Source organism: Polypterus senegalus, chromosome 11, assembly GCF_016835505.1.
Source record: "Polypterus senegalus isolate Bchr_013 chromosome 11, ASM1683550v1, whole genome shotgun sequence".
Lineage (NCBI taxonomy): Eukaryota > Metazoa > Chordata > Cladistia > Polypteriformes > Polypteridae > Polypterus > Polypterus senegalus.
Window position 1 is genome coordinate 111610693 of NC_053164.1, and position 144179 is coordinate 111754871.

The 144179-nt window shown below is 38.5% G+C and overlaps 2 protein-coding genes and 1 long non-coding RNA gene across 7 annotated transcripts; 1 reads left to right on the forward strand and 2 right to left on the reverse strand.

The window, feature by feature from the left end:
* The first annotated feature begins 968 nt into the window (after positions 1–968).
* LOC120539433 (protein mono-ADP-ribosyltransferase PARP12-like) lies at positions 969–46428 on the forward strand. Of its 2 annotated transcripts, none has more exons than XM_039769483.1 (12): positions 969–1525; positions 12949–13078; positions 15126–15387; positions 20283–20384; positions 22209–22335; positions 25849–26017; positions 26944–27064; positions 28447–28540; positions 29824–29911; positions 31135–31265; positions 39993–40144; positions 45795–46428. In XM_039769483.1, exons 1-12 carry the CDS (start codon positions 1191–1193, stop codon positions 46112–46114), a joined length of 2031 nt encoding a protein of 676 aa, XP_039625417.1. In that variant the 5' UTR covers positions 969–1190; the 3' UTR covers positions 46115–46428. The 2 variants fall into 2 exon arrangements, with proteins under 2 accessions (XP_039625417.1, XP_039625416.1); XM_039769482.1 differs by having other exon boundaries at positions 970–1525; positions 29821–29911.
* On the reverse strand, positions 21398–56932 carry LOC120539434. The gene is made up of 3 exons (XR_005635616.1): positions 56744–56932; positions 55249–55366; positions 21398–21800 (listed from the first exon to the last, which is right to left on the reverse strand). It is a non-coding gene; the product is annotated as an uncharacterized LOC120539434 (long non-coding RNA).
* Positions 56933–58502: 1570 nt separating this feature from the next.
* LOC120539435 (protein mono-ADP-ribosyltransferase TIPARP-like) lies at positions 58503–106595 on the reverse strand. 4 transcript variants are annotated; one of them, XM_039769484.1, is made up of 7 exons: positions 106172–106577; positions 99054–99187; positions 92817–93479; positions 68176–68344; positions 63796–63983; positions 59829–60098; positions 58503–59227 (listed from the first exon to the last, which is right to left on the reverse strand). In XM_039769484.1, the coding sequence occupies exons 3-7, from the start codon at positions 93470–93472 to the stop codon at positions 58777–58779; spliced, it is 1734 nt and encodes a 577-aa protein (XP_039625418.1). In that variant the 5' UTR covers positions 93473–93479; positions 99054–99187; positions 106172–106577; the 3' UTR covers positions 58503–58776. The 4 variants fall into 4 exon arrangements, with proteins under 4 accessions (XP_039625418.1, XP_039625420.1, XP_039625419.1 ...); XM_039769486.1 differs by lacking the exon at positions 59829–60098 and having other exon boundaries at positions 106172–106595; XM_039769485.1 differs by lacking the exon at positions 99054–99187 and having other exon boundaries at positions 106172–106580.
* Positions 106596–144179: the final 37584 nt, after the last annotated feature.

Sequence of the window (144179 nt, forward strand, 5' to 3'; positions counted from 1 at the left end):
ATTCATCAGACGACATTGAGCAGACCACCAGCTCTCTTTGTTATGTAAATCATCACTCCTACTTTGACCTTCACCTTCCTGACATGTTGGATTGGTTTAGAAATGTGACACTCAGTGAGCCTTCTAATGGTTCCCACACACACTTAAGCAGAATTCACTCATGGTTGTCTCCAGATGTAAGGAGACCTGGGTTTGCTTCTCGGGTCCTCCCTGCGTGGAGTTTGCATGTTCTCCCCGTGTCTGCGTGGGTTTCCTCCTGGTGCTCCGGTTTCCTCCCACAGTCCAAAGACATGCAGGTTAGGTGGATTGGCGATTCTAAATTGTCCCTAGTGTGTGCGTGTGTGTGCCCTGTGGTGGGCTTGTTTCCTGCCTTGCGCCCTATGTTGGCTGGGATTGGCTCCAGCAGACCCCCGTGACCCTGTAGTTAGGATATAGCAGGTTGGATAATGGATGGATGGAAGGGTGTGGGAAAGATAGGAGAGTGAACCTGTTAAAGCCAAATGAACAGACTTACAGAAAATACAGGAAAATAAAGGAATTTCCTTTTCTGAATGATCAATCATTATTTTGTACAATGCCTTTCGTGTTAAACCTCCATCCCAGAGCACCTGCCATGTACTCAGTACCACTACCTTTATATTACTGAACCAAGGTAGGTTGTGTGGCTTAACTGACAAAACAACAAACTAACACTTGTGCCGCTGATTCTTAGGCCTCCAAGAAATGTTTGTTGTTTAGCACTTTCACTGTGTACATGTTCAAAATAATACAAAGATTTATAATACAATGCAGATCACAGTAAAGTACATAACCTTAGAACATCTGGCTATGAGGTGATGGCACAATCAGATCAGTCAGCTGTTAGTCAGACAAGGGAGTCATAACTGTCCCTCATTTTGTAAACTATGTGCTCTTTCAAAGTAAGTTGGGAGTGGAATTTGAACTTTCTTTCAGGATCATCACCTTGTCCACTAAGGCGCTCTGCAGTCTTTTCTAAACACACTCCCTGTTGTGCATTCAGGGAATAATAAGCCCTTCATTTACAAGGCAGGCTGCCAAGTCTGTTGCCTGGCAGAAAAAAGGAAACACCTACAGCCATAGCAAGCTCTTTGTACTTTCAGTTTCGCTTCTGTGAAAGCAAAAACTAATCGAAAGAAAGGGAAGCAGAAAGAGACATAGGGAAAAGAAAAATGACAGCTGAAGCCGTATCTCAAAGCCTCACCAAGATTCTCTGCTCTCATGGAGGCTCAATGGAGTATAAGATGCTGAAAGAACAGCTGAAGGGACAGCCAAGAGAAATTCAGAAGCTCCTCTCAGAAATCCTCCAGGACAAGAGCAGGTTTGCCCTACGCCAGGGAGATCCAGGAAGCAGGCCGGGGTGTGTGATTAGCCCCAACACTGTCGTGGCTGCTAAGACTGCAGTGCGCTTATGCAAAAAATACCCCAACGAGACCTGCCACAACTGTAGAGACCTTCACCTCTGCAAATTCTTTGTGTATGGCAACTGCAGATATTCAAAGGAACAGTAAGAACTTTACGCTTTTTTTCAGTGTGTGTCACTGTGCAGAACTGTTTGTTTATTACCAACTGAATATACTTCCTATCTTGGTTTTGACAGTTTGGGGGTTCATCATTGTAAAGAAACCATTATGAAGAATTAGACAAGTTTAAAAAGGGTGTAGATGGGTTTTGACACGTTTAGCTGCCTAATGCTAAAACACTCAATCAAATGCTGATCATGATAGTATGGCTCTGGTTTTATTACTAGAGGGCAGTACACAGTCAGTTGTGTTTCTGCTGAGCGGTGCGTGCAGTCCATGCATGTTTAAATGCAGTCCAAGTTTAAATGCTCTACCCGTGACTGTGTCAATTGTATTTGAGTACTCAGGCTTTCTAACCCATGTACTGGTTCACTACAGTAGACTGGTCCAGCATGACCACCTTATGATGGAGGAACACCACATCCAGGATTCGTTCCTGCCTGAAAATGCAGATTTAATAAATGGATGGTTGATTGACACCTATGAACCAGATCATTTTGAAAGCCTGGGGCTCCAGTTAAATGTTTAAAAAGTGTTTAAACACAAACTATGTACATTTCTTTAAGAATACAATTTTTCTCATCCTTGGCCCATTCTTAGAAATGTAATAAAGGGTTTTGTGTTATGCAGAGCTTCTATATCTACAGAGGAGACCATTTGGTCCACCAAAGAGAATGCACATTTATGGGTTAGGAAATGGAATGTACCTGGTACTTAACATTTTAATGTTAACATGATTGTGGCCGATCATCTGCTGGAAGAGATGTCCCTCTTTGGTTGTTTGTGAACTTGCATGTCTTTCTAGTTTAATGGCCTGTGGAACCTCTGGATTCTCCTTTCAGAGATTTTCTGTTGAAACAGAAATTGGAAATGGACAATTTATTTCTAAATGCTGAAACTTTGAAAAAAAAAACCTGCCACTGATCTCTATGACCAGACACTTGTTACATTTAAAACTAAACAGTTAATTTGAGTATAAAATATAACATTCTAAAATTTGGTTAACTAAACAAAGTGGGAGTTCAGGGTGTAGCGATGAGTCCAGAATTGGCTCTGACACTAGAAGCAGAGGGTGATGTGATGGTGTAAGAAACTCTGTATCAAAACTGAGTGATGCTAAGAGTGGTGTTCCACAGGGGTCAGTGGTAGAGCCATTGCTATTTTTAAAATATATAAAAATATGGATAGGAATATAAATAACAAGCTGGTTAAGTTTGCAGATGACTCCAAGCTAGGCGGTTTGGTGGATAATCTCGAATCTGTTGAATCATTATAGAGGGACTTGGACAGCATACAGGTTTATGTAGATTTGAAGCATATGAAAAGTATTACACTTACCGGTAGGAAGTAAAACTGTTAGATGTGAATACACAATGCGAGCTGTGAAACTTGAAAGTCCACCTCTTGGGAAGAATCTAGGAGACGTAGTGGACTTGTCTCTATCAATATCCAGGCAGTGTTCAAAAGCCACTATGAAGGCTAACAGAATTTTAACTTACATATTATGATGTGTGGAGTCCAAGTCAAAGAAAGTCATGCTTAAATTATATAATGTACTAGTGAGGCCTCACATGGTGTACAGTGTGTAGTTTTGATCTCTGGGCTACAAAAACACATAGAATCATTAGAAAAAATCCAGAGAAGAGTGACTAGGCTGATTTTGGGACTGAGAGGTATGATTTATGAGGTAAGACTAAAAAGAGTTGAACCTTTCCAGTTTAAGCAAACAGAAACATGACTGAAATGTTTGAAATTATTAAAGACATTAGTCTGTTACTTTAAAATTAATTAAATGAGAATATAGAGACACAGTTGGAACTTTATTAAGATTACATTTCCCATAAATGTTAGAAAGTTTCACACAGAGAACCATAGACAAATGGGATAAGTTATGAAGTTTTACTGTGATAGTAGAATTTTAGGGACCTTGAAAACTCAACCTGATGTTGCTTTGGAGGGAATAAGTGGATGAGATTGGTGAGATTTGTTGGTTTGAATGGCCTAATGGGCTAATGTTCTAATCCAATTCAGGACCACAGTAGGCTACAGCAGCAGTCATCACAAGGCCTAGTCAGATGCAAGCCTATGCTTAAACGTGGCCAATTTTAGGATCAATTTTAGCCTAACCAGGACATCTTTGGAGAAATTTGACGAAAACTGGCCTAACTGGAAGAAAACACACAGAGGGAATGTGCAAAATTCACAAAGACAACTTCTGGGCATGGGATATGAACCCAGGATGCTGGATATGAGAGGCACCAGCTGCTTCCAGTGTAAAACATGGAAAATCTAAAAGGAGACACCAATTTTTAATTCTGAAAATTGATAAGGTATATTTTATAACTAGTAAAAACTACAAATTACATTAATGACATAATAAAATATGTGATATGCTTTATTTCATTTGTGACAATGTAGGTTTGGCTCCACACTCCCATCGCTGTTCGGGAGCTCTTGAACCCAACACCGTCGACAGATATAACCGAGGTGAGCTAGACAGTGAGACAACATTTGAGCAAGGTGATGGTTCAAAAAGGTGCATAGTGCTTTTATTAAAATAGTCAACAAAAACAGTGTTCAATAAATAGTGCAGTAATTCAAAGTCTTCATCATTAAATAAATAATCCGATAAAAGGTGGAGGTTAAAAAAAACAATAAATAGAACAATCCTTTTAAAACTAGAGGTTAAAACGTTTCATGCGGAAGCAGTCTTTAAAAACCAGTAACAAGCTCAGTGCTTCTTTCTTGTTACCATTAGCGTCTCACCTGCCTCTCCCGACTAGGCTTTGCAGCAGGCGAGACGCTCTCTCTGCAGCTGCCCTTTTCCATTCACTAACACAGGTCTGGAGACCTCCCAATCCTGGCTTCGGTCTGGCACTCATCCCAGACCTGAGACCTGGACTCCTTGGTCTCCAGGACACCCACACCAAAGACTACAACACCAAGCCTCGCGACTCCCTCTGCCTTTCTGGTCTTCTGCGGCTAGTCGCCATTCCCTGGTCACTCCAGCTATCTGATCGCTCAGCGGGAGTGACTTCAACGTCAACACCTGGGTGTCGGCCTAACACCCAGTTTCCTCGCAGCTGCCCACGAGCGCTCGCTCACTCGCTCGCCCACACGTTCCGTGTGTCTCTCTCTCACGGCTGCACCGACTTACTCGCTCTATCGCTTCCTGTAACCTCCGTCCTCTCTTTTCTTTTCGTTTTTCTGATTCTGATCTTCTCCCAACCAACTCGCGCTTCTTTTATATTGCAAGGGGCCATAGCAGCTGTAGCACATTAGCCACGGGAGCAATCACGGATGTGGGCAGTTCCTCACCTGTGCACTAGGTGAGAAACGCCCACACCTCAGATCGCCCTGTGGCTTGCTACAACCACTACGCCCCTCACTAAGCCGCCGCGAGTGCGGTGATTATTTAAAAAAAAATGGCCCTTGCTAAGCGAGCTGTGGACCCATAACACCACATTCCACCCCCCAAAAGACTCCAGTTGCACGGGAAGACTCCACGCCACTGCCAACCCAGTGCAACTGGAGCTCAGGTCCACAGCTCGGCCACTCAACACTGCACTACAATGATAAAAGCACTAAAACAAATCCCACCTTAAAACCAACCCAAGCCCCCTTCATTAAAACAGGACATTAAAAGAATAAGAACTTTAAAAGACAATTAAAACCAGAAATAAATAAATGTCCTTAAAAAGCTCAGTCCATAAAATGTCCTCCACCGGCTTGGGTACGTGGGTTCCTCAAAGTCTGGCACCAATCCCGCTTGCTGCTCTGTCTCCTCTTCTGGTCCCACTGCTAGCTCATCCCACCACTGCCACCAAATGTGACGATGCGGATTCGGCTCCCGAACAGCGATTGGAGCATGGAGCCGAACCCGCATCGTCACATCATTACCTTGACAAATGTATGCTAGAACAGTAAGAGCAGCATCGGATTCTCAATAAAAAATGATCGACTGACTACTCCTATCTGTGGCCGCATTTGGGAACTGACAAAAATTTTGGGTAGCTATTAATTATTTAAAATAAATAAATGGTTAAATGGTCCAACAAAGAATCTCCTGCAGAGGTCAGAGTGGTTACACACAAAACCAAATACTCCAGAATGTCAAATTAAACTTTATCAATTGGAAGAAAATGGTACTGTCCAAAAACAAAATTTTTGTCCGCTATCAAATCCTGAATTACTCAAACCAGGTCAGTATGACAGGGGCAGAGAGTGTAACTGCGGCATCAGCACACATAGGCACATCCCGACTCACTCATACCCGGCCAGTTCAGAGCTGCCAATTAGCCAAACATGCCAGTCTTTCAAGCGAGGGGGGAAAACCATAGAACACTATTAAAAATATATATACTAATCAATAACATTTTAGAATAAGCATTTTAATTGAGGAAGCAGAATCTCTCCCCTCTTTTTTTACTCAATTTATTTATATTCATTTATTAAATTATCTATTTCCTTCATTTTTACTAGCTTAAAGTTTTACTCTGCTGGCCTACCTCTCTTTCTCATGCGTGGGGGTTGATTTGTTTCAAACCAAGTCTTTTAAAACTTAATTTATTTGTATGGAATGTTATTTGATTTTAATAAAATCAATAAAAATCAAATATATATATATATATATATATATATATATATATATATATATTGTGGACGCGGCCCGGACACAGACAGGCGGACATGTTGTTCATCACCACCACACGTTTATTTCAAGTATTTACAATAATAAAGTCAGTGCACACACGAACCCCAAACACAGTCCTGGCCACACAATGCCTTCTCTTCGGGCCGCCTCCACTCTTCTCTCTTGCTTTGTCCTGCTACCACCCGACTCCAGCCAGAATGAAGGGAGACGGCCCCTTTTATCTCATTCCGGATGAGCTCCAGGTGTTTCCCGGCATTCCTCCCTGGACACGCCCAAGTGTGGTAGAAGTGCCGGCTGTTCTCCTGGAAGCTCTCCGGGTGTCCCTTCATCTCTTCCCCCCAGCACTTCTTGGTATGGCGGAAGTGCTGAGGTCCAGGGTCCCCAAGTCATTGGGGCGCCCCCTGGCGGTGACCACGGGTCCCTACAGGGTTGGGCTTCCAAGCCCACTACCCGTGGCCCCCAAAGCAACCAGGATGGCGGCCCCCACTTGATCCAGGGTGGGCGTAGACCCTCTTCCGGTCCTTCAAGGCGTCCCAGCCGGGTCGTTGCCCCTGGCATCCCTGACAATATATATATATATATATAGTGGCATACAGCTGGGAATGGGAATTGGAGTTGGGTGCAGCCCTGTTGGGTCCTGCAGACACCACCAGGGAGTAATGCAGCTGGGACTCCTGAGCCCGTATGAGCAGTGTATTCGCCACACCTGGAAGTGCAGCCGGAACTCGGCGAGGAGGCAAGGAGCCAGAATTGCGAGGAAATAGAACGAGGTTGCCTGAGAGGAGTGATGGAGGAACAAGAAAAAGAGTGTTTTGCTTTGTGTTACTTTGTGTGCTGTGCTTGGGACTGTGTACTGCCTGTGGGACACGGGGAAGACATGTGTCCACAGGGGAAGAAAAAATAGTTTATTTATTTTACAAGTGCCTCCATGTACAGTCTGTGTCGGGAGCCTATATAGTGCCTTATCAGAATATATATATATATATATATATATATATATATATATAAAAATATATATATATATAAATATATTAGTGGAAACCACTTGTACTTGCTAGGCTAAGCGGTGACTCTACACTTTCTAAGATGAATAAGTGTGGGGTTACGTATCAGGGGGCTCAGTGACGTACTGGTGTCCAATCAAGGGGTGGTTGCTTATGCCTGTTTATTTTTTTTGCTTATTTATTACATTTATTTTCCTTAGAATAGGGACTTTAATAAAAAATACATTTTTATATATTTTTGTTTCTGCCACAACCTCATACTAATTTAAACAGATTAAAAAATAGACTGACAGATTGAGAGATGGTATTTTTGGCATGGCTGCTTGAGCTGATATTCACCACCAATTCGGCTGACGCTGTAAGATGAGCATGATGGGTCATTGTTCCACTCTCATTTCCTGTAATTTGATTTCAGAACGATGTTAACCAATGCTGAAAAGTGGGCCTTAGTCAGTGATCACCTCTGTAAATGTGACAGTTCTGTTGGTGACTAAATAATAATGTTTCCAGCCTTGGCAGCAAATGTGGAATAGAATCTACATCCCTTTACTTTGGTACTAGCTGGGCTACCTGTCTACGATGGGTTGAAATCTAAGTTATCAACATATACCTCAGGAGTGACATTTGCAGTGCACCATCTATTTGAATGAATTTTGTAATGCATGTAGTAATAAAATGCATTGCATTTGTCATTCCAACAGATGGCACATCACAAACATTTGCAAAAATCAAATGCGTTACTACTAATGTTTAAGTTATATGCCGTTTGGTATGGGATTTGTAAACGCAGTGCTAATGTTTGTTATATGTCGTCTGTTGGAATGACAGAGACATAGCAAATGGAAGGGCACACAGACACTTATCCTTTGATTAAAATGGATACTGAAAAGGAGTTTTGGAAAAAAATTAAAAAACAAAATGGCAAATTGTTCCTGATTTTATTGTGGAAAACTTGTTTGGGATGTCAGTGTAAAGACAGTTCAATTACTTAATGCCACATTTTTAGCTTGTTTAATCTGGTAATCTACCATTCTTCTGTAGGCTAAAATATAGTGGAGCCTGCTATGCTAAAATTTGTTGGTAGTACAAATACAAAATGAATTTCTTTTGAGATACAAATTCAATAAAAATGTGGAAAATTAACAAAATTTACACATTCCTTGTAGTCAAAGTTACATGCTGACCTGAATCCATTAACCCTAACACTTTATCTCTGATCATCCATTCACAAACTTATTAGTAGCCACCACTTACTTTAAAAAACAGTTCTTTGTTTAAGCATAAGTACCAGTAAATACTTTCATGCCTTCTTCAGATTATATGGTTTTCTGCCAACCACTGTAGTTTATATGGTGTCTTAGATCATGTCATAATTTAGAAAGTCATTTTGTAATAGGTTAGGTGTAATATTTATACTGAATTGTGAAATACTGTACAAGCCCTGGGTATCTGGGACCCGCTAATTAACCCTGTTATGGTGCTACTGTATAAGTCGCTCAGTGCCCAGTACTGTTGAGTTTCTTCAAAGGCTAAAGAGAAGGCAGTGCTGTCTGCATTCACTTTACAGGCTGGGAGGGCTAGATGTTTGAGTGCCAGTAGCCTGTTCAGCAAGAAAATGAAGGAGGATGTTCTTTGATAAGCCTGGGGAGAATCGAATAGGAAGGCAGAGTCATTCAGAAGTAAAAAATGAAAAAGTTTAGATAGGAGCCCCGCACAGCAGTAAGTATTTGGTTTGGTCTCAGTGATGCTAAAGAGTGTGAAATCAATAACTTGTAGCACAGAAATCATGACTTGGACTTCAAATCCTGAGGTTGTGGGTTCAAACACCACTACTGACACTCTGTGTCCACACGTAAGTCCTTTAACCTGCCTGTATTCCAACTGGAAAAATAAAAGAATTTTAACCAATTGTATCTCAAGTAATGGAATGTTGCCTTGGATAAAGTCGTCTGCCAAATAACATAATAAATATTAAAATAACTCGGCTGGAACTAACAAGTTAGATCAAATGTTGCAGTTCCACTTGAAGTTCATAGTGGTGAGACACTAATCACTCAGAGATATTCCAATGGGTGTGGTTCTTCATGTGTAAATTATTTCTGTCAAAAATAAGTTATCCAGAATATGGCTAATAGGAAAACCCGTATTTCTTATTAGCCATAAAAATTAAATATGTTATTCTGTGACACCTGCTGATTTTTCATTCTTATTTCAGACTCCCAGTATCCTCCACTTACATCTGTTACCCATGAATATGCTCATATTGGGTACTACAGATGGTTTACAAAATAACTTGTAGGTGGCATCTGTCTATAGATGGTCCAACACAAGTTGTTCACTCCTATTTAACAGTCAACATGTTAAGGCATTACAGCATTTCAATCTCGAAGCAAATTAAATTAATTTATAAAATCGGTGAGATTTCTGAAGTTAGTACTCTGGAACTGCCTATGGTGTCTGTTTGCTTACTTTTGAATGGAGTTTCTTTCTCTATTGTTCTATGGGTTGAGTAGCTGCCAAAATGACACTTACCTTGCACCACATGTGCTGAGCAATTCAAAACTTGGAATCACTGTGAAAATTCAGAAACAATCTTGTAAATAGTCAAATACTATAATTCACCTAAGATGACAGTTCCAGTAAATGAGGTTTGACAACCTCATTTGATTTTAGTAATTGCTGTCATCAAACGTGATAGGCCTTCCATCTAAACTTGTTACGAGTTGTTTTAAGACATAAAGTCTTTAGGTAATAACATGATTTCTCCCTTCACCTCCCAAAATGCATTCCTTCAACTCTCACCGTTGGCGAACCTAAATTCTCCCTAGTGTTTGGGTCTGTGTGTGTGTGTGCCCTGTGGTGGGCTGGCACCCTGCCCAGGGTTTGTTCTTGCCTTGCACCCTGTGTTGGCTAGGATTGGCTCTTGCAGACCGCCGTGACCCTGTGTTAGGATATAGCGGGTTGGACAATGACATGACATGACATGACAACTCTCACCCTATTTTATTCATTTAAGTCATGATACAAAGCAAATAGCATTGCGTTCACCCCCTACTTATTATAACAAGCTAGAAATTGCAATTGAATTAAAGATTTGTATGTGCTTTTGTGGCCATACCTTTTGTAAATGTGGTTTAATTTAAAAGTTGTATATATGTTTTTATCTGGGGTATCCTTTCATTGTAATTCAAAAAATCTGTAAGTATTCAGTTTATGTTTAAAAATATTTTCTTGCCATTACTTAATAATTTATTGCTGTAATGTCACCCAGTAAGCGGATCAGGCTTGTTGTGTGTGCGGGCTCCTGCTGTTGAACAGGGTGGTCAGCGGATGTTCAGTGCAGAGGTGAGCTGATTGTTTGATTAGCTTGGCTCTTCCGCATCAGAATACCTGCAGGAGTATAAAGGGGAGTCTGAAGTGAACAATATAGAAAGATAGATGAAAAAGAAAGGATGAAAGAGAAAGAAAGAAGGTCAGAAGGAAAGAAAAGAAGTGGGAGGATTGTGGAAAAGTTGGTGTAGTATTGAGGAAGCAAGTAGTCGAGAATGATGCCCTAGGGAGAGCGAGCAGATGGTGTTCACAGAGTAACTAGGAACAACCAATGGCTTCAGGAGATCTCACAGAATGCCAAGGGACAGCGGAGGCTCATGGGATCAACACTGAACGCTGAGGAACAGCAGTGAGGTCACAAGCAAATCAGATGAATGCCTGCACTTGTCAGGATGCATCACATGCTGTTGAGTAGGCCGCACACTTACATTCTTGAGTGGTTTTGTGGACAAAGCATGACTTGACTTGTATTTTAACCTGGAATTTTAACTTCTTTACTGGATTATTTATTTACCAAATAATCCCTCTTTTTTTAAGTGGTTAATTAATTATTTATTAATTATTATTCACTGCACCTATTAGGAATACAGTTTGAGTTGGAATAAAAGCAATGCACCTATGAGTATGGAGACATTTTTATATTTCCATTAGGCTGGAACACTAAAAAAAAAAATTGGTGAAATTTATATAAATACTAGCTGAAAAACTGAAAAAGTTTTTTTTAATTGTTTGAGAAAAACATACTGTAATTAAAAAAAACACAACTTTAAAAATAAAAATAAATTAACAAACAATAAACCTGTGTTCGCTTCTCGGGTCCTCCCTGCGTGGAGTTTGCATGTACTCCCCTTGTCTGTGTGTTTTCTCTGTGGTGGGCTGGTGCCCTACCCAGGGTTTGTTTCCTGCCTTGCGCCCGGTGTTGGCTGGGATTGGCTCCAGCAGACCCCCGTGATATAGGATATAGTCGGTTGGATAATGGATGGATATATAAAGACTCACTAATGTGCTTGTCTTGCGGTGTTGTATGTACAGTATGTTATCATCCAGTTGACGCTCGGAATTGGCCAACTCTATTTAATTTGAAAAGCAACTGAGGTGCGGTGGTGCTCAAACATAAAGAATGCTGGCAGTCACCTCCAGCTCGCCCTCTTGTTTTTTTTTAATTGTTTGAGAAAAACATAATTAAAAAAACAATGTTATAAATAAAAATAAATTAAGAAACAAAGACTCATTAATGTCCTTGCCTTGTGGTGTTGTATGTATGTTATCATTTAGTTGACACTCGGAACCGACCAACTCTATTTAATTTGAAAAGCAACAGGGGCGCGGTGCTGCTCAAAAATAAAGAATGCTGGCAGTCGCCTGGTATATACTAACTGTGTAAGCAGCACGGGATCCTAGAAAGTATTTAAATCGTCAGAACTACTCTGGTCGTCTGCTAGAAGGATTCATGTTGCCGAACTGCTCGCATCGTTTGTGCATTAGCAGCTAATCGACTGTCTTTCTTAGGAGGTTTCCTTTTGCCGGTGTACTGGCCTCGCTTGCGTATCCTCGGAGCTGGAGCCCTCACCCTGACTCTATGTCTCATTTCCGGGCCGGACACACACACACTCTTCCACGTGTAGAACTCTTATTTAATTTGAAAAGCAACAGGGGTGCGTTGGCGCTCAAACATAAAGAATGCTGGCAGTCGCCTCCAGTTCGCCCTCTGGTGGTCGTTCCGAGTGTCAACTTGATGATAACATGCATACAAGACCACAAGATCACCCACCACCCTACCCAGAAGGGGGTGGGTTATGGATGATTTCACCCTACTGTATTTTTAGTCGACCAATGAGGAACATGCATACCAAGTTTCATGAAAATTGCTCCAGCCGTTCGGACGTGATGCTGGAACATACATACACACATACATACATACATACATTGACTTTTATATATATAGATATAATAATAAATACTCTATTCTAGTAACACTGAATACCCTTGAAAGTCTAATAAACCAAATAAAGTTTCCATCTTTCCCAGATGCCTGCAGTGGGTACACGCAGACCTTCAAAACTATTCTAGTTGTGCAAATTTACTTTGTATGAGTTCATCAACTTTGCATGTCCTGTGTGACTTAGAAATCTTGAGGTAACGTCTGTGCAAACTCCTGTTACATAATTTGGCAAACAAGATTATCCAGTGTAATACTGCAGTTATTGGAACATTTCTAATGACTTTATCTACTTTACCATTAATTTGATAAAGTCTGCTTCTTTAAAATTTAACCTCAAATACAAATTCATGACTATCAGCTGACTGTCTTCAGCTGGGATGTGCATTTACAAATTTGTCATTCATTTATTAGACTATGATAATATGTCTTTTGTTATGCAAAAATAGAAAAACAAGTGCACATTTATTTCTCTTCAAGATGCAGAAATATCCATGATATAAAGTCTGGCCACAATCTTCAAGTCCTGAAAAGATATGGTCTGCAAAATCTTGATGAACGCCAGCTGAGTGCACTCCTGCTCCAGAATGATTCATCTCTCCTGCCTGAGGTGAGATATCTGATAAACTGGTTATATATTTTCAAAAAGATGCTACTCCAAACCAATACAGCATTTAATTTTTGTGACACTGCACATGTGATACAAACATGAAGTTGATTAATTTTAAACAGAGACACAGAGAATATTGAGCAGAGGGGGACCACAATGCATCTCAACAACCTGGAACGCCACTAGACTTGGCTATCTAAGCAGCTTTCCCATTCCAAATATCACAAATCATTGTTTCATCTCACTTCTACTTTCTTTCTGTCTATATTAATTAAATCTCTGTCTATCCTGCCTGCCAGACTGCTTTCACCTAATGTATTCCCATGACTGAAGACTTAGCATTTTCTGCCAGACACTGACCTTTAACTCCAACCTTACACTTTTCAGCAATTTCCAGAGTTAATTCCAAGGTCCTATATAATGTCCCATTTAGTGTAACCCTTACTAACTGAAGGAGACAGATTTATGTATTCCATTCTACCTCCAAACATCAAAGCCTAACCCTGCTTTCTTTGCAACCCAAATGATGTACACACAAACTAGATAGATAGATAGATAGATAAATAGATAGATAGATAGATAGATAGATAGATAGATAGATAGATAGATAGATAGATAGATAGATAGATATGTTTATTGTTATTGTCACTTTTACAAAGGAACACTTGAAGATCAGTGGTTAGGATCAGGCATTATTTAGGTGAAAGGCTTTTGAGGGGCAGATCCCAATGGATTCTTTGCACATTGTACATTGTACATTTTTGCTGTTGAATTAAAGGATTAATCTGAATTCCCACTTTATTTTTCTATGTTTAAATGTTGGACTGTTCTTAACATTTCAGTATAACTTCAGGCACTAATACACAATTACTGTTTTCAAAATTTGGACAGATATTTATTGGTCCATTTCAGATTTTTTTTAGTTTAAATAAAGTAATATTTTTCCAGTTCAGAATAATTCAGAATTCAATGTATTGTAAATTCTATAAAAAAATGGATTACAAATTAATATGTGGCAAAATTCTGAAAGAGGTTTATTAAAAAAACTACCATAGACAATGCTACCACCACACAATAAATTGTTTTTTTTGTAATCAACTTTATATTTCATTTAAGTGAGAAGTCAAACTAAATGACACCTTTTATTGGCTAACTAAAAAGATCACAATATGCAAAGCTTTCAAGGAAACTCAGGCCTCTTCTTCAGGGAAGATGTAACCTTGAATCTTACGTCTTGCCTGAAGAAGGTGCCTGAGTTGCCCCAAAAGTTTTGCATATTGTGATCTTTTTAGTTAGCCAATAAAAGGTGTCATTTAGTTTGACTTCTCACTAGATTCACAATGGCTAACATGGTACAACACCCTAGTACTATATCTCACTTAACAAAGTCAAAAATAAGTAACTACTTCAAAATATAAAACAATCACCATGTAAAATAAACCCACACAACACCCCTCAAAACCCTGATCCCAAGAGCTGTGGCTGTGCCAACTATGATCCATAGAGCACCTGCATAACAAGTTCCTGCTCATAAAATACTGTGGAAGCCAAACAACACAACAGCACATTGATAAAATAAATAGAAGTATGGTAAGTACTTTACTGTATATATGGTAAAATATTTTGTTAATATATGTATAGTTCTATCTTCTGTTTTGATCGCCTCTAGACACCCTTCAAATAGTCTGATGCCCTTCTCCTATTGTATATTACCAGTAAATTCAGTCTCCAAGTCCTTAAAAGCTATAATTCCTTTATTACTGCATTCCATCTGATGACTTGAATTGATATCCTTTTTGTTGAGTTGTGTAATATTTACTGATTTCACTTTTGCAATTCCCATTTAAAATCCACTAGAACTGAGTGGTGTGATATTCATAGGTCTTTGTTTTTAAGGACTGAACTAGGATGTTTTACAAAATTGCATGTTTGCGAATTTATGTGCTGTATACAAGCATAATTAGAAATGAAAATAAATTAAGTAATGTACCTGAATACTTTGATAATAATTGTTGAGGATGCCATTTAATTCTGAATTTCATTACAGGTTTGTGTGCATTACAACAAAGGAAGTGGGAAGTTTGGATCCTGTACATATCAGACAGGTTGTAGCAAGCTTCACATATGTCTGCACACCATGAGAGGAAATTGTAAATTTGGCAACAAATGTAACAGATCTCACAAATTTGATGGCGTTGCCTGGAAAATCCTGAAAGGTCGAGGTCTGTCTGAAGCACGTATTTGTCAACTACAGGAGATCTACCATAATATATTTATTATTAAAGACTGCAGAAATGCAGACGAGGAAAGTAAGTGCACATTGAAATGAATGAACAAAGACATGTTGACAAAAACAAATCATTGGCATTGTTAATTATGAGGGAATGCAATTATATTTATAATTTTTGACAATGACTACTGTGTACATTTTTAAATTCGGACATAGGAAAGTACAACACTATTACAATGAGTTTCATTTCATTATCAAATTTTGTTCAAAATTTCTAGATTCCTTTTATAATTTTGTTGTTTTGGAAAATATAACAATGTGTCAAAACACTGTGACCAATATAAGCATTTTTTAGGTTGGCTAACATTTTCCAAGAGCACATTTTGGGCCTTGTGAAAGATCCAGAAAATGGAATTTATTATTTACTTTTCTGAATTCCTAAGAAAACTTCTGGGACTGTTAAAAGAAAATCCAAGATGTACCATTCTTCAGTATTCACTATAAGGTCTGGTGTGTTGTTTTACATTTACTGAGCAAAGGTCAAAACTAAGACAGGCTATGTCCACATGTACCTTGGGTCACTCTCCTCTAGGAGCTGGAAACCAAACATCTTACTGAGCACTAAGAAAATTCCTTTAGATTAGAATTTACCTTTGTGAGTCTTCAGTACTGGCATGGTGGCATCCCTATACCTCTGGAGCAATAGCTGTTGCTATACTTTTAGAACAAATGAAATGGTTTGGCAGCCCTTCCACAGGTTTCACCCTCTAAGACTGGTGATAACGATAAAATTGTCTTGTAATATGTTTTTTAGAGATGAAGCACACAGGGAATTAATGTGTTTGGCATTAATGTGTTAATCAGTAGCATAAAATAAAGATTAACAAATGTGCATTCCCATTCAAATGATTGGCTGTTAGTAAAACATTGGATGGATTAAGTGCCTTCATCATAAAACTGTCTCACCCCCTTTTGAAAACTCCTGTTTGCATTTTTCATGTTTTGTGTTTAAGGTAGGAGAGAGAAGAGAACGATTTTGGTGGATGCTGGACACTCGAGAGAATATTGGCATTTTGTTTAAGAGTGAAAATTGGTTGGCGTTTTTCTCAGATGTGGGTGAGGAGGAGAGTTTGGCTGGAAGATGAATGCTATTTTGGCAGAGGTAGGGCAAATGATTGAGGTTTGCTAGAGGAAAGATGACATTTTGGCAGAGGTAAGGAGGTTTGTTGGAGAGAGGAATGTATCTTAAACTGGAAACTGTATACTGGCCCAGTCACTTAAAATACATGTAATAGAAATTATAGAGGTGAAGTACTGCTTAGATTAAACAGGCTGAAATCAAACGAATCTCCAGGACCAGATAATACTTGCCTTCAATTTCTTAATGAGGTCAGCGAGTACATATACAGGTACTATATAAACCATGGATGCATATTTTAGGAAGTCACTGTGCACTGGAGAAATTTTGAAGGACTGGAAAATGTCAAATATCATCCCCTTATAGAAAAAGCAACTATAGGCCAGTAAGCTTAACGTGTATCACAGGAAAAGTAATGGAAGGAATTATTAAGGGTAAGATTGAGCAACCTATGGCAAGAAGAGGAGTTTTACTGACCAATCAGCATGGGTTCAGAAGACGGATTATGTTTTACCAACATGCTGGAATTCTATAAGGAAGCAACAAAAGGGTATGATCAAAGTAGAACATATAATATTCATTATTTTCACTTTCAAAAAGCATTTGATAAGAAGCCACATGAGAGGTTGGGCATCAAACAAAAAGGAGCGGGAGTTCAGGGTAATGTTTGTAGATGGGTGCAGAATTGGCTCAGACACAGGAAACGGAGGGATATGGTGCAAGGAACCCTATCTGAATTGGCCAAGAGTGGTGTTCCACAGGGGTCAGTGCTAGGGTCGCTGCTATTTTTAATATATATAAATGATTTGAATAGGAATATAAGCAACAAGCTGGTTAAGTTTGCAGATGATACCAAGATGGTGGATTGACAGATAATCTGGAATACGTTGAATCATTACAGAAGGACTTGGACAGCATACAGGCTTGGGCAGATTTGTAGCAGATAAAATGCCATGTTAGTAAATGTAAAGTTTTACACATAGGAAGTAAAAATGTTAGGTTTGAATACACAATGGAAGGTCTGAAAATTGAAAGTTCACATTATGGATTTAAGAGTCATAGTGGACTCCACGCTATCAACTTCTAGGCAGAATTCAGAAGCCAATAAGAAGGCTAACAGAATGTTAAGTTATATAGCACGATGTGTGGAGTACAACTCCAAGGAGGTTCTGCTCAAGTCTTTATAACACACTGGTGAGGCCTCACTCGGAGTACTGTGTGCAGTTTAGGTCTCCAGGCTACAAAAAGACATAACAGAGCTAGAAAAAGCCCAGAGATGAGTGACTAGGCTGATTCCAGGGCTACAAGGAATGAGTTATGAATAAAGATTAAAAGAGTTTAGCCTTTTCAATTTAAGCAAAAGAAGATTAACAGGTGACATGATTGAAGTGTTTAAAAATTATGAAGGGAATTAGTACAGTGGATCAAAACTGTTATTTTAAAATGAGTTCATCAAGAACACGGGGACACAGTTGGAAACTTACTGGTAAATTCTGCACAAACATTAGGAAGTTTTTCTTTACACAGAGATCCATAAACACTTGGAATAAGCTACCAAGTAGTATAATAGACAGTAGGACTTTAGGGACTTTTAAAACTAGACTTGATGTTTTTAGAAGTATTAAGTGGATAGGACTGGCAAGCATTGTTGTGCTGAATGGCCTGTTCTCAGCTAGATTGTTTTAATATTCATTTTAATACTGACCACAGAAGAGTGGGAAAATAAAGAAAAATGACAAATTCTAAGCATGCAAATGTTAAATATATAAAAATACAAATGTATGAATAAGATATTGTAGAACTAAACAGTGAATGAATACTGGCCATGTCAGCCAATGATTAAATTCCAATGTTCCATGTAAGTGGGCTGATAGTCAAGGCCATCTTTAGGCAGAAATGGATCAAATGTGACACTCACCGAGTCCTGGAGAGAAGCTGTAGAAAAATTGCAATGTTAAAATTGAGGTGAAAATAATCCATGTTGGATTGGTTTAAATCTGTGTACAGCGTTAGGTGATTTATAAAGGTGGATTTCTAGTTGACTAATCGGCCTAACAGGTATCTTACAGCCACAGTGACTGCCAACTTATAATCCTATGAATACAGCCTTAAAAACCATAGAATACATTTAAATGAGGTCCTTGAAAAAACTTACTAGCCCAATATAATCATAAACGTTAATGCAATTCAAACATTACATTCATCTTTAAACATTAATTCTTGATTATGTTTACAACACAAAACCACCTTTCACTCAATACAAGATAATTGAGAGTTGGTCGAAAAGAAGAAGAACTAGTAGTGCTTCACAAACTTTTTCCACAGTTGGCCCAGTTTTACTATTAAAGAGTTTTTTTGTGTACCCTATTATCACAAACTCCTGATATTTAAGAACAAGGTACTTTGCCATTACTGACGCATATCAACTAAAACTGCATTTGTTTCCATGGGGAAATGTCTTTTTTCAGAAGCTCTTTAAAAAGAATTACAAACTGTAAATATATATATATATATATACAGTGGAACCTCGGTTTACGAGTAACTTGGTTTACGAGTGTTTTGCAAGACGAGCAAAATTTATTAATAAATTTTGACTTGATAAACGAACGATGTCTTGCAATACGAGCAGTATGGATACACTTTGTCTGCTGAGTGTCATGTGATCACAACTGAGCTGATGGTTCTTCTCTCTCTCTCTCTCCCTTATCTCTCTTGCTGGCAAAGCGCGTCTTTTTCTCCTTATCTCGCTCACAGTGCAGTCTCTCTCTCTCTCTTCTCTTGAGGGCAATTGTCTCCTATTCTCCGTCTGAGTCTGTTTGCCTCACTCATATAGTCATCATCTGTACGAGCGTATACTGTTTACTACAGCATTGTGACTGTGTGTGCGCGCTGTGAAGTGCGATTCCCCATTCTCATTACTTTAACAACACCAGCCGCCTTCAGCTTGAAACAGCAACAGCGATGTTATTTATTGCAGCAGGATGTTTATAATGTTTCTTGTATCGCCCATTGACGGCAGGCGCTTATAGCATGTCTGTGATCTTTTTAAATGTGCTTATACGGCGAACTGCTACAGCGCGGGGAGACTGCAATTGCTGTGGGACGCTCTTCCGCGTGTCGTCCCGTTGGGTGGAATCTCACATGAGTTTAGAAACTCACTCACACCAGCCATGATTCTTTTTAAAGGTAAAGTGTAGGTTAATTTGTTTTATGTATTTTTACTTTATATTTTGTATTAATCATTTTATATGAATAGTTTTGGGTTGTGGAACGAATCATCTGAGTTTCCATTATTTCTTATGGGGAAATTCGCTTTGATATACGAGTGCTTTGGATTGCGAGCACGTTTCCGGAACGAATTATGCTCGCAAACTGAGGTTCCACTGTATGTGTGTATATATATATATATATATATATATATATATATATATATATATATATATATATACAGTATATATACGCACACCAGAATGACTGAAAAGGAAGAAAATTAAAAAGAAAGAAAAATTCCTTACTTGCCTGTCACAGTGAGGCATGATGCAGCCGTATTGCTGTTGGTATGAAGTATTGTTTCGTGACACACTTCTGCTGGATGATTTGTTGGTTGAAAATCCTCAGTGTTAGTGTGTCAGAGAGAGGATGTGCAGCCCGGTTCATAATTGCTCTCTGTTTTAATTTTCTCCTTTGCTACTGCCTCTATGGATAGAGTGCATCCCATAACAAAGCCTGCCCTTTTAATTAGCTTTAATTAGTGAAGAATTAGTGATTGTGGTAAATTTTCATCAGTGTTTAGTTACATAATAGATTTGTTATTTGTGTTCTTGTATTTTTAAAAGGTTGCTCGAGTCGCTCAAGAGAGTCTTCTGTAAGTTCTAACAGTGAAGGTGACTCTGATGAAATCTGTCTCTACTACATTTCAAAATACTGCAGCTTTAAAGGTATGATCAATTTCTGTAGATGTGCGAGATGCCAAGGCTGTAAGTTGAATTCAGAACTGTTGTAATCTTGGGATTCACGTTTTTTCTTTTTAAACTCAAACCACACCAGAACACTTCTAGTAGGTGTAGCTCTAAAGCTCAAAAAAGGTCTAGGGCTTGTATGTTCAGAAAGGTGAAAATCCCAGGCCTAAAGAAGCAAATCTATAATCTTTAACACAGCAGCTCCTTTTTGTATAGTTCTTGTGTGATTTTTTACTCGGATACTTTTTTTGTGTTTAATTCATTCTGGTTTATTATTTTGTCATTGTACCTCTTTTTAGTGAAGTGAAATTGCACTAGAAACTAATTTTAACATCAATTTTCTGAAATTGCATGTAAAAAGAAGCATGGATATTTCTCTCTATACTAATTTTAAGCAGGTACAGATACCCAAGTCTGACTAATAATGATTTTTTTAGATATATAAACATTTTTGACCAATTTTTCCACCAACCTCGACTTTTCGTGGATACATTGGGGCTTCAGGTGTCTCAGAATTTTTCAAGATCAACTTCTATCAAAGAAGCTAAATGTTCAACCACTTCCCTTAGAAATATCCCCCCAATAACATACATCAGCACTGCTCATCCCTATATGAGGTTAGTTTTTACTGGAGATACAGTTCAATGTTCTCAGCATTCCATACTGACTGTATGAGGCAGCAGCGGCGTTGAGAGCAACTGGAATCTTGAGATATCATGAAATCACAAATTTCAAGCCAAGAGTCAGAACCAAAAAGACTAATAGTTAAGCAGACAGTGCTCAGGACATGTTTAAAGAATCATTGTCAGGAAACATTATGGGAATGTTTTGTAGCCAAAAAATATAAAGGAACTTGTAACCAGAGCCGAAATTATAATTCACAGTCACAAAGCAGAGCCAAAAATATGTGTAATCAGAATTTCAAAAATAACAAAGAATGAGTGCAAAATAGAGGTGACCACGAGATTCCGTGACCTCTAAAACCGGGCCAAAGTAAATTTTATGGGTCAAGAAGATATTATAAAAAATCAACAGCTAAAGGCCTAAACATAATACATTTTTCATATTGTTATTTTACAGTAAGCCTGCATTTAGTACATTCTGGTATTGACTGGCTATGTCTTTTCTCGAGATTGATATTCATTAAAGAAGCCAAACATCCATTTATCCCTTCATATTTCTTTTGAAGTTGTTAACTATGAGAATATGTCACTTGAAAGCAAACTTTTTAGTTTTACTATGGCCTGAAAATTGGATACATTTAGGGTAAAAAAACACTGTGGCCAATTGTACCAGTTGTGTGTAACAGCCATGTTGCAGAAAAAGGTTACTGCTTATTCTGCTTTAGGTTCCACAGAGTGTCCTGCACACATGGTTTCTTCCTTTCAAATTCTCCTAAAAATAAAGAAATGTTACAACTGTCAGTCAAACCATCATTATCAATCATATCCATTCCTCCATTTACTTATTATTTCATAAATCTTTTCAATATACGGTTAAGACTGTTGCTTTACTGTCAGTACAGCAGGTAGCAAAGAGCCTGTTGTAGGTAAAATGGAGAGGTTGAGTCAAGATCGTGGCATAAATAAGAATTTGACCTGGATACAGCAACAAAGACTACTGTAAAACATCTACCAATTATAAAAGCATATGATAAAAGTGTTTCCTTGGTACTTAACCAATAAGACATTATAAAAAAATGTTTTGCCCCTGCTGGACACATTTTTTGCTGTTTGCAAGTTCTGTGATCGGCATTGCTATCAAATGATGACTCTTCTTAATTTTCATTTCATTTCTCTACAGAAAAGTGCATGAATGTTCATTTCCACCTTCCATACAAATGGGAAGTGTTTGATGGTCACAGCTGGTCTGAAATCATTAATATGGAACAAGTTGAAAAAGATTTTTGCAACCCAGAAAACATAGTAAGGTATGTAGATAGTAAAATATTATTGCATATCTCCTGTGTCCGAGTAATTCAGTAATCATTAGTTCACATCACATTTTTCAGATGTGTCAATCTGTTATTGTATAGTATTAGCAGTGTAGGGAAAAGAATTAATTACTGAATTCATGAAATTTATAACTGATATTTATTCAGTATATTCAGTGTGTATCTCATGCAATGTGGCTTATTAGCTCGCTAACTGGACTTTAATGCACAAAGATGTTGGTTCAATTTGTCATGAGGCCAAATTTTTTGCACTTTGTGAAGCATCAAGAAGAACATATAACCTTTGTGAAACCCTAATGTAAATGAAACAGTAACCTTGCTATTACAGTTTTTTCGGAACAAATCTCCCCGAAGGAAAACTGGACAGGATCCACACATTCTCTTCTAGAACGAAGGCCAGTGCCCTCCTTCTGAGCCCAACATGCTGGATTAGCTGGCATCGCCCACATATCTACGCCTCATTGAACCAAGCCCCCAAAAGTCCAACATAAAACAACACTTGCATTGTTGTGGCCATCATTTTTAAAATGGAAATTGTATTTAACCCTTTTTCACTTATAAAATTAAACGCAAGTTTAAAAGAAATTACAGTAGGTGTTTAAAACCTAATGAATCTCTCAAAGCGCCTGTATTTGCCGTTAAAGGTACTCTCAGACACCTTCTTCCTGCCGCTCTTCATGCATTTTGAGATGCCTGTTAAATGACTTTATTTGTACCAACGTTTTCCTTACTCTTGTCATCGACAGGTAGATTATATTAGACTTTGAAACAAATAAACAACTGTATCACATTCTAACTAGTTACTTCACATCCACCATTCAAATAGTTAAATGATGGCACTACAGTGTAATCAAAATTATCAGGCCAAATCCAAACAACTTACATTTCAGCTACTCTCATCCACTCACTCATCTCAGGTACCACTTAATCCCCTTCCTTCACAGCTATCTTCACTGCTGTGAGTGACAGTACAGATCATAGCTTTAAGTAGATCTCTGATCATAGATGCATGTGAGTGATTCAGAGATTAAGAAGAAGCACCAGGCAAACTCATAGAAATATGCAAAGGTCAAACATTAACAACATATACACATCAAGACAAAGGGCAACTCCAAACTCAAAGTCAAAGCACTCCTAATTATTTCCTGAAAGACTTTCTTGATTTATATACCTTGAAGATACTCCAGTAAATAAATATTAAACATCCTCCCCTATAAAACCAAGCCCAGATGTTTGCTTAATGTCGTGTTCATCTCTAAACAATCTGGCACACCATTGCATTTACACATACAGTAAGTGACATCAGCTACATCTCCAGCAGCTGCTTTGAGAACATAGTGTCATGAATTTTACTGGATAAACATTAAAATCTCATTTATTTTTTAATGAATATAAATCTAAATATATACATTCTTTGTGATGTAATGTTCTTTTGTTTTTTGTTATGAGTGTGACTATATTGTTTTACAAATTTTAAGGCTGTAGCCATTACATGATGAATTCAGTGATGTGCATGTGATGTCACAGTGATAGATAGATAGATAGATATGAAAGGCACTATATACTAGATAGATAGATAGATAGATATGAAAGGCACTATATACTAGATAGATAGATAGATAGATATGAAAGGCACTATATACTAGATAGATAGATAGATAGATAGATAGATAGATAGATAGATAGATAGATAGATAGATAGATAGATAGATATGAAAGGCACTATATACTAGATAGATAGATAGATAGATAGATATGAAAGGCACTATATACTAGATAGATAGATAGATAGATAGATAGATATGAAAGGCACTATATACTAGATAGATAGATAGATATGAAAGGCACTATATACTAGATAGATAGATAGATAGATAGATAGATAGATAGATAGATAGATAGATAGATATGAAAGGCACTATATACTAGATAGATAGATAGATAGATAGATAGATAGATAGATATGAAAGGCACTATATACTAGATAGATAGATAGATAGATAGATAGATAGATAGATAGATAGATAGATAGATAGATAGATAGATATGAAAGGCACTATATACTAGATAGATAGATAGATAGATAGATAGATAGATAGATAGATAGATAGATATGAAAGGCACTATATACTAGATAGATAGATAGATATGAAAGGCACTATATACTAGATAGATAGATAGATAGATAGATAGATAGATAGATAGATAGATAGATAGATAGATAGATAGATATGAAAGGCACTATATACTAGATAGATAGATAGATACTTTATTAATACATATACAATGCAGAGAGTATAAAAGATGATGACACACAGCAATCGGCATCCCCTTATTGGATTAAAAGAACATTTAGTATCTTCTTCAACTCTTAAAAACAAAGTTTGCCCAGTCCATTTATAACCTTATTTTGCTACTTTCAACTTTCATTTTTAAAACTTCCTTATTTTGATGATCAACATTTTTGGCTTGATTTTGAACATGGCCTGCACTTTGACAACCATATATCCATCCATTATCCAACCCGCTATATCCTAACTACAGGGTCACAGGGGTCTGATGGAGCCGAACCCAGCCAACACAGAGCGCAAGGCAGGAAACAAACCCCGGGCAGGGCGACTTTGGCAAAAGTTCTGCTAATTTCTATTCTTACAATTTGTGTTTCATTACATATATCTGGAAAGTGGCACCAAATGAATACTGAACTGATAAATTGATTATTAAGCAAATACTGAAAACAAAATAATAATTTTATAATAGTGTTATTTTTTTCCCAGGACCATTAATATTAAAGAAGAAAATGTCGTGCTCAGTAATAAGGTATAGGGAGTGGCAGACACGCAGCTCAGTTTAAAGGAAGTGACAAAAAAGTATGTCCGTTGTAGCTTGGACAAATATATGGAGTAACAACTAGCCAAAACACCAAAAAACAAAGTGCTGCCTAAAATCAGAAACCAGAATGAAGCAAAGATTCAAACTTTATTTATTATTTTGTCGTTAACAGCTAAAAACAATCGTGTGCTTTTTAGTTGAAATCTTTGGATGTCACGTGTATGGACTATCAGCACCCTCATGGTTAAAATTGCACGCCGTTTCTAATGACAGCTTCGGTGGCACCCATGCAGAAAAAGAAATGAATAATAAAATAATTGAAGTTCAAAAATAATGATTCTTTACAAACATTAAATCTACAAACTCCTTATCAAATTCCTAACAAAAGGCAAGTGGTCAATGGAAACAGCCTAAAAAGTTTGTCACAGTGAGATGGCTAGAATTTTGTTTTGGTGTTTTACAGTATGTCCTCCCTTATTTTGTAATTATTTAAGTATGTATACATAGCCAGTAACCTGCCAAAAAGCCGAGATGTGCTTATGATTTACCACTGCAAGTTGTGTGACTAGTTGGACTGTGATGAAAAAAGTTGGAGTATTCCACTACTAACATTAGTTGAATATGAAAATGACTACAACTGGTGTTATGTTTTTTTAGTTCTGGTTCTCCATCTGTTGACTATCAAAATATGACCACCGGGCTTGCCAAAGTGCGCCGTTTGTCCACTGTGTCCTCTGTAACTAAGAAACTTCACTTCAGTCTAACAACTAAGTGGATCTGGTACTGGAAAGATGAATTTGGAAAATGGATAGAGTATGGGAAACAAGTGAGTCTGAAAAGTTTTATTTGAGTCTTTGACTTCTTTGAAGCTGACAGGACGCAGTTGATGTGCACCAGATAATCTTTAAATAGCATGTCACAGTTTATATAAATAAGTACTTCTACCACACTGTTATGCTGAACCCTCTGTGCAAGCTTGGTTCTTGTTTAATCTCCATGTTTAACATGAATTTTGTTGCTTATAGTTAGCATTACACAAGGAAGAGCTCTGGCATAGGACATCCCTTACATTGGAGTTACATTTTGGAACAAACATTTTCAAGTGTTTTTATCTCCCTGATTTACTCTGTCCCTGGGCCTTTACTTTGTTCAATGGCCTTCTTTTTGGTAGAAATTAGTAACATTCCCCTGTACTAAACACTGTCAGTGTAACCATTTATTTTGGCCAAATATATCAATAACGTTTTCAAACTCTAATCAGACTACTTAGTATTAAAGAGGCCAGTCAACTGATATCGCATACAGGAAATCCAGAGGGTAAGCTAACAAAGTAACAAAGCCCCAAATTTATGTGCAGATTAGTATTATTAGAAGATGACTACACATCATATACTTACTTCTTTTAAGTGCTTTAAAGGTATTATGTGAGGATAGCATGGCGGTTAGATCTGCTGCATCATGAATCCACACTTGGCTGTTGTTTGTGTGTCGTTTTCAATTTTCCAGAGTTTTGCTCTAGATATAGCCACAGATGGTCCCTACCTTCAGGCCAGTATTGTAAGGATTTGCTCTGACCCCTTAGAGCCTTAAACTGGATTAAAGGAGATTGAGAAACGTACTGTGTTACTTTATGTAACCTATTGTATGATTTCCTCGCAAACCCTAACCTGCAATAAGTGCGTTTGGGGACTTTTAACTCAAAATGGTTTATTATTGAGGATTTCTGAGATTCATTCATTTTATTATATACAGGTGACTACACATAATCTTTCATCAGTCACATCAGATGACTTGGAGGAAAAATTCCTTGCTAATTGTGATGACTGTGTGACCTTCACGGCTGGACAGCATGAATACACTCTCAGCTTCAAAGGTATTTTGACTTTGCCGAAAAAGTTTACATATAACCTTTTAAATATTCTACAGTGGCTCACTAGGAATGAGGTGTTTGTCCTGAGTACATTCAGCTGCCCATCTAAGTAACGTTTGTTCTTAAACTTGGTGCTATTCAAATAGGCAGTAGCTCCTCATAGCTCTGTACTGGAATATGTAGATTCAGAAAAAAAATGGAAAAAATATTTTATATCTGATATGCATTCTATAAAAGGATCTCCTTTTGTTTTACAGTATATTAACAGTAAACCATCAACATATAAAAGAGAGCACAGAAATCAGCATGGCTTACAAAAACTTAGAGGTGCGATGGCCCCACAAAAAATGATGAAAAGCGCACTCAATGTCAGGGTGAAAGATAGACAGAATCGGAATTTTGACGTTTTGAATCCCGTAAATGCCAAAAGGGACTCTGATCTGTTGGGCCCTTGAGCAGGGTCCTTAACCTGCAATTGCTGAGCACTTTGAGTAGTGAGAAAAATGCTATATAAATGCAAAGAATTATTATTAAGAATGATAGATAGATAGATAGATAGATAGATAGATAGATAGATAGTGAATACTTTTTAATATCTATCTATCTATCTATCTTGTAAGTTTTCATATTTTATTAATATAGATAGATAGATATTAAAAAGTATTCACTATCTTGTAAGTTTTCATATTTTATTAATATAGATAGATAGATAGGTAGATAGTGAATACTTTTTAATATCTATCTTGTAAGTTTTCATATTTTATTAATATACATCACTGAATTTCAATGGATTAAATTTGGTATTTTTGACATTGACCAACAGAAAAAAAGACTCACTAATGTCAAAGTTAAGATATATTTGCAAAGTGATCTAAAATTATTGTTCTATAATAAATACAATTTGAAAATGACCAGGGGGCGAATACTCTTTATAGACACTGTAGATAGTACATTATTTTTCCCCAAGGAGGAAATTTAGTTTTTTAATTGAAGCTTAAGAAATATTACAAAAAAAAAACAACAACCATCCACCTCAAATATGCACAATTAAAAAAAATAGAAGAAAACTTCTGACTTGCCTAAAGATAAAAAAGCAGTCTCAGTGATGCATTATGCAGGCATATTGCAGTTGCTACAACTTTTTGTTTCTTGACAGACTTCAGATGAATAAGTCATTGGTCAATGTTACCAAGTGAGTGATAGAGTAAATATTTGTGTCTGTAGTTTACAAATCAATGTCTCATAAAAGTTGACTTCATCAAACACAGCAAATGAAAGATACCACATTTCTGTCATTTCTCAACATTCTGCCACTGCTTATGTGAAATGATTTGTATGTATTTATTTACTGATTTATTCATTTTGGGATCTATCTTTTCATACAGATATGACCCAGCAAAACCAGAAACACAAAACAAAAAGAGAAGTCAGGAGAAGACCACAGTTTATTTCTCAACAAGATGCGGAGAAGATCAAACGGTATACAGATCCTGCTCTACCTGCATTTACTAAGAGAGAACATCAAATGTGTAACGACATTCAGTGATCAGTGCCTGGACAAATCACTTGTGTCTTTATACTTAATCATTTCTTTCATAGTAACAGCAGTTAGTTATTATCACATGTAGAGAGAATTGTGAAATTCTTACTTTGGTAGTTTGTCCCATGTTTAATACATCGCTACTCTCCAACATCATGATAAATAAGATTGGATTAAAATAATCAATCAGTGTACTAAAAAAAAATAGTAGGAAGACGACAAAAAACACAGAAGAAAAAGAAGTGTGTAATGCTCCAGCATTAACTGTAGTTACGATATTGGATATTAATGTTCAATTTTGGACAGACAACACAATGATGCAGTGTTTAGTGTTGCTGCCTCGTGGCTCTAACATCCTTGAATTGAATCTCACAGATGGTCTGCCCATGTCTAGATCAGTTTTCCTCCAGGTACGCTGGTTTTTTCTCCCACAGCCTTAAAGGTGTGCAGCTAAAGTTAATTAGCAACTCTAAACTGACTGCAGTGTGGTGTGTAAGTGAGGCCTATGATGGACTGACTCCTGCCTTACCCACCAATGCTGCCAGGATAGACTCTTGCCCTTTGTGGCACTGGATTCAATTGGACAGGTTTTATAATGTTATATTATAAACAGAGGCGGCACGGTGGCGCAGTGCTAGCGCTGCTGCCTCACAGTTAGGAGACCCAGGTTCGCTTCGCTTCTGGAGTTTGCATGTTCTCCCTGTGTCTGAGTGGGTTTCCTCCGGGCGCTCCGGTTTCCTCCCACAATCCAAAGACATGCAGGTTAGGTGGATTGGCGATTCTAAATTGGCCCTAGTGTGTGCTTGGTGTGTGTCCTGCGGTGGGTTGGCACTCTGCCCAGGATTGGTTCCTGCCTTGTGCCCTGTGTTGGCTGGGAGTGGCTCCAGCAGACCCCCGTGACCCTGTGTTCGGATTCAGCGGGTTAGAAAATGGATGGATGGATGGATGTTTTTAAACTTTCATTAAGTTTGTAAATTGATACAGAAACTGCAAATTCCTTCATATTTTATTCTGAAGTGATGCATCACTTAAAAATAATTTTATCACCATGATCAAATGATCACTCTGATATCAAAGAGACTTTTTGGAAACACCCATAAAAGTGTTCGGCTCGGCACAGAGACATCAATCCTGAGCATGTCTTTAACTGTTCTTTAAAGATTAAACATACATTTGACAAATTGCTTAGTGTACTATTAATTGTTGTTTCTCTGTGAAGAAGCAGTGATTCCTCAGGAGGGCAGACCTTGATGAGTAAAACCATTCCAGATAACTGGGACAAATCAGCCACCCCTGAATATGGATACAAGGTACAGTATTTAAGCTTTCATTCAATAACCAATACTAGAAAATCTTTTTTTAATCGTAATTGCTGCACCTCCATTAATCTATCTTTAATTTATTTAACATGAAGACACAGTGGTGAGCAATTCTGTTTCATAGTTTCACTTCCTAGTTCTGTAAATGTTTTTGTGGAATTTGTACTTTTCTTTGTATTCTTCACTGATTTTGTTGCAGTACCTCAGCTTCTTCCCTTATTTCAAAGTGTGTGTGTTACATTAGTTGGTAGGTAAGTGTGTGGCATCTTGACAGGTACTGGAATCTCTCTTGCTCCTAAGATAGTGTTCATCTTCTAGTAAGGAGACCCAGGTTTGCTTCCCGGGTCCTCCCTGCATGGAGTTTGCATGTTCTCCACGTGTCTGCGTGGGTTTCCTCCCACAGTCCAAAGACATACAGGTTAGGTGCATTGACAATCCTAAATTGTCCCTAGTGTGTGTTTGGTGTGTGTGTGTGCCCTGCGGTAAGTTGGTGTCCTGCCCGGGATTTGTTCCTGCCTTGCAGCCTGTGTTGGCTGAGATTGGCTCCAGCAGACCCCCGTGACCCTACATTAGGATATAGCGGATATAGTTAATGACTTACTGAATATAGTCAATGACTGACTGAAGTTCAGAAAACAGAGGAAGGATCATTCTAACTGAACCTGTTTTAAAACCCTTTTTAAAATTTCAGAGACAAAGCGAAAAGTCACTACATGTTGGACACATTTTTTATTTATTTTTGCCATGTTATATCACCCATTGTTTATTATTTAATCTTCATATTGATCCATATACCCATTTTCTAAACCTTCTTTTTTCAGTTCAGTGTTGTATATGGAGCTGGTTTTGGCAGCATTCAGGTGTAAGGCAGGAACAGTCTTCAGTCAGGATGCCAATCAAATTACAGCCTCAAATTATTCTCATCCACATCTTTGAGACTGAGGAGAAAAACCTGAGTACCTGAGAAAATTCCAGATGGAATAAAAGAGAATGAACAGAACCCAAACAGACAGTGACAGGATCCAGATAAAAATTTAGTTCCCTTGGGATGTGAAGCTGCAGCGCTAACTCTAATGCTGTATTGCATCTCAATTCTCCAAAAGGCTACTGTATACCATGTGCTTTTCAGATCCCTTTTCTTTTTTAATAGTTTAAAGTCAAGGGCATAACGTTTGGATACAATTTATCTATTTTTTTCCATCTTTCATTTTCAGCTTGTTCAACTTGCTCAAGAATCTGAGGAGTTTAAGCAAGTTTTAGGCCATTTTCAGCGGACCATGCCAAATGCAACTGTGTCTAAAATTAACAGGATCCAAAACCAAGACCTCTGGGAAATGTTCCAAATGTGAGTGAAGCTTACCATTTGTATTTGGAAATAACATGCTGAATATTACGCAAGTCAGAACAGAGTTCAAGAATGACTAGCTTGATAACTGTGCAGCTTGAGAACTGACAAATACTGTAAGTGCTACATTTTAATACATTTTGCTTGATCTGATTCTGAAGTCTTTTTTTCTTAAAGAAAAGAAGATCAGAAGAACAATACAGATATATATTTATCTCATTAGACAATGATTTGCTGTCTATATTGTGTACCATCTCTTTCATAATATTTTGCCAATGTCACCTCTTAGTTGCACTGCCCATGTCAAACCTGCACATTCTCCCTACATCTATATGGGTTCTCTCTTGGTAATCCAATTTCCTTCATATCAGAATAGGTTAATTAATTATTCTGAGCCCTATTAAGGTAGAGTGTACTCGTGAGTAAATGTATTCGGAAACTGACTGCAACTCTATAAATGCAGCCGTCGTGTTTGCATTAGAACTTGTGCCGATTATGCGGACTTCTGACTCCAGCAAAATATATAGTATTTGGGGCAATAAATTCCAATGTAAGCTGCACAATAAAACGATTCAGAAGGTATTGTAAAAACAATCTATACCTATCACTGCCTACTTGACAACATCCAATTCTAGCAAATATATGCAACTCCAAAATCATTATGAGTAATGTCACACACGTGTATGACAAATAAATCAGTCGTCAGTTGTAACAGGAGACCACTTTTCTCTGTGCCGCTTGATTGCCCGTTCTGTGCGGTGAGGTTTCAGTAACTCAAAGGGTCTTTACAGACCTGTCATGAAAACATGAAACATGGTTGCATAAACAGAGGAGTATTATTTGGGGAGTGTGCAACCTTCCATAAACTTCTGATTTGAGTGTCAAAAACAATACATGCACGTGTCTGTATTTGACTTAATGTACAACTGAACTTCACGAAAATGTTTTCCATGGATAGTGTTGGGGAAACAATCCCAATCCTGGCTCTACTTCAGCACTCGTACATAAAAAAGATCTTCTGACTTCCGCAATACTAAAGTATAAGAAATTTATTTAACAAAGACGCCTTCAGCACATCCCTTGCACATTGCATCGGAATCACGGTCGTGCTAATTATCCTGTATAGTGTATGAATATACAAAATCACCTCCTTCCATATCTTTCTGTCCTCTGCATCTTGCTCTGTTACACCCATCACCTGCATGTCTTCTCTCACCACATCCATGAACCTTCTCTTAGGCCTTCATTTTTTCCTCTTGCCTGGCAGCTCTATCCTTAACATCCTTTTCCCAATATACTCAGCAGCTCTCCTCTGCACATGTCCAAACCAACACAATCTCGCCTCTCTGACTTTGTCTCCCAACCGTCCAAATTGAGCTGACTGTCTAATGTACTCATTTCTAATCCTGTCCATCCTTTTCACACCCAGTGCAAATCTTAACATCTTTAACTCTGCAACCTCCAGCTCCGTCTCCTGCTTTCTTGTCAGTGCCACCGTCTCCAACCCATATAACATAGCTGGTCTCACTACCGTCCTGTAGACGTTGCCTTTCACTCTTGCTGATACGCATTTGTCACAAATTACTCCTGACACTTATCTCCACTAATTCCACCCAGCCTGCACTCTGTTTCTCAAATCTCTTCCACACTCCCCATTACTCTGTACTGTTGATTGCAAGTACAGTATTTAAACTCACCCACCTTCGCCAACTCTACTCCTTGCATCCTCACCATTCCATTGACCTCCCTCTCATTTATACACATGTATTCTGTCTTGTTCCTACTGACCTTCATTCCTCTCCTCTTTAAAGCATATCTCCACCTCTCCAGGGTCTCCTCAATCTACTCCCTACAATCTCTACAGATCACAATGTCATCAGCAAACATCATTGTGTTGAGCACCTTGAGCATGGGAAAGGCGCTATATAAATAAAATGTATTATTATTATTTTATTATTATTAGTCCACGGGGACTCCTGTCTAATCTCGTGTGTCAAAGGCATATTCAGCATAAAGCTGACAACATCCACCGTAATAAAATGAAAGAGTCTGTGTGTCTGTCTGTTTGCTATGTCTCTGTCACTCCAACATATGGCACATCATAAACATCGTAGTAATAAAATATATTTCATTTTCCATTCCAACAGATGACACATCTCAAACACTAACACTGATTGCACAAATCCCATACCAAATGGCACATAACATAGATAATTGTATTAAATTTAATTGTATTAAACAAATATTTGCGATGTGCCACCTATTAGAATGACAAATGTAATGCAACATATTACTACATGTATTTCAAATTACATTCCAATAGATGGTGCAGTGCAGATGTTAACACTGAGGTCTATGTTGATTACTTAGATTTCAACCCATCTTAGATAGATTGACACTAGTTGTGCTACCCACTACAAGCAGGTCCATATATAGGATATTAGATCATTCTGTATTAGGTTACACAGAGAGACACCTGATGCCTCATTGTGGAGGTCTAAGGATAGCTTTGGGATCAGTCTACTAGATTTCATCCTATTTAAAGCAGTTAGATAAAATGCAATAGGAATGAAAAGCTTAATAGACTAAATGTGAAACAAAGGCATTCAACTACAATTATGTTGGAGAAGAAAGGTTAACTCATCTGGACAAGGTCATCAAATGCATAAAAATTCAGACCAACAATCTGCTTTTACTCTCTTGCTCTGAGTTAATTTCAGGATCCTCACAGTCCACACTTAGCAACCTCTGACTGAGCATGTAAGGTTATGAAACCCATCCACACTGATCTTCATTTCATGTCCACTGTGACAACTTCTAAATACAGTAAGTGTTCACACATCAGCACCTTTTATAACACTGACATAGAAACTACTGTGAAATTATAGTCAAGTGGCCACCAAACAAAGTAGACAAAAATCTGAGACTGACATACTCTAAAATGGGCACACTAAGAAAACAATTGTCAAGCTTTGCTGGATTCAGGACACAATATGGTGAGCCATAATAAGCCATGTTTATCATCATACAGAACAGTTGTTGAGGTCAGTGAGCTCTTGCTGCCTACTGTATAACCACTGATAGTAGGGTTGGGAGGATCACTACTAAAAGTATTGATGCTTCTGATCCTGACCTTTCAATTTAAACATCAATGTTCACATTAAAAGTATCAAAATTACACATTCTCAATAATGTACAGTACATATTTATTAGAAATGATTTTTAAAAAATAACTTGCCATTAGTTTTATCTTCAGCAAGTGAAAGGAATGTCCAGCTAGGTTGAGGTCAGTTGATTGACTTGGCCACTGAAGAATATTCCATTATTTTGCACTGAAAGGCACTTGGTTTGCTTTTGCAGTCTGTTTTGGCTCATTGTCCATCTGTACTGTGACTCATCGTCCTATCAGTTTTGTAACATTTGACTGAATCTGAGCAGATAGTATAGCCCTGTACACTTCATAACTCATCCTGCTACTTCTTCCAGCAGTCATATCATCAATAAACACAAGTGACTGACTTCCATTCCCAGCCATGCATGATCATGCCTTAACACTGCCTCCACCACGTTTCACAGATGACATGGCTTTCATCACATCATCAGCCATTTCTTCTCTTCTCCATACTCTTCTCTGTTAAACATTCTAGTAGAGAAAAGCCAAGCAAAATGACACCTTTTATTATCTACAGTAACTAAAAAGATTACAATATGCAAGCTTTCAAGGCAACTCAGGCCCCTTCTTCAGGCAAGATACCCAGGGGGTTATGGAGCCCTGATGTTAAGATAGTGTGGTAGGGGATAGCCCTGAGGTTAAAAGTTGATTTACTGGTTTTGTTTTACTTTGACAATCTTTCCCTTGCTTTATACTGAACTTAACCCCAGGTGATTAATTTTGCCTGGAGAAGGGGCCTGAGTTGCCTCAAAAGCTTGCATATTGTAATCTTTTTAGTTAGCCAATAAAAGGTTTCATCTTGCTTGGCTTTTCTCTACATTTATAATGGCTAACACGGTACAACACCCTAGTACTACAACATTCTGGTACATATTGATCTTAGTTTCCTTTTTCCAAAGAAAACAGATCCCGAACTGGACAGGCTTTTAAAAAATTTTTATCTGGCAAAGTCAATTTTGTCGTTTCTATGATTGAGGTTTAGCAGTGGTTTGCAGTTTGTGGTAAACCCTCAATCTTTACTTTCCTGAAGTCTTCTTTTGATTGCTGTCTTTGGTAATGATAGGTCTACCTCCCGGAGAGTGGTCTTGGTTTGGCTAAATGTTGTGAAGGGGTTTTTCTTCACCAGAATTCTGTGATCATCCAGCACTGCTGTCTTCTGTGGTTTTCTAGACCTTTTGGTGATGCCGAGCTCACCAGTGTGTTCCTTCTCTTTAAAAATATACCAAATGGTTGATTTGACCATTTCAGGTGTTTCTGCCATCCCTCTGAAGGACTTACTGTACTTGCATGGACAGCTCTCATTGGACCTTATATTGAGAGTTCACAGTGACAGCTTCCAAATGCAAATTTCACACTTGGAATCTTCTCCAGACCTTCTACCTGCTCCATAGCTTGTCAGTCAATTGTTCAAATACTTTTGAGCCCCTGAAAATTGGAGTACCATGTATAAAAATGGCTAATTCCTAACTGGCTCATACTATATTTTTGCTAAACCCCTTAAATTATTGCTGAAAACCCTACACTTCAATCACATAATTATTTATTTTAAATCCATTGTGGTGGCGTACAAAATTATGAATTACATTGTGTCACTGTCCAAATATAGGGTGGTCCAGATCTAATTATGCAACTTTTAATGCAATGCAGGAAAACAATACAAGACAAAAGAATTGTTTGAAATATCTTGTAATAAACGAAAATGGACATTGAATTAATTCACTGATTTTCCATGTAATGTTCCACTTGTCCTCCAATATTTTGTGAATTCTCTATGTAATAAATTTAATAAGTTATAGCGCAATGAAAAATGCATAATTAGATCTGGACCACCCTGTACTTGGACCTAAGTGTAGTCATACTGCATGTTTTTCCAGAAGAGTAGCCATTCATTTATTGGTATGGGCTATACTGGCCTCAGTATCACCAGCTACCCGATCAAAAAGAAAATCAGCAGTATCACGCATCCCTAAGATGGCTTGGCTTGCAGCTGGCCTGCTGTATCTGTATACAGGTAGACCAGTGATGCACAGGGAAGTATTTTGACACCCCCTTTACTCTTTTCTAAATAAACTAAGAATTTTTGAAAAATTATGTGTACTGTAATACAAAAGCATTTGTGCCCATGTGGGTTTCACACTCACTTTGTAGTACAGTGGATCGAGATTTGTATTTTAAAATGAGTTCATTAAGAACACGGGGGCACAGTTGAAAACTTGTTAAGGGTAAATTTCACACAAACATTAGGAAGTTTGTTCTTTACTCAGAGAACAATAGACACTTGGAATAAGCTACCAAGAAGTGTGGCAGACAGTAAGACGTTAGGGACTTTTAAAACTCGACTTGATTGTTTTTTTAGAAGAATGAAGTGGATAGGACTGGCAAGCTTTGTTGAGCTGAATGCCCCGTTCTCTTCTAGATTGTTCTAATGTTTCTGGCTGAGTGGTCACGGGCTTGCACTCCACAGACTGCATACGAGCTTGGGAGTGCCATTTTTTACTTTAAAATGTTTTCGTTTTCTTTTATACAATGCAAATCTACACTTACCTGGATTTTACTTACATAAAAAGGCACTGGTGTTGAGTAGAACAGTAGTATATTATGTGAGTCATCTTGTTTTCCAGGTTTGGCTTAACGTCTTGACGTCTTTAACGAGAGGTTTCCAACTTTTCTGTACAGTTTTACTTTTCATGCTAATTTGTATTTTCATTCCCATATTAAAAAGCACATCTCGCATTTGGGGACTGACCCTGTGACCTTGCGTTAGGATATAGCAGGTTGGATAATGACTGACTGACTGACATACTTTCTTTCTTCCTGCAGATTAGTTTTAGAGTGATAAAAATGTTAAGTGTTGCGGTCTCTTACGACAGGCTCCTTGTTATCTCTGGCTTGAATCGAAAAAACGAGCGCGCATGTGTGTAAACTAAAAACTGGAGAGTTCTGCGTTGTTTAAATACGTCTTATCTAAAATTTTTTTTTTAAGCTTACCGCAAACTGTTGTTCAAATTCCTTTTCACTTTATTCCATTTTCAACAAACAGAAACGGGCAGGATCCGCAGACGGTTTGCAAGCAAGTTATAAACTGCCCCTTCATGTTGTTGCTTTGCTGCTGTCTTCAGCATGGAGCGAGTGAGAAAACCAGACCAAAGAAACAGCAAAAATGGGGATAAAATCAAAGTCGTCCTAATAACAAAAGGAGAACACCTGACTTCCCAACATTTAAGCATCAACCAGCTACGTAAGCGTAAAACATGAAATAAATAGCGGAGCCTTCCCGTGCTGAAATATAAATATGCAAAAACATGCTGAGTATTAAACTTGCAAATTTTGAGCTGCTGTAATTTGATATTAAATTCAGAATTGTATGTAAATATTTACACGCTTCTGATTCCTTATAATATACGTTTACCAAATTTCTTGGATTATTAGCACCTCTAGTCTCGATTGCACTACAGGTCAGTTATTTTTTCACGTTTTGGTGCATCTAACTACAGATGTTTACAATTTAAAGTTCCGTTGTTGTTCTGCATCAGTCTTTTTATGATCCACGTTTTGTTGTTTAAATCAGAAGATCGTTGGTGACATGGTGAAACTATGTGCTTGTTGTAACACTATGGCCCGAATTTCTAGTTAAATAACTACATTACCCATGAAGCCAGGCGAGGACGGGGTCCTTTCTTGAATGTTTACGATTGGTGTGGATGGTGGTAAAATGAAACAGTCAATTGAACTCTTAGTGTGGTGGTATACTTTTATAATGCAAACCTGTGAAGCAAAAGACATTACACTTATATTTAAAAGTACATATATTTTATTACATATATTTTTCTAGATTAAACATACATTTTTTTTTATTTAAATTACTATTTTTAATTCTATTTTATATGATCTAGTGAAAAGGTCTCTAACAGGCGGACACAGAAGCTGTCTCATACGGACCCAGACTTACAGCCAAAACAGAAGGTTATGATTTAAAACTGACGGGGCGCTTCTATTTTATCCGGCGCAGCTTTTGTAGTCTTTAGAGTAATGTTTTAGTGGATGAGGAAATGCACAGACCAATTGCATGTGCAGGTCTGATGAAAGTATCCTTGTACATCTTCACCATGTTTGGCTCCACACACAACTGTGAGGCAGTTTTCTTCACAATGAACATAATCAAAACTAAATATCGTTCCAGGCTCACCAATGAAGACCTCCACATGTCTATGAGAATGGCTCTCACTCCATTCAAACCCAGGTTTAAAATCCTGGCAGGATAAGCTAGAGCTCAATTCTCTCACTAAGCAAAAAAGTGGGGCGATGAATATAAGAGGGGAAGAAAGTGAGCATTTAAAACTGCTTAATTGTTAAGATGTGTTGAGATTTATTATCTGTAAAATTGGTTGAGACTGTTGAGTCGAAATGTGAAACAGAAACGGGAAATTCAAGCTTTTTCTCCATTTATTTTATTTTTCTGAAGTTAAGCATTTTATTTAAACATGCACAATTTTCACATTTTATTTATTTTGTCTTATTTTGAAATGCAGCCCTACTTTTATTTAGTAAATTTAAGAACATTATATACTGTGACGGAACATTAGACATATCTGCAGTCATACATACATGTTCAGTTCTGTGTTACGTGACAATATATATTGTCAAAAAAATTTTAAATTGTACTGAACTCATTTAATTTGAAAGTCTGGTATTGATTACATGCAGATTCTGATACAACTACTAGGCTATTTAAATATATATGATACTAAATAGTGAGACAACATGATCTTCCGGACCATTGCTTCAAGAAATTTTCTCTAATTGGACCTCTTTAGATTTTAGTTGAATACCATATCTAGTGCAATGGCCCATGTCAGCTGGTAGCCCAACAGGACAAATCCTGCCACTCCGAATATCAAATCTGTCCTGGTCTGAGTAGGCCCTGTGACGGTCTGGCAGTCCATCCTGCTTTGCACCCAGTTCTCCTAACATAGGAACTGATACCATTGTCACCATGACCTGGACAGAAAGTCTATAGTTTTCAGCGTGTGTGTCCATCCTGTGTCCAGGGCCGACGTCACCATTAAGGTGAATTAGACATTCACCTAGGGCGCAGATCATAAGGGGGAAAAACCCAGCCGCATGGTTTAACTACCGAACAGTCAGTTGGTGCACTGATTAGCTTGGCCTACAGCGTAAAATAAACTAGCACTGGTTCTGCCAGTGTCTTGTGCCCAATACTTGCTGGCATAGGCTCTAGCTACCATGTAACTCAGCTCTGGATATGAGGGTTAGGAAAATGGAGAGAAGGATCAATAAATACTCATTCCTAACAGTCTGCGAGAACTGTAGAATCGTCATCCATCCAACTCTTTTATCCACCCTATAGTATATCAAAAACTTCTAGGTAAATCTCCTCAGAGCTATTCCCATATGAAAATTGTCATAATGCTTTATAATTAAAAGTAAAAAAATTGCCATATTTTATATCTTGCTTGACCTTTATAAAAATCACTTAAAAATATTATAAGAAATGACATTGCATGCACTTTCAATTAATTAATTTTTTTTTATAGACAAAAGGAACAGATGAAAAAAAAGAGCGGAGATAAGTATGTCGATGAACGGCTTTTATTTCACGGAACTGAAAAATCACTTGTGGATGCTATTTGCCACCAAAACTTTGATTGGAGAATTTGTGGTGTTCATGGCACTTCTTATGGCAAAGGTAAGAACTGATCTCAGGAAGGCAACTGAAAACATTTTCATAAAATATATACATTAATTAGAATGTATTTTGAGGAATTTCTTTTGTTCTGTAAATAACTCGTGTCTTTTTTTTTTATGCTACTATATTTACAGAGATTTAGACAGGCAGAAAAAAATTCACTTAGTAGCCATTACAGTATAGTAGGTACACTTATACAGCAGTGGGTAAGTCCCCCTTTGGCATCAGAACAGCCTGAGTTTTTCGAGTCATGAATTTAACAGGTGATTTAATCATTCTTTCGAAGAGTATGGTCCACATCTGCTCTGTTAGATTGATATCTGGGAACAGTGATGGCTTTGGAGTAACTGTCATGTTTACGAAACAAATGTGAATCTATGAGTCCATCGTGACATGGTGCATCATCCTGCTGGAAGTTTGGAAAATAGCAGAGTGGGGCAGTAAAGTGATAAACATTGTTGGTAACAATGCTGAGGTGCACCGTGGCAATCAAAAGATAATCGATTGCTATTAAGAAGCCTAAAGTGTGGTAAGAATACACTCCCCACAGCAACACACTACAACCACCACCCCTGGCACAACATCATGTGGGTCTATAAAATCTGCAAGGTTCAGCAGAACTTGAGATTTTTCAGACCAAACAACATTTTTCTAGTTTTCACTTAGTCCAGGTGTGGTGATCATAGCCTCTGTAGCCTCACTTTCCTGTTCTTTTCTGATAAGAATGGTTTGGTCTTGTAGCCCATCGGTGTCAATGTCCAATACATTGTGCATGCAGATGTGCTTCACATTGTAAAGATCTGCCATTTAAGTATTTGTGGCCTGTCTTTTACCTTGAATAAACCTCGTTATTTTCATCTGACCACTCTCATCAACAGGATGTTTTTGCCATTAGAATTGCCTCCTCGTTTTCTTTCTGTTTATCAAACCATTCTCTCTAAACTCTACTGCTTGAAAATTTTAAAAGGTTTCTGAGATGTTGTAAAGAACACCTCTGGTGCCAACACTCCTAACCCATCAAAGTCATGCAGATCATGCATCTTGTGCATTTTAATACAGTATTTGTTCATATAATCTCTTGACCATGTCTGCATACAGTATGCAGAGTTGCAGCTACTTAACTGGCTCAATGTAGGCTATCTGCATGAAGAAGCAGGTATACCTAATAAAGTAGCCACTGATGGCATGTGGATTTTATGCATACTGGTAAGTTGCTAAAGTGAAACTTTTTTTTTGTTTGTTTATTTATGTGCACAGCTGCCACCTACAATACACATGGCATACAGTTGGCTGCTAATCCACATTAAGCAGGACCCTTGCATGTAGTGTGCATTTTTATTTCATTCTTACCTGACTGCTTTAAGAACATCATCAAAATTAAAATCTAAACCCATTTTCATGAAATTCTGCATGTACAGTATATTGCCATTGGTCAAACTATAAAATATAGCAGGGAAGGAAGCTGTAATAGGGAGGACCCAAAACAAGTGCAGACATGAAGACTACATTTCCCATCAGGCAACAGGAGTGCTACTGGGACTGATGGGAAAGCTCTTTTATCAGCACGCACAAAGTTTTGTACCAGCCAAAGTAGGATCTCATATAATGTACAGAGTTTTCTTCTTAACTAATTGGCATCACAGTTTCATCAGCTGGATTACAGCTTTCATCTAAGAGCAAGTCTTTTTCCTGAGAAATTTACAAGTTTGGTTTGCCAAAAATCTATGACCCATTTCTTTCCATCACACACACACAAAAAATAAAAACTTTGAAATACCCTTTTTAGCAAGTTTTGCAGTTGTAAAACCGCGTGCAAAACAAAGTTTAGTATCAATTTCATAAACCTGTATTAAAAAAAGGAAACTCTGCTGTTTTTTTCACCAGTACCTGTTAGTTTATGATGTTAAATTTTACATATCCAGCGATGGGAAATGTGTGCTCTGCTGGTCAATCATGAAGGGAAGAATTTTACAGCACAGTGTATACTTTATAATAACTCAGAAATGCACTGATGACACCACATAGTCTATCAAATCTAAGCCTTTCATTTTTGAAGAAGCCAGTGCTATCATACCCTTATTTAATGTTACTAAGTGTCATGGAGATAAGCCACAATAGAAGAGAATGAATTGCAAATTTTTAGTGCTTGACAAGTTGCTGTTCAGAATATTTTTGAAAAGAGAACATCTAAGGACAGCATTAGTTACCTTTTACTATCTCTTACTGACAGAAATTTGTTCAAGTCCATTTACTAGTTATAAATTTAGGATTTAATGCCAATAGAAAGTCATAACTTTTAGCAATTTTAATCAACATCAAATTAAATAACTTTGATTCATCTTTATAATATTATCAGACACCACCACTGTTGTAATACAGAGACCTGCAGTGATGTCTGAAAACCCTAATCCCCCCTGGCCCACCTACTGTAAATACTTTCTGCATTCCTGGAATTCATTTACTTAACTAGCCCTTCAGTGTACTAATGTGGGTGTGAAAATCTACTTGTGAAACCACACTAAACCAAGAAGTACAGTACAATGAATTAGCGTTCATGATTCTAATCCAGCAAGGAGTTGACTCAACTACTTGAATCCAATTATACACTGTAATATCAAGGGGAATGCTTTGCTTTTCACACTGACCCTGACCTCTTAATTTGTTCCATATATGAGAATATAAACGTCAAGCCGTAGTAATATATAGGGCTTTCACCTGGACAACACTATCAACCATAGTATGCCCACCAGGCTGCTGGATCTTTAGCCACTAATGTACATTATTACCTATAGTGTTGTTCCACCAAAGACCCCACTATGCACAGACTATCTATTAAACCTATGAGCTTGTGCTTCTGCTTACCAGACTCGAAGATTTTAAGCCACTGCATGCCCACTAGGCAGATGGGACTTCAGCCACTAAAGCACACCCTTGTTCTTATAGCGCTCTTTAACCCAAGATTACACTATTGCACAGATCCCATTGACAGTTGTCATCTATTCCTTCTGAGAATGGTATAAGCTACTGTCCGTCTGTCTCTGTAGAATCTCTGGAACTAAGAAATGTGCCTCATAAAGAGAGAAAGATCATTTAAAATTGCTGCATGTACAAGAAGCAAGGTTGTATACTGTAAGTAGGATGTCTGTCTATGCTTCGGCTTATGGTATTGCACTTAGATTATACCGAGTAGAAGAACACATTAGCTTCACGTTATTTTGCCTATGGTTTCTCTCATTATTAACTCCCTCCCATCAGTAGAGGTGACAGAAGACATTCTCAAAAGAGTCTGGGAATAGTGTAGCCTTGGGTGAAGCAGCACTGTATGAATAAATTTGTGCCACAGTAGCTGAAGTCTCAACTGCGGAGTGGGCACACTGTGGCTGACAATCCTGTAAAGATGAATGTGCTTTGTTGGACTAAATGGTCTGTTCTCATCAAATTTGTTCAAATAGTCTAGAGCAAGAGTTCCCAAACTTTTTTCGGCCGCAGACCCTTTTACCAAAAACTTTTAAAACCGTCGAACCCCTAGTCATTTACTTTACTTACTCAAATTAATACATTTGTACAATACTCGATATTAAATATTTCACTAGATATCAAACTTTTCATTTTAATCACTTGTAATTAATGATTGAAAAAGATAAAAGGACTACGGAATATGGCATTATCTTGTGCAACATTTAATATCGAAACCTGCACTAGCGAAAATTAAAGCAAAAATATACGAGCAGAGTTTTTTTTACATTTTTGACATTTATGAAATAAATATGTAAATTCAAAATAAGTACAAATAGTCCAAGCTGTACTGTCTGCATTTCTTTTTTGTTTCAGTTATATTATTATCTGAAGAAATAAAAACTTTTATTAAACTAATAAAGTATGTACTTACTTGAAACAAAAGATTTTTGTTCAAACTCAAATAAATAAACTGTGTCCTCTGATTTTCTTTATCATAGTACTGCTCCTCAATAAATACTGTAATTATATTCAAAGTTCAAATCACAAATAAGTACTTGTCACATCAAACGAACCAATTTATAGTGTTTTATGAAAGCATGACCGTACAAGAATGATAGATTTTGCTAATATTGAATATCCGTCATCTCATCCCACCGTGAGCAAGTGCAGACCTGCAACAGTTTTTCATGTCCGCACTTGCTTTGATACGTTCGATAAGACAATGCACAGACATGTTTGTGTTACATGTATTTTTATGCATTCTTACGTGTGACTCTTTTAATGACACATTTTACCTTTTCGTTCACAAGTTTGGTATGTAATGTGTTTTTAGCAAAATGGTTTTTTAAAATTATTTTACTTATTAATTGGGTACCTATTGGAATCATAGATACTTTGAAGTAACAAACAAACAGCAGCAGTAAGGGAGTCTATTTTTGCTGTCGTCGACCCCCAAATTTTTTTATTGAAACTATTGACCCCTTGAAAGTTCAAATCAACCCCAGGGGGTCGATATCGTCCACTTTGGGAACTCTTGGTCTAAACTTTATCTAAAAAAGGATATGCTTTTGTTAAAAAGAAGTTTATCCTAAAAAGTGAACTTGGGGATTTTCAACTCTATTTTAGGTGTTTTTTCTAAATCATGTTACCGAGCCCTGCTAGTCTGACAATGCATTAGAGATTAAGCCTAAAACTATTTAAGCTCTAAATTTACATTAAAATGTTTTTTCGAGCAGTAGACTAAAATGGACAGGCTCATCTACATCTATCACGTGAAATCAGGGACCATGGGTGGGATCCAGAAGAATAACAGGCAACACAAAATGAGTATCTCAATGCAGTAGTGTAAACAGACCTTGTTAACCTTGCCAACTGTCACATTCTGACAGTTTTTAAGGCTCTTTGGTGTTACTCGCATTATTTTTACACTGTTTTATGAAAGTCTGATTTTCTTTTGTTGCTATTTTGTATTATTGTCACACAGTGATTCTGACACCTGTATCTGCATTATAATGCTGTTCTGTCGCTTAGTGCCATTTTACATAACAATGGAGTTTAGATACATTACTCATTTGAACTTTTAAATACAAAAAGAAACACTTTTTGCATATTAATAAAATTAAAACCAATTTAGTATTTCCATCTCATATACTTTTTGGCCATTTTGTACTACATTGTAGAAATGTTGTTTCTCCAACATTACTACTGAAAGTCAGCCTTGTTGATTCTTGGACGCTACAGTTTGTGTCTGAAAAACCCGTGAAACTTTTTCCACAAATACAAAAACTTATGGGAAGACATATTCAGTGTTGTCATGGCCAAATTCTTATGGGAAATTAAATCTGTCTCTAGTCCAACAGTTTCAAACACAGCTATTGAAAATACAGTAGATACATTTAATGTCCTTCCTGTTCAAGAACACATAGGCTGTTTCATAATGTATGACATGTTTTTTCAGTCTTCGGTTTGAAGCTTTACCTGATCTCATTTGTTCAGCTCTCCACACTCACTACAAAACTGACCGTTTCCCTTGTCATCTTCTGTAATACGGTACATGTTTGGATTGTTTACTTTTTCATAAAGGTGAATAACTTCAGATAAAAAAGTCACCATAAACGTAAATTATCTTCCTGTTCCTTACTTGCTACTACAATATGTGTTTTATAACATTTTGCATTTATTTATTTTACAGGAAGCTACTTTGCAAGAGACGCTTCTTATTCCCACAGCTACTCAAATGCCAGATGCTCTGAAAACATCTTGTTTGTAGCCCGGGTTTTGGTGGGAAAATTTATTAAAGGATCGAGCAGCTACAACAGGCCTCCCTCTAAAGATGGCAGTAATATGAATTTCTACGATAGTTGTGTTGACAACGTTGACAATCCTTCTATCTTTGTTATCTTTGATAGATGTCAGATCTACCCTTCATATGTAATAGAATATAGCATGGAACCAAGCAAGATAAATCTGAGAAAGTTAGTTTACCCCAAAAAAATTATGTCAAATTGGTAAGCAATAGAACTGTTTTAAGAATTACCTGAGGAAATGACATACTAAAGAATTTCATATTTTAACATTTTTTCTTGAAATTTGTTACTAGTTACAAATGTCATCTCTCTTAAATGGTCTGAATTAGCAACTTGCACAGAACTGTTAATGAACCGCAAATGTTAAGATTATTTCTGTTCCGATTAGGAGATTTTGTAAAAATGAGTGGAAAAACTTTGGATTTAGCTGCTATACGGTGAGTGGTCACTTTATTCAGTCCACTGGAGTGCTCAATCACTGACAGTGTCGTAATGAATTCAGTTCATTTTATTTTTGTATTGTGTTTTTCACAGAGCGAAGCTGCAGAGTACTGTTAAATGTTCACAGGTAGATACAAATACAACCTTTACAAAGGACTAATTTTATCATCAGTACCCATAAAAACACTGATTTGTTAAGACCAGGTGTCCTCAATCCTGGTCCTGTGGGGCTATACTGGCTACAGGTTTTTATTCCAGCCAGTTTCCTAATTAGATGAAAGTGTTTGCTGATAATGAAACATGGTATTTAACTTATGCCTTGTTAACGCTTTCATTCATCACAGACAAAAATATTAGTTACATTGCAGATCAGAGGACCTCAATTATAGTCCTGGTGGTCTGTAGTGACTGCAGGTCATCACTTCAACCAATTTCTTAATTAGAACCCATTTATCATTTACTACTAAACCAATATGTTTTTTGAGGTTAATTTTAGTTACCTTTCTGTTACAAGTCAGAATCCTTAATTGTCTATTGTAGTTTTTAGCAGCTACATTTCTTTTGTCTTCTTAACCAGACATTAGTTAATAATCGAATGCAGATAACCAATAAACCAGCAGCTCTCCAGCTAAAGTGCTATGCATTCAGTACACTGTACTCGGAATCCCTAAGTCTTTGGTAAACCTAAAAGAGCCAGGTCTCCCTTTAGGCAGACAGTCAGGCAACCCAGTCAAGTGCTGGGTCACCAACACTCAAGCACTCTGGAGGAACAATGGCATGTTTCCTCCCGGGTTGTCCTGTTTTCCCATCCTTGTTTTTGCCAGCCGGATTCTCTTCTGAGTTACCCCACTCACTCCTGCGGTGTACCATCATCAGCAGTGTCCATATACTGTACTTGGACAGTATGGTTTTTTGGAGTGTGAGAAGGTTGTAACACCCTGGTCTTGACCTACTTCACCTGCACTAGCAAGCAGTTCCTCTTCTGTCTGAGTCCATTATTACATAGAATTTTTGAAATCAATCGCTCACTTCAGCTCACTAATTTTAAGTTACCAGGCAAGTCTTGAAAAGAAAGTACTGTGCTGACATATCTCTCTATTATATAAAAAAATCCTGCGATGAGACGAGAATTTTTGGAAGATTTTTTCAAGTCCTGCGAGTCGAGACTTTGGCCATGAGATGTTTTCAAGTCACGCCCTCCTCTCAACCATAGAAAACCATGCACACGGTACTCTCACCTCTCATTTGTGAGAATGCTTTTGACGGACACAGTTCTTGTTCTCTCAGCTCTTATAAATTTTAATGTTTTCCTCACTTTAAAGTTCACAATTAAAGAAGACAGATTATGTCCAAATCTTATTGAAGAATTTCATCACGAAGGGTTATCAATAGAAAAATCCTAGCACTGAGAAACGATGAAGTCAAAAATGTTGATCGGTTACACTACAAATTGGTTAAATGCATATCAATAGACTATGCTGAAATAGTTGGTGGTGACCGTGCGGAAGATGAAAACATCAACTTAACAATATTCTAAAGAATATCAACAAGCATTAACACCATCTGGCCTTCCTTCGCACAACGTAACATTACACAACAAACGAGATCTTGATATGCCATTCGAATTAAAACATTAACAGTTTCCCGTTAGAATAGCTTTTGTAAAGACCATTTGCAAATCTCAGAGCCAAACATTTGAAAAAGTTGTTTTATTTAATAGAGAGAAAGAAATGAAATTCAATCGTGGGCAGCTACTGTATACATTGCATTGTCATGATGAAAGTCAGTAAACACAGAATCACAATTCAATGTGATACTGACGAAAATGTAATTTTTACTTAGCTATTACAGTAAAAGTGTAAGTTTAAAAAGTTTTTGCGTGTTAATTTCAAAGCCAAATAGAACAAAATCGTATTATGCAAGGAATAAATTTAACGCAATGTGAAACATAATTTACTTTCAATTTATTACATTTTAATATGGGTAATTACTCGCTGTAATGTAAAATAGTTGTAAAAAATTGTACATCCGCATCCCCATACTCGAAAGGCAGAACCGCAAAGAGGCTAGCGCGTAGCGTAAGAATGGGGGATGGCAAGCAAAGTGAGCAGGGGGCAAAGCCCCCTAGTCAAACAAATTATCAAAACAAATCATTGTTAAGCCTTCTATGCACAGCACATTTTGGTGGATCTGTCCATACAAACTCAAAGATTGTTTATATGAGGAGAATAGTATTTCAAGAACTGCCTCAGCATGAGAGCAGACCTAAAAAAAACAAACACTTCACACACAAGTTGAACTTTCATGAAGGTGTCATCCGAATACCTTTTTTGTTTTGCACTTTATGATTACTTTTGATGCAAGAATCAAGAAACATTATGTTTCATCCTTATTTTCTGGGCTTGCACTATACATTTTGAAAATGTTACTTCTATTAATATATGTTTTTATTTACAAATGTGTTGCAAAAATAGCATAAATATCTATTTTAATTACATTTACAGAACTACTTTACATTCTCATTTTTAAGAATAGTGGGCATCACAGCACTTAGTGCTTCTTATCCAGGCACTGCCTGCATGTGTTTGCATTTTTTCCCAGATAATCCCTTTACATGCCATAGATGACCAGACCAGGTTAGTTGGTGGCTGTAACCTGGCCAAAGTATGGGAATGTTGGTGCCTTGTGATAAACTGGCACCCCAGTGAGAGGGCTGGGATAGTCTCTACTCTTTCAAGGCCATGAAAGTTTAAAAAATGGGATCAAAAAGTATGGGTGATTTCTTTGATGATAGATGTGATTGATGATGTTTTCTACAAGTTATGGTAACCTCACTGGCCTCTCAGAATATAACAGAGATACTCAAGGAGATCTTTACCGAATACTTTGAGTTCTGTTGCCTTCTTTTGTATCAAAAATTGTAAATCTTTGCAGTGGTGCTTCTTAGTTTTGATTGTGGGAGACATTTGTGACTGACGGCTACATGATCATCTAAGTAGGCAAGGACAGATGGGTACCCTAAGACAACGAATGCAGAAGAGCTATAATATCCGTCCGCCAGTTTTCACAGTGCTGTAATTAAGTTGAAGAGAGCACCACACAGATATGCTGTATTATTACTTCGTTGTGTACTGTAGGTACTATATGCCTTTAAATCACTGCTAAAATTTAAAATAGCAAATTAAAAAAATGTATTATGTTATATATTAAAATAAATAAAAGTGAAAAAAAAATGTAAAAAGGTGTTACTCTTTTTAAAATGTTATAAAATATTGTAGCTGATTGCTTTGGCTTGACAAGGCACTGAGGTGGTACAATACAGTGTAAGTAAGTGTGGGAAGACGGGGCCTGCCGCTGGGCAATGAGATGTCAAAGGTTGGTCTGTCACAAAATAGGCAACCAAATGTCAACAGGCAAAATCTAACTAGGAATAGGTGGAGGCTTGCCACTTACGACAGAAGGCAGGCTCCTTAAAAATCTTTGGGTATTCCTGTATCTCTGAAAAGATAAAATCCAGAGCTGCCCTTAGAACCAGGGCTCTCTGTCAAGATGCTTTTGTGGATTGTTGGAATTAGGAGTTATTTAACTCCAACAGGAGCACTCATTTTCATGCATTATTTATTTACTGAAGAACCTGTACTGCACTTATAATGGATACCTCTTTGTTTGAATAAACTGTACTAAGCACTTTGCACCAATCTTGTTGTTTCAGTCCTCATTGCACTAGTCCATCCTCGGTGCGCGAGTATGAATGTCTCAAGAAACAGGCAATGCCAAGGGCTTGGGAATCACAAGGACCTGATTATGTGACTCTTGTAGGAAGACCATCAGCTACTTCCCTCCGTGTGACATTCAGTGGGCTTGAATTGGATTAGGGCTTCTTTTCTCCGCCTTTTCTGTTTACCATCACTTTTTACTATTTAAAATCTCCTTTCTTAGAGCATACCATCAGCTGTATATGCCATTTGGTGGAATGAAAAATGAGATGTATTTAATTAGTACACATTACAGAATCCACGGAGTGGGTGACTTTGAGTTATTTTCTATAGGAGATAGAGGAGAGATCCTGCAGCTATTTAGGAAAAAAGAAGCTATTAAGGGGTCTGAGTCTTCCAAAGCAAGTCAATTAAAATGAATTCAGAAGAAGTTAATTAGCAGCAAAAACTGGCAGCATCATGCTGGTGCTTGAACCCCAATTTTGTTTTGTTTTTTTACTATCACTGTCTGGTCTCCTGTTATTTGTTTATATGGCTTCTGTTTTATTTATACACTTATCCGTCTTCATTCTCTCCTTATGTTGTTCTCTTAATAAAGACACCGTTCCTGTTGTACTTTCTTCTTCTGCACCACACTTTCTTCCAAAGGGCGCTAGTAAAGGTTGGCTATCTATATGCTTTCTTGAGGTCTGACTCTTTAACTGGCATAGGGATCAGGATTTGTTCTGAAACTTTATGGTGTCCCAGTCCGGTGCCTTTTAATGGAATATTCTAGTTGTATTCCATGGCTTTTTTTTTTTTTTCCCCAAAAGAGTTTAGGCACCCAGAATTTCACTGCAGGCCCTTCAAATAAGACAAAAAGGCCCTGTGTTACCCTTTTTGGATTCTCTTTTGACACATAAATAATATACGCACAGACATAGGGTAAACAGAATCCCTCCAGTGCTCCCCTCATAGTACGTTGCTCTCGGGTCCAAGATTACTAAGACTAATTTTGACTAAACAATCTACATACTCCACTGCAGGCACCTGGGCAGAAGTAAACCTTATTTAATTACTGCTCTTTGAAATTCAATCAAAAGTCACACATTTGGATGAATATTGGTGGAGGAAAAAAAAAACCTGTGTGTGACTAGAAGTGCAAGAGAATATTTTAAATACAGGAACTTGGATAGAGATTCAAAAGATAATAAGTTCTGCATAAAATTGAAATCATAAAGTATTAGAGGAATTCATCATGCACAGGTGGTACAATTCAATGACTGTAAAGAGTCTGCTTGATGATTATGTGGATGAGAGGTGTTTATTGGAAGGTAAAAGGGGAAAAGTTAAAAGTGAAGAGGTGACACTCCATGTTTATCTTTTAAGAAATTTAAAAGATTTTAAAGATAAGGGTGGCACGGTGGCACAGTGGGTAGCGCTGCTGCCTCGCAGTTAGGAGACCTGGGTTTGCTTCCCGGGTCCTCCCTGCATAGAGTTTGCATGTTCTCCCCGTGTCTGCGTGGGTTTCCTATTAGGTGCTCCACTTTCCTCCCTCAGTCCAAGGACATGCAGGTTAGGTGCACTGGCGATTCTAAATTGTCCCTAGAGTGTGCTTGCTGTGTGTGTGTGCCCTGCGGTGGACTGGCACCCTGCCCAGGGTTTGTTTCCTGCCTTGCGCCCTGTGTTGGCTGGGATTGGCCCCAGCAGGCCCCCGTGACCCTGTAGTTAGGATATAGCGGGTTGGATAATGGATGGATTTTAAAGATTGGCAGCACAGCTTTGCAGCAGGTCATGTGGCCACCCTCCATAGTGCTTTAACCTCAGTTCAGATCCTATGCATTTTGTGTGGCTTTTGCTTGTTCATCACTTACTAAAATTACTGTTAAAGCTAAAAGTGATCAAAACTAGGAATAAGTCCTGTGACTTTAGGAAATCCCATCTAAGGCTGATTCTTGCTCTGAACCCATGCCCTGGCTAACAGCATTTTCCATCACACTCCCTCTTTAACCTTCAACACCTCTGAAACATACAGTAGCTGCTCTCTCTGCTTTCTACTAGTCGAGCCATTGTCCAGCTCTTCACCTGACTCCAGTTTCAATAGGTTCCTCGCAGAAAGCCTCTGCCCAGAAGTACTTCCCAGTTCACTTTTTGTCCCTTCTGAAACACTTTCAGGCCACAGTCTAATCTGTCCCTTGTTGAAGGACGCTAAATCAGCACTCCCTCAGTTGGTACCTGCTCTCTGTGCAAGCCCTCAGGAAGTCTCTTCATAATACACAGTGCAACGAACACTACAGGAGGACTGCCATCGGAGATGTATGGAGAACCTTACCTGGCTGGGGCACCCATGGTGTGAAAGGTCAGCAGGAGGCAGTTTCCACCAAACTGCTAGGCGGAATCCCCCCTTGGTTAGAGTGCCTTCATGGATTCGCACAGGCCATATGGGGAATTGTAGTTTACTGCCTAAGCCCTATTGGGCTCCATTGGTGCCGGTAGGGGGTGCAGAAAAGACTAGCAAGCCTCACTTCATCAGGCTCCAGCCTTACCCAGAAGTTCTCCCGGGCCAAGACTTCAGGATGCCAAAAGTATTCTCGAGTTTTATATAAAAGGAGCTGCCTACCTAAGCTCTTTTAGTTAACCAGAGTCAGAAGGAGGTGGACAAAGCTTGCTGAAGGAGCACACGAGAGGGTGACAGAGAGAAGACAACAGTAGTACAGTGTTGTTGAGCTAATTACTGTGACCGTGACTGTGGTGTGGGAAACTCACACACTAAAATTCACGTATTGTGTGCTGAACCTGTGTCTAAGCCTTTGTGTTGGGTGTTTGGGGAGCTGCAGCACCCCCTTGGGACCACAACACAATTTAACGCTTTCTGCTGCCCTCAGCTGGACTCGTCGTCAAACGAGTGTACTCTACAGTGGACCTGGTGTCCATTTCAAGGTAGTCAATTACATTGTACTCCATATTCCTGAAACAGGCTCTAGTTCTTCACAATGGAACATACAGAAAATGGATGAATAGATATATTGTAAAAGCAGCACACTTCTAATACTGCTATGGTTTAAAAACAATTTTACTTTATGTGCTGAACCATATAATTTGCTTTTTTATAACTTTTAATGAGAGGAAGCTAAGGAGACTGCCTGAAATTTATTAAAATAAGAATTGTTTAAAGGCTAGGAAATTTCTTGGCATGACTTTTAGAATATTATGAACTCTATTTTTAGAAACTGCTACTGGAATAGAAAAGGAAGATCTATTGTATGATATTTTAACTAATACAAGGAATTTTTATAAACATTGTCAGATACTGCTATCAGAGTATCAGAGGAGCATTTTATGATGACTTTTGCAGTTTATGGCACCTCTTAAAGGCTACATAAAGGAATGTTCTTAACATACTTGATGACAGAGGTAAAACAGGATTCAACATTTTACATAATCTACTCAGTTTAATAGTCATCTGCATCCTTACTTATGGTCACAATCTACAGTATGGGTGGTGTCCAGAAGAATAAAGCCATGGGTGCAATACTACTAAAATGTTTTTACCACATACCTGGAGAGAGTTGCTCTAATGGCATAAGGAGCGCAGTAACCTGGTGGAACCTCAAACAAAATGACACCTTTAATTAACTAACTAAAAAGATTACAATATGCAAGCCCTGTTTACATCCTGCCTGATGAAGAGGCCTGAGTTGCCTCAAAAGCTTGCATATATTGTAATCTTTTTAGTTAGCCAATAGAAGGTTTTCATTCAGCTTGACTTCTCATTACATCCATAATGGCTAACATGGTACAACACTTCTGGTGGAACCTCACAACAGATGTACAGCTGCTTAGTACTAAAAAGAGAAAAGTTGTCAGGACATCTAGAGCCCACAGGGAGGAAAGATATGGGCAGACCTAGGACATGCCAGGGGGATTATTGCTGTTGTATGGATTATAGAAATACTTTGGAGGATCTGGGAATAAGGAAGTGTGAGCAGACCTGCCTCAGCCATTACTGATGTAACCTGTACAAGAACAAGAGGATGAAAAGTAAATCCTTATAAAGGAAGATTACTTATTGCAGCTGCCAAAAATAGGTCTGTGTCCTAAGGGGATCTTCTCATATAAGTGACAGTTGATCACTTATAAATCCTAAGGCTTTATAAAATGTAAAATGTGAGAAGTACCATAGACAAATTGTAATCATTGTTAAGATTTTTTTATATATCAATAACTACTCTCCACTTCTGTTTCAAATGGTACAACTGTGTTGGCACTCTTGAATGACGCTAGCCTTCATCTGATTGGCACACCTCTGAACTTACCAAAGGTGCCATTAATGTGTAAATATTTAAATGTCAAATTCTGAAAATGTTAAAGGGAATACAGAAGGTTTGTATTGTAATCTCTCATACTTCCTTCCAGATTTTTTAAGTTTCTTTTGGTTTCAGTGTTGTTTCTCTTTTGAGTTGTATATGTTAGGCCTAAATATAAAAAAAAATTAACATCTATGTGTCAGGATATCTGCTGGCTCTACACAAAAATAATCACATGTTGGAACTATCTCATTTTGTATTCCACTCTGTTACCTTGAATTGTATTGCTGTGTGCTTTGTTAATTTCTTTGTAATGGTGCTAGGTGAGCAAGTCTGATTATTGAGCTTTCTATTAAAAAAAATTAAGTTTGCATGTTTGCGTGGAGTTTGCATGTTCTTCCCGTGTCTGCGTGGGTTTCCCCTGGGTGCTCCGGTTTTCTCCCACAGTCCAAAGACATGCAGGTTAGGTGGATTGGCGATTCTAAATTGCCCCGTGTGTGTGGGTGTGTATGTGAGCACCCTGCAGTGGGCTGGCACCCTGCCCGGGGTTTGTTTCCTGCCTTGCGCCCTGTGTTGGCTGGGACTGGCTCCGGCAGACCCCCCATCATCCTGAAGTTAGGATATAGTGGGTTGGATGGATGGATTTTTAATAAACTGCCTATATCATCTGCATTAAGTTTGTGAGACTTACCAGGAATGTTTAATAGGCTCATGTACTCCCACCCTTGAGGATTATTACGCACACAGATACACACACATACACAGAGATCCTAGACAGACAAAGTCTCGAGTGCTGCCAATTGGCAGGCACTCCGCAATATTTTGCATAGGATTCTCTTGCAGTGCTTTGGGTTATACGCCACTTACTAACCAAACAATGCCTTACTTTTACTTACTTTTACCGCAGTTGTTCTAATTATTTAGAAGTGAACTTGGAATAGCCTTGATATATCCTGTAGGCAAGAAAGCAGCAATCATCCCCAAACTAGGCATCCTCTTATTATTTCAGTCACTCTAGATAAAAGACAAAGTATAAAAAACATATAACAACAACAAAACAAATATAACAGAAAATATAATATATATAATATAAAAGAAAATAAAATAGGATTGCAAACTCCAGATTATCAACAGTCTTAGAAAAGCTTACTGAAAACAGGAAATGTCATGGAGTGGATGTTGTCCTAGGTGGCTTTTGATTTAGTGATCGGTGTTATTCATAACTTACATTAAATTACACGTTTGACATCCAAATCAGATGTTCCCATGTCTATTTAATCTGTTGTTGCCCTTCTGTTGTCATCTTTGCTCCCTCAGATGAGCCATTTTTTTATGCTAAAATGCACATTTGGGGTTTTGGGACATGTGACACATTTGATTGGCTATCTTGTCCTAATGACAAATGACTCTGATCAAAGTGTTTGATCTTTTAAGTATCTCCTTACTTCTTCCTTTCTCAAGCTATAAACTAATTCTGTAATTGCTAGTCCTACGGCGTCCATCCATTCCCAGATTGTAAACTCATTTAATTAGGTTGTGTGACATGTACTTGCCTTCATTTTTGCTCCATCATTAAACTGTAAACCTAATAACACAGACTAATACAATACAGGAAGAATGTTCAAAAAAGGATGCTTGCAATGCCTGTAATTAAATTCCTGTAAATTTAGTTCATCCTGGTTCTTAATATAATTTGTCTGCAGTTCAAAAATGGAAGATTTTCCACTCCAGAAAACTTCTCATTAAAAATTCAAATAGATGTTTCTGAAGGTCTTTGTCGTGTCTCTATTATTGAAACAGGGTACCCACTTTGAAGGTTCAGTGAATGGCAAAATTTGAACACCAAACATAAAGGCAAAAAAGTTATTCATTTGTATTTATGAATAGTAATTATTTCTGCTACCACCATGTGTGGTGAGAAAGGCCTTGCTAACACGTACTTGTTATAGTTTAAAGTATAAAACCCAAAGCATTTGTGTCACTTCTTGCTGTATCCTGTGTTGAGTTCTAGAAAAATACTGCATATAAAAAGGTTTAAAGTCACTTCATATACAGTACATGAATCCATTATTTTTTTTAACCTGGTTATATAGTCCATGCTCTTGAGAGCCCGGTGTCAATCAGAGAAATTCATTGCAAGGCGCACTCACAAAATATACACACACACACACTCTCATAAATCTATAATGTGAATAAATGCAGAATGTTTAAAGTTAACATTACAAAACATACATCATACAAAACCTGCATTTTTATTACTCTTTAATTTAATATATTTTTTATCAATATGCTGCTGCTGGAGTATGTGAATTTCCCCTTGGTGTTAATAAAGTATTTATCTATCTATTTTAAATAAATACGATACATGAATTATGGAAAATTTCAACTAACCGTAAGTCTAGCTATTCCTCAACACTGGTTAGCAGTCACTGATTTTATAGTACAGTATTTACAAAATGTTACTGTACATCTGTTCCTGGGACCAAATAAAGACCTAAAGAGAAAGGAGTAGTGGTAATTGCAGCATTATGTACATTTAACAAATAGCATGTTCTATTCTACATTATAACATTACATCAGTTTTACATGTAAAATGTAACCATCTTAGTTTATGTATACGGCTACAACACATTTTTCATTTTCCTTTATTACTTAGCTCTCATGTACTTCATAATAAAATGGATGGACACACTGCACTGCCAACTTTAAAGCCAAGGTGTAAATTAATTACTTAGATTTCAACTCGTCTTAGACAGGTAGCAGAGCTAGTTAGATAATAAACATTCAGTACGTTTTAGGTGCATATTATATATTATATGTAGTAGCACTGATTCTTTATACACTGACAGCCACAACATAAAACCACCTGCCTAATATTGTGCAAGTCCCCCTTGTTCTGCCTTAAGAATTCTGACCCGTTGAGGCATGGACTCCACAAGACCTCAGAAGATGTCCTATGATATCTGGCACCAAGGAGTTAGCAGCAGATCCTTTAAGTCCAGTAAGTTGGGGCGTCCGTGGATCAGAATTGTTATTCCAGCACATCCAACAGATGCTTGATTCGATTGAGATCAGGGGAATATGGAGGTCAAGTCAACACTACTCTAGGCCCATGTCAAGATCACTCAGATCCTTACGCTTGCTCATTTTTTCTGCTTCCAACACATCACCTTCAATAACTGACTGTTCACTTGCTGCCTCATACATCCTCACCCCTTGACAGGTGCCATTGTAACAAGATAATCACTGTTAATCACTTCACTTGTCTGTGGCTGTAATGTTTTAGCTGATCCATGTATTCATATGCACATTCCTAAATACCCCATTTTGTTGTCACTTTTTTATTTAACATGTGGACTAGAGATCATTTCTTGAAGTTACACAGCAAAGCACAGACCAAAGCAAGCAAACTCAACACACTACAGTACAGCATAACATTCTCAAAAACCGCTTATTCCAGTTTAGGGTCATGGGTTAGTTTATCCCTCCTGAAAGAGCCATCCCTGGATGTGATGTTCACTTTATTGAGCCAAGGTCACATAAGCCCATCTCTTTGCATGTAATCAAACTAGAAATGAAAAACTCTATAAGAAGCAGAAACTTACCTCTGAAAAGTCAAATTGCCTTTACTGAAAAAAATGTTTACTAAAACTTCTTAACAAAAAGTCAAAATTGATGATCACAAGGTTAAGGTATCTTATATGAAACCGAAGGAAATGAACTGGAGAAGGTAGAAAGATACAGTTATTATCAACAAGTGTGTAATTTATAAATGTAAGTTTACCAGTAGCTAATTTATGCCTATTGCTTTTGTAACATTTCCAGCGAAAAAATAAACACCACCAAGCTGCTGTATCTTCTTTAATTAGTACCTTATTCTTTCAGACATTCTTAGATAGCTGCATGGACTGGCTACAGGCTAATTACAATATAATCTGCTGTAAATGTAGTGTAAATCAAGCAAGCAAGTAAATGGTAAAGTTTTTTCTGAAGATGCTTAAATAATTGGTAGAGTATATCACAAAAAGACATAAATCTATACATGGGCACTTGTGCTCTCTACCAGTTCGGTTCGGGTACCAGCTTAGAGACAAAGTTCATCAGAAGCCAAGAAGATGGTGAACCTTAAATCATATGATCATTCACAAAGTTGGATAGAATATATTTTAATAGGATACAATTTATTGCACAATACACAACTTTCTCTTTGGATTACCACACAAACGTGTTGATGAATATGAAGCATAATATGTTAAAATTTTGTTTTATCTTCCAAAAAAAAATACATTTTTATGAAGACAGGGATATTTTCAGGGATTAAATACAGTGTACCAAATACCAAAAACTTTAACGGCTTAAATATTTTTAATTACACTGTGAAAATTCACCACTATGGAGACGTTTACGCCTTTTAAATGATAGAATTACTGAAATATATTTATAACATTTGGTAAAGTTCGGTATTTGATTAGATAGAAAGGATAGCATTGGCAGCTATCAAAAACTACAAAGATTGCTGGGTCAAAGCGTTGGTCAACACAGGAATCGTAAAGTTCACTTTCTTTGCATTTAGGATGAATCGGTGGAGGACGATGGTACTTCTTTTTTCCCAGATCTGTCTTCCCAATGAGAACTTTGGCAAGAAACATAAACTGAAACCCTTCCAAGTTTTTATGAGCATATCCGTTTGAATAGCTGGCATCCCTTGCGAAGTAGGTTCCTCTGCCATATGCAGTTCCATTCTTGCCTGCCACCCGTGGGTCAAAGTTCATTTTACAAATTGTGTCTATTGTCGCTTCTGTTGTTCCATGAAACAAATGTCTCTCAATGGAGTCCTTGCAGTCATGATACTTGATACACATAAATTCTTTTTGCCTAAAATTTAAAAATGGATATATTTAAACAGCCGTAATGAATTTCACAAGCTAAATTAATGAAAACTCATTTTGGTAATTCCACCCTTTTTCTAAATTTGCTTATCCAGAGCAAGTTCGCAGCACAGCCGGGACCTACACCAGCAAGCATAAGGCAGGAACAATTCCTTGGCATGGCACCAGTACATCACAGGGTGAACAAACACACGCACACATACACAAATATATCAGGAGACAATGTAACATTACCAGTCCGCCTAATCTGCTTGTCTTTGGACTGGGGTGGGGTTCAGGGAGATCATGCAAACTCTGTGCAGGCAGCTTGGCCTGAAACTCTGGTCTCCTTGTTATAAGACAGTGGTTCAAATAACTTTTTTTCTTCAGATAAAGCACAAAAGATAAAAGGACTAATAATTATTAGTACATATGTTTCAGGGTTTATGTACTAGTGTAAATAGCATAGAGTACACCGCCCAAAAAAAAAATTAAAGTTTAGCCTCCTAATTCAGACCATGTAACCAAAGGTATTTCTAATATACTTTTAACATAATTTAATTTTTTATTTCTGCATAAACATGTCTTTATGGTTGGAAAATCCTTACCTTCTATACTTGTCCCACAAAAATGTATTCTGTATTTGGTAAACATTCACAATCTCAACTTCAGTATCAGGGATTGTTTTGTGGAAAAGCTGGTTTATTTTTAGATAGACCTCTTTACAGTGTTTCACTTCAATTTTTATAAATTCATCCTTGTTGAAAGAAGGGGTCCAAACAGGTGGATACCAACTTGTAAATTCATCTAGCGGGTTACCAGAGCGTACCTGAGGCAAAGGTTGTCCATTAAAACGGACCTCACTTAGCATCAAAGTCCTAAAAAATACATTGTTCACATTTCATGAGTATTCTGTCAATAAATGCAATACAGTACAAAAAAGTAAATGTTAACCTTTCTTTAGATATTTCACTCACTCATAAAACCATTCCACTTCTTTTAATTTATTTTTAAAGAAAATGTCTATAAATATATTAGAGAGAGAGAGGGTAGGAGTATGCGCTGATACAGTGCATCGCCGCACCCACCACAAGACAAACCAACTCAGATTAGGACCCGAGTGCAGCCATGCAACGGGTGACACCTCAGCACCACACTAGTTCACATGGAGTGGAACAGTGTGAGGTTTTTTATGGTGGCTGGAGTGTCATACCCTGCAAAATAACTAGACTGACCTACACTGTGATTACAACTCATTACAATTTCAGATAAAGTAGAATATTGTAAAAGAGAGGAAAGAACAGAATTCTTCCAGTCAGTTAGAGTTAGACAGTTACCTAGTAATGCAAGATGGGCTATTACAATAGACTAAAATTCACCAATATGGTGCCATTTAGCATAACTACAAGGAAGCCTAAAATGGGTCAGGATCTACTGAAAAGCCAAAACACACTGCCAAGAAATGGTGCAGCCTGGTTGCATCTTCCAAAGTTTGAGTCTAATTTTCCTATAGTACTTAAACATTGTTCATGCCAGCTTCCAACTAATTTGCCTTCATAATAATACAATGTGTTATGGGGATCAGTAAAAAAATAAAAGTAACCCATTAACGTCCGCCCTGGTTATGTTGGGGGCCTCGGGTAAAGGGCTTGGATGCCCAGCCCTGTAGGGACCCGTGGCCACCGCCAGGCAGCGCCCTGGTGCCTGTAGAAGTCTGGAGCCCAGCACTTTCACCACACCAGGAAGTGCTGGGGGGAAGAAGACAGGGGACACCCGGAGGGCTTCCGGGTGCGCAGCTGGCATTTCCGCCACACTGGGGCGTGTCTTCTGAGGAGTGCCCATCCGGGTTCCTATTTAAGGGGCCGGAGAGAGAGGCATTTTGACTGTGAGGCCTGGACATTGGGGAAACGGTGCAAGAGGCACTGGAGAGTGCACTGTAAATAATTGAAAATAAACGTGTGTTGGGTGAACTTACGATGTCCGCCTGTCTGTGTCCGGGTTCAAGTCCACAATATACATATATATATATATATCTATTTCTAGATATCTATCTATCTATCTAGATAGATATTTTTTTTTCCACCTTCATGGCATTGTGGCAGATCCAATCTCCTGAGCTCAAGGTTTTCTCCTGAACGTTGTCTGTGTGAGGTTTGCACATTCTCCCTATTCCCTTCAGATAATCTGTTAACTTCCCAATTCCCAAAAACCTTCTGGTGGCCCTATACTTGCCTGTTTGGCAGTGCTTGAATATGTGTGCCCTGCAGTGGAATGAATGGACTGTTCACAGTTTTTCTGCCACAATTGGCCGAATCCTGCTGACACAGGTTCTAACTTCCCTGGGATTCCAAGAAGGTTAAAGTGGGTTTTGGAATTGCATACATGTATATAAATGTGTGTGTTTTAATAAATCTGTATTTTCATGTGTAATAATTCTGTAGTTAATAATTAGAATGAACTATACAAGTAGTTAGATTTTAAATGAGAATTGTACACAGTGATCTGCGCCATTTTCCAGTCACTTGTCGTCCCTATCTGGAAAGGGAAGGGTGATCACCTGGATTGCAGCAACTCCAGGGTGATAGCACCACTGGTCTCAGTGCCGGGTAAGGTCCTTGATAGGGTCGTCCTCAATAGGATCCGTGATCACTTGCTCGCCTACCAGCGACCGGAACAGTCTGGTTTTACGCCTAAGAAGTCTACCATCGACCGCATCCTGGCATTGAGGGTTCTTATGGAGCGCAAATGCAAATATTGGCAGTTTCTTTGTAGCCTTTGTTGATTTTCGCAAAGCACTGGACTCAGTTGATCGAGATGCCCTATGGGACATCCTGAGGGTTCGTGGGATCCCCTCAAGGTTGCTGGATATCATGACTGGCCTGTACACTGGTACTGTGAGTGCTGTGCAGAGTGGAGGCTGGACCTCTGCGTTTTTTCCAGTTGATGCTGGGGTTCGTCAGGGGTGTGTTCTAGCTCCTACTCTGTTCAATGCTTGTATGGACTGGGTGTTGGGCAAGGTCGTGGGGTCCAGCGGCTGTGGGGCATCAGTTGGTGAAGAAAGATTCACGGATCTTGACTTTGCAGACGATGCTGTGATCTCGAGACGCTCGAGAGACTGAGTGAGGAGTCCGAGTGTCTGGGCTTGCGAGTGTCCTGGATAAAGATCAAGATCCAGGCCTTTAATGACCTCTATGGCACAGCCATCAGCAGAGTGTCTGTTTGCGGAGAGAGTGTTGACCTTGTCGAGAATTTTACTTACCTTGGCAGTGACATTCATGACTCTGGCGACTCTTCCTATGAAATCAGTAGACGGATTGGGAGAGCATGGGAGGTTCATGAGGTCGCTGGAAAGTGGTGTGTAGCGCTCCCGATATCTATGCAAAAGGACAAAGGTCCAAGTCTTTAGAGTCCTGGTGCTTCCGGTCTTGCAATATGGTTGCGAGACATGGACACTATCCAGTGACCTGAGATGAAGACTGGACTCCTTTGGTACTGTCTCTCTCTGGAAAATCCTTGGGTACCATTGGTTTGACTTTGTGTCGAATGAGCAGTTGCTCATTGAGTTCTGAGTGAGGTACATTACCTTCATTGTGAGAGAACGTCAATTACGGCACTACGGCCATGTGACGTGTTTCCCCGAGGGTGACCCGGCTCGTAAGATCCTCATTTTTGGGGATCCAAGTGTCTGGACCAGGCCAAGGGGTTTCCCACGTAACACCAGGCTGCGGCAGATAGAGGGTCATTTCCGGAGGGTGTGACTGGACCATGTGTCTGCCTGGGGGGTTGCAAACCGGGATCCCGAGTTGTTTCATCGTGTAGTGGGTGTGGCAACGCATTGTACCAGTGCATGCTCCCCAACCTATTCTGATCTGATCTGCGCCTGCACTCAGTGAAGAGCACAATACAAAAATTATATTGTACCACTGTATGCAAGCATGTGCATTTCTACTTGGCCTCTAAGATCCTGTGATTGAATGTTACTGCCATGATCCTAGAACCAATCCAAACCCCTGTCCTTATAGTTCATGATTTGATACTGTTAAAAGATATCAGTCAAATTTAGAACAATAATTTATGGTAGATTGCATGGTGAGGTACTTATATTTGTTAATCATGGTACCAGAAAGTGACAATGTTAGCACATGCAAGTAAGAATACTAGACTCTGTATAGGAGACCCTGTGTAAATCAAATAAAAGGGATCTCCCCTTGTACACTGTTTTGTTCAGACTATAAACTGATGTGTTCCAGTCAGGTGCATAAAAATTATTATCGCTATATCATTAAATGAACTACTGAATGAGTGCAACAGTGGGTCCAGCAATAGTCTGGCACCCCATTTAAATGTCAGTTTGTCCTGAAACTGGAAATATTTTCTCTTTATAAGAAAGGTATACTGTACTGGTTTTTATTTGTAAAACCTTACAAATTACCTATATTTCAAATATAAAATTGCCAGGGCAATCAGGAAAAATGATTAGTTATTAGATTCCAAATGCATGAAAAAGAAAAATGCATAAAAGAAAAAAGAAAGTACAATAAAAGAATGAGACCATCGGCCTCTTAATGACATTACTTGAGATGAGGTAGTAGGGTATGCAGAGGGCGAAAAACCGGTCTTCTCTTGATTTTACGTACATATCCTGTTAGTGTGTTCTTCTGGGTTAGGCTTCCAAAGTCCACCATATACTGAATGCCTTTCAATGTAAATAAGCAGCTACTTTCACCATTTATAACTTTTTCTTCAAGTTGATTTGCAATTGACTATTTAATAAAAAGGAAAAACAGATACTTTAGTGTTATTACACCTTAAAGAATTATTCAAAAATAATGATAGTTAAGTACTTTGGCCAACATAAACTGAGACATTTCAGGATTAAATAAATAAATACAATGAAACAAAAAAGAACAGACCCTCTGAAGGGCAGGAAAACATTTTTAATCGGAGAAATCAATGAAAATAAATGTAACTGATTATGTAAAAGTATAACAACAAGAACTGAAATCCAACATCATTTGTAAAAAAATACCTAAACAGTACAGTTGTATGGATCACTTTTATATAATATTGTAAACATATATTAATCCATCCATTTTCAGACCCATTTAATTTAAGGTGGGGGATACAAAAGACATAATAGAATGCAGGGTTTAAAATATTTCTTTCAAAAAAAAAAAAAAAATCAGCATCTAGATTAAGCCCTCAGTAATGTGGTTTAAGGGGGCATCCAGTTACGATTCAATCACGAAATGAACGCGGTACCAAGAGAAGAGTCTGAGACAAGGCATCATCAGGAGCTGCCGAGTTACTGATGAAGAGCAGGTATGGATTTGCACAAAAGTCACCACTTTCTCCTCCCTCAACAATTTATAGTTGGAGATTGAGTTTCACTAAATTATGTGTTTATATTTGCTTTAATGCAAGTTGCAGCACAGTCTTCTAAGGTAACATTAAAAGGAAAAAATATTGGTATTATGTTTTGGAAAACTTCACAATTAAGGTTTTTTATTTTCCCACATATAACAAAAAGAGGTTTGCTGTATTCTTTGTATAATTTGATAGTTTGGCGTAATTAAATCTGGGAGCGCTAATTACAGCCTCCACTTCAGGTTAACACAAAACAAAGCAGATTATTCACAAGTGAAATACAAGAACACAACACAGTTCCAATGAGTCTCATGGGATGCTATATTTTAAGAACAAACTAGAGTCACAAATTCATAGAAACTCAGTCGCCAAAACAGTAGATAATATCTGCTCACATAAGCCTTACAGAAAGATCTGGGGCCTCATGCGTAATGCCGTGCGTAGAATTCGCACTATAACATGGCGTAAGCACAAAAGCCGAAATGTGCTTACGAACAGAAAAATCCAGATGCAGGAATCTGTACGTACTCCAACTTCCACGTTCTTCCGCTACATAAATTCCGGTCAGCATGAAAAGTAACGCTCATGAACGCGCGTGCTGTCCTGCCCCAAATCCTCCCAAAATTACACCTCTTTGAATATGCAAATCAATATAAATAGCCCTTAAGCTCAGCATTCTGTGAAAAGACAATGGGAAAAGCCTGGGGGAAAATATAAGAATTTCAGCGAATACCAAGTGGAGGCAAAGGAAAAACATACTATTTGTTGATTTAAACAGTGGTATAATCAACAAAAGGAAGTTGATCGAGTGACATAGCGTGTTGGAGAAACTTGAAAGCTCAAGTTCACAAAGTTGCACAGTGCTGGAAATAAAAAAGAAGTCACATATCTAAGTCGCCCTTAAAAGGGGAGTTGTAGCCCACCGTCTGAGTGTCATATGAAAGCTTATTAGGATACAGACAAAAAAAAAAAATAGGCACACAGTGGGGAAAAAGCACGAAATGTCAACTTTAATCTCGAAATTTCCACTTTAATCACGTAGTTTATTTTGTCATTAAGTAGAACATCATAAACTTCATCTTAAAATCATTTAATTTACTAGTTTCTCAAATCCCATCGTAATTAAAGTAGCATGTTAAATGCTTTGTTTTGTATTTGATCTTCAATGTGCTCTGTGTGTGAATCACTATGTGCTTCTGTTCTTTTTCTTTCTCCAACAGGACACATAATCCATTATATTTGTGATATTACAGCTCTCTGAATAATTAAAATACTGAGATGTATACGTGATATTTTCATGATGAGTGGAATGAAAGCATGCTATTAAACATGGGAACACGGTGGTGCAGTGACTGTTCATGTCTCACACACAATACTGCTGCGCCATGCGCGACCTTCGATTAAATCATTTATTGTATCCTTTAATTGGATCGAATTCCTGTCCTTACTTTTCTTTCTCCAAATACCCAATAGGCACACAATCAGCTCTGTAATAGACGTTAAGCCATCTGTAAGCTTACAACGACGATTCTTCAAAACTTTTAAGGAACACTGAAATACATTCATAGTACGTGTTTAATTATTCTATCCGTCTATCCTTCCAGTGTTGCACCAGCCTCAGCAAATATATAAAGCGAGGCAGGAACAATCCGTGAACTTGCTAGCGCTGCAGCACCGTGTCCTCACATGTTTAATTATTAACAACACAGATTATTTAAATGAAGTTAAAGTTTTATCTGTATAATATAATCATACTTTGCTGCATTTCACCTTAAAAATGATATCATATGTAAATACATGCTTTATAAAGTGGCGCAGGTTGTGCATGATTATAACTGTAGTGCAAGTTTACAGTGGGGTAATTGTACTTATAAGTACAAACAGTTCTACAAGGAGCAATTGATTGAGTGCGTTTATAGTTCTTGGGATGAAACTGTTTCTGAACCACGAGGTACGTAAAGGAAAGGCTTTGAAACGTTTTGCCATGGCTGAGGCAGCATGTGCTTGATGCTGTATACCGAGAATTCTCTTTCCAATCAACTGCAGCTGTGATTCCCCGCTCAGATACAGTGATATAAATAATCCGAGTGGTGCAGTGAGAGTAATATGGAAAAAGATGATCCGCTGTGGCAACCCTAAATGGGAGCAGCTGAAAGAAGAAAAAGAAGGTGCAGTGAGAGTAACAACGCTAAAGCAGTTATGGTATGGCAATTCCCTGGACCATTATATTGTTGTTATATGGAATATACTGTATACAGTATAATGTTTCACATAACTCTTAAATCAAAAATGGACTTTTAGAATACCACATATTAAAAATTATTGTAGTAATATTTTTATGCTAAATCTGCAGTATTAAGATTTTTTTTTCTAAATCAAACTCTTATCTAGAGCTAAACAAAACTTTTACTTCATCATATAAAACAAAATATTGTGCATAAGGTTAAAAAAAAAGTATTCAAAAGTCCATTAATTACATTTATTTGTAAACCAATAATATTGAATTATAAATATTTGTTTCAATTTTCTATAAACTTCCTATGCTAACATCAACTGTATGTTAAATCACAGACCTTGCTGCTGGCTGCTAAACTTAAAATATACATCTATAACTGAAGATGGAATCACTTACTTGGTGCCATGTCTCTTAAGTCAATGTAATTCTTGCATTATTTTGCATTGAATTGTTTGTTCCTCTTATAAAGTTAAATAAAATAAATCCCTATTGCAGTCTTGTTATTAATTCATCAGTAAACTTCATATTGTAGCTAATCAACATAAATCTTGGCAAAAAAAAAAAACAACACTATTTTACTGAAAAGTAGTCCAACATCTGAAATGGCCAAATGTGAAAGGCTAAAAGCTCAACAACAATACTGAGCACTCTTTGGTAAATTTGGTAATAGCTTTTCCAAAGATGAAACTAATATTTATAAGTCTTAAACTACAAATATTTAATTATATTTAATAATAATATTTAATTATATTATGTATCCTGGTTGTGCTCAAAATATAACTAGTTTTAATTCTTCTATACTTACAAGATCTGATGCAACTACTGCAAGTCACAATGGCATACAGTACATGTACTAATTTTAGCCACAGTTTTAATTTTAACACAACATAGAAAAATACAGCATATTAGCTACTGATAAACTGAACATTTGATAAACCTGACAAGGACTATACACACTGCAATTCGCTTACAACATGAGAAATTTGATAAATAAGGGCCCAATCGAAATTTGTCATGGTTACTTCAATTATAAGATTACGTATTTTGTCCCAGCTTCTCATTATCTTCTGTATGAAGAGGAGCTCCTAGGGTTTTGTCTTAATAGTACTTCTCCTTAATTTCCTTAAATTCTGTACATGATTTACTAACTGGTCTGCTGGATCAACTTTATTAATGATTTAAAAAAAATGTAACACAGTCTTCAACATAAGATTTTAAAATATATTTACATTCAAACATTTGCTTAGTATAGTTACAAACAGGCCCTGCATACTAAGATTGTGCTATTTGTTGGGACTGATTTTGCCACCATAAATAAAATTCCTCTTATTTCGTCCATTCTTTGTACCTACATTTTTGTATTTCTCCCAGCCATAATCATTCCACCAGTAAATCCTCCATGTGGTATGAAAATGAGGGTTCACTTTTGCATCTGATGTGTTCGAAAGTCTTCTGGCTTTATTGTATATGTTGGAGTCAAGAATGGTCTTCTGTACCAAATCAAGTGTGCAGGTGTGATTACTAAAAATGAAAAGGTGAAGATTTTCAAGACATACATATTATAATCATCACTATACTATTTAATTTTATCTTTTAACTATTGTAGTATTTTTGATTTCATAGTCTGACATGCTTACTGCCACATATTTTAGAAGACATATTTACATAAAACATTAGTGGTAGTGTGTTCAGTACATACAAACTCTTGGTTACTATAAATGTCTAAACTCGCTTATGTTTTCACTGCATTCAGCTACCAGTCTTAATTTCACAGTTCATCATCTTCACTCCATCCTGATGAGAACTGGGCTGACCAGGCCACCCTATCCACAACAGCTTCTGGAGTGTTCCCTGAAATTCCCAAGCAAGCCTAGGCATACATCCCCTCCAGCACACATTGGGACTGTCCCAGAATCTTTGTCCAGTTAGCTGGGCTTTGCAAACCTTACAAGCCACCAATTTGACCTTCTAATTAAATACCCAACCTTTTTTCTAGCTTCAAATCAGTTTAACTTAAGTCTTGTATAAAGCAGTGTGTCTAGTGTAGGCATTTACAATGTCACAGTTATGTTGACCTAGGCCAACTGGCTGCCCACCCACTTCTGGGCATTGTACAGTAACATTTGTGCTAGGTTATCAAATATACTGATAGAACCTTTCCGTCCATAGGTTTTATGGCTTCCAATATCACAAATGTCTTTACATCACAAAGAAAATAGTTTATAAACAGAGTGGTGTAACCAAGTGCCACAACAGGTCACCAAGAACAGAAACAGAATTAAGGAGGGTTAGTAATGGTTAATAAATATTCATTATCGATATTTTATGCCTTTGACTAACAAGGAAATATTCAAAATGTACAGCTGATCAGCAGTTCTAATAAAGGTATGACAAACTAAACTGGTGAGTCTTCAGTATAGGCTTAAAAGCTGAGATCTAACGGCCATTTTTTTATAAGCAGGCAAAGGGCTCCACAACTTTGGGGCCAAATAACAAAAAACTCAACCACCCATTGTTATTTTGTTAATCTTTGAAATCTTTAGTTGACCAGCATTTTGTGATCTTAAAGTGTTCTCAGGTTTTAAACTAATGATAAGTTCAGATAAGTCAACTGAAAGCTTCATCTGGAAACTTAGGCCCAGTCCACATCCTAGATCCAGTACAACTTCCACAAAAATGCTACAGCAACATTGATTGTTTGATAATCTCATGAGCAACTAGTCCCTTATTCAAGAGCAGGATCATGAGGTACTTGAACTCCTTCAATTGTAGTACCTTCTTATGCTTTTCCTAAGGAGAACAAGCTCCGTTTTTTGAGAAGATGACGAGGACAACAGATTTGGAGGTGCTTACACTAATCCCAACCTCATTACATTCAGGCACAAAACGATTCCAATGTACACCAGAGATCACTAGCTGATGAAGCAAAGATGACAATATTACTTGCAAACAGCAGAGATGCATTTGTTAGGAGCTTAAACTGAATAACTTTCCAATCTTGATATCCTGTGGAGACAAGACATCTCCTTGATGGAGTGCAATACACAAACGTAACAGAATTGGCTAAATATCAAGTTTGTAAACTCAAGTCTTTTACCCACAATGCAGTCAATAAACAGCACACTGCAAAGGCCTAGGAGTTCACACTCTTTAAATACCTTCCACAAGATAATACAAGGCACATGATCATAAGCTTTTTCTGAATCAACATACAGTATAAACAGAATTGGCAAATTCCCATTTGCCCTGAAATACCTGTTTACGGACAGTGTAACAAGTCTATCTACCATTCTCAGAATACAAAGGATTGTGATTCCTCGGTAATTGAGGTACTCCCTATTGTTCACCACTTTTAAAAAGTACTGCCACTCCAGTCCAAAAGCACTCTACCTGCAATCCATGCAACATTAATCACTGCAGTTACCTAAACTATAGAATGGAAACAACTCCAACCAATGCTTCTGTCACTAGTTCCTCCAAGGACATATGCATCTGGTTAAGAAACTTCATAAAGTGTTCATTCCACTTCAAGATATTACTGGAAGCTGAGTTGGTGAGAACAGAACAGCCTGGGTGATGTCCTACCTTCCCATTATTTTCAAATGATTCATCTGCTTCAAACACAGCAGGAACTGTCTTCTTTTTGCCCTACCAATATATCTCAGTCAAATCTGGAGAATCACTGTTAACATTGTTTTTAAGCTTGACATTTTTTCAATAGCATTCACCAAAAGGACTTAAGAAAGCCAAATGATAGGGGCCAACAACCTTCTGGGATTAGCACCTTCTAGTTACCTCACTATTCAGAAGGTGAACACAGGCATCCATTTAGTGGTTGCCAGCAAATTTACACTACATCTTCGCATTTTTCCAATTTTGCCTAGCTGGGGATCCCTTTGCCTTCTCTAACTATTATGTAATGATCAATGGGCTGCTTAGCAATTCCCTTTAACAGCTCACCTTCTACTGTTCAATGTGATAACTTCAAAGCTTTTCGGCAAAGTTAGGAATATGATACTAGGACCTCATCTTTTAGAATGGATTTAATGGATGAAATATAAAAAAAAATACAAACTAAGTTTTAATGAAAATTATGCAGTAAAATAAATACACTATCATAAGAGATTGAAAATCAATATTAAATCAAATACAAGATATGAAACTTTCCATAATGGTTAGCCTAACATTTTTTACTTGTTAACACACAGGGAACTCTGTTGGCTCTCAGTAAGTACAGTCCATTAGTGTACTGCACCAGGATGTCAGACACAATATTCAGTGTGCAAGGCTGGCAAGCTAACAAAACTCTGCCAGGTAAGAAAGATGAACCAGAGAAGCAGAGCACACAGGCAGAGCTACCATGGTGCAGATGCAGGAAGAGAGTGGCCAAAACCTTATTAGGAAAATGGAACTGAAAGGAAGGGATAAGCCTTGTTGATGATTAGAGTGACCCATAAGTGTATTTTTTTTGGGGAACCAACAGAGAAAGACTTGGTCTAGCAAGAGGCAAATGGAACTCCAGACTAACAAGTTTCAATACATGTTTCCCACCCAAAAATCCAGGACCATGCTGTCTTTTTTAAACTAAATGCCAGCCATTAAAAACTGTTAAGAGAGTGGTACACAAACACTGAATGGAAGGATGTGATGCCTGCGGTCTCCCCAGCCTTGGCATAGTCATAGCTGGAATGGACAAGTGCAATGAGAACTCAGAACAAGGTTGGTGCAACTGTGCATTGTGCTTTTTTATTCTTAAATTAAAACAGCAGTGTCCACAGAAACAAAGTGCAGTGCAGTCTTTTTTCTTAAATAAATAAATTCAGTGCACTCCGTTGGAAATAAAATCAGTTTATAAATAAATGAATCCATATAAGGGTTAAAATCAAGTCTAAAATCCTAGAGATAAAATGAAGTTAATTCACTCAACTCTCCTATGAGCCTCATTGCTTCTCTCTCTTTCTCCACTGCTTCTCCCATTCACCCATCGGGCCGAGATGACAGCAAGTGTGGTCCCCACTACCGTCATCCCAGCGACCTTAGTCATCATCCTGCCATCTGCCTTTCGTGCTGCAGGACCCCTGGAGTACTCAACCCCTCCAGCTCCACCGTACTGCTCAGGAGGAGCAACCCACCCCAGCTGCACCATTCCCCTCACTTCCTTGCAGATGCCACCTGACAGTCTTACCTCCAATTTACCGCACTGTCTCACACCTCCAATCCACTCTCTCTTTTCCTAATAGTCCCTCTTGAATTTACTCCCTCATAACTTTCTTTCTCAAATTTTTCCTCCTTTCTTTTCTACTTTTACACCTTTGTCGGTGCAGGGGATTTGTTTAATGATCCACAGAGTGTCAATGAGGAACAGCCGAGTCAATTGCACCTTTATGTGAACAAACAATCCATCAGCCAGTTTCCCTATTGAACACCCTGCGGCCGCAAAAAGCTTTGCAGCAGCATGTCTCCACACCCACTGAGCCCAAGAAGCACAGTTTTTAAATTTTAAATCCTTCATTTCCATGGACCCTTAACATGCAGCACTACCACAAAGAAATGAGATCATGTCATCCATTTAGGTCACAGAGAATGGAAGCTGCTTGAAACGACTATGCTTTTTAAAAAATACATAGCGCTGACTACTGTAGAGAGACCACAAACCACTATGTGCAATTTTATCTTGGCATACCTGTAGACAAGGAAAGATTGTATCAACCTCAGAAATGCTTGCCCAATAAGGGATCATGGGATGTGGTTCAAAGCTGTCTCAGCCCAAATGACACTAGATAAGTCTAGAGTCTGGCCAGAAGTTCACTGTCAGGAAGAAAAAAGGTGAGCGTGGACAGAGCAATAGAAAAAAAACAAGAGGTAAGAGGGAGTTCTTTGATATCTTGACTTGGACAACTCAAAGAGAATATGCAGGGCTTTTGTACATTGTCAGTTTTTGTTTGGTGTCTTTTTTGTGGGTAGTTTTAGCGCTATACTTTTATCCTCTTCTTGTGTGCTTTATTTTTGTTTTATAACACATTGTGTCATATCACAATGTTGAATTTTTTGGTAATTAAATCAGGCATTGAAACAATAATATGATGCACACTTTCCAGTTTGTTACTAAAAGGAAAACAAATATGTTTGCATTAAACAGCTTGTACTAATGGGTCAGTCAGAGATTTCTTTTGGGCAGCAACTAATTCTTGGCTTTGCATTACCACTTCCTGGTGCACATTCATTCAAGCCATATTATAATAACTCCAGCTATCATTAACTTTTCTACAAAGCCCTATTACTTTAATATATTTTCTATATAAAGAGAGGCATACTGTACATCAAATCACTCATATTCAACTATTACATTATTATTTTACATTATTATTTCACTACATAATTTGATTAAGGTGTCACTAGCAGTATTTGTGAATGAATACAACCTGATGTGCTTGTAAATTCAGAGCCAAAGCATCTTTTTAAAAATTACTATTAGACGAAACACAGACTAAACAAATTAAATGCAATTCATGCAAGGATGAAAGAAAAGAACACGTACTTATTTTCTCTGACCCTGCACTTGCCCTTGTTCAACTGAATATCTTGCTATCAACTGCAACGAGAGCTAATCATAATTCAGTTGTTAGTTTTCATTTATCACACATGCATAGTACACATAAAATTTTTACAGCATCTCCACCAAGCACAACCCACAAAACAAATAAAGATATAAACTTGTTTGATATGTGTTTCAAAACCTTTACAGCCACACTTATTCATAACATATTTTTCATTGAGTGAAATCTTTTAAATTGCTATTACTTACAAAATATTTGTTTTCTCAGAATATACAGTATATCAACATGACAGAGCTGGTGTACGGTCTTCCAAAGTAACCATTACTACAAGCTCTTCTTTTACAGTATGTACTAGCATACTGCATCAGGAGTGGGCAGAAGGAGGAGTATAGGAACCTAATCAAGGACTTTGTTAAATGGTGCGACTCAAACCACCTACACCTGAACACCAGCAAAACCAAAGAGCCGGTGGTGGATTTTAGGAGGCCCAGACCCCTCCCGGACCCTGTGATCATCAGAGGTGACTGTGTGCAGAGGGTACAGACCTATAAATACCTGGGAGTGCAGCTTTTTGATAAATTGGACAGGACTGCCAATACTGATGCTCTGTGCAAGAAAGGACAGAGCCGACTATACTTCCTTAGAAGGCTGGTGTCCTTCAACATCTGCAGTAAGATCCTGCAGATGTTCTATCAGACGGTTGTGCCGAGTGCTCTCTTCTATACAGTGGTGTGCTGGGGAGGCAGCATAAAGAAGAGGGACACCTCACACCTGGACAAACTGGTGACGAAGGCAGGCTCTATTGTAGGCACGGAGCTGGAAAGTTTGACATCCGTGGCAGAGCATCGGGCGCTGAGCAGGCTCCTGTCAATCATGAAGAATCCAATGCACCCACTGAACAGTATCATCACCAGACAGAGAAGCAGCTTCAGCAACAGATTGCCGTCACTGTCCTGCTCCACTGACAGACTGAGGAGATTGTTCCTCCCCGACACTATGCAACTCTTCAGTTCCACTCGGGGGGGGTAAACATTAACACTATACAAGATTATAGGCTGTTACACCTGCCTCACACTCTCCACCTTGCATTTTTTAACTTTCACTGAGCTTTTATTGATCTTTAATTAATATTGTTTTTATCAGTATGCTGCTGCTGGAGTATGCGAATTTCCCCTTGGGGATTAATAAAGTATCTATCTATCTAGCAGACCTTTCAAGATAAGCTACTTTGAAACCACTTTTAATATTGTAATTTTTTAAAGGTACATTTATTTTTTTTTCTGCCACTTATCTCTCTATTATATAATAAAATCCTGCGACGAGACAAGACTTTTTGAAGAGATTTTTTCCAAGTCCCATGAGGCGAGACTTTTGACATAAGATTGCTTCAAGTCATGCCCTCCTCTCAACCATATTCAAACATGCACACAGTCCACTCACATCTCCTTCGTGTGAATGCTTTTGAGAGACACATTTCCTGCTATCTCAGCTCTTATAAATTTTTATGTTTTCCTCACTTTAAGTTCCCAATTAAAGAAGACGTATTATTTCCAAATCTTATTGATAAATTTCATCTCGAAGGGATACCAACACAAGAAATGAGTACACAGGCAATCCTAGCACCAAGAAACGATGAAGTCAAACGAATTAAGGCAAAAATTGTTGATTGGTTACATGGCAAATTGGTTAAATGCGTATCAATAGACTATGTGGAAAACAGTTGGTGATGATCGTGTAGAAGATGAAAACATCAACTTACAATATCAGGAAGAATATCTACAACCGTTAACACCGTCCAGTCTTCCACCACCTGAATTACTGTTGAAAGAAGGATGTATCCAAGAAAGGCAATGTAGTACATCTTGCCCAGATAACATTTGACAACAAAGGGGATCTTGATATGCCATTCTTATTAAAATGTTAACTGTTTCCCGTTATTTTGCAAAGACAATTAATAAATCACAGAGAAAAACATTAGAAAAACTCGGTTTATTTATTAGTGTCACACACGTGCGCATAGGAGGCAGCTAAAGGGCTTGAGTAAGGACAGTTCCGAGACATACCGGGATGTGGCAGAGTGCACCGACTCTTTTTTTCCCTTGCCTGCATACCACTCACGGGAGATTCCACCTGATCCTCTTGACGTCACTCCCGGGACCGAGCCAATGGAAGGAGACCTTGCCAGCTCCGGCCCCTGTGATGTCATGTCCGGGCTCGCACCAATGACAGAAGACCTCCATGAGCCCGACCCCTTTGACTTCACTTCCTGTCTTCCCCTTTAAAAGCCTCCAACTTTTCCCTATTCCCTCAGTTCTGTATTGGACACGGTTTTGAGCACAGCAGTGCTATCATTTAAAAGTTGATTTGCAGCCAGGATACCAAATTATACAGGTGGCTGCCCCAAACCTTGCTATGTCTCACTGTGAGTTTTGTGACAAGAGAAAGAAACAAAATTCTCTCACGGGCAGTTATTCACAATGTCAGTCCAAACACAGAATCAAAATTCAACAAGATATTGATGAAATTTAATTAAAAAAATATTTCAGTGTTAATTTCAAAGTCAAACAGAATGAAATTGTATAACGCAACAAAAAACTCAAAACGCAACATGAAACAATTTACTTTCAAATTATTACATTTTACTGTTTTTTAATATGGTTAATTACTCACTTTAATGTAAAATAGTTAAGTCTATTATGCATATGCAATAATTCCCATGAAAATAACAATCAGTTTAAATAGTACATCCGCATCCTCATACACGAGCTGCAGAACCGCAAAGTCGCTTGTGTGTAGCGCTGGCCTGGGGGTTGGCGAGTGAAGCGAGCAGGGGGCAAAGCCACCTAGTTTACATAAACAAAATCTAGACCAACTTAGCTACATTATTCCAAATTTAGCTGTTATGATTTCTTCATGTGTGGTCTGTATGTACTGATAAAAGAAATGTGCTTGCTGAAGTTGAATGCTTTCTCAACAGCAACACGCTAGCACTGTAAACTAAGTATTATTGTTGTCTAATGCCTATCAAATGTCAGGGCATTTGAGTTGAACACATCTATATAATGGTAAACTACTGTGTATCTTGCTGTTTTGTCCTTTAACATGTTGTACAAGCCAAATGTTTGGCCTAATTAAACATTATACAACAGGATGATATACTATACAACAACAAAAACCTTTTCATCCCATGTACAGGCCACTGCAGAACAAATTAATGATATCTGTCCTCACATAAGCCCTGAACTGCACTACTCTCCTTTTGGCTTCATGTCTATGTACGTCCTATAAATCTCATTTAGGTATGATTGTTCTAGGTAAAGATTCATATATGTATAGCCCTGTCACAATACAGAACGGAGTTATGCTTCACTGAATAGTCCTAGTTTTAGTTTAAAAAGCTGAACCTTCAGTTCTACCTTCAGATCTATTATTCTTATTAAGACACAAATCTACATGATCAAAAGGTCTGTTTCACTTTAACATCACAACTACTGGCTGTTATTTTTATTCTCAGCATTACACAATGTAATACTGGCCCGGCATTATCTTTTATCTCCTATCTCCTTTGATGATTGTAATTTTGAGACAATGGTTCCTTGATTAATGCTGTGTGTTTTGAATCTTTTGAATTTTTTAATAAAATGTAGATCGAGGTGAATTTAATATAAATCTGGAGTGAGGCCAAGAAAGAAATGGGCAAAACAGGTAAGAATCTCAGGGTCGTGCTTGGGTCAAAATACAGAAATGTCAAGTACAGCAAACAAATTAATAGAAAACAAATAAACTCAAAAGTCAAAATAAATAAGATTCAATAGCAAAAGTTAAAAAAATTTAAATTTCCAGAAAAATTTGTTTTCTCAAACTAACAAAAGGTTTTTCTCTTGAAACAAAACACAGATGATTATTAAGCTTGAGAAGGAGGATGTTAGGAGCACGCACTGATACAGTGCATTGCCGCACCCACCACATGACAAACCAACTCAGGATCCAGATTAGGACCCGAGTGCAGCCATGCAACGGGTGACACCTCAGCACCACACTAGTTCAGATGGAGTGGAACATTGTGAGCTTTTTATGCTGGCTGGAGTGCCAATTCTGCCACCAACCCCCAAGTTTTTCCCTGCAGGCTGGAGGGCCTACATGCAGGGATGGATGCAGTATGACGTCATACCCAGGACGAAGCGACTTTAAATTAAATGACCATCATTAAAATGTTACACAACAAGTTATACTATATGAATGCACATATGTATGATGCATCCCGAAGTATGAGGTTTAGACAGAAAACAAATACATAGGAAAAATATCTAACAAAACTAAAATTAAAACTCTATCAAACACTCATAATCCCAGCATTGTTGTATAGATCGAAGTACTGGTGACTACAGAATATAGGAAGAAAATACTTGTGGCAGAAATGTGCTGGCTGAAAGAAATCAGTACAGTACAATGCACAAAACAAAGTGATCTGGAAACTACTGTAACACAAAACAACATTAACATTAGATAGGGATAACTTGCATGGTATACAGATGTAACAAGAATGGATGGCAAATGACTACTAGGTAAGGCACATGGAAGGATACAATAGTAGAAGACAACAAAGACAGACATGGATAGACAATGTGAAAGAAAACTTAAAATATTATCAACTGAACTTGAGTATGGCTATCAGCATGAAAAAGGATTGAGGAAATTGTAGGTGTCTTACAAAACCGCTTAGCTGATGGATGAAACTGAGAGGGAAATAGAGACAGAAATAAAATGTGAAAATAAAAGAACAAAACATTTATATTTACAGCAGAATTATGACAAGGTCCGGACATTAGGTATAAAAACATGACTCTGATGAAACAATTTGAATAAAACAATATGAATATTCTTGGCAGGTAACCAAGCTTGTTCTTCTGGATCATAACCACACAGATAAACCAACAGATCTGTGATGCAACCGTACAAAAGTCCACTATGTTTTGGATATCAGACTCAATATCAACAGTTACCTGAGGAGGGGCAGACTTTCAGGAAAAGTAAATGCTAGAATAAAGTGAATTTAAAAGTCAACTAAGCAGCAATAATTTATTAAAAAATAGGCCCAATCTGTTTAATAATTTTAAAAGATAAAAAAAAAAAACCTTTTAAGCTGCTCTCCACATTCTCTTGTGCAGACCCAAACCTTTATTTTTGGTTGACCTCTACAGCATCAATCATCTAATCATTTTGGGGAAATACAGATAATTTTAAACTTAATGGAGAAATCTGCAGCACTTGAAACAGAACTAGACTGCAGAACGAATGGAAATTGGTGGCTTACAGCCAAAGTTAATCTCAAAAAGGGTGTAACCAGTGGTGTCAGATTTACAAATATTCAGAGAATATTCCAGTAAAGAAAGAATTTCCTTCCAATCTAACAAAAGTAATTTACATTACATTTCAGGTATTTTTCCAGGTCTTGGTTAAATCTCTTAGTTTGGACACTGGCCTCAGGATGATAAATTTTAATTACATTTAATGTCTAGCTAATACCAGAAAAGATTTCTGCAAAAGAATGTTATCTTTTTGATTTTCAGGTTACATGGTTTCCTTGCCTTTGTAGTATCTGATTACAGACCACAGTTCAGTGTGTATCTCAGTTTACAAGAACAGGAATTTGTTTACGGGAATGAAATGAGTAACCTTAGTAAATCTGTCCACAACTGTTAATACACTAGTATATACTTGAGAAAAAAATATAAGTCTGAAATAAAACCCATGGACTACCTGGAAAGGGTAGAGGTTGCAATAAAACAGGAAGACAAAAACAGATTTCAATCAAATCTTTTACATGACTTTACAAAATACCACAGTACAATGACAGTAAAACATGGCTTTAAAGGAGAAGACCTTAATGTATGGACTCTGGAATGATAATTAATGTCTAAGGAATGTCACCTTGGAAAAACGGCTGAAATCACTAAGCTTGCATAACTTGTCCTTTCAGGTTAGTAAAACCTGCCTTTACTAAATTTAAAATATGAGAATCATTTCGGCGTGCGTTCTCATTCTGTAATTTTAAATTACCAAGAAAGCAAACTAACCCTGCTATGCTTTTTACCCTGTGTCATATGTGTGATCACACTGCAGTCTTTATGGGCACTGATACAGATAAAGAATTCATATGCCTATTCTTTTCACCTGTAGCTAGGAATTTAAACACCTAGAAGATGATCACTATCTCCACCCACACTTCTCCATCTGACCGGCCCCTCTGCATTCCATTTCATTCAAGCTCGGACAACCCAAAATGGTGCATCTTGATTTGGGAGGACCATCTCCAAGATAGCTACTAAAGGCAACACTAGTGTTATTCTAATTTATCTTCTTTATTTTCCTGCAGCAATGGTAGTAAACTGTAGAACCCTAGCAATACTTAAGCTTTTATCTGCAGTGCTAACCATGGGGCTTATGAACACATGGGAGTAACTGTTAAAAAGAAGGTTACGGAAGTGAAACGGCAGTTATAGAGGAATATTACAGAAAATGAGAAAGATGATCCAAATAGACTCCTTTAGTATTTTAGATGTAAGGGAAAAGTCAAGGAAGAGGGGAAGCATATCAGAAACACGAAGGGTGGCTTTTAATATACAAACAGTGTAACAGCTAATACTCTAAACTTGCACTTTTCTGAGTTTTTTCAAATGTGAAAATGTGGATAACCTTCCAGTAGTAAGAAGACACTACTACTACTAAGGAGGAGCTTAGTGGTTTGAAAATTGTACAAGGGGAAGAGCTGCTTAGATTAGTTTGAAATCCAACAACCCACCTGGACCAGATAACATGCTTAAGGAGATTAATGGGCGCATATATAAACCCTTGACATATATTTTTCACAAGTCACTACACACTGGGGGAATGCCAAAAAAATGAAAAATAACAAACGTTGTCCCATTATATAAAAAGGGAAATTGGGCAAGATCAAAGTAACTATAGGCTTTTAAACTTTATATTTGACATGGGCAAATTAATGGAAGTAATTACGAAGGAAACCAGTGATCATCACATGGCAAGAGTAGGTACACAAGTGAGTAGTCAACATGGGTTCAGCCAAGGGAGGTTGTGGAGGTTGGAATTCTATGATGAAGCATCAAAGTGATAAAATCAGTGAAATGGATATGATTTTCAAAAGGCATTTGTTAAGGTCCCACATAGATGGAGTACAGTGTGTAGTATGTTGATGGGTGCAAAATTGTTTAAAATGCAGGAAGCAAAGGTTTACACTGCAGGGTGACTTTCAGGATTAAGCAATGATAAATGTGGTATCCCCCAAGGGTTAGTGCTAGGGCCACTGATATTCTTAATATACACCATATAAATAATACAGATGGGTATACTATACAAGTGGTGTGAAAAACTATTTGCCCCCTTCCTGATTTCTTATTCTTTTGCATGTTTGTCACACAAAATGTTTCTGATCATCAAACACATTTAACCATTAGTCAAATATAACACAAGTAAACACAAAATGCAGTTTTTAAATGATGGCTTTTATTATTTAGGGAGAAAAAAAATCCAAACCTACATGGCCCTGTGTGAAAAAGTAATTGCCCCCTTGTTAATAAATAACCTAACTGTGGTGTATCACACCTGAGTTCAATTTCCGTAGCCACCCCCAGGCCTGATTACTGCCACACCTGTTTCAATCAAGAAATCACTTAAATAGGAACTGCCTGACACAGAGAAGTAGACCAAAAGCACCTCAAAAGCTAGACATCATGCCAAGATCCAAAGAAATTCAGGAACAAATGAGAACAGAAGTAATTGAGATCTATCAGTCTGGTAAAGGTTATAAAGCCATTTCTAAAGCTTTGGGACTCCAGCGAACCACAGTGAGAGCCATTATCCACAAATGGCAAAAACATGGAACAGTGGTGAACCTTCCCAGGAGTGGCTGGCCGACCAAAATTACCCCAAGAGCGCAGAGACGACTCATCCGAGAGGTCACAAAAGACCCCAGGACAATGTCTAAAGAACTGCAGGCCTCAATTGCCTCAATTAAGGTCAGTGTTCACGACTCCACCATAAGAAAGAGACTGGGCAAAAACGGCCTGCATGGCAGATTTCCAAGACGAAAACCACTGTTAAGCAAAAAGAACATTAGGGCTCGTCTCAATTTTGCTAAGAAACATCTCAATGATTGCCAAGACAAGAAAGTTGAACTTTTTGGAAGGCAAATGTCCCATTACATCTGGCGTAAAAGGAACACAGCATTTCAGAAAAAGAACATCATACCAACAGTAAAATATGGTGGTGGTAGTGTGATGGTCTGGGGTTGTTTTGCTGCTTCAGGACCTGGAAGGCTTGCTGTGATAGATGGAACCATGAATTCTACTTTCTACCAAAAAATCCTGAAGGAGAATGTCCGGCCATCTGATCGTCAACTCAAGCTGAAGCGATCTTGGGTGCTGCAACAGGACAATGACCCAAAACACACCAGCAAATCCACCTCTGAATGGCTGAAGAAAAACAAAATGAAGACTTTGGAGTGGCCTAGTCAAAGTCCTGACGAATCCAATTGAGATGCTATGGCATGACCTTAAAAAGACGGTTCAAGTTAGAAAACCCTCAAATAAAGCTGAATTACAACAATTCTGCAAAGATGAGTGGGCCAAAATTCCTCCAGAGCGCTGTAAAAGACTCATTGCAAGTTATCGCAAATGCTTGATTGCAGTTATTGCTGCTAAGGGTGGCCCAACCAGTTATTAGGTTCTAGGGGCAATTACTTTTTCACACAGGGCCATGTAGGTTTGGATTTTTTTTCTCCCTAAATAATAAAAACCATCATTTAAAAGCTGCATTTTGTGTTTACTTGTGTTATATTTGACTAATTGTTAAATGTGTTTGATGATCAGAAACATTGTGTGTGACAAACATGCAAAAGAATAAGAAATCAGGAAGGGGGCAAATAGTTTTTCACACCACTGTATAAGCAACCAGCTGGTTAAATCTGCAGATGATACCAACCTAAGTGAAATGGCAGATAATCTAGATTCAGCTGAATTACTACAAAGGTAATTAGAGTAGAATATAGGTATGGACAGATTTGAGACTAATAGTTTAATGTAAATAAAATCTAAGATACAACATTTAAGAAGTAGAAATGGTAGATTTGAATACACAAGTATTCAAGTTCTAAAACTTGAAAGCACCACTAATGGGATGGGCCTAGGACTCATAGTGGGCCTTCACGATCAACATCTAGACAGTGTTCAAAAGCAATTAAAAAGGCTAGCAGAATGTTAGGTTATATAACACAGTTTGTAGAGAACAAGTCAAAGGAGGGTATGCTTAAGCTTTCTAACACACTGGTGAGTCCTCTCCTCGACAACTGCATGCAATTTTGGTCTCCAGGCCACAAAAAAGACATAGCGGCTCTCTAGACAAGAGCAACTAATGACAAGTATGAATTATGAGTAAAAAATAAAGAGATGGAATCTTATCAGTTAAAGCAAACAAAGATTAAGAGGTGACATGATTGAAGGTGCTAAATCAATTAAAAGGAATTAGTGCAGTGGATTCAAGCTCTCTTTAATATGAACTCAACAAGAATGGAGACACAGTTGGAAATTTCTTAAGGGTAAATTTCTCATCAAATGTTAGCAAGTTTTTCTTCACAAAGAGAACCATAGACACATGGAATAAATTAACAAGTAGTGTGATGGAGAGCAGGACCTTAGGGACATTTGAAACATTCACTTGATGTTAGTTTGGAGAAATTAGGTCGGTATGAAAGGGAAAGCTTTTTTAATGTTATGGTATTTTCTTTGCTCTATTTCACTGAATTGGTCTGTAACAAATCACAATTTGAACATACTAAATTATCTCTAACATTTAAAGTTTTTACAATTTTTAAAAAAAGCTAAAACTAATGGACAAATATTTTGCCCTACTAAAATATGCAAGAGTATAATTTTCCAATTTTAAAAAGCTTCAAGATAAAAATTACACTTGCCCCAACACTGGATGCATCAATTTTGGCTTTACATTTTATAAAGATTATTGGACAATGTAGAAAGAAAGCAGAAGTGAATGGTAGGATATGGGAATCAAAACTAGTCCAAACAAATTTATTTTGTGTCTTCTTTGTTAAAGTAGTACTTAGTGAAACAACTAAATTATTAATAAAATATCTGTAATGTTTTTTTGAAAACTATAAAATACTGATTTTTTTTTAGACATGCAAACTGGTTAATTAATAATTTCTGTTACTTTAGTGGAGTTCATATGTAACATTAATTTTGACATTTCATATTCTAAAAAAAACAAGATGGAAGTCACAAAATTCAAGCATGAAAAAATAGTCTAATTTCTTTTCAAATTTGCAACACTTCTCAAACATGTATTACATGGGAGTCTAAACCAAAAGAAAATCTTAATTATAATAATAATAAACAATCCATGTAAATGTAAACATACTGTAAATTCAAAGATCATTAAAAATATTAAAAGAACTGAAAGACTGCTGGGCCTTTTGCCAATCCAAATGGCATAACTAGATCTCATAATGATCAGATGATGTATTAAATGCAGGTTTATACTCATCCCCTTTCCTAATTTTAATAAAGTTAAAGGCCATGTGAACACTGAGCTTGGTGAAAATGGTACAGTTAATGATTTGGCTTCATAAGGATGAAATATGAGTAAGTGCACAGCTGTTCTCAGTAGTGATTTTGTACAATCTTTATGATCAAAAAGGAATGAAAGAAACATTTATTTTTCCACAAAAAAGGAACCAGACTTACAGAACAATTAGATGTCGTAAGCAATTTATCAAAATCTCCTGAACGTTAATTCTCTACTATATTATATTTAATATTTAGTGAGTGTTGTGTTCCAGCAACACACAAATAGGAAAAGGGTGCGCTGGCCTCAAAATTAACAAAAGCCAGATCAGGGCTCCACTAAGTCTTGGTTTCAATTTCAATTCTTTATTGTCATTTGTACAAGTACCATGTACAATGAAATGCTTGCTTGCATGTGCCCCTGCAGACAGTGAACATAGACAAAAAAAACCCACACACAATAAATAAATTAATATAAATAAGTAAATAAATAAAACCAGAATCCTATGAATAGAGACAATGGCGGCAGAAGTATATGTGCAGGTAGCAGTGGAGGTGACAGAAGGTTACTGATTGTTCATGAGTCTGATTGCAGTTGGGTAGAAACTGTTCCTGAACCTGGATGTGCGTGTCTGAATGAACTTTAGTCACTTCCCAGATGGGAGGATGGTGAAAAGTGACAGTGCAGGGTGACTGGGGTCCCGCATGATATGGTTCACTTTCCTGAGACAGCGTAGTGTGGACGTCATGGATTGCAGGGAGCTGTGTGCCCGTGATCTGCTGTGCTGTGTTCACCACGCGCTGCAGAGCTCTGCAGTCCTGAACTGAGCAGTTGCTGTACCAGGATGTGATGCATCCTGTCAGGATGGATTCCACAGTACACCTGTAGAATCTGTACAGGGTTGTGGGGGACATCCAGGCTTTACTCAGTCTCCTGAGGAAGTAGAGGCATTGTTGGGCTTTCTTGACTACTGCCGCAGTGTGACTTGACCATTTAAGGTCATCAGTAAGGGTGACTCTGAGGAACCTAAAGCTGCTGACCTGCTCCACACTCTCACTTCCGATGTAGATGGGGCTGTGCTCTGTTGCCTGTTACTGAAATCCAGAATCATCTCCTTAGTTTTGCTTACATTGAGGGTGAGGTTGTTGTCCTGACACCATTCTGACAGGAGTCTGACCTCCTCCCTGTAGGCCGTCTCATCGTCCTCGCTGATCAGACCTATTACAGTGGTATCATCAGCAAACTTGAGGATGGTGTTAGAGCTGTACTTAGCTATGCAGTCATGGGTGTAGGGAGAGTAAAGCATGGGGCTCAGCACGCTGCCCTGCGGGGTGCCAGTGTTGATGGTGATCATGGAGGAGGTTTTTCCACCAATATGCACTTGCTGAGGTCTGTCGGTGAGGAAGTCCAGTACCCAGTTGCACAGTGAAGAGCCAAGCCACAAATCCAGGAGTTTAGCGATCAGCTGGGATGGAATGACGGTGTTAAATGCAGAGCTGTAGTCCACAAACAGCAGCCTTTGCATAACAGTTGTTGTTCTCCAGATGAGACAGGGTGGTGTGAAGTGTTATGGAGATGGCATCCTCAGTGGACCTGTTGCAACGGTAGGCAAACTGGAGGGGGCCCAGACTGTCAGGGATGATGTCCTTGATGTGTTCTAGCACCAGCCTCTCAAAGCACTTCATGGCTATGGGAGTAAATGCTACTGGGCAGTAATCAGTAGGGCAGTCTACTTTATTTTTCTTTGGGACAGGGATGATGGCTGTGTACTTGAAGCAGGTGGGGACAGATGAAAATCTCAGAGATGTGTTAAAAATATCCGTAAAGACAGTAGTTAGTTGGTTGCAACATGTTTTTAAAAAGCGGCCTGAAACTCTGTCTGGGCTGGGTGCTTTGCGGATGCTGAGTCGGGAAAAAGTCTTCCTCACGTCATCCTCGGAGAGCCTCAGGCTGGAGTCTTGCGGTGCTGCAGGGTGGTTGCATGGGCCTGCCCGTGTTAGCGAGGTCGAAGTGAGTGAAAAACACGTTCATTTCATCTGGGAGTGAAGTGGCGGTAGCTGTGTGTCCGGGGTTTGTAGTCTGTGATCAGCTGAATACCCTGTCACATCGTGTATTTAATGGATTTTCAGAGATCATACCTGCTCTTTTTGTATGCCTGTGTATCTTCAGAGTGAAACACACTGCTGCACTCATGGATCCGCTGGCGTACTTCAGCACACATCCAGGGCTTCTGGTTGGGAAATATGCGTGCAGACTTTGTGGGTACGCAGTCATCCACACATTTCCCGATGAAGCTTGCTGGGGCATACTCGTTCAGATTTTCAGAGGACTCTTTGAAAACATTCCAATCCACAAATTCAAAGCAGTTCAAAGCTAAGTTTCTCCTCCACTTCCAGGGTCCAACAGTGCACCTCTCGCAAGACCGACTCTGGGCGCTTCAACTGCTGCTTGTAAACAGGGAGGAGCAGCACAGAGCGGTGGTCTGACTGCCTGGGGTTTGGCCATAGGAGCAAGCGATACGCGGTTTTGTGTGCGGTGTAGCAGTGGTCCAACGTATTAGCACCCCTGGTGGGACAGGAGACTTGTTGGTAGTATTTGGGGTAAACAGACCTGAAGCTTTCTTCGTTAAAGTCCCCGGCGATGATAACCAGACCTTCAGGGTGTGTGTTTTCACAGTCCGTAATGAGCCTGTACATTTCCTTAAGTGTGGTGCTGGTGTTTGCTTGCGGGGGGATGTAAACAGCCGCCATGTGTACAGCTGTAAACTCTCTAGGCAGGTAAAGTGGCCGGCACTTGATGATCAGACACTCCAGGTCCGGTGAACAACTTTGTGAAATGACTTCCATATCCGTACACCATGCATTGTTGATGAGGAAGCATACCCCACCACCTCTCTTTTTCCCAAAGGAGACCAACAGATCAGCGCGGTGGATAGAGAAGCCATCTGGCTGGACAGCCAAATCCGGTGTGCAGGCAGTGAGCCATGTTTCTTTGAGACAGAAAACAGTCATACAGTTTTCATTGAAAACAAAGTCTACCACGGAGATCATCTAGTTTGTTGTCAAGAGATTGGGCATTGGTCAGGAAAATGCTAGGCGGTGGAAGTCGCAGTCCTCTGGGTTTTGTTCTCACTTGGATCCCGGCACACCGGCCATGTTTTCTCCTCAGTGTCCTCTGGACATGGTCGGGTGGGTCGCGTCCACCACCTTGGCCTCCAGTTATTGTTGTGAACAGCCCCTGGTCGATAACTTCAAAAGTAGCAACTTGTGACTTTGTTGCTCAGATGTTTACCAGTGTTGTACGGTCATAATTAATAAAACAGCGAACAGGCAGTACAAACAGCAACAATAACAAAAATACAGACACAAAAATGAAAAGTCTGCGAGGAGCAGCACACAACACATTGCCTCTCTCCGGCACCATGTTAACACTAAAGCAGGCCTCACTCTAGTCAGCCTCACTAAACCAGGCCTCACTCTAGTCAGCCTAGTGCCAAAGAGAAATGGCTGTCCTTGCCTGCCCAGGTTCAAAATAGGCCCAATCTTTTAAAGTTTAAATTAAGCAACATCTTTCCACTAGGGGAAAGGATAACTGAAAGTATCTGGTATAAAGGGCAAAAGCAAAGAAAAATAGTCTATTAAATAATCAAAAAAACAGCCAAGGCAGAAAAAAAGGCAACCCAATATAAACACAAACAGTCTCAAAAAACCAAAGATGAAATCCAAAAACAGAAGTTAAAACCCCAAAAACAAGAAATTTGAGCAATATTTAAAATTATTTCAACCAATCCTTGCTAAAGAAAAAACTAGCTGTTGGTTATCTAAATAAACAAGCACAAGCAAGTCCTAGCTCACCAATTTTGGCTGTTTTGGTGTTAATGAAGCACAACAGTCGGGCACAAAACATAGGCTGGACAGATGAGCTCCAGGCAATAACTTAATAGATGTGCCAGTTTCAAGGGTTCTACTTTGCTAAATATACCTGAGAAGTCTGTATACTGCTGAGGTAAACTGGTAACGGAACATCTATGTCATTTTTGTATATTCACATTAATCTTTCTCCATTAAATCGATCACTTTACCAGTTAAAACATGGACTGTGGAATTTTAACTAACAAGACAGGCATCTGTTACCTGAGGAATTTAAAATTTTGTCACGGTAATGAGAACTGTTTTCATGGAAAGTCTCAGAAACAATATAGGCCAGTTCACTAAATGTGTAGCAAAGCTATTAAATATATAAAAACACATACCAATGTGTTTGTGTTAAAGAGCAGTTAACAGGAGCACATACGTGGGAGAACATTAGTAATCCACCAGCATATTATACGGAACGAACAAAACCATTTAATCATGGAAGTTCACAAGATATTTTTAGTTTCAAAAAGCTTGTCATAAGGTACCTCATGACAGGCTAGGACCAAAATATTTATTGTGGGCAGAGTGTGCAGATGACTGAAAATTTAGTTTAAGCACAGGAAAAAAAAAACAAACTATTAAATCACACAAACATTTTCCAAATTGTTTAGTTTTTCTTCTCACCTTTGCTAGGTAACAGTGTCTTTCTTTAGAGGCAATAAATAGTTCATATGTATAATGAGGTGTATAATTGTACATTTGAATACAAAATCCCTAGCTTACGGTAATGTAGAGATAATTATTGTAAAAAAAAAAAAAAAATGTTGAACTATTAATTTTTTGAGAATATTCATTTTCATCATATGATATAACATTTTTATACAGTATGTGTTATTTGAAATGTGTCACATTTATTCTACATGGCTGCTGGCCAAATATTTTAGCAATTATTTTGAATAACGTCCATCAGTCAATTAGTTACAATATTACAAAGTAACTTCCATAACAAGAATCATCAGAATCAATATGGGAATAACCAACATAAGAAAGCATTGTATTCTAAAACCCACTTACAATTAAGTGCTGTTAGGAGAATCACTTATACAGTATTAAAATTTAAAAAATCTCTTTTAACTTTACTATCAAAAATGTCTATATATCTCGATGGCATTCCACTCTTGACAGTGGAAATTGTTCACCACATAATACACCAGCATGACCTACAAACTCTCACAAGCCTGCTGGTATCCCTCCTTTAGAGGAAGTATCATTATACAGTGCTTTAAAACCCTAGAATTTTTAAAGTTTTTGCATGAATATGTCTTAAAATGTCACCAGATCCTCATCTAAGACACAAAAAATGGATAAAGAGAACACACAAAAGGTTATTCATTTTCATTCATTTATTGTTTAAAAGGATCCGTCACTAAAGGTCAAAAAATGTATTTGAACCTATGTTTTCAGGAACTGGTGTGGCCCTCTTGAGCAGAAATGACTACTCAAACTTAACTGTGTTGTGAGTTGGACTTAAGACCATAGCAAAAAGGGGTTCAGGCCTCCAAAAAGTTACATGTTGGTTAATAACTTTTAGGCCTATCAGATTATACTGTTCAACTATAACAGTTACTGTTTAGCATTTAAAAGCTCCTGTATTAGACAGAGTTGTGACAGTTACTTAAGTGTTAAGGCTGACATCCAAATGTTTCTATAATTTTCTCCTAATAGACCTTTACATTTGTGATCATGGAACATTTGCTTAATTACGTCTTAAGTATCTCAGCAAAATTGTACACAGTGGCCACCCAGTGGGCAGACCATGAACAGTGTGGGCTTGGGAAACCCAATTAAATACCAAACTGTCCCAATGAGGAGGCTGCTACAAGAAGACCCTTAGAAAAGTTTCCCTAGATGCACAAAATAGTTTAATCACTGGCTGTATAAGTCCCTTACTGTCGCAGTGATGATTTGGTAATGTAATATGTACCCCATAGTTTCCCGTTTTTTTAATGTTGGTGCAGAGTAAGTGATGCAGTGAATTAGTATTTCTGGTGGGTTTTAAATTTTGATTTTAGAAGTATAAATAACAATTTGAACAACTTTAAAAGGTATTTTTTTTAAATTGCATAAAATTGCACAACTTTTTAAAAATTATTAGTAATGTTTCTGTGTTTAGGGTTGTAAGACCAAAAACAAAAAAAAAAAAAAAAAAAAGAGTTGGACTAGTGCTAATAAATGCAAAGACATTTTCTGTTTTGTAAGAATAAATAGTATACAGCCACATTAGTATCATGTTTTTCATTCCTTTCCTTATTAATTAATAAATTGTAAATTACACAGTTTAATTGATAAAAGAGCATTACTTTAAAAAAAAAGTCTCAAGGAAAGGACCAGTAAGGGGTGGTGCACTGGTTGCACTGCTGCCTCACAGTAAGGATAGCAGGGTTCACATCCTGGGTCCTCCTTGTGTGGAGTTTGTATGTTTCCCTCCCATATCCATGTTGGTTTCCTACAGTTGCTCTGACTTCTTCAAACAGTCTAAAATCACGCAGGGTAGGTGGACTGGTGGTGCTAAATTGGTTCTGTGAGGTGTGAGTGAGTGTTCACCTTGTGGCATGTTGGTGCCCTGTCCAAGGGTAGTTTCTGTTTGTGCCTGTTGCATACTGCTAGGCTCCAGGTGCTAGACATCCCTACTCTTAATAAGCACGTATAGAAAATGGACGGATGGACTAGTAAAGTACAGATCTTTTCATGTTAATGACCAAATTTGCGTTCTCTGTCTAATTTCCCACACTGGTCCAGTGATTTGGGGTCAATGTTGCCCAACGTGAAAATCCCAATTGGGCCAATATGTTTGCATACACTGGGTCTATACTGGCCAAATGTCAGTTTGTTTGCTGGGTTTGTAAGACAATTGTTAAAACTATTTACTGAATAAGACAACCTGTAATGGACATCAAAAGCAGGCTGCATGTTTGTATAAAATGATAAAAACCTAGCTCCTCCAATGTCACCAAGTCTTTCCACATTCAGACAATTGATCAGCTGATTGCAGTGTACAAAGAGCTATCAACCAAAAGCCGGTGTATGTTTATATCACAATACATAAAATACTATTAATTTTAAAAGACCTGTACCAAATGCCACTCTTATCTTTCAGCGTATGCTCTAAACATATATTTCAATTCCTCAAGCTTTGGATCAAGCTTTCAATATATTTTCAATTACTATGGCACAAAATGACACTATTTTAAATGCTTGTGTGTTTACATGTAGACTTTACAAGCTGCTTCTATACTGAATACTTGTATTTACTGGTACATATTGCATAACCTTCACTAAAATGTTGAATATTTTCTACATTCACTATAAAACATCCAAAAATGGTAAAATTCATACAAAAGTTAACGCTATTTCTAAATTAAAAATTAAAAAAATGTTACATTTTCTATATGTTGTGTCACAGATTGCTGGGGTCCTTACCCAGCCAAGATGCCTGGAAGGAACAGAAGGTGGCATTTATGTCCTCCAGACCATGAGGGGGCAACCGCCCTGGAAAAGGAGAGGACCACGGGAGAGGAGTAAAAAGGTTCTAACCTGTTGGGACCCATGGCCACCGCCAGGGGGCGCCTCAAGCCTTGTGGGACCCGGGAAACAGTTACTTCCGCCACACCCGGCAAGATGGCAGATGAGACTTCCAGGGACGCCCAGAGTGCTTCCGGTGCAAAGGGCAGCACTTCCGCCACACCAGGAAGTGCTGCCGGAAGGACGTCATTGGACACCTGGAGCACATCCGGGTGGGAATAAAAGGGGCCGCCTTCCTACATTCAGGGAGCTTGAGTTGGGAGTGGGAGCAGGATGAAGCTCTCATAAGGAGAGGAAAGGAGGCCATGGACACTGATGAAGCCCAGAGAAGAGGTGCTTGGTGCTGGGTGCACTGTGTTTTGATGTTTAATAAACGTGTCCATTTTATAAAGATGTGGTCTTCGACTGGTGGTGTGCGGGCAAGTCTCACAGTTGTAATCTTGTGCTTTATTGTAAATTTTGTCAAACTGAACTAGTTCTTTTATTGACATATTATTTGCAGTATATCAAATATTTATTCTCATTATAATAAGGCATTTCATGAAACAGTACCAGTGTGCAAGTCTTGTTCAAACATTTACATTTAACCATCTTAATTCTAGCTTTCTATGGAATGCGATTCTATGGCATGCTTTGCAGTAACATTGAGGAGGCCGGATACAAGGAATTTTTTAATTAATTTACAAGAGGAAACAGAAAAGGGCTTTCTGTGAAACTGCTTTTGACACACCAATAAAGCATTTTAATATACTATAAGAAGCAGCATGAGAGTACGGGCAAGTCAATCCACCATTACATAGGGAAAACCCTGACTTAAGAGTTGAAAGCCTGATGACAGCTACCAACATGTGGCCGTTAAGGCCCACTTTAATTTCAAGACATTTCAAAATAAAAGATTCTACCTGATAATTGGAATTCTCAAAAATGCCCTTTGAATTAACACTTTATATCTTGTGATGAAAGCCAGGAACATTTTCAAAATACTTTAGAAATCCTTCCCATTCATACATTCAGTTAGAGGCCAATTTATAGACACCATTTAACCTAACATGTACTTGTGAAAGAAGTGCATGTTATAATTATTATCATACAGTTTTTAAACATTTTGTAGGTAATCTGAAATATTTTACAATAGATAGCATATGAGCATTCTGTATAGAATGCTATGATCTATCTCTCCATCGGTTTTCCAGACTGCTTGTTTTATTTGCAGTATATACAGTACTTGAAGCACACCATGGCATCACATACTACAGCAATTTGTATCTGTCAACTGATATACTTTGCTTTTTCTGTACTAAGCAAGAGCCCCTATAAGAAGCTTATGTTAACACACTTAGAACAACCCATCATCTTTTAAATCTTTTGTAATGTTTTAAAAGAAGTGTGAATACGTACGAATCCTGTAAAGTGACTATATCTTTGTCAGCATTGCAGTAGAGCTTCTCCAAGTGCATTTGTGCAGCATAAGACACACTGACCCATTGGTATGTGTCATTCCGTCGAAGCTGCCAGTGGAAAGGGTAGGGAGTGTGATGTTGAATACAGTCAAAATTAAGGGTGCAGCATCCTAAAAGAAACTTGTCACAAATTTTAATGTTGTCCATTTGCTTTGTAAGAAAGGTGGCTTGATTAATCCATAAATCTTTTGGAATAGGCTCATAAAATGTTGAGGCCAAATCAGGTGTAGATGGAGGGAAATTGTTATTCTGTGGCTCCGGTACTGTATGAGAGTCGGATTTAGGAAGGATCATGACTGTACTTAAAGGAACTATGCAAATATCAATTTTATAAGGAGTCACTTTCCAAAGAACTTCAACCTGGGAGTTCTGCACTGAATCCCAAATAGGAAAACCAGTATTTGAATTAGGTGGCAACTGCAAAACCATATGTGTAGCGTTAATGAGAGTCACTCCAAAATGTCCAGCTGTACTTCCATTAGCCTGAAAATCGCATTTCCTTTTCTTCAGTGGAATGTCACACGAGTTTACTATTGGATCTGTTATTAGGTAGGATTTGTAGGAAGCAGTCACTGGATCTGCTGAATGAAGCATGGTTTTCCTGAATGTGAAAAAAAAAGTATTTAGATGTTAAGTTAGAAAATGTTATTATGGTCACTTAAGAGTTATGTAAACAAATGTAACAATATTAGCCACACTTTACCTAAGGAATAGATTATAAACTGGTTATTAACAGTCTAGAAATAAATAAAAGTAAATCATCATGAAAACAAATCATAAAACTATTGAAAAAGGGTACTGTCATTTGTCATTGTTTCATATCATGTTTGAAAGGCTGAAAATATTTTTAATACCATGTAGACTATACCATGCAGAGAAAAGCAGGGTGTACTGGTATAAAAATAAGCCATTTTAATGTTCAAAACTCACAATACTGAACTGTCCTCTAATTAATATGTAAAATAAGAAAATGGACTGAAAAAAATAACTCAAAATATGAATCTGGGGAGCCAACACTGATTAACCTGCCAGCAATAAGGACACATGAGTAAACAGCCAGCAATTAGAAAACCTGGACCTCTTAACGTTACTTGAATGGATTCTCCTTGCACTTTTTAACTCTATTTTAACACACTATGTGTATATTTTAAACAACTGCTATAGACCGATTACAAATTCTGCATCTTTACTGACTTGAACCTTGCATCTTTCAGATCATTATTTTAGAATCTTAAACAAATTGTTACATTTATTAGACCTGGGATAATTAGGATCAGAAGGGACAAACAGCCTGAAAAAGGAAAACACTGATTGATTATTCTTGTAATCACTGTTAATTCGCTGTAAAATTAGATCTTTAAGTTTGGGTGCATGCTGGTCAGGTCAGGAAGGAATAAAGACAGAGCAGAACAAAAGAGAGAACAGCAAGGAGGGCCAAGAAGGAGAAGAGCCCAAAGAAATAGACAATAACCTCCGCTCACTGAACACCAATCTAAAGCAACTCTGCACCCAGATTTTAAAAGACTCATCTTCCATTACCTTCATTTTCTGCATTTGTATTATCAATAAGATTTTTTTTCAAATACATTTCTTAACTTTTCAAGTCTCTTTTCAAATATATTTCCTACTTTTGCTACCACCAGTTATTCTCTTTTTTTTTTTATTAATTTTGCTTTATAATAACATTTAATCAACCAGGTGTGGGCGACTGCCATATTCCCACAGGCGTTAGCAGCTGAGAAGACGTGTCTTCAATACAAAGCAGTGTGGTGAGTGGGCGCCTGTTTTGGCGATTGGCACAGGTGTAGCTCAGGTCTGAAGACAACCATCTGGTCTGCTTGTGCAGAACTAGCAAATCTGTTTGTCTGAGGCAGCTATCCACGTGCAGGTAAGGCTGTACACATGAGGTGCTATAAAGTAGCTACCTAACACACATATGAACAATATATTTAGCAGTAACTATAGTGTAGTCCAACCAAAATAATGAACGCAGGAATCTTTATAATTACATTTTCAAAGTATAGTGATAAGTTGTGGGTGATTGCCATATTCCCACAAGGGTTTGCAGCTGAGAGAGGACACCTTAGGTAATAAAAGCAGTGTGGCGAACGGACCCCTGCTTTGGTGATTGGCGCTGACATAGCTTAACTGTTTGGTCTGTTTATGCTGAGCTAGTAGCTCTCTTTGCTTAAAGCAGCTCTCCACTTGCACATAAAACTGTACACATGGAGTGCTGTAAAGCAGCTATATTAAGGAAAATATCCATGATAATACAAAGAGCAAGATAATACAGTAAAAAAATCAACATTATTACTGTACATTACTCCAGTAGCTAAGTCAGCTAAGTAAGCAAGTCAGAAAGATGCTATATAAACAAAACAAACATGACCTATATATTTGAATCTCAGATTTGTATTTATTTGGTTATGTTCAATTACATATCAAGTAAATTAGCTATGAAATATTGTTATCTTACTTTTACATGCTCACAAAAACAATGACAGGTACTTTGAACATTAAATCAATTTATTTAACAAAACAAACTTTTCAGTAAAGTCATAAAAGTTAGCGGCTGATGCTCCAGTACTACACCATAATAAAACAAATTAATTCCACGTGTAAATGTTGCGAAATTTACATGTATTATCCTGTAAGGTGCATATCTCAACTAGAAGGCATATGACTGACAAGATTACAAAAATTTCAACATCCAGGTTTAGGGCCTACATTTGTCCACATCTGAAAATGCATACATGTTACTTTCCAGAGATGTTTAGGTTTTTTTATGAGATGGGCAAAGTGTAAATATTTCATGCTGGCAAAAGTGATACTTTTGTAAATGCTTTGGGCAAACAGTTTGTTATATGATCCCCCAAGCCATACCCACCCCACCAACCAGTAAATAAATCTCCCTTACAATTATAGGAAAGGTTTATACAAGCTGTGTGAGGGGTGGAATGGTAGATCTGAAAAAGGCATTGTCAATTAGAATGAAACGCTAAGCAGATTTGGACAAAACTTTGATGGGAATAATCATATGGTTGTCCAGAGTTTCACTGACCGAAATGAAGATGAACATGGGGTTTAGACAGTGGACTGGCTGAGAAGATTTAAGAATGAGCACAAAAAAAAAACAGAGAATCGCTTGGTAAAAAGGTGCACTATAACAAAAAATAGGGCAAACATCCAAGATGGTGTAAGAACTTGATACATCCAAATTCAGAGTGGCACAATCTACAGTATGGTTAAGTAAAATTTATTTTTATTTACTTGTGTTTTTGTATACATTTTGCATGATTGCTTTTATGTTTTAAGTGCACCACATTTGACATCATCATCATTACACTTGTCCTAGAAACAATATCAGTTATTAGAGAATAGTGGCATGTTAGAGGAGTTTGGCATCTATCTTGCTAACAAATAAACTAAATGTTAAAATCTATTTCTGTAACATAAAAGAATTTTACATAATGCAATGGTACTCCAGCCACTGTAAAAAAAACTCACACTGTTCCATTCCATCCAACCTAGTGTGGTGCTCAGGTGACACCCATTGTACAGCTGCACTCAGGTCCTAATTGGGGATTCTAAGGTGGTTTATTGTGTGGTGGGTGCAGCAACGCAATGTATCAGCGTATGCAACCAATGTATACAATCATTCTGAATCCCTCTTCAAAATCTGTCTAACTGAGGACAAACAAAACAAACTGAAGAGAGGTCTCCCACCTAAGTAAGTTCAGGGACATGGAGAACAGGTAGCTGGGGTGCTGCTCCCAAATCTGGCAAATCCAGACAATGGTCATTAAGTTATTTGTGTATTTGTGTTTGGAATACCCTTTAAGATAGGCGATGTACAGGAGTCTCAGATTCTCATACAACTCAGAATTTTATAATATACCAATAGCAGGATTTTCCTTTCACATGTCAACGTTTCCAATAGCAAGATTTTATTAGACCTTGATACTGCCCATTACTTCATTTCTACATATTTACTGTATGTGAAAAAATATGGTCACATATTTTGGGCCTGCACCAAATTAACATCATTCTGGACCAAATTCTTTGAGTGCCTTTCAGACAGCCTTGGTGTCACAATCCCTCCTAACCCAGTAACAGCTGTGCTTGGTGTTCTTCCAGATGGGCTTAAAGAGGAGAAGGACAAACAAACAGTGATTGCCTTTACTACAATATTGGCAAGTAGACTTATCTTGCTAAACTGGAAGAATCCTAACTCTCCTCTTTTAAGTCAGTGGGTAACTGATGTTATATACTATTTGAAACTGGAAAAAATCTAATTCTCACTTAGAGGATCTGTGCAGAAATTTTTCAAAACCTGGCAGGATCTGATCAATAACATTTTAGAATAAGCTTTTAAAGCACTGAGGAAGCAGATTCTCTCCACATTTCTCCATTTATCTTTATTCACTTATTAATTCATCTATTTACTTATTTTTAGGTGGCATGGTGGCGCAGTGGGTAGCGCTGCTGCCTTGCAGTTAAGAGACCCGGGTTTTCTCCTCCATTTATCCGGTTTCCTCCCACAGTCCAAAGACATGCAGGTTAGGTGCATTGGCAATTCTAAATTGTCCCTAGTGTGTACTTGGTGTGTGGGTGTGTGTGTGCGTGCCCTGCAGTGGGCTGGCGCCCTGCCTGGGGTTTGTTTCCTGCCTTGTGCCCTGTGTTGGCTGGGATTGGCTCCAGTAGACCCCTGTGACCCTGTAGTTGGGATATAGCGGGTTGGATAATGGATGGATGGATACTTATTTTTACTAGTTTTAAGTTTTATTCTGCTGCCCATGCTCTCTTTCTCAGGGGTAGGGCTTGATTTTTTTTCAATCCTATTTTTGTAAAATTGATCTATTTGTATGGAATGTTGTGGGATTTCAATAAAATTCTAAAAAAAAGAAAAAAATACAGGGTTCTGAATCTTAACATATTTTAATATAATTATGGCTTTATCCAAATTGCCAACAGGCACAAGAAGCTAAGGTATACAAGTTTTACCACAATAACTTGAGCCAGATAAGTATCCTGACATTCTGAGTACTAGAATCAGGATGAAATTGAAATCCACACATAAATATGCATCCCAGTTCTTACTCAGTGATTGGTTTCAATGTGTGTTTTACTATTCATTCCACTGAGAACAAAACTGGATATGTTTTGGGTATGTCATTAAAAAAATACAAATCAATTTCAATTAAAACTGGTACAAATGTAGCCTTCAGAAGCACCATCTTTTTCCAAATGAATGTTTAAATGACATTGGCTGTTATATATACTTCAGGATTGTATTATTATAGGGTAGCATAGTGGCTCAGTAGACAGTGCTTCTGCTTCAAAAATCCAGGGCAATATTTTCAAATCCTGGTCGAGTACATACATTCTACCCCTACCTTTGTGTCTCCAGGCATTCCATGTCTACTTACACAACTCAAATCCGTTTATCAGTTCAACTGCAAACTCAGTATGAGTGCATATATCTGTAAATATCGGAGCGTACCCTGCAATAGACTGGCAACTCACTTTGTGCTGTTTTCCGACTTGTAGCCAATGCTGCCAAAACAATGCTCTGGGCCTTGCAACCCTGGCTGGGTTAAATAAAAGCAACCAAAAACACGACTATATCATATAGCTTTTCTTTAAAGTACAATGAAGTCTACCTCTACATTTACACATTCATGTCCACTTTTTTGTGTTGGGATGCCCATCCATCATACACTCATCTATATAAGGCTAATTTATAGTCACCAATTGCACTACTATACATATTTGGGATGGGGGGGGGGAAATCTGAGCACTCTGAGACACAAAGAGAATGTGCAGGTATAGACAATACTCAGAGTGGATCTGAACCCGGTACTCAACAGCTACTGTATGAGGCAGCAATGCTAGCTACAGTACCTATGTGCATTTAATTCACTCCTTACAACATAAGAAAATATTTAATATAATAAGAAATAATTTAATTTCCTATATCTGTATTAAAAGATTATATCAATGTTCCAGTGAAATTTACATTTCAATAGCATTAAAAATTTGCCACTGGCAGCTAAAAGTCACTGAAGCAATATAGAATAGGTGGGAAAAATGTATATACTTGTACCAGAGCTTTTAAAGCACTTATCTTTCTTAAACAAAAGAAAAACTGTTTTGTTTGGACAGCTATACTTACAGGGTGTTGGGTACTTCAAAAGGAATGACAAGATAAATAATTATTCAAGTTTATAAGATAAGCAGTCCATTTTATTTATTAGCTCTGTGCACAGATTATTTCAGCCAGTCATGCTTTTTAAAGCCAAAGTCAGCCTGTAATGACAAGACCATAAAAACAGTTATTACAAACATATGTTATTAATATTTTAAGTTTTAACATTTTAACAAAAAAAAAAAAAAATTGGATCCATTTTAGATAAGTTAGCTATATGAATTAACATAGGGAAAGACAAAAGCACCAGAGCGAGTAAATGATGCAAAACTTAATGTTCATATAGGGATTGTGTATAGGTTATGTCTTATGATATATAAAATAATAAAATAATATGCACGCTTAAGTTACAGGTTGTGGTGGCTCATATTCTAGATTTGTGCAGGTATATTGAATCGTGTATCTTTTGTTTCAGAATATATTTATCTTAGTTTTGCCTTTCTGTGGGTTTTGTTGCTGGGCAACAGCCAGTGGTGTACTGACTTCCGTTTTCTGATAAGCAAGTAAAATAGAAGTGAAGTGGCAGAAAGAGATGCTTTGACTTGTCTTCAGTTCTTTAATTCCCTCATTTAACTTTATTTTCTTACTTGCTGGTGTTCAGACCTTAGCTTTGTTTTTTACTTTCTTTGTAGATTCTATTATATCCAATGTAAATGTACAAGTTGTATTTTTTCACTTATTAGTGCTTTGGTTTACCAATCCAGTTAATTTTATGCCTTTAGCATGGGATAAACCCTAAACAGGATGCTAGTCTATTACAAGGTGTAATCTGAAACATGTACAATACATAATAAATGTAGAATCCATTTGTACTATGATATAAATAATTTTGTTTCACTGACATTTTCCTTTAAATCTGACAGGTACCTGTATTCAGGAGTATAGCAAATGTTATCAAATAATATGTTATATGTTAATATATTTGAACAAGATAACATTTCTTACTACAACATTTAACTGTAAGTGCAAAAGTTCGCTGACAGCACTGCTATCGTGGGCTGCATCAGGAGTGGGCAGAACGAGGAGTAAAGGAACCTAACCAAGGACTTTGTTAAATGGTGTGACTCAAACCACCTACAACTGAACACCAGCAAAACCAAGGAGCTGGTGGTGGATTTTAGGACCCCATGATCATCAGAGGTGACTGTGTGCAGAGGGTGCAGACCTATAAATACCTGGGAGTGCAGCTGGATGATAAATTGGACTGGACTGCCAATACTGATGCTCTGTGCAAGAGAGGACAGGGCCGACTATACTTCCTTAGAAGACTGGCGTTCTTCAACATCTGCAATAAGATGCTGCAGGTGTTCTTCCAGACGGTTGTGGCGAGTGCCCTCTTCTACGCGGTGGTGTGCTGGGGAGGCAGCATAAATAAGGAGGACGCCTCACGCCTGGACAAACTGGTGAGGAAGGCAGGCTCTATTGTTGGCACAGAGTTGGACAGTTTGACATCCGTGGCAGAATGATGGGCACTGAGCAGGCTCCTGTCAATCATGGAGAATCCACTGCAGCCACTGAACAGGATCATCTCCAGACAGAGGAGCAGCTTCAGCAACAAATTGCTGTCATTGTCCTGAATTACTGACAGACTGTGGAGATCGTTCCTCCCCCACACTATGTGATTCTTCATTTCCACCCGGGTGGGTAAACGTTAACATTATACAAAGTTATTGTCTGTTATACCTGCATTGTTATCACTCTTTAATTTAATATTGTTTTTTATCAGTATGCTGCTGCTGGAGTATGTGAATTTCCCCTTGAGATTAATAAAGTATCTATCTATTATCAACACTTAAACAGTATGCATAAACAGTATAATTTGAACATACCATCAGAGGGAACCCCAGTCCTGAGAAATGTGGAAAAATACCATAAAACTGTGATATTTAAATAACCAAAAGTAAAAGAAACATGTTACTTGCAACTCCCAACTGTAGTTTTGTTGTTTCTCCCTTCAGTGACTATTTCCTGTTTGAATTAATTTCTAGGTCTGTTGATCTATGTTATTCAAATTTCTCAATTATATTATGTGTGAATTGTATGTTTTGGTCACAATATCTGATGTGACAATTACATGTTAGTCACGGATTAGGATTTGGTTACATCTATCTTTTTAAAAAAAAAAAACTTTAAAAAGTAAAAAGAACTTAACTTCACTCTTTGTTAAAAACATCTGCCTACAGTCTTTTTGATTTCCCTTTGTTCCATCAAGTTTGGGAGCTTGCGCTGATTACAGTGTACTAACACGCCCACCACACAACTTACTATCCAGATTGGGAAATGAGTGCAGCTGTGCAATGTTTGACACATCAGTGGCTGGACTGCCAATCCTGCCACTAACCGCCAAGTTTCCTCTGCACTTCGGAATACCTGCATGCAGGGCTAGATGCAGTTAACGTTATACCCAGTTAGAGGTTAAGGGCCTTGCTCTAGGGCCCAACAGATTAGAGTCACATCTGCCGTTTCCAGGATTCGAACCAGCAACCTTTCAATTGCTGGCGCAGATCCCTAGCTTCAGAGCCACCACTTCTCCCTCATCAATTGTTCCATCAATTCCACTTAGATTTACTGTACTGTCTCAGACTAAACGGGACTAAAGTTGAGTCCATGAGAACTAAAACAGTGTGAAAAATTGGAAGAAAATGAAAAATCTTATCGAAATCTAGACAGTGTAGGTGGCACACAGGATGGACTGGCATTTCAAGAAGGAGTCGGGAAGAAACCTTACCCGGTCAGGACGCCCCGAGTGGACAGAAAGGCATCCCAGCTGAGAGAAGGAAGGATGCCGCACCCAGACAAGGTTTTCCTAATGAATGTATGGACAGACATCCCAGTCAGAAAAGAAGATGGTACCTTACCCAGGCAGGAAGCCCCAAACAAACGGACAGGTGTCTTGATCAGACATGTGCATGGCACCTTCCCTGGTTGGGAAAAAGAGGAGGACAGGGAAGGACTGTCACTGGGGGGAGCGTTTATTCTCCCAAGTCACTAGATGGCAGCGGCCCTCGATATCAGTGCCCATTTGGGAAACAGCAGGGAATGCTGGGAGTTGCAGTCTAGCAGCACAGCCCTGCTGGGGTCAGTGGATGCCACAAGAGGGCACTGCAGGGATAGGTGCTCCCTATTATGTGGAACTTTCATGTAACCTGGAACTGCTTCCGAAATGGGCAACAGCCGTGGCACCGGAGGTACTCCTGGATTGTCAATAAAGGGGACCGCACTCCCTTGTCCAGGGGAGTCGGAGTTGGGAGTAGAGGTGAGGTATTTGAAGGAGAAATAACTTGTACTTAGTGCTTTTTGTGAGATAACTATAAAAATGGGCACCCATTTATTTGAACCCAGGACTGTCATGGTGTGTTCATTTTGGGTTTTGGGGCTCTCTGCTGCCCCCAAGCTTTCACAACAGATACTATGAGCAAAGGGTAAATATTTCACATTGTATAAACCTCCTCTTCCTGCTCATTGCTTGGGCAAGCTTTGATGTTACCAGCATTCATTGATCGGGTAATTTAAAGACACACCATGTAAGCTTGTAGACAAAGTTATGTTTTACAGATGAGGGACACTTTGTGTAATTAAAGGGACCAAAGTGTGATAGTGTTGTTCTCCCTGAGATGTATACAAGCATGACCTGTTGATTTAGGATGAACTATAAAAGACCCCTTGTAACATCTGCAAAATGAGATTAAGGTTCTTGTAATGTTCGAGTTCTGGTGCACCTCTTTTTATTATCTCTCTATTATAATAAAAAAAAATCCTGGGACGAGACAAGACTTTTTAGCCTGGGACGAGACGTGACTTTTTCAGAGAGATACTTTCACGTCTCATGAGACGAGACTTTGTGCCAAGAGATTTAACCACTCACAGGGCCGGAAATAAAAGACAAAGAGTAGATGACAAAGTAGAATGTCGTAAAGAATTCAGAAACGCTGGTGTGATACACATGCAGAGCAGGTTAGAGATAATGAAAGTACTTAAATTCGAAAGTCTCAAAAAATTATAGTAAAGATCACATTGGCGCAAACAAGCAGAATTAATTACTCTGTGAAATAACGGAACAGGAAAACAGATTGAATATATAAACATAGGTGATATGACATAAGTATGCTCGGATTTAACTTTCAGTCAGAGACTTGTAGATCATCTAATTCATGCTGCCATCAGGGAAAGTAATGTTTCCTCCCAACGATGAGGCGTATCCGCGAGAAATAAAAGATTTGTTATTTGATGAAAGTTGCTGGCATGTCGCAGGCAGGGGAGTTGGTGGGCGAAGCCCCCTAATCTATATAAATAAAATCATAACACCCTCTGTCCGTCTTTTGAACTTTTCAGGTTCATTGGATACTATTTATCTGTTCTGCACTCTAAGGACCTCATTTCAACCCTAAGATTACATCTTGTCTGTTTATTTGTTCACTCCATTTTCATTTTGTTAAACCCATTTTCATGATATTTTGCATGTAGGCTGTCATTGCTCCAACTTAAGCTCAAGGCTTTATGGAATTTCAAAAATGTAATCGCGGATGGGGTTTATAAGGAGGGGGGCACAAAATATGTCACTCGAAAATGGCTCAGTTAAACTTTAGCAGATTTTGCATGCGTATTGCAGCTGCTACAACTTGCAATCTACACTTTAATGCTTTTTAATAAAAGGTCCACTAAGAACTGAGGTTGTAAAAGCATGAGGGACGCAAAACCAAAACCGTGATATCACACCAGACATTGGTAATGAATTTGGCATATTGTTTAGGTTTGATCCCACTTACAGTGAAGGATACACTCCATGCCATTGATTCCATAAAAACAACTATTGGGGGGGAACAATATAAAAATTGTGCACCACTGTCTACTTTCACAAAATGATGTATGTACATTACGGTGCACAACATTTAAAATTACAGGCTTCATCGAGTTTCACTGGGGAGTCGTAATGAGAGGCCCAACACCACAATACCCATGCATTAGTACTAAACAGATGAGTGGATGTTTAGGCAGCTTTGCTTGTTTATTATAGTTAACCCAACTTAACATTGAGTGTATATGGAATGTCAAAAGTTTCATCATGAAGAGGAACAACAAAAAAAGTAGTTTTGCCCAGCTGTGTCAATGATATTAATAAGCCATCCAGTTTATTAATGCGGGATTAAACATATGTTTGTGTGTGAACAGCAGAAAGTACAAAGAGGAGGCGTTCATGGTTCCAAGGGGTTGCAGCAATCATGGAATCCAATCATGCACAGAAAAAAATAATTACAAAAAATTTTTTCAACTAATGAGAGAAAACAAACTGATAGAGAAGAAAGGAGATGACGGATGGCAGGCTTACAATTCAGGCAGCGCTGACAAAAGGGGTCAATACATAAAAAGCACATCAGTATATGCTTTCTAACTTTAATCCATTATGCACATATATTTGGGCAATGCCAGGTATATTATCTAGTTTTTAATAAAAGGTATGACAGCTTTCTCTCATGTTAACCAAGAGTAAAGTTTGTTTCTTGCACAATATTATCTGGTAAAAAAAAAAAAATGAAAAATAATCTTTGAAAGAAACCTTTGGCAGCTATGAGCACCTCCTCAATAGCTGCTAAATCAAACATCATGCAACCTTCATTAAACTGACTTACAGATGACACCCCGGTGACATTATCCAAATAGGCAGGCAGTGTAGTATAGCAGTTAAGGCTTTGGACTCCCCACACTGAGGTTGTGGGTTCAAATCCTGCCACTGGCACTGCGTGACCATGAACAAGTCACTTCACCTGCCTGTTCTCCATGTGGAAAACCAAAAGAAATGTAACCAATTGTGTGTCACATGTGGCAAGTCACCTTGGATAAAGGTGTCAGCCAAAGAATCGTTATCTTGGCGTGCCCACTACCAACAAAAATACAGCTCTGTAACACACTACATTACATGGAATAAAGTACAACACAGCAAACAATTTTATTTTGAAACTACACCAGTGTGAACGTTACATTCTGCATTTCCAGAATGTGGCAGAAAACCATTTACAAAAGCCTTTTTACTGAAACTTTATGACAATGTTGGCTAGGCTGACTTAAGAGCTTATATATAACGAAAATGGAAAATCTTTTATTTTTATGTAAATATCAAATATTTTTGCAATACAACAACTCTGTTCCAAGATCTGCATTTAAACAGAGGAGTTACTGATAAGCTTCTAAAAAGAGTGTTGCCATTTCATTTTCATGTGCACGCTGGCTGGAAAAACTGAAGGTAAAATGAGGAATGAAAATGAATGTTTTTATAATTAGTTTAATGAGTGGGGTTGGATAGAGAAGCACATTTACCGATCGAAACAAAAGTTCAATAAAAAGGTTATGAATATTGTGTGAAATACAAACTAAAAATACACTGCCTTAATAGTTTATCTTAATTAAAAACATTAAAAGGAGTTGTACAATTACTTGGTATGCATTATACAGTACTTGTCTGCTTACTGTTTCACCAGTATGTATTGTTTTTGCGATTTTACTCCATAATCGTTTATTGCTCCGTCAGTTGCTATGAATTTGATCATCAAGCTATCTCGGTATATGATGCGTGTCTCGTGTGTACTTAAGCGAACAACTTTAAGTTCACTCGAAATGAGAAACCAGCCAAGCAGGTTTTCATTTGGTTTTCAAATTGTGAGAAAATTAGGCGACAAACATTTGGGAAGGGCTGGCCCAAATTAAACTCAGGTTGCTCTCAACAGCCCAGGCGTCCTCCTTTAAAATGTCAACTTTAAAGAAGTACGCAAACCGGAAGAACTGCCTGTTTACCCGTTACTAATCCTGTTTAGCCCAAATGCAGTCTGCTGGGTAGTCGAAGCCTAGCCAGACAGTTGATAAATAAAAAGAGTTAGTGACGCCATTAAAAGACATTAATCAAACTCCGGGTAAAATTTTATTTGCGTTTCTCGATTCCTGTCAAGCAACATTCTGCTTCTCCAACTCGTGTGCGCGAAGGGTCACTCGATGTAAATCATAAACGAGACGCGCTCCGCCATAATCCAAGCAGATTCAGGGCATTAAAATGTGCACGAAAACGAGAAGCCCCGCGAGTCTCCCCCAGCACGTACCTCTGCTTTTCTGTGCTCCCTTCAGCTTTTCTCTTCCTTTGCCCCAAACTGCGCTGCTCTTTTTGTTTTGTTCTTTTTTTTTATTATTTTAACTTTCGCTTTCACTCTTTCACTCTGCAGCGATCAGTGACTGGCCAATCGGACGATAATCACATAAAATCAGTGAGCCAGTGAAAGCAGCCACCCACGTGCCTCCACGGGGAATCACGCCGTGCGCTTGGCAGAATTCCTCCAATACCAGCTGGTAATCGCTCGTCACTCCTGAACACGAACTTCACCGATTTCAAGTGATAATGGTCAACACTGGGGCAGGAACTTCCTCTTTTAACAGTCAGCGCTAAAATGCAAAGTCCCAAGCAACCAGCTGATTAACATCTGCAGATCATGTTGCGACTGCAGATCTGTATTTAGTACTTCGACTGACCAAGGCAACAGCAGACTCTTCTTCTACAGCATTTAGGTAAAGGTTGCTCACGTACCCATGGGAATGGCCGCATTTGCACCGCTCACGCCGCGTCCGTTTCACATTTGGATATGGCTATGTCTACAAACATCTAGGGCACTGAGCAATAGCTACATCAGGATTAGTGCCAGGGGAATAGCCAGGTCTCCAAAGTAAGTATACTGATTTGTAATCCCAAAAATGCTAGAAATTGGCCTGCATAGTGCCATCGGTCATTGTTCAAACTGGTAAGCAGTCATTGTTATTTGTTCTTTTCAGCCATGGTCAATGGCTGAATCTGTCCAGTAGGATTGAGGCAGGGCCAGCGCCACCATTAAGGTGAATTAGGCATTCCCCTAGTGCACATATCATAAGGGGGGAAAAAACAAGCCACACGAACCTTAAGTTCAGGGTTTGTAGTACGGGTAGGCCAGTCTAAAACAAACAACAAGAAGGAGATGGCGTCCACTTTCTGAACAAGACCCCTAGGTGGCACTCCCGCTTGGTTGCAGTGGTGTCTCAGGTTCCCACAGGGTTCAATGAGAGTTGGATTTTAGGCGGAGCTCTGTTGGGTTCTGTGGATACCACCAGGGGGTGCTGCAGGGACTGGTAAGCATTCATTGTTATTTGTTCTTTTCAGCCATGGTCAATGACTGGATCTGACCAGTAGGATTCAAGCAGGGCCAGCGCCACCATTAAGGTGAATTAGGCATTCCCCTAGTGCACATATCATAAGGGGGAAAAAACAAGCCACACAGGTTAGCTACCAAACAGTCGGTTGACACAAAATATCCTAGCACTGGCATTGGATTCAGGTATTAACTATTTTGGTGGAGACCCAGAACCTTTACCTGGCTGGGACGCCCATATGTTGGAAGGACCGAGGAGAGAACTTGCATGGGGCATTACCAACTCGGAGCACTAGGTAGGGTTCTTGTTCAGAAAGCAGGCATCAAAAACAGCACTTGTTTTTAAGATTAGGCACCCCTACACTATTTTTTTAAGATTAGGCACCTACTCTAAATTTTTAAGATTAGGGACCCTGGTGTACCTGGCCTTATCCCCACGAACCTTAAGTTCAGGGTATGTAGTACGGGTAGGCCAGTCTAAAACAAACAACAAGAAGGAGACGGCGTCCACTTTCTGAACAAGACCCCTAGGTGGCACTCCCGCTTGGTTGCAGTGGTGTCTCGGGTTCCTACAGGGTTCAATGAGAGTTGGACTTCGGCGGAGCTCTGTTGGGTTCTGTGGATACCACCAGGGGGTGCTGCAGGGACTGCAGAGCTTTTGTCTAAGGCCTCACCCGGGAGTGCATCCAGACCTTGCTACTGGGAACCGGAAATACTCGCTGGTACAAGAGCTCCAAGAGCCAGAGTTGGGAGGGAGAGAAGGAATGAAGGCAGACCAAGAAAAAGAAAAGAAGAAAGAAGGAAATATATTGAAAAAATAGTTATTATTATTGCTGTTTCATTGTGCTTATTTGTGCTTGTGACTGTGGGAAACTCTTGCTTAAGGAATAAAAAGCCTTTGTGTTGCTGGACTCATGCCTCGTGTCTGTTTGTGTCGGGTTTGGGGAGTTGGGTGCCCCGTGGTTTCCACAATATATAATTAGTTAACTATATCAACTATTAGTCTATCCATAACATTTGGACAGTGCTTCAGTCTACCCTTGGGAATTATGATCTTATTTAACTTTTGTATTGATTTTAAGTTACAGAGATAATAAGAGTGTTAAACAAATCTGTGGTGTAATGAACAAGCAAGACACCAGGGAATTAAAGTAAACTGATGGATCTTCGCCTTGCCCAGGAATTGTTCCTGCCTTGCACCCAATGGTTGCTGGGATAGGCCCCAGGTTCATGGCAACCATTCCTCCAGATAAATAGGTTTAGAAAATAGATGGATAGATGCATCATTAAACTTAAAGGGCACAAATAAAACTTAAAATATAAATCTGTTTATAGCACTGCCTGAAGTATTTTATTTGATTTATAAGCATTACCTCTGTAGAACAGAATTCATATAGATAAACAACATAGCTGCCAAGTAATGGCAATGGCACGAAATGCTGTAATTATCATAGACACCATCGCATGAAAAACCAGCATGCAAGACATAGGAAAGGGACGAGAAATTGAAAGCGCAAGTAGTAGACGTGTATATAAAATGCTAAAAATTGTCTGTCTGTCTGTCTGTCATGAAAATACTTGGAAAAACAGCTAAGAGGATATTGCACATTAGTCGAGGTACGGCTGCAATTCTTGAGAGACGATCTACAAGAAATTATTGTAGGGATGCGAGTTCGAATCCCGCTCAAGGCACATTGCCGAATGGAAAAAAAAAACTTTCTCTTCAACGAACGGTGCTTTGAATCCTACATTGCAGTTGTAGTTTGTTTATTTTTCTTTTTTGATTAAACAAAAACTCTTTAGTGAATGATTTGTCAAGGAACACACAGACAACAAGCAAAGTTAAAAATCACACTTAAACAAACTGCCTGCACATTCTATTGAATCATAATTATAACAAATAATAATGCATTTTACTTCCTTATATAGTGCCTTTACTATGGTCTGAGACGGCTGCACAGATAAACAAGAAGGATAAAATAAAAATGAAAGCACAATAAGAATGAATAAATAATATTGCACAGCTATGTGTTTGTATGTATTTATAACATTTGGGAAGTAATATATTCTAGTTGATGCTGACAATTAATTTGAAGTAGGTAAAATAAATATTTGAAAATATTGCAAAGGGAAATGTTTATATACTTAGTGCAAAATAACTATGTGTTCTAGTAAACAGCATACACACCACTTATATATATATAACATTGAGTATTAAAGGTGTAGGTCTACTTTATAAGCATAATTTATAACATCAATGTTAATATAGAGTATTATTATTATTCTATATTGGCTTTGATATGAACGATTTGTGAACTTAGTGTTAAGTATTAAAAAAAAGCATACCAGTCTCTTGTTTTTACAGGTACATATATACACAGTATATATATAATTTTTACTGCAGTAATTCATGAACAATTATTGGTCTTTATGTACCAGAAAGACTTCCCAAGGGTCTTTTGTAGGATATATGTACACATAGTAGATTTTCTCTATGATTTGTATTTTTATAATTATAGAGCACGTCATATTATTATTTTTATAGCTCACTCTGTAAAATTAAACTATGATTATACAATTCAATGTTTATTATACTGTATTTATACATTACTATATCTGTCTTTACAGGTGTTGCACAAATATTTAGTAAATGTAATAAACTTAACCAAGAATGTTTAAAAAATCATTCAGAACATGTGTAGGTGAACGTAAATATATCTGCACAAACCGACACTAGTGAGTAACATTTTAGACAGTTCAAAAAGCAACGCAAATCGCAAAGCGTCTGTGTGCCGACTCGAACAAGCTTTTGCAGAATACATTAACTGACAAGAGGCTGGCCCGCCCTTTCCGAGTTTTGGTAGTCGTGATTCGTCAATTCTTGGTAGCAGAGCGAGCCGTCATTGGCCAATTCTTGGTAGTCAAAACTGGCTGTGAATGGTCAATTCTTGGTAGGAGAAATGGGTTGTGAATGGTCAATTCTTGTTAGCCGATACGGGCCGCAATTGACCCGTGCTTTCAATTCTTGGTAGAATCCTGGTAGCGGAGAGTGATCCAATTGGTTCTCGCTACCAAGAATTACCTCGACTCACGGCTGCTCGGGCCAATCGCGGCCCGTTTCTCCTATCAAGAATTGACCATTCACAGCCCGTTTCGGCTACCAAGAATTGGCCAATGACGGCTCGCTCGGCTACCAAGAATTGACGAATAACGACTACCAAAACTCGGAAAGGGCGGGCCAGCCTCTTGTCAGTTAATGTATTCTGCAAAAGCTTGTTCGAGTCGGCACACAGACGCTTTGCGATTTGCGTTGCTTTTTGAACTGTCTAAAAATGTTACTCACTAGTTTCGGTTTGTGCAGATATATTTACGTTCACCTACACATGTTCTGAATGATTTTTTTAAACATTCTTGGTTAAGTTTATTACATTTACTAAATATTTGTGCAACACGTGTAAAGACAGATACAATAATGTATAAATACAGTATAATAAACATTGAATTGTATAATCATAGTTTAATTTTACAGAGTGAACTTTAAAAATAATAATATGAAGCTCTATGCTCTATAATTATAAAAATACAAATCATAGAGAAAATCAACTATGTGTACATATTTCCTACAAAAGACCCTTGGGAAGTCTTTCTGGTATATAAAGACCAATAATTGTTAATGAATTACTGCAGTAAAAATTATATATATACTGTGTATATATATGTACCTGTAAAATCAAGAGACTGGTATGCTTTTTTTAATACTTAACACTAAATTATGCTTATAAAGCAGACCTACACCTTTAATACTCAAGATGATATATATATTATTGATATATATATAATATATACAGTATATATATAATTAACTAAGTGGTGTGTATGCTTGTTTACTAGAACACATGTAGTTATTTTGCGCTAAGTATATAAACATTTCCCTTTGCAATATTTCCAAATATTTATTTTTACCTACTTCAAGAGTGTCGGTTTGTGCAGATATATTTACATTCACCTGCCCATTTTTTGAATGATTTTTTAAATATTCTTGGTTAAGTTTATTACATTTATTAAATATTTGTGCAACACCTGTAAAGACGGATATAATAATCTATAAATATAATAAATGAATTGTATAATCAGTTTAATTTTACAGAGTGAGTTTTAAAAATAATAATATGAAGTGCTCTATAATTATAAAAATACAAATCATAGAAAGTAAAAAGTTTTTTTTCTTGACTTCATCTTTGCAAATTTAAAAACTTTTTTTTTTTTTAAGTCATTGTTTGGGCGAGTTCATTTTTATCTGAAAAAGATCAATCAACTATGTGTACATATTTCCTACAAAAGACCCTTGGAAAGTCTTTCTGGTATATAAAGACCAATAATTGTTAATAAATTACTGCAGTAAAAATTGTATATATATATATATACACTCACCTAAAGGATTATTAGGAACACCTGTTCAATTTCTCATTAATGCAATTATCTAATCAACCAATCACATGGCAGTTGCTTCAATGGATTTAGGGGTGTGGTCCTGGTCAAGACAATCTCCAAACTGAATGCCAGAATGGGAAAGAAAGGTGATTTAAGCAATTTTGAGCGTGGCATGGTTGGGGCCAGACGGGCCGGTCTGAGTATTTCACAATCTGCTCAGTTACTGGGATTTTCACACACAACCATTTCTAGGGTTTACAAAGAATGGTGTGAAAAGGGAAAAACATCCAGTATGAGGCAGTCCTGTGGGCGAAAATGCCTTGTTGATGCTAGAGGTCAGAGGAGAATGGGCTGACTGATTCAAGCTGAAAGAAGAGCAACTTTGACTGAAATAACCACTCGTTACAACCAAGGTATACAGCAAAGCATTTGTGAAGCCACAACACGCACAACCTTGAGGCGGATGGGCTACAACAGCAGAAGACCCCACCGGGTACCACTCATCTCCACTACAAATAGGAAAAAGAGGCTACAATTTGCATGAGCTCACCAAACTTGGACAGTTGAAGACTGGAAAAATGTTGCCTGGTCTGATGAGTCTCGATTTCTGTTGAGACATTCAAAAGGTAGAGTCAGAATTTGGCGTAAACAGAATGAGAACATGGATCCATCATGCCTTGTTACCACTGTGCAGGCTGGTGGTGGTGGTGTAATGGTGTGGAGGATGTTTTCTTGGCACACTTTAGGCCCCTTAGTGCCAATTGGGCATCGTTTAAACGCCACGGGCTACCTGAGCATTGTTTCTGACCATGTCCATCCCTTCATGACCACCATGTACCCATCCTCTGATGGCTACTTCCAGCAGGATAATGCACCATGTCACAAAGCTCAAATAATTTCAAATTGGTTTCTTGAACATGACAATGAGTTCATTGTACTAAAATGGCCCCCACAGTCACCAGATCTCAACCCAATAGAGCATCTTTGGGATGTGTTGAAACGGGAGCTTCATGCCCTGGATGTGCATCCCACAAATCTCCATGAACTGCAAGATGCTATCCTATCAATATGGGCCAACATTTCTAAAGAATGCTTTCAGCACCTTATTGAATCAATGCCACGTAGAATTAAGGCAGTTCTGAAGGCGAAAGGGGGTCAAACACCATATTAGTATGGTGTTCCTAATAATCCTTAAGGCAAGTGTATATGTACCTGTAAAAACAAGAGACTGGTATGCTTTTTTTTTAAATACTTAACACTAATTTCACAAATCGTTCATATCAAGTCCAATATAGAATAATAATAATTATAGTTATACTCTATATTAACATTGATGTTATAAATTATGCTTATAAAGTAGACATACACCTTTAATACTCAGACGATTCTAATCATGCTGTAGAATAGCATATATATATATTATATGCTAATTTTATATATATATAAAATTAACTAAGTGGTGTGTATGCTGTTTACTAGAACACATATAGTTATTTTGCGCTAAGTATATAAACATTTCCCTTTGCAATATTTCCAATTATTATTTTTACCTACTTCAAATTAATTAAATGTCAGCATCAACTAGAATATATTACTTCCCAAATGTTATAAATACATACAAACACAAGGCTGTGCACTATTATTTATTCATTCTTATTGCGCTTTCATTTTTATTGTATCCCTCTTGATTATCTCTGCAGCCGTCTCAGACCATAGTAAAGGCGCTATATAAGGAAGTGAAATGCATTATTATTTGTTATAATTATGACTCAATAGAATGGGCAGGCAGTTTGTTTAAGTGTGATTTATAACTATGCTTATTGTTCGTGTGTTCCTTTATAAATCATTCACTAAACATTTTCGTTTAATCGAAAAAGAAAAATAAACAACTACATCTGCAATGTAGGATTCAAAGCACCGTTCGTTGAAGAGAAAGCTTTTTTTTTTCCATACGGCAATGCGCCTTGAGTGGGATTCGAACCCGTGTCCCTGCAATAATTTCTGGTAGATCGTCTCTCAAGAATTGCAGCCATACCTCGACTAATGCGCGATATCCTTGGCGCTTCAGCCTTGCTCTTGGTCTCAGTTGACAGCTTATGTCATGAAACACGTAACACAACCTTTGATTTGGATGTGCAAGATTTCAGCTGCCAGTCCTTTTCACTGCAGGCAGCAACACGGGCATGCGACTCACAGCAAGCAGTGATGCAAACTCATGACAATGAGGCACACTGCACAAGCTGACTGAAAGTCATACATAAACCAAAGAATTGGACATGCGGATTATTTACTTAATGTTGTCTGTGTGGCATGTGCCACTGACAGGAAAAGGTCAGCGAAGCACTCCACCATGACAGTTAGGCACATTGTGTGGGCTGACTGAAAGTTATTACGTGACCAAAGATTTCAAGTACAGCCTTCCTATATCATGTTAATGGGGTTCAGCCTATCAAGCATACGGCTACTGCAACATTGGATGGCAATGAAAGATGTTGCAACAGCCTTGACAGAGTTTTGTGAGAGGCCTAGGCAACACCTTTTTTCAAGGGCCAGATGTCCTATTGTTGGTAGTCATACCATAAAACAAAAAAATACAAAGGTTACTCACATCATGACTGTAGCATCACCTGCCCCCATATCATGTGGGCATTGAATTAGTATACAAAAGAGGCTTAAATGGACTGGCATCCTGTTCAGAATGTGTCCCTCTCCTACACGTGATATAGTCAAGATAGCTTCCAAACGTATGTGACCCTTCATTGGAATAATGAATGAACAACACAGTAATTGGACTTGTATTCCTAAACAATGGGTCAATTTGCCCACACAAAACATGAGCAACAAATGGATTTACTTACAGCATTTGGGCAATGCCCACAGCTGTCCTCGGTGCTCTGCTATCTCATGTTATACAAGGCAATTTGTTGAATCTACCCTTATCGTCTGGGAAATGGTTCATTCTGCATTCAGCATCCTTCAAGTGCACCATATCAGATGAACATTGGCTAAACCTGCCTCCTGATATTTTCAAAATGGTTCACTCCATCTACACTGCCACTCTCTCATCTGAAGTGAGAATTGTTTGAATCTATCTCTCATCTGGGGAGAGTTTTAGTTTGTGTTGTTCCCAGTCTTTACCCATCAAATTATACAGTAGGTCATTCTGCACCAAATGCACTACCTTTGGATCAAAGCTGTCCCATAACAAATAGGCTGTAGCTAAATCTACCATCTGCACCCTCTCCCCCACTCATACAATTTAATAATGTCATGTGGCGTCCCCCACTGGCAATGTGACTTTGATAAGGTGGATGAGCAGATGTTCTTCTATGATCCCTAGAGCTATGTCAGTGGGAGACTTGCATTTGTGACCATTTTAAATGGTCTATGAGAAGGGGCCAAAAACTTTAAAAAGCAGTCAAAAATAACATTTCTAAGCATATGTTATGTAGTTGAACTTTACCTATAACAGGCACAAAATGGAGTCACCCCTGAAGCTAAGGTTTGGGAAAGGTGTTTGCCATTGAATGTTAGATAGCCAGCTGACCTACTCTTCTCAATTGAGTCACCATGTTGGCTCATCACATAACAGATGAAGAGTATAGATCAGTAATATCAAATGAGGTACGTGTGAAAAGATAATGCCTTACCAATTCTTAGGATGCAGAACTTTCAGTCAAGGAAGGAGATAAAAAGATTGAAAATTACCCTCTTGTTATACACTATTCTTGGACTAACTTCTTCTTGATGATGGATGGCTTGGGCCCAGTCTGGAGCTCTTCACAAGAGAGGCCCGATGTGGATATGTGGATACAAAGCTGCTACATACGGTTAAAGTGTTTACTTGTGAGCAAGAAGATTTTCTAAGCACGATTTAGAGCTGCAGTAAGGAAAATATTTGTTTTAATGTGTTCACTTAGCAAGTATCGAAAATATAGGGTGCATCAGCAATAGGGCTTATGCTCCTAGAGAAGTTACCTCCTTTTTTGTAGTTCTTCGGGGAGCTTTCAGAACTCATTTAGAGAGTAATATTCTAAGATTGGGAGGAATGGTTTGTCAAGTGTCACCCATTACAGTTACCATGTTTACAAGTAAGATGGTTAAAATGGTGCCTGGTACTATGGCCAGAGGTCAGTGATGAATTTTGTAAGTATGTCATCTAATCTGAATCCTTTGTTCTAGATAGTTGGGTAAGTCTGAGTTTTTCTACATACCTAGGTAAATCTGAGGTGGCCTGTTCTTTACAAGTGACGGATTTACATCTGCCCCGGCCTCAGGTCCTCCAACTTACAGGGAAAACCTGGGGGTTGGTGGCAGAATTGGTACTCCAGCGACCATACAGTGTGTGTTCCAGTGTGGTGCTGACTCACTGCACTCAGGTCCCAATCCAGGTGGTTTGTCATGGGATGGGTGTGGCAACGTGCTATCAGTGTATGCTAGTACAGGGGTGGGCAATGTCGATCCTGGAGAGCCACAGTGGTGCAGGTTTTTGTTCCAGCCCAGTTTCTTAATGAGAAGTCAATTATTGCTGATGATGCACTTATTGCTTAAGTGACATTTTGATACTTAATTTTAATGGTCTCGCTTGTTAAGGTTCTCCACCCTTAATTGCTTATTTCAGTCTTAAACTGCTGCATTCAGTGTTTTAATGGCTCCTTATTAGCAATAAGATGTAAATGACAAAGCAGCCAGCAGTTCTCCAGCTAGCTTTTTTCCAATTACATCTGTGTGTGTTCATTATGCACTGTTTCATTTATTAAAACATGTGACAGGCTTCAAATCATTTTGATGATATCCTTGGGAAGGAAAAAATCTATGATATAAGAGCCATACATTGCACAGACTATCCATCCATCCATTATCCAACCTGCTATATCCTAACTACAGGGTTTTAGCGGGGGTCTGCTGGAGCCAATCCCAGCCAACACAGGGTGCAAGGCAGGAAACAAACCCCAGGCAGGGCACCAGCCCACCGCAGGGCTACACAGACTAACAAGCCATAAAATTAAATAAGGTTGAGATTGTCGAAGATTGGTTTCTAATTAAGCAATTGGGTTGGAGTCTGTAGCCACCGCGGCTCTCCAGGACCGACATTGCCCACCCCTGGATTAGTACAGTATAAGCAGCTTGTGGCTCTGTGATGTTAGTACTGCAGGCTTTTTTACCAGACAGTGCTGGCAGCAAAGCTCCCAATTTTGCCAATAAATTTACATCCCATCCTAGGGTTGAAACTTTGGGAAGTGATCGAAGAAATAAAGTCTCATTCCTGTGCAGGGTATATGAGATAGAGAGGAGCTGACCAAACCAGAAGAACCTCACAGTCGAGGCTGAACTGGCAGGAACAAATTGAATTTGTTCGAACATTTGGCGAGGATGTCTCTTGCGCAAGTTGTATCAGTCTCAGCCATCTGAGAGGAGACCCACAACACATTTAAGATGTAATATTTTTCAGTAGATCGTAGAGTGCCTTGCCAACTGAGAAATATAAGGAGATTAAAAAAACAAATTAAAACTCATCCGTTCAGGAAGAGAGACAGAGAGGGTTGGGAGCATGCCGAACCTATCACACAACAAACCACCCGGACTGGGACGCGAGTGCACCACACTGGAACATGTGAGGTTTTCTACAGTAGATGGAGTGCCATGCGCCTAACTAAACCTGACATTCTGCCCCCTGATGCCCAGTATAATTTGTGTGTATTATACATTACAAATGATGTAATCTGCTAGGCTTTTCTTTTAGTATTGAATTTAGCATTTTACTCTGGTTTATTGTCTTTTATTCTATTTAATTCTTTGTGTATCCTGTTCTATTTAATCCTTTGTGCATCCTGTATCTATCTGTTTTAGTGTTCTATTCAGGAAACATTTGTATCGAATGTTACATATATCTTCTGTTTCTTTCTGAGACTCTGTGAAGCGCCTTAAGCATGGGAAATGTGCAATATAAATAAATATATATTATTATTATTATGGTGAATGTTAGTAGGGCTACCCCAATCTGAACAGTTCAATTTGCTACCACTGTAATAAGGAGGCTGAAATGATAAATATTAGACACATGACAGTCTATGGGGTAAGCTCTAGTTTTTCAAACATTATTACTTTCCAAATATCTAGTCTTAGAAGTACACTTAGCATATTCAGTTTTAATTCCTGTTCTTAAGATAAAACAAACAGACCTAGCTACAATGAAGCACTTCCAAGTCCAATATGTCTCTATTCCTGTCTCTTATTCATACCCTCAAGATGAAAGTAGCATCAGTATGGTGCAGGTCTGAATAGTTAGGTAGCTAGAGAACGGGGCCTTAAAAACAAGCAGCCTTTTTTTTTATAAGTGAGTGTAGTCAGTAATGGTTGCAACTTTTACAATTTCATTTGTTAGAAACAATATCCTAAATTGGCGTTAAGAATAAGTTGAACACTGTTGACTCTGTCTTACATTCAGTAAAAGCAATGTCAGCTCTTCCTGTAAAATGTATGTATAAGAACAGTTAATTATACAATACCTAAGGAGTGGTAAAAGTACCAAGAAGCACTAATTTAAAAAGAAAAACAGGCACTGGGTCAAAATAAAAGGGACTTCTGACATGTCTCAAAAACAAGATATGTTGTAACATACCCATCAGTTCAATTTCTACTGGGCTTTCCAGCTGGTTAAACCCTGGGACTCCCTTGCTAGTTGGCTACCCAGTCTGTCTCATAAGGAAGTCAAGTCATTTCCAATAAAAAGGTGCACTGCAGGCGACTTACAGTATATGTAGCACCTTTCAAAACACACTAGTAGCCTGACTGCAAGTAGCAAGTCAGTGTAAGATGAAGGACTTAACCTGAAGGTATATTACAAACACACTATCACTTTTCAAAATCACTTTATGTAATTGATTTTGCTATTTTATATTTAGAATTTAAAGCGCAAAAAAGTATTCATGACTGATTTAACAATACTTCAGAGCATGTCTTTATTTGTATTCACTTAGATAAACGGGCAACAGTGGGGATGCACAGACTTTAAGCTATTGTCAATATCTCTGTGTAACACATCATCAACGCATTCTCAATACATTTAATGCTGCACAAATTGCAATGAACAGCACCCGTTCACAATGCAAAAATCCAACCACTAGAGCACTGGTGCAAAATATGGCCTCTCCAATCTTTCAATCTGAAAGTAGGACAATAGTATAAGTGAGGGAAGAAGCTCTTGATCTCCATTTTTTCATTCATCGACTCCTCATTAAGTCTTAGCATCAACTAAATGCTTTCCGTTTCAGAATCAGTTTCTTGTTTCTTTTATAAATTAACTCTGTAGAGTTTTATATGGCATCATCGGCTTACAGTTAAACTGCAAACTGCTGAGGATAATACTGCATGGAGCTCTAAGAAGAAACAAAAAAAGCGAAAAGCTGCTGGCATCTAAATACAGTATATGGTACATTTTATGCAAAGAGACAAGTTCTGCAAATTTGTTTATACATGTAAATTAGAAAGTCAGTAAATAAAGGGAAACAAAAATGGTTATGTTTACATAAGAATATGAATGCTTGATTTGAATCAGACATCGTGTAGTCTTATTTCTCCAAACTATGTCCTGTAAAGTGGCTAACTATAGGATTTCAAAGTTGGTTTGGTGCTCAGATGCCTCTTGTTAATAGTGTAACATTGGCAGGTTTTTATCCTTGTGTTAAAACACATGTACTGTACAATTACAGAATATACATTAGTAGATGCTGCCTGTGTGAAGTTTGCATATTATTCTCATGTGTCGGGGGACTTTTCATCACGTGCTCTGTTTATCTTCTTATATTCCAATGATTGATAATCCATTGGTTCCTGCCTTACAACCAGTAGTGCGAGAATAGGCATCAGCTTCCTGCAAACTGGGTAACCAGATTAAATATGAAAGAACAGAAGAATTAACATGATGAATCATTGCTAACTTTTGGATATTTCAGTATCTTTGACTGATTACTTTATATTTAACAAATCTCTTGCTTTGCTCTCTTTGTATATTGGGGGAGGAGCATTTGATCCGAGTAAAATGTAACATATTGTAGATAGATAGATAGATAGATAGAACTTTATTTGTTCCAAGTGGAAAGTTAGCGGGCGGTACGGTGGCGCAGTGGTAGCGCTGCTGCCTCGCAGTTAGGAGACCCGCTTCCGCTTCCCGGGTCCTCCCTGCGTGGAGTTTGCATGTTCTCCCCGTGTCTGCGTGGGTTTCCTCCCACAATCCAAAGACGTGCAGGTTAGGTGGATTGGCGATTCTCAATTGGCCTTGGTGTGTGGGTATGTTTGTGTGTGTCCTGCGGTGGGTTGGCACCCTGCCCAGGATTGGTTCCTGCCTTGTGCCCTGGGATTGGCTCCAGCAGACCCCCATGACCCTGTATTCGGATTCAGCGGGTTGGAAAATGGATGGATGGAAACTTAGCTTTTTTAATGATGTGTGCATAATGTGCTCATTGTAATGAAATAAAAAAAATGTAAAAATTAATGGATGTATAGAATCAATAGCAAACTAACATCATATTGGCAGTCCAAGCAAGAATTTTTTTCTGATATCACTCACTGAAAAACATGCTGTTTAAGTTAATAATTCGTTATTGATGGGAAATGTTATGTTTTATGAAGAAACTGAGATTTTAAATACATGTACTGTTCATCCTGTCTCCAAGTGGTTTTTACACTTTTGAGCATGCTTCACTTATGCTTTATTGTTATCTCCCTTTTTATGCATTTGTTTAGTTCAATTCAGCTTTATTGTTTGTATATCTTTCAGCGTAACAAAAATTATTTTCGCCACTCTCACCAGCACAGCATGCACAAAAACAAGACAACAGGGACAGGAAACAGTGCTGTCAATATACAAATGTAAGTACAAAGTACAAGACAATGCAAATGTAGTATTGTAGGTGGTAAGTGCAACGTGCCAAGTAGTGCAAGTATATCAGCTACAGTATATAAAAATTGTTAAGTACAGAGTGTAAAAACATACTCTAATATAATACTATGTTTACAAATGGTCAGAGTTAGAATAGTTGCAGTCAATGTGTTGCACAGTTATTACCCATTACAGTTAGTTACTGCACTTGCAGGTCTACATAATTTGCCATTCAATGCCCCCACCATGAACATGTGAGAAATAGCATCTTGAGAGCTCTGAGGTTGAAACTTTTTCTCAGTCTGGTTGTGTGTGACTAGTTCATCTAGTACTACTACGTAGGTGACTAGAATTAGTGGATTCTCTAGTGATGCTGAGGGCTCTCCTCATTTATCTCTGGTCAGACATCTCTGATTGAATGTGCCCTTTATGGGTGACAGAGAAGTCTCAGTTATCCACTGTGCTATTTTTACCATGTATTACAAGCCTTATGATCAGCCATATTGTAGCTACCTAACCAAATTGTAATGCAGCTTGTCAGTATACTCTCAACTGTACATTTACAGAAACTGGTGAGGACCCAGGTGTGTGGATTAATCTTCCTCGGACTCCCAAGGAAATGTAGTTGTTTAAGGGCTTTCTTATTGATAGTGCAGATGTGAAAGGCCCAATAAAGGTCTTAGGTAATGTGGACCACCAGGAACATGAAACTGTTAAAATTCACCACGAAAGCTAATTTGATGGAGAAGGTCTGTGGTTTACATTCTATTTCTTGAAGTCAACGATTAGCGTTTTTTGTCTTGCTGATGTCAAGGCACTGCTTGTTTTTGGTGCACCAGTCCATTAGGAACCTTTCTGTAGGACTTCTCATCACTTTCTATTGTGTTTATGTTGCGTTTAACAACATCTTCATTAGTGAACAGGGAGTATAACTGTTGGCTGAGCACAAAGCCTTGCAGCGAACCAACATTTACGATTTGTGTGATCTCCTAACCTGACAGACTGCAGTCTGCTATGGAGCAAGTTTAGTATATGGTTACATGTGGGACTGAACAGGAGACAAGCGTCATGGGAATGATAATGTTAAATGCCAAGCAAAAGTCAAAGAATAAATAGCATCCTTACATACAGTTCCTTCAGAAAGTATTTAGACCCTTTTACTTTTTTCATATTTTCTTATGTTACAGCCTTAGATTAAAATCATTTCAAATTATTTTTTCCCCGCATCAAGCAACACTACATATGCTAGTATTACAAAGTGGAAACAGTATTTTAGAAATGTTTATAAGTGTATTTAAAATAAAAAAATGATATATTACATTGACACAAGTATTCAGAACCTTTGCTATAATATCTGAAATCTGCCTCTGGTGCTGTTATGTCCTGGCCAGGGCTGGAGTTCAAATTCAATTTTTGTTGTCTTTGTTCATTATTGCTTCTTTTATATGTATTCATTTTATTTGAGTTTATTTGCCAGTGCTTGTGTTTATATTTCCATGCCTTTGCTATATTGTGCTGTATTTTGTGGGTGGTTCCCCAAGGAGAGGAGCCACCTGCCAATGACCCCAAGGAACTTCCCTCGGCCCTATAATTCCAGAGCGTGTCCCACAGTTTCTGGCAGTTCATTGTGAATACACTCTAGAGTTGGTAAGTTCTTGTGTTTCTCTGTGCTTTGTATCTTTTTGATTCTGGATTTCTCAAATTTCTGCTGTTTTTTTATTCTCTGGATTTTGTTTGGTGGTTGCCTTTTTTGTTTAGGCAACTCCTCTTTGCCTTTGTGTTCCACAGAGGTTTATTCTTGTTACAGAGTGATTTTAGGAAATAATATTTTATTTATAAAGATTGTGTATTTACTCTATTATTAGCCAGGATTTGACCCCTCTGGCATGCATTATTAGAATTGCTTTTAAGGAATTACATGCTTTGGAACTCCTAGTTCACAACAGGGACACCCCTTGTTTGGAGTTCACCTGTGTTCAATTCAATTGATTTCAACTGATTAGGAAAGACACGCACTAACCTATAGAAGGTTCCACAGTTGATAATGTATATAAGAACCAAAACCAAGCCATGTAGTCAATGGAATTACCTGCAAAGGTTGGAAACAGAATTGTTTCATGTCACAGATCTGGGGAAGGCTACATGAAATTCCCGCAGAATTGAAGGTTCCCAAAAGCACAGTGTCTTCCATAATCCTTAAATGGAACAACCATGACTCTTTCTAATGCTGGCTGCCCAGACAAACCAAGTCAAACAGGGAAAGAAAGACCTTAGTTAGAGATGTGACAAAGAACCCAATGGTCACTCTAGCTGAGTGTAGAGATGGAAGACGTTTCCAGAAGGACAACCACCACTGCAGCACTCCACTAATCTAAGCATTATAGTAGAGTGGCCAGAACTCTCAGACTGTAAGAGAATAAAGATTGTCTAGCCTGATGAACTGTTTGTCTTAAATTCTAGGTGTCATGTCTGGAGGAAACTAGGGACCACTCATCACCTCTCCGATATTATTCCAAAAGTGAAGCAAGGAGGTTGCAGCATCTTGCTGTAGAGTTGTTTTTCAGCAGTACGGACTAGTAGACTAGACAGGGCTGAGGGAAAGCCGAATGGAGCAAAGTACAGAGATATCCTAGATGATAACCTTCTCCAGAGTGCTCTAGACTTCAGACTGGGCCAAAGGTTCAGCTCTCAACAATGACGCCGAGGACAAAACCAATTACAACATAGGAGTGGCTTAGGATTAACTTAGTAAATACTCTTTAGTTGCCCATCCAGAGCCCAGACTTGAACCCAATCAAGCATCTGTGGAGAAACCTCAAAATAGCTGTCTACAAACATTGTCTTTATTTTAATTGCTGTAATCACTGAAAAAGTACTGAGGAAACAGTCTGACATGTGTCAGTGTGATATTTCAGTTTATTTTTAATAAATTTTCAAAAAGAATTTTAAAATCCCGGTTTCACATTTGCATTGTGAAGTGTTGAGTGCTGCTCATTGACTGGAATATTGAATTTAAATCATTTTAGCACAAGGCTTCAACATAACAAAATGTGAAAGAAGTGAAGGGGTTTGAATACTCTCTGAAGGCACCGTATGTCATGCTATTGTTACCACTGTTGCTATCCGGTCAGTAGTTGGTTCATCAATAATAAACTGCCTTTCAGATAGCTGACCAGATGTTTGAAAAGCCTTGGTATCTCCCACTAACTGTGAAAACCAAATGTGAATGTACTGTGTCTTCTCTGGCATAAGCATCAGCAAAGGGCCTTAACCGCCTGTTTCCGGTATTTTGCCCCCTGTATACTGACCACATAACATTCAGACGTCTACTTTTCTCCTTCTGATTTGTGTTATTTATGAGAGGTAATTTAGTTTTTCGAAATTCTTGTTTGTCATTTTGCAAATCTACATGTCAGAATGACATACAATGACAAAATTTATGCATAGATTGCATGTATGCCTGTGTGCATTTAATTTAATGTTTTACATACAGATTTTATGCTGGTTGCCCCATGATATTAAGCACTCTGTTCTCCATCCCTTTAAGATGTGACTACAGCTTATTTTTGTCCTCCATTCTCCTAGAGACACTAGTAACCCAGCCACAGGGGATGCACAAACTAGTGTGTTTCTTCATGCTGGTCCCAAGCCCGGATAAATGGGGAGGGTTATGTCAGGAAGGATATCCGGTGTAAAATTTTGCCAGATCAATATGCGGACAACAATATAGATTTCCATACAAGATCAGTTGAGGCCCAGATTAATAACGGCCACCACCAGTACTATTAGCGAACAAGATGCTGGTGGAAATTGGGCTACTGTTGGCCAAAGAATGAGAAGAAGAGGGGGGAGACGTGTCCGGAGACAGGAGGAGAGGAGGGAGGTAAAGAGAGTGGAACTGAGGGTAGGATCTTTGAATGTTGGCAGTATGACTGGTAAGGAGAGAGAGTTAGCAGATATGATGGAGAGAAGGAAGGCTGATATACTGTGCGTGCAAGAGACTAATGGAAGAGGAGTAAGGATAAGTCAATCGGAGGTGGATTTAAATTGTTCTATCATGGTGTGGATGGGAGGAGAAATGGGGTAGGGATTATTCTAAAATAGCAGTATATCAAGAGTATTTTGGAGATGAAAAGAGTGTCAGACAGAGTAATGATTATGAAGGTGGAAATTGAAGGTGTGATGATGTAGGTTGTTGGGTGAGCAATGGATGAGAAAGAAGATTTCCAGAGTGAGTTGGATGAAGTGATGGACAGTGTACCCAAGGGACAGAGAGTGGTGTCAACGGACATGTTGGTGAAGGGAACAGAGGGGATGAGGAGGTGATGGCTAGTTTGGGTGTCAAGGAGAGGAATAAAGAAGGCCAGATGATAGTGAATTTTGCAAAAAAGGATGGACATGGCTGTGGTGAATATGCATTTTAAGAAGAGGGAGGAACATAGGGTGACGTGCAAGAGTGGAGAAAAATGCTCACAGGTAGGTTACTGTATATCCTATGCAGAATGGTCAATCTGAACAAGACTGAAGACAGCAAAGTGGTGGCAGGGAAAAAGTGTAGTTAGGCAGCATAGGTTGGTGGTCTGTAGGAAGAAGTTGGAGATCAAGAAAAGGAGGAGAGTGAGGGCAGAGACAAGGATTAAATGATGGAAACTGAAAAAAGAAGACTGCAAGGTTGAGTTCAGGGAGGAGGTAATACAGGCAATGGGTGGCAGTGAAGAGATGCCAGACTGCTGGGCAACTGCGGGAGAAGTAGTATGAATGACAGAAAGAAGGTTGCTTGGTGTGACATCTGGACAGAGGAAGGAGGAAAAGGAAACCTGGTGGTGGAATGGGGAAGTGCGTGAGAGTATACAGAGTAAGAGGGATAGTCAGAGAGATGCAGAAAGTAGACAAGAGTACGAAATAAGGTGAAGAGAGAGAGAGGTGGTGAAGGCTAAAGAAAAAGAGTATGATGAGCTGTATGAGAGGTTAGACACTAAGGAAGGAGAAAAGGACCTGTACCGATTGGCTAAACAGAGGGACCGAGCTGAGAAAGATGTGTAGCAGGTTAGGGTTATAAAGGATAAAGATGGAAACGTGTATTGAGCAGATGGAAAGAGTACTTTGAGAGGCTGATGAATGAAGAGAATGAGAGAGAGAGAAGGTTGGATGATGTGGCGATAGTGAACCAGGAAGTGCAACGGATTAGCATGCAGGAAATAAGGACAGCTATGAAGAGGATGAAGAATGGAAAGGCTGTTGGTCCAGATGACATACCTGTGGAAGCATGGAGTGTGATGATGCTGGTCCGCTCCATGCTCCCATCTTGCGTTCGGGTGCCCTGAACCCGACACCATCGGTAATGTCACCGAGATGAGCTGACAAATGAGGACACTTCTTAATTGAAGCCAGGGGATATATCCAAAAAGCGGCAAAGTGCTTTTATTAAAACAACAAACAGTGTCCAAACAAAAAGTGCAGTGCATCATAGTTTCTATAAATAATCCATAAAACAAGTGTTCAGTGGGGATAAAAACAATAAATAAATCCATTTAAAATTCTGAGGTTAAAAATGCAGAAGTTAAAATGCAGTCTCTCTCATAACAATCTCAGTTCACCTCCGTCTATTTCCCTCCCGGCTCACCCATTGATCCTGTAGCCGGTGGAGACCCAACAGCCACGAGCTCGTTTCAGCCGAACCTCCGTCTTGGCTGTCTTAAAGACATCACAACCAGACTGTCCGAGGTCGGCTCTCCTCCCTTCTTGCTCCCGTAGTCGCTCCTCAGATCCTTTGGGAGGACACCTGCCTTGCTCACCCCACTCCACCCAAACGTTCAGTGCGGTGAGCTAGCCCCTAGAGCGCTACAGCCTAACGCTCCTTCACGGGGCCCTAGCTCGTGCTGTCCCCTCCTTCCAGGTGGCTGGATCACAACTTTCAAGACTGCCTTTCTTGTCCTTTAACCTCTTTCTCTCTCTTTCCCTAAATCCATCACGGTTTCTCGATTCATCTTCCCTCTTCCTTTGTGCCGGCCTGTATATATATATACACCTGCGTCTCAGTGGGTGCAGAGCCTTAATTACACGCCACAGGAAGCAACTACTTCAATTAACTCCCTGCGTGCAATCGTGCCCACGGAGAGCGACACAACTCTATGGATTAAAACCTGGCTCCTTTTTTTTAGTTGTTTAGAAGAGATGGAAGTGGAGTTTTTAACCAGATTGTTAAAGAAGAAGTGAACTGGTTTTTAAGAATAAGGGGAATGAGTAGTGGAAGCTAGGTTAAGAAGGGAGGTGATGATTAGTGAACAGCAGTATGGTTTCATGCCAGGAAAGAACACCACAGATGTGATGTTTGCTCTGTGGGTTTTAATGAAGAAGTATAGAGAAGGCCAGAAGGAGTTGCATTGCATCTTTGTGGACCTGGAGAAAGCATATGGCAGGGTGCCTCGAGAGGAGCTGTGGTATTGTATGAGGAAGTCAGGATTGGCAGAGAAATATGTAAGAGTTGTACAGGATATGTATGAGGGAAGTGTGACAGTGGTGAATTCTGCATCAGGGATAGGCTCTGAGCCCTTTCTTATTTGCAATGATGATGGACAGGTTTACAGACGAGAATAAACAGGAGTCCCCTTGGAGTATGATGCTTGCCGATGACATTGTGATCTGTAGCAATAGTAGAGAGCAGGTTGAGGAGACCCTGGAGAGGTGGAGATATGCTCTAGAGAGGAGAGGAATGAAGGTCAGTAGGAACAAGACAGAATATATCTGTGTAAATGAGAGGGAGGTCAGTGGAATGGTGAGGATACAGGGAGTAGAGTTGGAGAAGGTGGTTGAGTTTAAATACTTGGGAACAACAGTACAGAGTAATGGGGAGTGTGGAAAAGAGGTGAAAAAGAGAGTGCAGGCAGGGTGGAATGGGTGGAGAAGAATGTCAGAAGTAATTTGTGACAGACGAGTATCAGCAATAGTAAAAGGCAAGGTCTACAGGACGGTAGTGAGACCAGCTATGTTATATGAGCTGGAGATGGTGGCACTGACCAAAAAGCAGGAGACAGAGATGGAGGTGGCAGAGTTAAAGATGCTATGATTTGCATTGGGTGTGACGAGGATAGACATGATTAGAAATGAGTACATTAGAGGGTCAGGTCAGGTTGGAAGGTTGGGAGACAAGTCAGAGAGGCGAGATTGCATTGATTTGGACATGTGCAGAGGAGAGCTGCTGGCTATATTGGGAAAATGATGTTAAAGATAGAGATGCCAGGCAAGAAGAAAAGAGGAAGGCCTAATAGGAGGTTTATGGATGTGGTGAGAGAAGACATGCAGGTGATGGGTGTAACAGAGCAAGATGCAGAGGACAGGGAGATATGGAAGAAGATGATCCGATGTGGCAACCCCTAACAGGAGAAGCCAAAAGAAGAAGAAGATTTTCCTAAATTGTGACCTGGGTGCCCATTGATCCTAATTTTTGCTTTCACAGAACATTACAAATTCACTGACAACTTTAAAAATGTTTACTTCCACTTATTTGTTACTATGGTTATTTGTTATGCACTTGTAAACAGTGGCAACCACAACCATGAAGTGAGTACTCAACTGCCAAAGAATTTGCATTTATAGCCAGAAAGGTTGCTTTTTGTTTTTGACTCCAATTATAAGTATTGCCAGTCTTTTTTAACTCCAAAGGAAATCATCCTCCTTTAACTCCCACATACTATACTCAGCAAAAAAAGAAACGTCCTCTGACTTTCAACTGTTTTTACTTTCAGTAAACTTAATGTGTAAATATTTGTATGAACACTAAAAGAGTCAACACCATAAGACATAAACTAAAAATGTTTCACAATGTTTCCCTAAATGAAGGGAGGCTCAAAATCAAAAGTACCAGTCAGTATCTGGTGTGGCCACCAGCTGCTTGAAGTACTGCAGTGCATCTCCTCCTCATGGACTGGACCAGATTTGTCAGTTCTTGCTGTGAGATGTTACCCCTCTCTTCCACCAAGGCACCTGCAAGTTCCTGGACATTTCTGGGGGGAATGGCCCTAGCCCTCACCCTGCGATCCAACAGGTCCCAGACATGCTCAATTCCTTCGACGATAAACACGAATCCGTCCATCACCCCTGGTGAGACAAAACCGTGACTCATCAGTGAAGAGCACTTTTTGCCACTCCTGGTGCAGCAAAGGTGGGTTTGTGCCCATGGGCGCCGTTGTTGCTGGTGATGTCTGGTAAGGACCTGCCTTACAACTGGCCTACAAGCCCTCAGTCCAGCCTCTCTCAGCCTATTGCGGACAGTCTGAGCAATGATGGAGGGATTGTGTGTTCCTGGTGTGACTCGGACAGTTGTTGTGGCCATCCTGTATCTGTCAGGCAGTTGTGATATTCGGATGTACCGATCCTGTGCAGGTGTTGTTACACGTGGTCTTCCACTGCGAGGATGATCAGCTGTCCTTCCTGTCTCCCTGTAGCGCTGTGTTAGGTGTCTCACAGTGCGGACATGGCAATTTATTGCCCTAGCCACATCAGCAGTCCTCATGCCTCCCTGCAGCATGCCTAATGCACGTTCACGCAGATGAGCAGGGACCCTGGGCATCTTTCTTTGGGTGTTTTTCACAGTCGGTAGACAAGTCTCTTGAGTGTCCTGCGTTTTTAGAACTGTGACCTTAAATGCCTACTTTCTGTAAGCTGTTAAGGTCTTAACGACCATTCCACAGGTGCATGTTAATTAATTGATTATGGTTAATTGAACATGCATGGAAAACATTGTTTAAACCCTTTACAATGAAGATCTGTAAAGTTATTTGGATTTTTAAAACATTATTGTTGAAATACACAGTCCTAAAAAGGGACGTTTCTTTTTTTGCTGAGTATATATTCTCTAACCACACCCAAATAACTGGGTGTGAGATTGGGTTGTCATTTCCTGCCATGCATAAAACTCAAAAATGAAATGCAGGCCCCTAAGGCCAGATCTGCCCACCACTAGGTTTGGATCCAATCAAGAGACCTCACCTTGAGCAGCCAGCCCAAGACTCAAATGGCAGGCTTCAGGACTACCCCAAAAGCCATAACCAAATAATAAAGTTCTAACACTGAATCATGTTTTATTTCAGTTTGTTATTAACAACAAAGACAGTTTCAGTCTGCACATTTAGGTGGCCCATGCAATGAACTGAACTTTTTTTAATTTTGGGTTTGAAGTTACATTGTAGTGACTTCTTCATGGGTAGAGGAAAGAAATCATGTGAGTGGCTAATGTAAACTACCAATGGAGGAACTTTTTATGAAACAGTGAGGCTCAAACTATTAGAGTTGTAAGGATTTTATAGAAAAGAACAGGTGAAAAGAAATAAAATGTCATGAACTATGTACATTGTCATCCCCTTGTGCCATGGGAGACCCGTTAAGCTGTGAGCTGTGTTAGCATTTAAAATGCCCAAGGGACACTGTTGCTCTGGTTGTACTTACTCCCAGGGATAACATGTCCTCCTCTGCTTTTCTCTGCCTCCCCTTTTCCTTCAGTGAAGTAACAACTACACTCACAGCCACATGACATGACAGTCAGACTTGAGCTTTATAGCGCTTACTAACCATGCCTTACTTGAGCTTCACCAAACTTTTCCCCTTCTACTTCCCTGCTTACTCTGCACACCACATATCATTTCTCATTTTTCTGTCAGGGACACCTCTACTTCTTCACTAATCCATTCCCTATATTGCTCAGTGCCACTCTTTTTGTGCCCCACTTATCCCTTCTGCTGCCATAACCCTTCATTTGCAAAAAAACAGACCCCAAACAGCGAGTGAGTACACTGTGTCTTTCCCAGTCATAGTGAATGTGGTGTCAATACACAAGGCTCATTGCATAGACTACTCAAAATAGTATTATTAGCAACAAAAACTGACAAATTAAAAAACACAGGTCACCTAATTTTCTTTTTTCTATAACATCACCAATTTTCAATCAAATCAGTCAAAGCATTTTTGACATTTTAGGATACTGTATTTAGTTTTCTATTTTAGGGGTTGTTTTTACACCTAAATATTGATATATATAAAAAAATACCCTTTTATAGAGGAAACCTACTGCCCTCAATGTACAATTCTGCCAGATCTCAGCTTTTAAACAGGAAGTAGTGTTTTTTGTTGATGAAAAAGTGATTGAGTCAGTCAGTCAACTTTGTATTTTATATATAGAGACTTTATTAAAAAATAACAGAGAATCGGGGAAGTTCAAAAGAGAACAAAACAAGTTTTACACACCAATCCTTCTAAACGTATGAATAAATTCAAAAGTTCCATAAACTAGTAAGCAGTACCTTTAACCAAAAATGAAGAATCCCATAAACAAAGTGCAAAATTAAAAAGCAAGAGATAAAGTAAAAAAAACAAAAAAAAACTGCAGTATAGACTGCAATTTCCCTTTTAAACAGCATGGATGAGTCCTCTAGCTACATAATCTGGTGGCCCTGAATCCTTAGGCTCAAAATAAAGGAGACAGGGCAGACAACAACTAAAACTACTGTTAATATATTACATAAATTCACAATTATTAATAAACATCGCAAAATTATATATGTGAGACCAAAAACAGTATTAACAACAAAATAAAAAAATATTAACAACTAGGGGCTAGCTTCTTTGCGGTTCTGCCACTCGTGTATGGGGTTGCGGATGTACAATTTAAACAGATTTTAATTTTCATTTGAAGTGTTACATTTGCATCAACGTGCCGTATAACTGCCCGTGATTGAATTTCATTTCTTCCTCTCTATTAAATAAAACGACTTTTTCGAATGGTTGGCTCTGAGATTTGTTAATTGTCTTTGCAAAAGCTATTCTAACGGGAAACTGTTAACGTTTTAATACAAATGGCATATCAAGATCTCCTTTGTTGTGTAACTGCGGAAGATGTACTAAATTACCTTTCTTGGATACATCCTTCTTTCTACAGTAATTCATGCAGTGGAAGACCAGACGGTGTTAATGGTTGTAGATATTCTTTGTAATATTGTAAGTTATTGTTTTCAACTTCCACATGATCACCATCAACTGTTTCAGCATAGTCTATTGATACGTATTTAACCATTTAGCTGTGTTACCAATCAACATTTTTGGCGTAAATTCATTTGACTTCCTTGTGTCTTGCTGCTAGGATTGCCCATGTACAGTACTCATTTTTTCTGTTGATAACCCTTCTTGATGAAATTCTTCAATAAGATTTGGACATAATACTTCTTCTTTAATTGGGAACTTAAAGTGAGGAAAACGTTAAATTTATAAGAGCTGACTGCGCAGGAAGTGTGTCTGACAAAAGCATTCACAAGACTGAGAGGTGAGAGTACCGTGGTCTTGTTTGAAAATGATTGATAGTAGGGCGTGACTTCAGACAATCTCATGGCAATATTCTCATCTCGCAGGACTTGAAAAAATATTTTCCAAAAAGTCTCATCTCCTAAACAGAGGCGTAATCTCCCGCTCCATACACTAATGCCTCATGTCAGTCACGCGACCTGTTTAATAACGTCAAAAATGCTTCTGGGTGGGAGTCAAAGATGTTAGAGTAGTGGAGGGGATAAATTATTGTCCGTTGGATATATTGAACTAATACATGCTTCGAAATCAAAAAGAGACAAAAAACATAGGAAAAAGATATCCTCATACTGATGGAGTGACAGACTGAGTATGCAAATGTTTTTTATTTACTTTTTAGTGCATTTAAGAATGGAAAACATTTCATTCTAAAATTTTGTAACATCAATTTGGCGCCCCCTGGATGCTGCACCCGGGGACAGATGTCCCCCCTTGCCCCCCCCCATACTACTATTTGCTACGCCACCGCTCCTAAAAAGTCTTGTTGCATCAAAAGATTTTTTTTATATAAAAGAGAGACAAACATTAAAAATAAAGGAAAATATACTAAAGTGTGAATTTCCCCTTGGGATTAATAAAGTATCTATCTAAACTGCTCAAAAAAATTAAAGGAACACTTTGAAAACACATCAGATCTCAATGGGAAAAAAAAATCCTCCAGGATATCTATACTGATATAGACTGGGTAATGTGTTAGGAACGAAAGGATGCCACATCGTTTGATGGAAATGAAAATGATCAACCTACAGAGCCCTAAATTCAAAGACGCCCCAAAAATCAGAGTGAAAAAATTATGTGCCAGGCTAGTCCATTTTGCCAAAATTGAATTGCAGCAACTCAAAATTGTACGCAGCACTTTGTATGGCCCCTGTGTTCTTGTATACATGCCTGACAACATCGGTGCATGCTTCTAATGAGATGACAGATGGTGTTGTGGGGGATCTCCTCCCAGATCTGGACCAGGGCATCACTGAGCTCCTGGACAGTCTGAGGTGCAACCTGGTGGCATTGGATGGACCAAAACATAATGTCCCAGAGGTGTTCTATTGGATTTAGGTCAGGAAAGTGTGGTAGCCAGTCAATGGTATCAATTCCTTCATCCTCCAGGAACTGCCTGCATACTCTCACCACATGAGGCCAGGAATTGCGTGCACCAGGAGCCACTGTACCAGCATAGGGTCTGACAATGGGTCCAAGGATTTCATCCTGATACCTAATGGCAGCCAAGGTGCCTTTGTCAAGCCTGTAGCGGTCTGTGTGAACCTCCATGGATATGCCTCCCCAGACAATCATTAACACACCACCAAACTGCTAATGCTCAATGATGTTACAGGCAGCATAATGTTCTCCATGGCTTCTCCAGACCCTTTCACTTCTGTCACGTGCTCAGGGTGAACCTGCTCTCATCTATAAAAAGCACAGGGCACCAGTGGTGCATCTGCCAATTCTGGTATTCTATGGCGAATGCCAATTGAGCTGCATGCTGCTGGGCAGTGAGCTCAGGGCCCATTAGAGGACATGGGGCCCTTGGGTCACCCTCATGAAGTCTTTCTGGTTGTTTGGTCAGAGACATTCACACCAGTGGCCTGCTGGAGGTCATTTTGTAGGGCTCTGGCAGTGCTCATCCTGTTCCTCCTTGCCCAAAGGAGCAGATACTGGTCCTGCTGATGGGTTATGGACCTTCTATGGCCCTCTCCAGCTCTCCTAGAGTAACTGCTTGTCTCCTAGAATCTCCTCCATGCCCTTGAGACTGTGCAGGGAGACACAGCAAACCTTCTGGCAATGACACGTATTGATGTGCCATCCTGGAGAATTTGGACTACCTGTGCAACCTCTGTAGGGTCCAGGTATCACCTCATGCTACCAGTAGTGACACTGACTGTAGCCAAATGCAAAACTAGTGAAGAAACAGTCAGAAAAGATGAGGAGGGAAAAATGTCAGTGGCCTCCACCTGTTAAACCATTCCTGTTTTGGGGGTCATCTCATTGTTGCCCCTCTAGTGCATCTGTTGTTAATTTCATTAACACCACAGCAGCTGAAACTGATTAACAACCCCCTCTGCTACTTAACTGACCAGATTAATATCCCATAAGTTTCATTGACTTTATGCTATACTCTGATTAAAAAGTGTTCCTTTAATTCTTTTGAGCAGTATATCTATCTATCTAAAGGTGAAAAGGCTGAGTGGCACGACCGGGAGTCAAGGATGAAACTCTGACTGAAACATTACAGGGTTCTTATATATCTAGCAAACCTGAGACTCCAGTCACGGCCTGGCTTTATCCCCGCCACCCTGTCCTGCTGTTTCCCTGGCCACCACCGTGCTTCATAGAATTTAAGCATTGCAGTGTGTGGTTTGAGAAAGGTGTACAATTAGACATGAACAGTTAAAGAAAAACAAGCACAAACATTTTTAGGTGTAAAGTTTGCCTCAAATATTTGCCTGTCTATGGTGCTTCAATAAGTAGAAGGTCAATTCACTGGTTCAATTTTATAAACTGCTGAAAAACCCAGAAATATTGCAGTTATGGTTTACAGATACGAATATAAATATAATGATGAGGCAAACAGTAGCCAAAGGGCAAGCCATACATCTGACCAATGAATGATAGGAATGGCAAGTCTTAAATTCAGAGGCTCACTTGTGTCTAAGCGCACTTCACTGTTGTGCAAGAGAGGAGTTTCCAGAAATAGTTTATTTAACAATATTTCAGCAAACATACATGTGTTTGGGACATTGTGCACATTTGACTGGATACCTGACATTTGGATTATGCAACAAGGTTAACTTTGATTTTTGAATGGGCATTTTGATATTAATTGCTGTTGTTCAAGTTTGGTCTCCTTTTAATCCCATTGTATCAGAATTTTGTTATCTCCGTCCTCAAGCAAAAAATTACACAAAAATTAATTCTACCCATCACCACAAGCAACAAGGAATAAGTAAAAATTAAAAAAATATAAACATAAATATGGGAATATACTGAACATAGGAGCAAATCTGTGTTTAAGCTCATGAAAACTGAAATCCAACATAAAGTATTATGTGCCATGTAGCAGGCTCAGCCTTTATATCAATTTGGAATCATTAGTGAGTTATTTTCCTCTTGTTTTTGACCAGAAGTTCTTAGGTAAGGCAGTTTTCTCCTTCTTTTCATCATATAGGTTACTGAAAACTACAAATATGGAAATATCCATCCTTCTAATTCCATATCAAACCACATTATTGTTAATTCGTTAAGAAAAGGCATTAGGTGCACATAACACAAAAACTATAATATATTATTAAACTGACTAAAAATATTATTTTAGGGGTTAATGAAGCATCACCTTTAGAATGCCTAATAAGAGCCTCACGCATGGGTGCCTGAGGATCACCTTCATGACTCATCTAAGGTATGTGATACTACTCTGGGACGACAGGAGGTGCTGTCTCTAGCAAGATGCTCAATGAGGGGATATGTTGTGCCCACTGTACCCAGAGAAGGAGCCTCCCCTTCTTTTTGGAGTCTTATAAGTACAGTCCCCGGAAGGAGACATTGCATTTTGGACCCGAACCTGTTACAGGACGGAGCTCCAAACCTGACCTGCTCAGATAAAGCAGTCTTTAAAGCAGCTTACTGAAGCTTTTGGAGATGGTTGTTGAGTGCCTGTTTGTTTTGTTTATCGTTATGTGCCATCGTACACTAATTTTTTTTGTGCCTTTAAATTAAACAGGGTGGCCCATTTGGCTCTGCAACAATTCCCCTGGACTCCTCCACCTTACTCCATCAATTACACAGTTCAATGCCCCACATTGTAAGAGTGAATGAAATTATGCTACTTTAAAATATTTCAATTTCTGTAGCTGGTGTGCTAAGCCAAACTCCAAGTGTAGAGAATATGAATGCTGGGTTTTAGTTTTGCTTAAACCTTTCAGAGGACTGCAAAGACATGTACAAAGCTTTTTTACACAAATGAAAAATTGTAATTCCTAATAAAGTTGCAGAAAGGGTAGACATCCTGGCAATTGCTAATATCACCTGTATTTTAAGGCTTTTGTGGCATTGTTTATTTTTTGTTATTAAATTTTTTAAGATTATGTATGATATATGTTTTGGTGTTTTTACTTTTATTTGCTTTATATTATCCATTCATTTATTTAAAAACTCACATAATAAAATTGTAAAGTCGCAAAGTGTCTGAAGTGCATATTGACAACCAGGGGTACAAAGCAGGAAACTTCCCTGGATGGATGTCAGTCTATCACAATATGGCGCCATAACAAACCATTGGGTTCAGGTTTGGCCTTTTTGGTTCACTGGTTTTCCACCCACAATCCAACATTTGGCCTTTTTGGTTCACTGGTTTTCCACCCACAATCCAACAATGTCCAGGTTCATTGGGGTGTGCCTAGATTTGTTCAGTATGAGTGAATGTGATGACCTGGTGACTAGGTGTAGACCTTGTCTTGTGCCCAATTTTGCAGAAATAGACTCTGGCTTTGGCATAATTGGGAGTGCATAAATTAAAAAAAAATTTTGTGAGACAAAATCAAAGATCAGGAAATGTATCAAAAAACCCTATAACAGGAATATTTCACACAGACAACGCCAAAGCACAATACATAAATAAAATATGGAGAACAGAAAATAATTTATAAGCAGAGAGAGCTTTTAATAATATTAATGCAAGAGTTTCATTTTGTTTTGAATTATCCACAATCTTGAACAGTAAGTAAGTAAGTATATGACACTGACTTTTATATTGTCATAGTAAAGATATCACACGTCACACACTCCTGGTTGTCCTGCCTAGCAAACAGCAAACAAAGTCCAGGAGCCTCGGGTATAAAATTTGTTTACACTCAGAAATGTATGTAAACCACTTCTTAATCAAAAGTTGGAATTGATAAAACACAAATTTGGTGTGAAAATAGGTTTTCATGTCACGGTAAGCTTTAGTCGTTGATAAATACAATGCTGCGTTTTTAGCTGTTGTTATTTTAGTGAGTCTAGGTGGCAAAAATATAAGTAAACACAACATCTTGTTTCACTGCACATTTCGATGTTCTTGAACTACTTATATTAGTTAGCCGACAAGTTCTCTCGATAGAGCTGTCTTTGTTGTTGGCAATAATGTCCAATGCATAATCTTAATGGTAACTGCCTTTGTGTGTTGCCTACTGTACCTATTTTATCTATAAAAAGGGAGTGCTGTGTTGTAGGACATAAGTGACAATCACAGTTAGCTGTTTTGGAGATTATCACCAATGGCAGGCTAGGCCAGGAGCAAGCTTTTCAGGAATCACAATGATTTTTTTGGCTCATGATGATGACTTGACTTATAAGCCAATTTAGACTTCTTAGAGCCATCCTCCTGGAACTGTGTGTTAAAGTGGAGCTTACATAACAGAGACCATCACGCAAAAGTTCTGTGTTTCCCATTCCAATGCATGTTATAACAACTACAGGGCTGTCTTAACGTATGGGCCCAATGGGCACTGGCTGGGAGCCCCAGAAGCATAGGGGCCCACAATGTTTTTGATGCCTTAGTACTCGTATGTTTCTGTTTTTCTATTGCTATTAAGAGAGCCCTGACTGTAGGATATTTTGGCAATGGCCGCTTTCACCTTGAATTGGCTCACTGGTCAGGAATCTTGCTGAGCTGCATCATGCCATCTGTATGGGGTGGCATACTTAAGATGCTATCCGGAAATAAGCAATATGTTTACCATCAGGGTAAGCAAGCCAAAATCAAAAGGTGATTTGCAGTGATTGATGATTTTCCTAATGTAATCGGCGCAATTGACTGCACGTATGTTGCAATAAATGCACCATGACAGAATGAATTTGCTTTTGTAAATGGAAAGCACTTTCATTCAATTTATATAGAATAGCAAAATACCCGCGCTTCGTAGCAGCGAAGTAATGCCTTAAAATTTTTATCAAGAAGAAAATTAAACCTTTTTAAACTGAGGGAAAATATACCAATAATTATTTGTTATGGATCTCTTTGTATACCACATTGTGAGTTCGGCCCTCCGGTTGTAATATGACCAAGCTGTGCGCTGAGCTTACTCTTGAGCATGCAACATACAGTTGGCCATGTGAACAGTAATCTTGATTCAAATCTCACAGCTTGGATTGCTGCTGTCATAATCGGTTTGAGTTTCATAGTTTGTTTCAATTACGACAGTATTTGTAGGACTTGTGTTGAAGAGACATTCGGCATCTGTCAAGCGTTGTAAGCATACAACCGGTTTCATCGATAACTTCACATCCAGCTTTTGAGAGTTTAAACATTCATAAACATGTCCACTACTGAAATCGTCACCTGTCAATCTAAGATGTTTAAGAGGCATTGGCGGTTGTCGAAAGGTGTAAAATATTTGGCCATTTCAGTACACTTGAAAGCGACAACCAAACAATTCAGCGGCAGCCATCAACTCACATGCAGATGCATAGGTGAAGGGCTTAAGCATTTCACTCTTCTAGTGCTCCAGTGTAGTATAATTATCTCCTGTATCGTCATCAGTCCACACCTTCAACCTGTCCCAGTCATTCAATACATAAGTCACAATGTTCCTCCGGATATCAAGAGTGAGCCTGATATGGCCGTGCAATATGTAACAAAGAGAATGGAAAAGATAGGTGCCATCTCCGGGCATGGAAACCAATCAGTAAGTGACAGTTCTTTGATCGATGGTGATCACCTCGATAGACATGTTAATGGGGGTACGGTTGGAATGATAAAGGAAATGGGTACCTGAACAATGTAAAGTAAGTCTAAAATACCTACACAATAACTATAATCGTAATAAAAGAACAATAAAACAGCGGATAAGCCGTGGATTAAATTAAAAGGCTGTAGTTATCAGCAAGGAGATGTGAATCCTGTGGTGTAGCAAGGACGGGAATGTAGAGACCGGAGCGACGGACGGCCTTATATAGGCAGGCAGCCAACATCGTGGGAAGCGTTGGGATGGGGGACCCAACGCCGCCTCACATGGTGACCGAGCTGCAGGCTATGGACATATATATGTACGTAAGTAGGAATCAGCGTTGGGAACCCGCGCACCAAATTTCTTGAAGATGGGCCCATAAGTAACAAAGACCGTTGGTGGCCGACAGTGGCATCATACCACCGAAATAAGTATGTACATTGGTTTCAGTTAGCGCAGGGAAGACGCCTACCAAAATTCGTGAAGATGGGGCCATAAATAAGAAAGTTCAACATGGCGAACGTTGTCATCCGTTATGATCGTTACGTGTAGAATTTCGAAATGAAACCTGCTTAACTTTTGTAAGTAAGCTGTAAGGAATAAGTCTGCCAAATTTCAGCCTTCTACCTACACGGGAAGTTGGAGAATTAGTGACGTTGGAAAGTTCAATATGGCAGCCAACAGTGGCGTTATACCATCAAAATAAGTACGTACATTGGTTTTGGTTAGCGCAGGGTAGCCGCCTACCAAATTCCGTGAAGATGGGGCCATAAATAAGAAAGTTCAACATGGTGGACGTTGTCAACTGTTATCGACCGTTATGACCATTATATGTAGAATTTTGAAATGAAACCTGCTTAACTTTTGTAAGTAAGCTGTAAGGAATAAGCCTGCCAAATTTCAGATTTCTACCTACACGGGAAGTTGGAGAATTAGTGATGAGTCAGTGAGTCAGTCAGTCAGTCAGTCAGTCAGTCAGTGAGGGCTTTGCCTTTTATTAGTATAGATAAATATGAGATGCTCAAAAGTGTCTGACTAAAGTTATTGTGAGGTGTTGTGATTCCTTTTTTTTTTATCAAATAGTAGTATGGGGGGGCAAGGGGGGACATCTGTCCCCGGGTGCAGCATCCAGGGGGCGCCAAATTGATGTTACGAAATTTTAGAATGAAATGTTTTCCATTCTTAAATGCACTAAAATGTAAATAAAAAACATTCGCATACTCAGTCCATCACTCCAACAGCATGAGGATATCTTTTTCCTATGTTTTTTGTCTCTTTCTGATTTCGAGGCACGTATTAGTTCTATATACCCAACAGACAATAATTTATCCCCTCCACTACTCTAACATGCTTGACTCCCACCCAGAAACATTTTTGACGTTATTAAACAGGTCGAGCGATTGACATGAGGCATTAGTGTATCATTGTCTAAGCTGTTGCAAACACCATTTCTGTGTGCCAAGTGATTTGTGTTTATGTGTTTGATAGAAAATTGATTGGGTTGCGGTGAAGTATTCTAGTAGATGGCTGCAAAAGTCTAGACGTTTCCCCATCATATTTTTGTACGAATAAATTGTAAGTAATCCAGTTTTTATAAATATATAATTATTTTGCTTTATAATTTGCTATATACTTTCTTTAAAATCATTTATAAATGTGGATAACAAATTTTTTCTTACAAAAACTAATGACGGATTTAGATTTTAAAGAACACGAGGCGGCATTATCATCGTTATCAGAGTTGGTCTTCAGATTTTCCTGACTGTTGGAACCTCCATCGCCAGTTGTGAAAGATCTTTCAGTAAATTAAAACTTATCTTGTCCTACCTGAGATCACCCATGGCACAGGAAAGATTGTCAGCCTTGGCTTTGCTGAGTGTGGAGTGGGAGGTTACCGACAGCATACATTTTGATGAACTAATCGGTAAATTTGCAGCAGCAAAGGCTAGGAAAATTTCTCTTTGAAGTTAATAATTACATTTAAAGCATTATACATCAAACTATTTTTTTCCTTTATACTAACTTCATTTTCACGTTATTTATTATTATATCCAATGTAATGTTTAAGTTTTTGCAATGTTATATTTGAATAATATTTTAGAATAATTATATTTTCGAACTACCTTTGTTGTCTTAATTATTTTATTTCATTCTATCTTTATAAATTTAGTGAAACCTTGAAAATATACACATAAAAGTGCTCTAAAAAATTTAAATATTTAAAAATTTAAAACTATTTAAAATAACAAGTATGACGTTTTTTTCTTAAAATACTATTATTTTAAATACATTTTTTTAAATTTTCTTTCCCTTCCCCATTGCATTTTGGCAAACAGGAGGGAGCGCGAAATCTTCAGTTGTCCCCGGGCGCTGAAAACCCTAGCTACACCTTTGACTCCAGGGTCATGCTTCTTGGTAAGTATGCCTAATTGATAGGATTGAAAATTGGTTTAGTACATTACAAGCAACTCGCATAATCTTTCTTTCAGGTGAGATAGTGGGTACACCACAAGAGAGTAGATATAATGAAAGTCACTCCCTTTCACGATGGGTGATAGAATGGACCATTGTTTCATTAAAAGGTGGATGGTGGTGTTTGGACTTTTAGGTACAGCCATCAGCAGTGTGTCTGTCTGTGGAGGGAGTGTCGACCTTCTCAAGAGTTTTACTTACATCGGGAATGACATTCATGTCTCTGGTTACTCTTCCTATGAAGCCATTAGACAGATTGGGAGAGCATGGGGGGTCATGAGGTCACTGGAAAGGGGTGTGTGTCGCTCCCGATATCTATGCAAAAGGATGAAGGTCCAAGTCCTTGTGCATCAGATTTTGCTATATGGTTGCGAGACATGGACACTATCCAGTGACCTGAGACAAGGACTGAACTGCTCTGGTACTGTGTCTCTTTGGAGAATCCTTGGGTACTGTTGGTTTGACTTTGTGTCGAATGAGCAGTTGCTCACGGAGTCCCGAATGAGGCACATTAAATGCATTGTGAGGAAGCGTCAGTTACAGCACTATGACCATGCATGATCCTCATTGTTGAGGACCCGAGTTGCTTGACCAGGCCAAGGGAACGCCCACATAACACCTGGCTGCAGCAGATAGAGGGTCATTTCCGGAGGGTGGGACTGGACCACCTGTCTGCCTGGGGGGTTGCCAACCAGGATCTGGAGCTGTTTCGTCGTGTGGTGGGTGTGGCAACGTGCTGTACCAGTGCATGCTCCCCAACCTTACCTAACCTAACCTGGGTGGCATACTGCTCTACAAACCCACAAAGGCTTGCACAGCACAGTGCAGAAACATGGAATGTCTCTGCCACCTGAGAGAGGCCAGGATGAACATGTATTGATAACTTAGACCATGTTCCTCAGGACATTAATGCAATGGCAATTTGGAGACATTTGGGTGTTATACATCAAATGTAAAGATACTTGTATGTATTTCAACATTGACATTTACTTGGATTTTTAAAATTTTTTTTTACAAGTTCGATAAGAAAGTTCCTAATAGTGTACAGTTCTGTGCACGGAGCCTGCATCAATTCACTCTGTGCACTGGTAGCAGTTTGGACACTGCATGGTGGCACATTGCTATTGCTGTCCCCACTCAGCTGCTGTCACTTGCTCCCATTCTTATTTGTTTCATTTGTTTTATTTGTGACTCCCACAGAGAGACCAACTAAAAAGAATATTTTTGCAGTTCTCCACTTCAATCAGTAATATCTACAGTTCACGTCCTCTAAGTTTCATTTTCTGTGTTCTCGCATTCGAAATAGTGTGGTGCTGAGGTGTCACCCATTGCATCGCTGCACTCGGGTCCTAATTTGGGATACTGAGTTGTTCACTGTGTGGTGGGTGCGGCAATTCTACGTGACCATCTTCATCACGCCTTTCCATGAGAACCCTAAATCCAAAGAGGACTGTTTCATTTATGTTAGGTAGAATGCCCAGAGGGGACTGGGCGGTCTCATGGTCTGGAATCCCTACAGATTTTATTTTTCTCCAGCCGTCTGGAGTTTTTTTGTTTTTTCTGTCCCCCCTGGCCATTGAACCTTACTCTTATTCGATGTTAATTAATGTTGACTTATTTTGTTTTATTATTGTGTCTTTTATTTTTCTATTATTTATTATGTAAAGCACTTTGAGCTACTGTTTTTATGAAAATGTGCTATATAAATAAATGTTGTTGTTGTTGTTGTTATCAGTGCATGCTTCCAACTTCTCCCTACACTCCTCTCCTCTCCTCTCCCGTGGTTTGTAGTAATGATGTCACCAGGAATATGGCCTGATTTATATGGTGATTAGATTGCAACTATTCAAGAAAGGTGTTATTGAAGCCATATAGGGTTACTGCTGGTGGTGATGGGGAGTCGCTAAAAATGCATGCGAAAGAGCATAATTTTAAGTTGATTTGAGATTTATAAAGGGATATGGTGTGGGACAAAGGTATTTAAAGTACATAAGGTTTGATAAAAACGATCTTTAGTGTGTGTCACATTTGTGCCTTTTGAGTGTAACCAAAACTTTAGTATGGAGTCTAAGCTTTTGTAGTTTTATACATGAAACCCCAGATCACCAGTGACTCCATATGACCACTGAATTTGATTAGATGTGTTCAGAAGATGTATGGAAGGATGCATGAAAACAATTTATGTTTTTTTCTAAAGTATATAAACTGAGAAGGCAGTACTACTTTGTTGCTTGTGCACCTTTCTTGGTTGATTTGGATGATTGACTGAGATACCTGCAGCTTCGTAAGTTGACAGGCCATGGAGCTGAAGAACATTTTGCAGTGGGCTATGTACTTTCAGAGGAGACCAATTGAAAAAGGAAAGCTGGAAGCAAAAACTAAGCAAGATAATATTTAGATTATAATAGCCTACCATTAATTTACATTAACTGGCAATCCTATCTGAACTCAAACAAAAGGCAAAGTAGAAAAAAATACTGCTCCAGAAGCAAATAGGAAACCACACTACATAAATGGCCTCCCAAATATCTAGAGACCAACAAAAGTTAAATATTTATGCAAATTTGAAAAAAAGTATTTACTGTACTTGAATGTGATTTAAGCCCAGATTTCTTCAAAATTCCTACAATATTTTCGGGGTCAATTATCTGGGTAGAATAGAAATAAACATTTGTATTACTTACAGCATTTATTTCTGTCAATTTCCTCTGAGAAGTCCCATTTCCCTCAAAGCCCAAAATATGCTTTTAGTCTGTTTAACAGCTCTAACCTGGCAATAATGTTTTAATGAATAATTCACATGATTCACATGGTTTCCCAGAAATTAGTAGAATTCCTGTGTCAGGGCTTCTGCTTAAGGAAACCACACATAATGCCCTCTGTAGCAGAGCTTTAGAAGCCCTATCTGGAAAGTCCCCAGACTATTAATTATGAAATACAGTAACTATTGTATGATGCCAATGATCTCCTGACAAACACCCAGGTGAACTATGCCTATTTAACCCAAGATTTCATTTCATTTCTTGTGTTGTATTTGTAGTGTAGTGTGGTGTAAAGCACAATTAGAATTTTGTTAATCCTCTCTTTACAATCCTCTCTT

Coding starts and splice junctions, on each gene's coding strand:
- LOC120539435 (XM_039769485.1), bottom strand. CDS start 93,472: ATGCTTCATTCAGCAGATCCAGTGACTGCTTCCTACAAATCCTACCTA. Junction 63,984..68,175: donor GCTGGGAGAAATACAAAAAT/GTAGGTACAAAG, acceptor TTTATTAAATAG/TCAATTGCAAATCAACTTGA. Junction 60,099..63,795: donor ACCCTACTACCTCATCTCAA/GTAATGTCATTA, acceptor TGTATTTTTTAG/GACTTTGATGCTAAGTGAGG.
- LOC120539433 (XM_039769482.1), top strand. CDS start 1,191: ATGACAGCTGAAGCCGTATCTCAAAGCCTCACCAAGATTCTCTGCTCT. Junction 15,388..20,282: donor CAGAAATGCAGACGAGGAAA/GTAAGTGCACAT, acceptor TATTTTTAAAAG/GTTGCTCGAGTCGCTCAAGA. Junction 27,065..28,446: donor ATACACTCTCAGCTTCAAAG/GTATTTTGACTT, acceptor CTTTTCATACAG/ATATGACCCAGCAAAACCAG.